This window comes from Leptonotus elevatus, chromosome 16, assembly GCF_054856555.1.
Source record: "Leptonotus elevatus isolate MCC_2025b chromosome 16, RoL_Lele_1.0, whole genome shotgun sequence".
Classification (NCBI taxonomy): domain Eukaryota; kingdom Metazoa; phylum Chordata; class Actinopteri; order Syngnathiformes; family Syngnathidae; genus Leptonotus; species Leptonotus elevatus.
This window is the reverse complement of record NC_141254.1, coordinates 13,949,484-14,071,379: the sequence shown is the minus strand read 5'-3', so window position 1 is coordinate 14,071,379 and position 121,896 is coordinate 13,949,484. Positions and strand designations below refer to the sequence as shown.

The following is a 121,896-nucleotide window of genomic DNA, read 5'->3' as shown; positions in this document are numbered from 1 at the left end:
AATTGCCATTAATATAACTATAAAATTAATATATTTGTGGCTGTAATTTATAGCAGCTTTTATAATTGGCCGTGTAAAAGGCTACCCCCCCCCCCCCCCAGAACCGACATCGCATTGGGTCTTGGGGAGGAGAGAGATGGGTGGTGATGGGGGGGACCAGAGTCTGAGTGCGCGCAAGGGTGGGATGAAGCACTACAAAGGTCAAGCCATCTGTATTCATTACACTGTTTTCCGGTTTTGGATTTCAAAGTAAGAACATATGAGGCTATTCCACACTGGAAATACACGTTGATGTGACAAAGATTAGATTAACTCTCTCAAACGAAAACACTATTTAGTAGGTTTGATTGAGCGGCACCCGAGCATATTTGTGCGTCTTCCACAAATAGTGTTTGAAATTTTATTTTGAAAGAACACTCGGGGTTATTGTGGCTGCTTTGACAGATCTCACAGCTCCAGTGGCGAGGAAACACACCCGTCAGCAGCGCGCATTGGAGACGAGGGGAAAAAAAAGAAAGCGCATCGCGGACAAAGGAAATATGGGTGAGCTGGAGAGGATTTGCCACCGCCGGGTCCAACAATGGATGAGCGACGTCTGTTTCATTCAGCCGGAGACCATTTAGCCCACCTTAATGAGGTGCTGGGACGCATGGTACTGCAAGCTAAAAAGGCGGAAGGCTGCGTTTAATCCGTCTGCGGATCCTATGAGTTTGCAATGGCTGTTGCGGGGATACGCAACCGGCTAGGGAGCAATGTGCCTTTTTATTATTTTGTGATATTCTCCTTATTTTGTGGCCTTTCGTTTGGACAGTTGCGCTATTCTGTAACGGAAGAACTCGAAAATGGGGCACTGGTCGGCGATCTGGCGCATGACTTGGGGCTGGATATTCGAAAGCTGGCCAGCCGAAAAATCAAGGTAACCTCCAGCAGCAGCAGTAGACGCTACGTGATTGTCAACCCTAAAAATGGCAAATTGCTTGTTAATGAAAGGATCGACAGGGAGGCGCTGTGCGATTTATCCAGCAGCTGCCTCATCAATCTGGAGGTCCTGGTGGAAAATCCTACCGAGGTGCACCATATTGTGGTGGAAATAGTGGATGTCAATGATAATGCACCACAGTTCCCTCGGGATGAGTATCAAGTTGAGATCACAGAATCGGCATTACCGGGGTCTCGGTATCCAATTGAGAATGCCCAGGACCCGGACATTGGCTCCAATTCTGTTCGTATATATCAGCTGAGCACAAATGACCATTTTGCGCTGGTATCCAACAAACCCTCTTTAAATACTAAGCACATCGAGCTTGTGCTCAAGAAGCCCCTTGATAGGGAGCAAACGCCTTACCACCAGTTAATTCTAAGCGCTGTTGATGGTGGGACGCCTGAGAAAACAGGCACGGCTATTATCAACGTGCGAGTCCTGGACTCAAATGACAACGTTCCCATGTTCGACAATTCCGTGTACAAGGTGAAACTGTTGGAGAATTCGCCCAAAAACACCCTGGTCATCAAACTGAATGCTACTGATTTGGACGAGGGCACGAACGGGGAAGTATATTACTCTTTTAGCAGCTACACCCCTGAGAGAGTGAGACAGATGTTCAGCATGGACACCAACACAGGCGAAATAAGAGTAAGCAGCAATGTTGACTACGAAGAGACCAACTCTTACGAGATGTACATCCAAGCAATGGACAAAGGCCCCGGGGCAGTGGCGGCTCACTGCAAGGTGGTGGTAGAAGTGGTGGACGTGAACGACAACGTCCCTCAGATCGTGCTGTCATCCCTGTCGAGCCCCGTGAGGGAGGACGCCCGCGCCGACACGGTCGTGGCCCTCATTAGCGTCACCGATCGCGACTCCGGCACCAACAAGCAGGTGACTTTGGAGATCCCAGCGGGTCTTCCCTTCAAGATCAAATCCTTCCGAAACTACTACACCCTGGTTACCTCAGCGTTCTTGGACCGCGAGACCACCGGTGCCTACAATGTCACTCTGAGTGCCACCGACGGAGGGAACCCCGCTCTTTCCTCTAAGAAGACCATCCAGGTCGACGTGGCGGACGTCAACGACAACCCGCCGCGATTTGAGCAGACGTCGTACACGGTCTACGTGACTGAGAACAACGGCCCCGGCGCCTCGTTGTGTACGGTGAAAGCTCAAGACGCGGACATCAAGGAGAACGCACGCATCACCTACACAGTGCTCAATGACAACAACCACGGCATCCCCGTCACGTCTTATGTGTCTGTGAAGGCCGATACTGGGGAGGCTTATGCCCTGCGAGCCTTCGACTATGAGTCACTCAGAGAGTTTCACTTCCAGGTCAAAGCCCAAGATGGGGGCATCCCTCCGCTTAGTCGCGTCGCCACCGTCTACATCTACATAATGGATCAGAATGACCACGCGCCACTCATCGTCAACCCTCCGGGGAACGGCACGCGCTCCTTGGAGACGGTTCAAAAGAACGCAGATCCTGGTGCTTTGGTGACCAAAGTGGTGGCGTATGACGCAGATGCCGGTCCAAACGCCTGGCTGGTGTACGTACTGGAGACGGCTACAGACCTGGACTTGTTCAAGGTGCACGAACACACGGGTGAGATCAGGACCACTCGTAGGATCCTGGAGGACAACTCCACCTCGTTTGCGCTGACGGTCTTGGTGAAAGACCACGGGCAGCCTGCGCTCTCCTCCACCGCCACCATCAATGTGGCCGTCATGGAGGTGCCCCCCAAGGTTGTCCCGGACCCCAAGAGGATCATCAGACCCCACAGTACACTGCTTTTCTCAAACGTCACCCTCTACTTGATTGTCGCTCTGAGCGCCACCACTTTTGTTTTCCTGGTCACCGTGGTGGTACTGGCCATTGTCCGCTGCCATGCCTATTGCACGCAACCCGGCTCCTGCTCCCCTTGCTGCGGGTCACAGAAACCCCCTCCGGATGGTGGGAACAGTAGTGTGACTGGCGGTGGAGGCGGGGCCGTCGGCGGAGCCGCAGGGCAACCTAATAACAATGTGGTACTCCGGAGGGACCTGAAAGTTGAGCCTCACTACATTGAAGTGCGTGGGAACGGCTCGCTAACAAAGACTTACTGCTATAAGACCTGCTTGACGGCCACCTCTGGCAGCGACACCTTCATGTTCTACAACACGGGAAGGCCCATCAGTGGCACCTGGGGCAGCGGTGCTGATCGCTTCTTCACAAGTGGAAGCGGATTTGTGCGCAGGCTGAGCATGCCGGATGCCTCACTTCAAATCTGCCCAGAGGTATGTTTTATTTATATTGATTAATGATCGGCTCTTACTTCCGAAGCCTGTATTAAGGCAAATCCAGACACGTCCCCGTCAAAATGTAGCAGTAATAAATTGAATACTAATACATATATTTGTGGAGGCTGGGGTCAAGTTGTATTTTACAATTTTTAAAATGTGCAGAATTTCACAAGTTACTTCATGTTAAAGATTAGATAGCTCTTAATATGAAAAGAAAAATGCACTAAGCTGTCACCAACGTCTTACAAATGCAAGTGTTCCATCTAGTGGCAGAAAAATGACCTCAACACAAATCAATATCACACAGATTTTAATTTTAACTAAATGTTATGAATTATTATGAAATTACTGTACAATGACTAAAATATGCAGCCATATTTCTACTAAATTAAAAAAAAATCCCACTTTTATGTTAAAAAGAGTATGAAAAGTTGAACAGATAAAATTTGCGATTGTGAGTTAGCTATTTAATTCATGGGATTAATTACGATTAGAAATTTTACTCGCCTGACACCCCTACTATAAATATATACTACAAACCTTGAAGAACATTAGAGCTGTCAAAACGAATCGATTAATTGACAAGTAATCGATTATCAACTATTGTAATAATCGAGTAATCATTTAGAGCCATTTTTTTATTTAAAATTATCCAAATCCTCTGATTTCAGTATATCAGCAGTAATTGTTCACTGATTTAGTAGTCCTTCATGAAAGAAGACAGATTATCTTCTCTGTTTAAGACATTTGCAAGCATCTGTTTTTACTTTGGAAAGTAATGACCGAACCGGTAACATAGTACAACATCTATCCCTCTTTTTTTAGATCACTATACGAAAAACAAAGTACGAAATAAACACCCAACACTGGTTAATAAACAGTAATCAGTGAAAAATGCGTTTTTAATACACATCAATGGAAAATTAAAAGGAATCTGATTAGTTGATTAATCGATTGAATAATCGATCGATTAATCGATTCTAAAAATATTCGATTGTGATAGCACTAAAATACGTACTCAACTTTAGTCCTTATTACTGGTGAAGCTGCTGGTATTTCATTTTCGATGGCTAACATGACTTTCCCCATTTGAGACCCATTCATATTGCTCCCCTCTGGCATGAAAGCCAACAACTGAATCAGTGCCGGGCGTCGTTGGCTTCGGTTCAGTTCGCCCCTTATACCGTGCAGTCTCTCAGCCGAGCCCAGCTCAGCACTCACACCGCATTATCGTCAGTCCTGATGCTTTTCTACATCCCTGTGTGATTTCTGATGATTCAGAGATTCGTGTCTCCATTTGAGGTTGTCATCACATCCACTCTCAGAGCGGGTCATGACGTCTTTACCTCTTTGCTCTTGATATCTGACCAAGCGGGCTTGAACTAAGCGTACATGTGTGTGTCGGAATGAGATGAAGATTTTACAGTTGGATTGGTGCAGTTGATTGAGTCGGTAAAAGTTACTACAAGGCTAGTTGTCAAGCAAAGTTAACGTCAGGCCTTCGGGTTGGGCTAATTTGCACTAAGGACTTAAAATGTAATTTAAAAACTAATGATGATTACAACAGGCACATTCTGAAGTTCTGTGTCCACTGAAAAATTGCATTATGGTGATTTAAAACTCCTGTAGTCTTTTATACAGTTTGTTGTATGTTGTATGAAAATGACATCACAGAGCCTAAAGGCTCAGGTTACGTCCAATCACAGCTCACCTATTTTCTGGGCTTGGTCATGTGACATTCGCAAGCTGACCCTGAGCAATTGTGATGTCATATTCAGTCGACAGCAAATAGCAAAATGGCCGACCTGAGATAGATAAAAACGAGTGGATTTTACTGGATAATTAATATTCCACAAATACAATTTTAATCAGAATACTGTGTTTAGACTAGTGGGTCAAATAGAAAATATTGTACAGAAAATGTTTGGGGTTGACCCGTTAATTGTAAAACTGACTTCCCTCCATGTTTTACTGTTAGACCGAATACAATAAGAAGAAATTCACTTGACTTGCTAATTTTATTTTATTGGATTTTCCTAATTACACTTGAATTCCAAGAAGAAATACATTCCCCCCATAAAATGATTCTATTAAAGGGAAAACAATTCCTGACAATAATACAGTGAGGTAAACAAGTATTTGGCCAAAATCCAATAGGAAGTCTATGAGAAACGGGCCAAATACTTTTTTGCCCCACTGTATGTTCTATGCAGCCCCACTAGTCTAAATACGGTATTCTGGTTAATATTGCATTATGTGTTATGCGTTAAGTATCATGCCCTATGTAGTTCACAATATTGTGCTGAAGCGGGCAAAAAGTTATGTTTTTTGATGGAGTTAATATTGGAACATTGCGACGACGTGGCAATTTTTCTATCGCGATATCACCGTTACCATTATATCACTTGTTGATACGAGCAGTGATTCAAGTCAATTCCACAATAAACTATTCTTAACTCATTCACTCGCAGCCATTTTCACTGAAGCAATCCCCTTCGCTCCCGGCTGCTTTACTGGGTTTTGACTGATTTTACAAGGGCCACAGAAAATTGTGTTTGATTGCTATAAAAACATGGAACCTACCAAAAGAAAGATTAGAGTCTCTTCTTTCATCAGAAAAAAAATCATATTTCTGTCTGTTTCCGTTTTTGCAGCAATTAGCATTAGAAAATAGCTAAGTTTCATCATTATTCACAAATCTGTTTAGAACTGTGGGTAAATGAGCTTGTTTGCAACATGGCCCTCGTTTAAAAAAAACAAAAACATTTAAAAACGTATAAATACGTCTTTGGGGCACGGGTAATATTTAAAATAGAACGTTTTTATACGTTTTTGTTAGTAAATGAGGTTAATGAGATGTTATAAATGGATGTATCATGAAAATCTGTGTATAAATAACTTACATTTGGGACAGTTATGGAGATTTTGGTTTTTAATCTTTCGGGTCTCTATACTGTTCCATTTCCTTCCCACTGAGTCAAGCAAAGCAAAGGAAATTTGATTAACCTACAGCCTCTGTTGCTCAGCCCTGCAAATTAGATTTAGGCAAAGAGGCTGTGTCTATGAGCACAGAAATACTCCCCTATGAATTGCAGCGGTAGAACATTATGACTCATCCTTATCTGACACACTTGCCACTGCCTGAGCAGTTGTATCGCTAAACTAGGTGTGCTTGAGGTCCAATGTTGCCAACCGCGAAGAGTTGACCCATGACAAGCTTAACTCATTCACTGCCATTGACGGCTATAGACGTCAAAAATTAATTTGAACTATTTCTATTAGTAAAAAAAAATAATAATCCACTTTTGCTAACAAGAGTATGAAAACCTAGAAAAAAATCTATGGTAAATTTAGATTTGTGATTAATCGTTAGTTAACTAGTGAAGTCATGTGATTAATTACAATAAAAAATATCTAATAATTTTAAAAAAAATTAAATAAGAGGCGTTTAATCGTAATTAATCGCATGATAATTTTATATCTGTTACTAATGTACAATTAAAAAAAAGGTTTTCATAAAAAATAAAAATGAAATGGAAAAATTGTTAAACTAATAGAAATAGTTCACATGAATTTTTGACGTCTATAGTCGTCAATGGCAGTGAATGAGTTAATAGTGGCATACAGTCATGAATGTGTACAATTCCTCACGTACTTGTATCACATAACACCCCGCAGATCAGAGTCAAAGGGTGTGGTTACCGTAGCACTGATGTCGCTTGCTCATTCGTTTTATGGGTAATAATTTACCGCAAGTCTGCCGGGAACATCACATACTCGCAAAACAGCAAGAAGCAGAGCAAGCCTGTCTCTCATTTATAGCACTTTGGAGTTTAAAAACAAAAGCTCCAAAAGGCAATCATTAACCTTATTTAGCACATGCGCGTGCGTTAGCGTCTGTGCTCTCGCGGACATCAATATATAAGCCTGTGTGTGCGTGCGTGCGTGTCTTTATGTGTGCGCTCCGATCACATCCGGAGCAGGGATGCAACATTATTAATTGATGAGGCTGTAGCCTGGCCTGGCTCTGCACTGTATGAGATTGAACTAAACTCTCTTTGGTGTTCTCTCTCTCTCTCTCTCTCTCTCTCTCCCCATGTTTCTCGATGGCCTATCTCCCGCTCATCTGCTTTCCCGCTCACCTCTTGCACGCTCAGCCAAAAGCCCCGAACGCTGACTGGCGATATTCTGCGTCTTTGAGGGCCGGGATGCAGAGGTAAGTAACTGTTTTGCAACTTGGAGTCAGTCACCTTATGTAAGAAGGAGATTTACATTCCTTTTTTTTTGTTCTTCCATGTTGCCTCTCAATAAAAAAAAAGATCGAATGTAAATAGATTGTTTACACATGTATGTTACCTCCCTGTCCAAAAAATAACAACAAAGTATCTATTTTGACTCAAAAAGGCCTGCGACTCCTTTAAGGCGTCACTCATCAGCGAATGCAGTGAATCTTGTCTGCAGTGTAACACTATATAGGCCATTTACATTCTGAGCGTCACATCCCCCAGTTCCAGTCTTTAAGCAGGAAGCATGAAGGACAAATGAGTTATGACCTTTCGCAGATTGGCTGATGTACGCTGCACATCAGTGTCTGCGCGGACAACTGCCCCGCACGCTCTGTGTTTATTTATACACGTTTTTTTTTTCTTTTCTGGAGGTGTGAAGTTGTTAACACAGACAACGTAGGACGTTTTGGACTACGGTTATACTTAGTGCTACGCTGTATGGAAGGAATTATTTGGGACACTTCACCGAAAGGGAGTAAAAAGGGAAGTCTTGAACAACACAGTTTTTTTTTAATTTTAATTTAAAAAGCTTCAAGTCAGGGAAATGTCTTAATTTAAGAAGAGATTCAAGGATGTTAAAATAAGAACACTTGAAGGTACCACAGGTGTGAGAAAATCAATTGCTGTGGGTCGACATAGAACACTGATAACCTCTGTTTATTTAGAGTATTTGGAAAAAGACGTTCTAATTATTCACTCTGAAAACAGCCCAAACTGGGTCAATGTTATGATTGATGTTTTTGTTTGCACCTGCACTCGTCATCCTGTTCCCTTGTGTCAGCCAATCATCTCCGACCAGCCACTTGTGTCTTGTCCAGGTGTCTCTCGTTGTCTCGTCAGTTGGCTTGTATTTAGTTCCCTGGTTTCGTTCAGTCTTGGTCGGGATCATTGTTGCTGTCACCGCTCGGGTGTTTTGGTGTTTACTTTGTGGTATTTTCATAACTTTGTTGGTTTTGTTTATTTAGAGTTTTACGCAGTTCATCTGTTCGTGGTTTTTGTTAAATAAATCGTTTTTGTCACTATTACATGCATCTCTGCATTTGGGTCCTCCCACCCAACAAAAAGGGACCAATCAAACTTTTTCAGTAATTCGTTGAACCCAAAAAGTTGGATAATAAAAATGAAAAAATAAACAACCCCCCCCCCCCCCCAAAATGGGGTGTTTTGGAGAAAAAAACCTCCCCAAAAGGAGTCTGCTTCGTTTTAGACAACTCAAAATCACCCAAAAAAACTGGCTTGTGTGGGTTATTCTTTTTGTTATAAATGTTTGTGTTAGATAAACAACCCTAAAAGTTGGGTTGGTTCCTTTTCGGGTCAACTGTTTATAGAGTGGACACCCTTAAAATGTCTGGGTCAAAAATTATACTGACCTACTAAGTTCAATCAATTCTGGGTCAATTTTACCCAATGTTGGATTGTTTGGTACAAAACAACCTATTTTTTAGATTGTTTTGGACCTTTTTTGTACAACCACCGCCTCCCGACCACCACATTTTTTTGTACAAAAATATTGGGTTGCAATTTTGTATTATTTTGTACAAAACGACCCAATTTTTAGGTTGTTTTGTATTAAACAACCCACAGATTTGGATTGTTTTGTGGGTTATTCATTTGACCAACCTTCTTGGGTTAAATAAACAAATCAAAAAGTTGGATTCACTTTTTGACCCAATTTTGGTTATTTTTGACCCAACTGTTTTTAGAGTGTTCGGAAGGATTTGTGAGGTCAGATATCACCGATGTTTCATCTGAGAATGGCTAAAGCGTTTAATTGAGTCGAGATCGGGGCTCTCAAATTCATCCAAGCCAAAATTCCAGCTACCTTCACTTTACTACGAACAGAACAGGATGTTCTCCAAACTCCCAGTGTCCAGAATTTTAAATTCTGGGAGAATTAAGGAGCATAGTCCAAGTCGAAATCATTGATAAAATGTGATTGTCAATACTCACCGTTGGCTACAACAGACGTGCTTGCATGCAATGTGATTTTTAAATAATGTTCTTAGTTTTGCTTTTGAACTGCAACAAATCGCAACACGGGATTAATTAAATACAAGTAGACAAAAACATTGACTAGGGCGCAGCATCATCGAAATCTTATTTCGAAATATTTTCAACAAACATGTTTCCAAGACTGTTGTTATGAGTTTAAATAAGGACTGAATTTAGAACAGGACATTTTTCATCTTTGTCTGATTAATGAAGGAATTTCCATGGAAGCATGGATCTCATTAGCATTGAACCAAAGCATTTCGAATACAAATCAAGTTGTTTTCATCCGCGTCTGGCCCTCGAATTTTGTAATAATCAGGCTACAAAAAGATGCGAAAATATAGGTAATCAAATGCTGCGCTCGGACAACTGGAATTTCAGACTTGTGAGTTATTTCCCTCCGCATGCCTCTCCTTTGTACTGAATTTTCATAATTTCACGCTCACTATGCTGACTGCTCTTTTGCACACTCTTCGACTCCATCCAAGTTTACTTTAATTGGAAATTAGTGTTAATTTCTATGGCGTGGAAGCATCCTAATGTGCATCATGTCACCAGTGACTGTAACATGATGTGGATTAACAGAAACCATCACTGCAATTTGCCGCCGCCGTCTCGAAAATGTCACAGCCTGTAATGTTCACGGACAGAGGAGACGCTCTCATTAACACTTAACCCCAACACAGGCGTACTGTAATCTTCTACTCTTTACACATTTTGCATGTAGCACTAAATGCACTGACCCACATTCCTGGAATAATCAGTAGGGTGGGGGGGGGACACCTGTTTTGTTGGTGCCATACCCTGACACAGTAAAGCAGCATTTTAGCAAGTAAAAGTGTGAAGTGTGAACGTAGCCATTTTGTATTCATGCCGCATCCATCTACAACATAAGTGTTGCACTTACTGGATATACTGCATTGCAGATGGCCCTGAAACCATACCAACTGTATCGATGTGCAAGGAAATGTTGTTTTGTTGTCTTTTGACCCCCTTTTGTCACAGTAAACGTACTCTACACCAAATTTGAACTTATTTTTAAAGATCAACACAAAAACATTTCACTGGAAGAACCATAATCACAAACTGCTGCATTATAATCATGCCGCATCCTCTAAATTCAACACGACATTTACAGCCAATAAAACAACTGAAATGTATTTGCTAATGTAGCAGGAATTTTGCTGCTGGAAATCTTTCAATGTGAAGCAGATGCTTTGCGCTTTAGCGGAACCATATCCCATAAAAAGTCACTGAAAGCAACGGAACACACAAATGACTGCCCAAAGCTGGGCTGTCATGAGTAAATGATCCTTGTATCAGCGCAGTTTGCACGTGTAGTAACATATAAAGGCATTTGGCCTTTTCAGTCGTCACACCATGGTCGTCAGTAATGATAATTATGGCAGCATAAGTGCCTTGAAACATGCACGTTACAAAACATCAGTGTTTTGTGTAGACTCATGGCTTTGACTCCCTGTTTTATGAAATATTGTAATGTAATTCTGTAATTCTGTTCCTGGATTGCTTGCGCTAATGATTATTTTTTTATATATTTTTTTTTTACAATTTTTTTTAATAATTTTTTTTTTAAACAATTTTTAATAAAAAAAAAATTACAATTTTTTTTTAATGATTTTTTTTAATACTTTTTTTTTTTTTTTACATAATGAAAAGAGTACATAATAATATATTGTACATCCACTGGACGCTTCATGGGGATACCTGCACTATTAATACGATGCAACAATGAATTTAAGGAATTTATAACCAGTTGTTTTCAGTGACACTATTTTTACCAGAATTGGATTATTGCGCATTATTGTGGCTCGCTATGTTGCACAATTGAGTCACTGTATTGGAAACAGTGCTACACAACACCCAATTGCAAAACGTGAATAATTGCAATTTCCAGTGGTTCTTTAAATTTTTACATAAAGTACCACTTAAAAAATACTTTTGATTTGCCTCACTTGTGTGTTCACCCATGTTTTTTTTTGTTTGTTTTTTGTCCTCTAAGGATCTTTCCAGTTTCTTCTTTTTTTTTTCTTTTCTTTTTTTGCTAACTGGGGATTGATAACATGTGATAATGTCAGAAAATCTCCTATAGTCATGGCCAAATTAACTTTCACTGGTGTTAAAAAAAAGAGAAAAAAAAGACAGTGTTCAAGGGGGTTGGGGAGGAGGAGGGGCTCAAGGTATAAATAGTTAATCAACAAAGTACCCCCGGAAAAAAATACAAATAAAGTGACAGCAAATTGCAAATAAACAAAACCCTCACTACAATATGAAACATGACACAACAAGGGAAACGTGATTTGCACCAACAATGAGCCAACAGACTAACAGAAACCAGGGAACATAAATGTACATAAACGAATTGACGAGACAACGAGGCACATCTTGACAAGACACAAGTGAGTGGAGGGAGCTGATTAGTTTACTAATGTACGACTGTCAACTTTTTTTACTGACAGTTTTAACAACAATGACAAAAATTGATTGTTTTTTCATTACAAACATTCCCTTTAAATGGTGATTAATAAAAATAACTATTTTTGAATGCAGCTCTATTGTAGTTAAAAGTTCAACTCTACTCTACTTTTTTGTCATTCCGATTGAAGATCAGTTGGTCAAATGTTTGCATGGGACGTGTTTGATTGTGATCTGCCGATTACATGCGCTACTGCATCAGTCGCAACTGCCGTTTCACAATATATACAACACCGATATCAAACAAAGATCTTCTATATCCGCATGCCTCTCACTTAATATGTTCTGCTTTTCAGTTCGGTCCACATGGAGGAGGCCTCTGTGATGCAGGGAGCCCAAGGAATGCTGGTCCACAACTGGCCCACTGTGTCCAGTGCTGCAGGTGTGAAACAATAAGTTAAGATGGAAACACATTCAAAAGTGTTAATTGTTACATTTGCATGGAAACCAAATTACTTTCACTTTGCTAAAACTGACCTGAAATTGAATAAATATTGGGGCATTTGTTGCAGCCGTAATTTCTCAACTAAACACCCAAGGAAGTTAATTGTTGGGTAAGAGATCAATTAATTTAGCAAACTGAAATAAGAGAGCAATTGAGTGCAACCTTTTAACACAATCATTATGTTTAATTTGTAATACACTGCTTTTTGCTAAGCATGCAAATTACTGGCATTTGTCATTTCTAATTGTTTAGTACACCATAGAAAATTGCATAAACATTTTATTGTGCTCAAAAATGTTTCCGCAAACTTGCATTTTAATGCATTTCTCTTCCATGCATTCTGCTTATGGAGATGATATATAGTAGGCCAGTATGTCATATGATTAGTGTGCGCTCCTACATATTTTAAAATTGCTTCTTAAAGGCAGTACTTGTCATTAAAAAAACTACAACAACAAAAAACATCTTGTAGTAAAATGGTGTTTTGGGTTATTATCTTCATTATATTACATTTGACAATAAATTGTATTCAGTGGTTAGCTTAGCATCCAAAAACCCGAGGGACTTGTTCTGTTGCATCAGTATTTGCAAACCGACACAGATGTTTTTGCTCTTTTCATTTCCTTTTAATCCAAATAGGAAATGATTTGCACTGCGTGGGCGGTAAAGTTGAGCATCTGTGGCAACACAAGCAATGTAAATAATGCTGACCCCAAACATGACCTGTGCTTCATTATTTACACACACTGGCTCAGCGCTAATGACCGAGAAACAGCTTTTGTTGGCTCAAAAGAGGATTTTTAGGCTTTTTTTTTCTTTTTTTTTTGGTACACTGTGATCTGTTTCACTTCTTACTTCGGCCTATTACACATTGATTTTCTGTAATAAGAGCATAGACATTTTCAAAGTCACTCAATCTGCCTTGCTCATTCAAGGCATACATATTTATGTGTATTTTTTGATTTGTCATTTGATTTGTTAAATGTTTATCTGCCTCTGTTATCCATTCAAATACTTAAATATTGTCTTCAAGAAGAGTGCACAGTTTGCGTATCAGGAGTGCATGAGGAGACTATTTTGTTAGTGGTGGTTCAGTGCGGAGGCATATTCATGCACCGGCTTGCAGGTTGATCCTTTTTAATATGCATCAAAAGGCAAAGCTTTTTTTTTTTTTTTTTGCATGAAAAGTCTGCAGTGAATTGTTATCGTGATGAATTTGTCCAACATGGTGTGATGAATTTTAATTGCAGCCTCCTTCAGAACTGTGTTTATGTAACTGGCCCAGTGGCCCAAAAGAGGAGACGTTTGTCTAATGTCATGAAGTCGATGACAAAAAAGCTATTATCAGTAATAAGAGACTGCAGTGGGGGGAAAAAAAAAACAGACCCCTTAATATGGGAAGTAATTTAGGAGCGGAAGAGCTAAGGAGAGGTACAAAAGAGAAGAGAGGTGGGGGTGTTGTGGGGTGCTGATGGGATGGAGAATGAGAAAGGTTAAGAGGATTGGCAAGTTCCTGCAGTAGTGTTGTTGCTAGGGAACACCATGTGACCTGTTGCCTGGCAACACTGTCTAACGGAGATTGCTGCAGCAGCCGCACCCTCCATCAGCGGGGAGTGGGTGAAGGCTGTTCCCATGGCAACCAGCCATACCTCTGAATGGAAGAATTAGAGACCTAAAAAGAGGAGAATATACATCTGGCGTGACACCTTATATTATCGCAACGGACGCCGTTTGATTTGGACAGAAATGTGTGATGGATTGGGGAGGAAACTAACAGCTGGTTTTCAAATGTAGGACATCAGGTTACAATACTTCAATCTACCGCTCATCAACATCAGGTGTCATGGCAACCACCTCAAGGACTCATATAGCCCGGCTTAGCTGCAGCGTCTCCTTAATCCGTTCCTGATGTACATTTGCTGTGAAATATAGGCACGCATGAAGAGTGGCAGACGTGCAAATACTCGCTTTCTAAGCACACGCACAGCAAGATCTCTTATTCATACCTGTGCCAGCGTGCCGGGATCCTGAAAAGATTTGTTACAGCCACCAATGGAAGCACAGGGACGTCTCAAGACACTTAGACAACATTCACTTGATTAAACTCAGCCACTTGACATTTTGCCTCAGTTGGTCAAGCGTTAGAATATAAATTGCTGCAGCAGAACGCGTCAGAGGAAAATTGCTGATAGGGCTGCAGAAACAGAATAATTACTGTGTCGGGTGGTTGCTAGTGTTGCGACACAGCAAAATCAGCGCACTAAAAATAAAGTGTTAATTTTTTAAGATGGAGTTAAAACCAGTTGAAATTTAACAGTAGTCAACTATGGTCAGTGTTGATTTTACACTATAAAGTGTGTAGTGTTAAAATATTACACCACTATATAAAAAATCATACTGTAATTAGAAAACATCCGATTTTTTAAATGGTATTTTATCTTTTTACATTTCTCTTCAAAGGGAGAGCAAATTATTCCTTGGTCAAAATCAGCAGTATTAATTCAACACCTACAGTGTTACATTTAATACTTCAAAAGTGTCTATATTGGGCCACGCTAAATACAGTTAAAATAACACTTTTGAATGCGTTAAAAACAAATGACACTGAAATGGCATTAAAACAACTCATGGTCAGTGTAGATTTTACACTACACTAGTGTGTAGACTTTATACGCTACCATATAAAAAGTCTACTGTAATTAGAAAAGATATTCGTCTTTTTTTGGTTGTTGTTTTTAAATATATCTCTTCAAGGGTGGAGCAAGTTATTCCTATATATAAAATCAGCAGTATTAATTCAACACCTACAGAGTTAAATTTAATACTTCAAAAGTCTCTATATTGGTCCACACTAAATATATATATTTTTTTATTTTTATTTTTTTTTTCTACACTGAGAAGGAGTTAAAACAACTTTGATGGTAGTTGAAATTTAAGATAGTCAACCCTGTTCAATGTTGATTTTACACAACACTAGTGTGTCGTGTTAAAATATTACACCACCATTAAAAAGTCATACTGTAATTAAAAAAACTTTTGTGTGTGAAAACATTTCTCTTCAAGGGGAGAGCAAATTATTTTGGGGCATTTGAATAGCAGTTGAACAAGATCTACAATGTTTTAGTGCCACTTCCGTGGATTAATAGCTGGATTAAAGGCATACCGTCAAATGTCATAATCCTCAAAAACAGAGCAGCATTACAGTTTTACGGGATTTACTCGACTCATGGTGAGATAAAATCATCTAATCTGACACTGATGTATCATTAACAAGATCGTTTACATGGAGTAATTAACTTACTTGCTCTTCTTTTTAGCACATTGTGAAAAAATAAATCCAAATGCTCATACTGTATTTTTATTTTTTTAAATATAAATTTGATTTATTTTCAAATGATAAATTATTCATGTACTGCACTAAAAACATACCTAATTATGTAAATTTTTTATTAAAAGTAATTCCTATTGACTTCTTTGGTCCACATGTCCCTGTCATGAAGTTTTTATAACTGACACTTCCTATTTCATCATAAATATCAGCAAAACATGTTTATGTGAATAGTGATTGGTACAAATTGGTGTCTACTATTGTTGGGATGCTTTTTGTAGCAACGTTTTGACTGGTCAACACTGCCAAGTCGTCTCCTGTTGGCCGCTGGGACGAGTGCATGCACGTAATGGACTTGATGAACTCGTTAAAAATGTGGACCGAGATTTGTACCAGACCATGTGTAACTGCTTACTTCCCACAGGGAGAGTAGTTGAAACCATTTCAGCATTCCAGTAATGTCATAAATAGCCTACAAAGAAAAATCAAAAAAGAATCTTTTGGCAAGGGCCTGTTTGATCTAAATAAAATCCTGCAGGAAAGTAGGTCAGAGCAGAGAGAGAGAACTGGTGTGGGCCTGAGAGCACCGTGTCTGCAATGCCGCCCCCCGCCCCCATCTTCCTTACTGCTTTTGCTTCGTGCTGTCTACATCTCACTGGATCTCATCAAACATTCCCTTTCCTTTTTCATTTGTGCTTTTGTGACCTTTTGACCTCACTATCTTATTCGTTGTGCATGATCCTTTCTATTTTGGATATGCGTTTCTGTTAAAGGTCTATCTGATCATCCCAGTCATTTGAACAGACTTCCGAGCAAAAGTGGCGGTCTTGTTTTTATGTAGGGATGGATGCTAATAAAGAAAACAACAGAACTTTACAATAATCATCAATTACGATAACAACAGGACATAATTATTTGATTTCTTCCAAGGTTCATTTGATCAATCTTGCATACTGAACACAACTGAAATGCAATATTAAAGGCGAAGCTAAACCGAAAACGGTTCTTCACAATAATATGTTCTTTGCACCCCAAAGATATCAATGAAATCAAATGCATATAGGTTTAAAAGGGTGGTATGGAAAAGGTCAGAAGGTGCTGCATTGTGTCTTTGTAGATGTAGAGCAGGGGTGTCAAAGACATTTTAATTTAGGGGCCACTTTTACCCAAACGTGATCTCAAGTGGGCCGGACCAGTTAGTCTAATGAGCTATAAATAACATCCATCCATCTATTCATCCATCTTCCAAACCTCTTATTCCTGACAAGGGTCGCATCAGGTCGAAAACACTTTGGGTTTTTTTGGTGTAATTATACGTACATTCTGAAAATAGTCCCTTTTATTATCTTATTACAGAATAATCTGAAATGTATTCAAAGAAATGAGCAGACAATTTTTGCATCAAATCCTGCGTAAGTTTACTTTAAGTGGTTGTCAGTGTGCTCTCCAGTGGACAAAATTCGCAATAACAAGTTAATTTTTGTGAAAAACTGCAGTTTGTCTTCTGTCCTTACAGGTCAGATTGGACCACTTGATGAGCCCGTTCTGGCCCGTAGGCCATATGTTTTGACACCCCTGATCTAGCGGAAGCCTATAACAGGGTACCTAGAGAGGAACTGTGGTACTGAATGAAGAAGTCTGGAGTGGCAGAGACGTATGTTACAAAAGTACAAGACGTGCATGAGGGTAGCAGAACAGTGGTACAGTGTGCTGCGAGCGTGACAATGGAGTTTTAAGTGCAAGTGGGAACGCATCAGGGATCAATTATAAGCCCTTACGTCTTTGCAACCGTGGCAGATGAGGTTAGAATAGAATCCCCATGGACCATGATGTTCGCAGATGATGTTCGCAGGAGTGAAAGCAGGGAACGGGTTGAGCATTTAGAAAGGTGGAGGCATGTGCTGTAAAGGAGATAAATGAACATTAGCTGAAGTAGGATGGATGGATGGATGGATGAATGTATGGATGTAAGAGGGATGGTTGGATATAAGACGGATGGATAAAAGATGGATGAATGAAAGATGGATGGTGGATGCAGGATGAATGGAGAAAACATGGATGATGGATGCAAGATGGCTGGACGAATGGATGGATGAATGAAAGATGTATGATGGATGCAAGATGGATGATATAAGAGGGATGGATGATATAAGATGGATGAATGAAAGATGGATGAATGGAAGATGTATGATGGATGTAGGATGGATGGATGAAAGATGGATGAATGAAAGATGCAGGATGGATGGATGAAAGATGGATGATGGATGCTAGATGGCTGCAAGATGGATGGATGTATGTAAGAGGGATGGATTTATGCAAGGTGAATGGATGCAAGATGGAAGATGGATGGATGCATGAAGAGGGATGGATGGATGCAAGGTGGATGGATTCAAGATTGATAAATGCAGGATGGGTGGATGAAAGATGTATGATGGATGCAAGATGGATGAATAGATGGATGTAAGAGGGATGGATGGATATAAGATGGATGGATGAAAGATGATGAATGAAAGATGTATGATGGATGGATGAAAGATGGAAGAATGAAAGATGTATGATGGATGTAGGATGGATGGATGAAAGATGGATGAATGAAAGATGCAGGATGGATGTATGCAAGATGGATGGATGGATGGATAGATGGATGTAAGAGGGATGGATGTATGCAAGATGAATGGATGAAAGATGGATGATGGATGCAGGATGGAAGATGGATGGATGCATGGAAGAGGGATGATGGATTCAAGATTGATAAATGCAGGATGGATGGATGGAAGAGGGGTGGATGGATATAAGATGGATGGATGAGAGATGGATGATGGATTCAGGATGGGTGGATGCAAGATGGAAGGATGACGGAAGAGGAACGGATTGATGCAAGATGAATGGAAGATGAATGGATGGATGGGAGACGGGTGGATGGATAAAATTGATTTGTCATTGCTACTATTAAACACCAGGTAGGGGTTGGGTGCCATTTTAATAAAAGAGATTCCTGCAAACCATCCAACCATTTTTTGGGAGTAAAATCACTCTACACCACAACATGCAATGCAATTGCAAATACAGCTGATTTAACATCTTGTATTTGTTCTTCATATAGATGGCGAGGGTGGCGGCGAGCTCTCCCCTCCAGTAGGCGCCGGTGTCGACAGCAACAGTTGGCACTTTCGATACGGAGCCGGACAAAGCTACTGCCCGCCGCAGGGCCTGAAGCCTGGCGAGATTCCTCCCGAAGCCTTCATCATCCCCGGATCCCCAGCCATCATTTCTATCCGCCATGACGCCGGCCCTGTTGACGATAAAGGGGACTTCATAAGCTTCGGCAAGAAGGAGGACGCCAAGAAGAAGAAGAAGAAGAAGAAGGATAAGAAAGAAAAGAAGGGTAAAGGAAAGGATGATGGCGATGATTAAAGAGGGGTGAATTGAAGCTATTCAGATGCCATCATGATTACAGGGCCAGAAGAAAAAAAAAAGCCAAATCAATATGAATGAGGGAGTCTCTTTGCAGCATATGCATTACATCACATACTATATTTACATTGTACAGTTGCCAATTGCTTAATAGGCCGAGTCTGGCTCCCTGCACAAAGCAAACCTGCTCAACAAATGCTCCTCTCTTCCATGGCTCATTTGGCCTTCAACTTTGACCCGTAGTAGTTAATTCTATTCAAATGTGCTTTCAAAAGGCGTTTTATGGGGTAGGTAAAGCTTGTAAATTTCATCACCCCCCAAGTTTATATAATGAAAACCAAAATGCCATAAATAAATAAAAAAGTGATTTGTATCCGACTATTATCAGCAAAGGATGCCGAAACCTCACCTTCTTCATACCGTCTCATCTAGATAGGTACAAAGTGAAAGCCAAACTGAAAAATGTGATTTTTTTTTCCCCCTTCGGGATTACAGTAAATAGGCATCGTAGAGATTCAGCAAATGTGAACTTTTCTATACAAAAAAAAAAAAAGTCATGAAAGCCTTGAAAAGAAATAATTGATTTGCAGACAGGGAGATTATTACCGTAGGAGAATACGTTATCTGAGGGAAGCAGGACATCAACAAAGAAATACATACAGCAATCTGTCAGTATAACAGCACATTGTCAAGGTTAAGGGCTGACACTTGGTTGCACCAACTGTATCAAGTTTGTCGCAACTTGTTTGGAACTTACTACGCCGAATTGTACCTTTGTATATTTATTAAGAGTCATTATGAGGCCTGTTTTACTATTACAATGTTAACTTCAAACAACGAAGGATAAAACTGTATTATAGTCCCCCCCCCCCTCTCTTAATCCATCTTCTACAAACCCAACCCTGATGACCATAGGCCTAAACCATTGTGCATTTGAAATTAGATATTCATCATACATTCTTATAAATTCACATTCATTCTGTGAGTCAACTTTTCATTCGTTCCATTGGCTCTACCAGAACAGCTGTGATGTCCACTGTTGCCATGACAGAGGAGCTTACAGTAAAGTGCAGGTGGGCATGCATCAGGGATCCCCTCTGAGCCCCTTCTAATTCGCTTGAGTGATGGCTGGGCTGGATTCCCCACGGATCATGATGTTTTCTGCAGTGAAAGCAGTTTTAACATTACAACTAAACTTAAAAATTTACTTAATTTTAACTTAAATATTAAAGTTAAAATGTACTTAAAAATAACCAATTGGTAAACTAGAATCAGTTTTCTGCATGGTCAAAGTCACTGTAAGGACATTTGATTATGGGTTTATCAATGGTCTGTTTTTGCCTAACAAAGGATTGGGGATGGGCAAGTACCGATACCAGTTGAAGGTGGCCGATACCAGTACCGTCTGCCCTCTTGTGGCAGTTTTACAATCAGGAATTAGAAATTAGAAACTAGAGCAATAGAAAATTGAAAATAATTTAATAAAATTTGGGGGAAAAATACTATACTGGGATTTATAGGTCTCATTTTTTGGGTGGGACTTTTATGTACAAGTGGTATCAGTATCTGGTATCGGTATATGTGACTACTCAAGAGTTGAGTATCAGTATCGCATTGGTCTAAAAAAAAAGTGGTATTGAACATCCCTTCAAAGGATAAAACCATATTACAATTTTTTGGGGTTATTTTTCCCCCTCGATCCACCCTGTACGAATCTCAATTCTGATGACCTTTGGCCTGAACCGTTATTTAAAAATTTATGTTCACACTATCAAAGCTAACTTGGAATTTGTTCCATTGGCTGTTTAAATCATACAATTTGGTCATATTAGTACATTTACCCATATTACCCATACCATGTATAGCCATTTAAAAAAAACACTTTTAAATTAAGATTACTTTGGGAAAACAAATAATAATTAATAGAAAATGTGCGCCAGGATGTTCATTCTGTATTGAATGGCGCTGAATGAGAACTTTGCCGAAATGGGATGGAAACATTCAAAATGACCACTCGTCATTTCGAAATACCGGTACAGCATTATGTACATTCAAAATCACATACTTTAATCTTGGTGAGTGCAATGAATGATGTGACTCTGTATCATTTGCACCGGCTTTCGTGTTGGCTTAACTATTTTGTTGTTGCCTCTTGTACTCTCGTGACGCAGTGTAACATATGTGCAGCCGATGCAACCGCCACCTGACCTTTGCCTCTTTTCATGGAATACAGCACAACCTTAATGGGGTACGTAGTCTTAGTCCAGTTGACATCGGAAGCGCACATTATTATTATAAACACCGACTCCCCGGCATAAACTGTTTTTTTTTCTACTCAGTGCTGCATATACAAAAATATAGAATATGCGCCCTACTCTTGAAGTGTGAGGGTCAATGGCATTCTTCATGATGAGAGTATCTTCTAAGGCGATAAAGCAGGAACGTTGCTTGTTCAAGCTTGATCCCTCTTCTTCTGTCTTTGAATGTTAAGTAGATGTTCTTCAAGCTCATCAACATCGCTTCGACTGCTCCAGTGCTTGTAGGACGTGCTTGCCCGCTGCTTGTTTGCCCCCCCCCCCCCCTTCGCCCGTCCACCCCGATCGACATAACATCTGTAAACTCATCCCCCTTAAATGGACTGTGCCAGTCGTGTCATGTTGTTGCATATTCACAAACAGGAGGACACTTTGCTACCTAATGTCGAACATTCGCATCTTTCCCTTACCATGTCATCAGAGGAAGTTGTGTTGAATACTTGTGTAGGATCCATTGCAATGTGTTACGAGAACATCGGGAAAATTTGGAAGATATTTGCCATTAGCGGCAACAAGAGTTTTACATTTGCTCAATTACTGCAAAGAAGCAGTAGTTTTATATGAGCAGTTTTGCTAGTGTATAAAAAAAAATGTATAAAAAGATTAACTTTATTTTGCCCTTACTTCAGGAAGCTAGCATGGGAGAAAATGTGGAGTTTGAGCTTGAAGGCAATGCAACTGGAAGTGTTTCATCTCCGCTAGCGTTACTTTTCTGGAACCTTCCTATTTCCAGTCATAGCTGTAGGCGCTGCTATCATGCTCAAAACCCCCCACGCTCACGTTTCCTTGCCCCCCCGCCCGTCCGTCAGGTGTACGTCTGTGCTGTCAGATCACCAAGTGTTTGCATGTTATAAGCAAAGGAAACAGATATTATTAAAAAAAATAAAAAATTAAAAAATAAATATAACTATACCTTTTTTTTCACTGGAAAATGTGTATTGGAAACCACAAAGCTGAATACACATCCATGCACACACAACACAATACAAACAGTACTGCAATTTGTGTCAAAACCTAAAAGTATCACCTTTTTTTTTTTAATCCTGTAAAAAAAATTAGCATTGGATCGTCTATATACAGTATTCATGATGCTATTGTGTTATGCTTTGAAATACCTTTTTTTTTTTTTGCATATGGTTTTCATTGGTAAGAAATTTGACCCATAAACTTGTGATAACCTTTGAAATGATCAAACAAACACTGTTGTGAACTCATGTACACACCCTCCATAACTATTCCTTGCTTAATGATGACAAAAAGGTTCAAAAAGAAGACCAAAAAAAAAAAAATCTAAAAAAGATCAAATGTCCAAAAAAAAGTTGATGTATTCTCTGCTCGTGTATAGTGAATATTTGTCAGTCACTCGGTGTGACAGTGGTCGGCACATGCTCGTCGACAGTGCAGATCTGTTCATAAACTTATTTTGTACACCTGCTTATTGTTAAGGTGATAATAGTGGTTCTATTGAGTTCATCAACCTGGTAATGTGTTTTGTTAATAAGTCACAAATAAAGTTTTTCTTAAATATCTCAAACTCTGTTTTGACTTGAGTTTTGATTCTGTCTTCTGTCCAGTTTGTTGTTTGGGTTGAATCTCAGATTGGATTAGCCCACATGAAATGACAGCCCCACAACACCTCGGCATTTTAGGTGCATTTTCTTTTGTTTAACGCTAATACTTATATATATAACACTAATACTTTTTGTATCTGAATTAAAACTTTAAAATGTGCTTTAAAATACGATTGTACATAAAGCTTCTCTATTCATTTCAACATAGCTCCTTTGCACAGAGATACTACACGGGGGGGTGCCAAAAAACAACAACTTTTGGCCTGAGCTCTAAAACAGCTAATAGGTGAGTTTTCCAAGGGGGGAAAAGGGAATAGGTGAATATGTGAAATAGTGTCTCATAATCCTAAACATATCTTAAAATAATTTAACCCATAGACATTATTCCATGTTCTTCTTTTGTAAAGCTTGACTGTCGCCTACATTAACACAGTTATTATGCATATGCACTTTTTCAACATTATTGGAAAAAGGTAGATGTTTAGTTTCACACTCAGAAAAAAAAAAAAAAAAAGTCCAAACCCTTGTAATAATAAGCCTCCCAATCAAAAAATAATTAATTGTAAAAGCATGGCATTCAAATATAGTATCAGCGCGTGTGTATATCAGTACAAGCTAGTGGGTATTCAAGGACGCATGTGGTCACATGGGAGACTAATCTGCTTCTCCATTTGAACAATGAGGTTTCATGTTAATTGCTGTCTGTGAGGGGGCGTCTACTAGTGTGTGTGTATGTGTGTGTGTGTGTGTGTGTGTGTTGTGGGCGCCATCTGGATGTAGACTGAAGAACATTCCTAGCCTTCATTTTATTGCATTGTTTTCCCCAATGCATTCCTCCTAGTCCATTTCTCCTACAATGCTGACATCTACTGGTGTTAAGTATAGTACTGTATATTATTGGTATTATATATATATATATATATATATATATATATATATATATATATATATATATATATATATATATATATATATATATATATATAAGTGCTACACAAAATACCAACAACAAAAAGACAGAATCCCAGTTAGAATCACAATTATGTTGAAATGAAAGTTTCAGAATCCCACTGCCTGCCTTATCAGTACAGCTCTTTTGCCTTAAAGTTTTACTTTTCAGCTCAAATGGAATATTATCTATCCCTGTCTTTCAAAGACCAGTATGTCAATCATTATATTGTATAATGTATCACAAAGAACAAAAAAAAAACAAAAGCTGAACATATAGCCTTACTTCTCTCAGAAAAGAACAAGCTATTAGGATGATGAATTGTGATCCACATCAACAATTACAGACAGTAAACGTTTACAACACACAGTTGTACCCGGGAAATTATGCCTGGCTAAACATTTTCAGTGTTACATCATTACTGTATGTGTTCACCTTGGGGCTAAGGAACAATCTTCTTACGCGCGAAGGAAGCTTCATTGCTTCCCACATCGGTAGTAATAGAATATGAGGGCGCTCTAATGAAGACAACACTCACAGGCGTCATATAAAACCTTGTTCAGCGCAGTCTGTTGTAATCATTTCGGTGACAGGAGAAGTAACTGCTAGCAACGGCTAGCTGATTAGGGCGGGCGCAGAGATGTCGTGTACATCAGTTGAGGGACGAATATGAGGGACCCCCCCCCGGGTTACTGCCATTTATAATGGACTTTGTGGGTCTATGTTCTTGTTTATATTAGTTTCTTGTGAAAGCAATTTCCCTTCTTTTATGCCTGGTAATTTAGACACGGTCCCTACCTCACTTCCCTCCCCCTTCTCTCTCTTTCTCTCTCTCTCTCTCTCTCTCTCTCTCTCTCTCTCTCTCTCTCTCTCTCCCTCAGCTGTAGATCAGGATGCTGGGAGGTGAGAGGACTGTGATGGAAATAATAGCGAGGGAGTGAAAGAGAGAGAAGACACACAAGCCACTGGAGAGCAGCAGGGATCGAGATTAGGACGCAGGGCAAAGCGCAGTACCGACGTCAAGTCAGGGAAGATTATATTTGGAAATGACTTGGTCTGGTCAATGTGAGGTCAATCAGAATTGGAATGTTTGAAAACAGGGTTCACGTTGTAGAAGTGGACTATAAACTGCTTTGAGTTGGATTTTTTTTTCAAGCTTTTAGCTCCGCCACACCTCGGGGACTCCGGAGGACACCGAAGAGAAAGTGCAAACTTAGTTCTTCGTATATGGACATCAATCAGGTATGATATTAAAGCCGAATTTGCGAGCTTTATAAAATGATTCTGATTCAGCTCGCTAACTTTGTTTTTTGTTTTTTTTTAGTTATTCAATCACAACAACACATGCATGTCACCTCACTGAGTTCAAGTAACGGCCACCCAAATTAATAGTCCCTACAGGGATAACTGACTACGTGTTGTTTCTGCAGTTTTGACATGTCTGGATGGCAGTCAGCGATGAGGATGAAGAGGAGGCTGAGGCTGAGAAGAGCCTTGTCAAAATGTATTTATGTTAAAGTTATAACAACTCATGCAAGCCAACATTCTGTTTACATGTTATATTTCACAGACAAATCCACGCTTGTATGCAAACAGTTGTGAAAGGTTGTCAACTTGAAGGCTACCGGTACTTGGGTTGTCTCGACGTTTTGGTAACTGCCATGTGTACATGTCAAGACTTATATATATCACTTTAACGCTTCAGTCCAAATATTCAGATTTTCTCAATTTAGCTCGTTAGGGTTTAGCATTTTTTTGACATATTTAAATGTTCATCCGTCGTCATTAGCTAGAAATGTTGCGTTCCAAGTGATACTCAAGTAAATATACTGATGCAGGAAATAATCGGTCAAAGATCATGTCAGAGGTTTGAATTGGCTCAAAGCTAAGGTAATGGGTTTAGTCTGTTTGTTTTATTGGGGCTTATGGACTTATTGAAAATCATTTGTGACCGCCAATCTACGGCTCGTAGAGCCCCTGGGTTCCCTGGACCACAGTTTGAGAACCCACTCTCGAGAGCCCATTAAAAGAAAAATATCTGACATGATGATCTAGCATGATGACACAAGAAGACACGCTCAGTTAGCACCATACTTATTATTTCGCATTAGATTATTTTAAATCTATTTATCTATTGTGCTGGTGAACTGGTGGAGAATTTATAGGATTAGAAGCCCTTTTAAACTGATTATTGCCTATTTGATACCCGCTCAATGGAAAGCTGCAACAATTTGCACCTTTTGCACTTGTCAGCAGCAAAACAATACCAACCCTGACCACCTGACTTATAATCAAGTGCATTTCTCTCTCTCTCTCTCTCTCTCTCTCTCTCTCTCTCTCTCTCTCTCTCTCTCTCTCTCTCTCTCTCTCTCTCTCTCTCTCTCTCTCTCTCTCTCTCTCTCTCTCTCTCTCTCTATATATATATTGTAACCCTGAATTATTATCCCTATGGGGTCCTGATTTCAGACATGATAAATAATGGAACAAGTTAATCTAATGAAACAATTACAGGGGGGAAAAACTGGTTTAATGCTATATTAGCATTTCAGACTAATGCACAGATCTCGATTTTGTGTCTGACACCAAACGGAATAATTTATTGGCAAAATCAACTACTGGCACTCACGTAGCCCTTATGGAGAACTCACTCGCCTTCATGGTTGGCTGCTTGCATGCAACATCCAGTTAATCTTGGAAAGGGGCCCACAGTGATGCCAACAGTACAAACTCAGTGAGAATTTAATAGGAAGTAACCTTTCACAGAGATTAGGCAGTTTTTGTATGTAGTCCATGACATCTATCTTTACACTGGGGAACACTCAGAAAGAGTTAGATTTGTAAACTAATTAAAACTAAAATCGGATGAAAATTAGTCAGTACTGCAGTATCTGCAAAGAGACAACGTGGGGTACTGTATCCTTTGTAAAAACAATCATGTTAAATTAACATTGCAGTACTGCCTTGTTTCCTTCTATGTGAATATTTGAACATTTTATAGAATAATTACATATCAGTCAATGCACAGTATTTTTTATATTTTTTTTAAAGAAAACTTTTATACTTCAAAAACTTGATGTGACCAAGAAAAACTGATCAGTTTTGGATTCTGCACCCAAAAATTAGTTGAAAAGTCAAACCTAGCTAAAAAAAAAATTGTGTTCCGCAGTGCAATTAATGTTCATAAGTTTGAAATGTTGAACGTTGGTTCCGTGTTAATTACTTGATCAACAAGTTTTTTTTTTTACTACCAGTGCGTGACCCGATATGCATAGGGGGACCAGATTTTCAAAATTAAAAACTGTGACATAACAATTTTGCTGAAAATCAAAAATGCAAAAAATTGTCACCAGGAACTACTTATACCAAATTGAATTACTAGTCAATCTAGTTACTGGTGATTGTTTAGCTGTTAAATGATATTGTAAACAAGCAATGGACTCACCATTATCCAACCTTTTTGTTCCCGGTCTCCGCAGCTATAGGAAGTGGCTGTGCCGTTTTCCACATTGTAACTTTGGAAATAAGCCCCAGAAAAGCTCAGCTTTGCGTTGGGTCTGACCGGCGGCCGCAGCATTAGGCTAGTAGGACTACATTTCCCATGATTCTTAGACCCGGAAGCAGGAAGTAGCTCTAGTTCTAGTATGCCGAAAACAAAACATGCCTGCTAGCGTTTACATGTGGATAAGAATGACAATGCAAACATAAATGCGAACATAATTAGGAAGGAATTTAATTGGTTCATTGTATGAATTGCTTTGAGAACTTTGTGATTGACATACACATGATCCAAACAATTGGTTAGCTGACTGGACAAAAAAAAAAGCCATGGCGGGACCTGCATAAAAGTGCGACATCTGGTCCCCTTAATTATGGGTCTATTACCTAGCAGTTGGGTGGCATGGATCAGTGGTAGAGTGGTCCCATCCGTGAGGCGGTTCAATCCTTACCCCTGGTTACCCTGTCGAAGTGTCCTTGAGCAAGACAATGGACCCCAATTTGCTTCCAGTGGACCTGGCAGTGCCTTGCATGGCAGCAGCTGACCAGTGGTGTGTGAATGGGTGAATGTGAGGCATTGTAAAGCGCTTTGGACATCATATGGTGTAGATAAAGTGCTATATAAAAAAAAGCGGTCCATTTTCCAGTAAAGGTATGCAGTATCTTAGCTATATTTTGTGAAGTTTTCCAACTGGCTGTAAGCACACTGGAGAGCTTTGTCTTTTGTTTTTCTCCACAAAAAAAGGCAATTTATTTCCAAAGTTCAAAGTCGATCAAATTCATTGTCAAATGTTCCACCCGAAAGTTTCACTGCCTTGGATGACTTTTGTTCATAATAGTTCTCTAGCGTTGTGCAATCCTTCACATTCATCTCTTCAGAACTGTAAGTGTCTTCCTCTTGTACTTCCAGATGTATTAGACGTTCCGGAAACGATCCTTTGAATTGTGAAACGTTGGAAGCAATCAGCCTGAGGATGGGGAGACGAGCGGCTGACCTGACCACTCCCGTACCAGTTTTGGGCATCCCAGCCCTGGTTGGAGCGCGTAACTGGAGGACGACTGGAGGCGACGCAACCGGAGGAGCGCAGCTGCAAACGTGGGGTCTTCAGAGTAGCAGCGTTGGCGTGCAAACATCCCCAGGGATAGCGAGAGCACCTTCCGAGCAGTGCGCACAGCTCATGTGTAAACTCCACACGCAATCAGATCACAGTGCCCGCATGACCAACAGCTACATTACCAAGGAGTACAAAGAGATACTGCTGCTAACAAACAGCGATAAGGGAAACGGGGCAAAAAGTGGCGACTTGAAGAGTAAAAAGGAAGTGACTTTTCAAGAGCTCGTAGGTGAGACCTTAGGGCATGTTGTGTGCAGTCAGGATCGTAGCTACGGCACTCCTAGAACAATCAAGGCAACCCCATGTTTCGGAAGGACTGTAACCAAAGTGGGCCCAAGAATAAAAGCTACTGTCCGCTATGCTAACGGTAGCGTGGTTGACTCAGAGGCAATGGGTGGCATTAGCATTGATAATGGTGAATCCACCCCAACTCACATAGGGTACCAAAAAAGACTGCACACACATTGCACCGAATCACGGAATACGTTGCTGTTTGGATCACAGAAAATATGCAACCAGTGTGGAGGCCGACAAACTGCGGGAGTCGAGATTTTAGGGAAGAAAGTTTGTGCTGCTCCTGCTTGCCAAACAGAGAAACGATTTCATTCAGCCCACGACTCGCTCGACTCCAGCAAACATCTTCAGTTGCCCCGTAATGAGACCGATATCCAACCAAGCTACCATCGACTGCCTGAGAATTCCCTTAACAGAGAAAAAGAGACAAGCCCTCAACAAGGATCACATCTTCAAGAAGCAGCAAGACGTGGAATAACACGACACCCTGCATGTCCAGTCCATTCAATTAAAGGACAGTTTCTCACGCACGGGCATGCCGCCGCCTCATCCGATTCTCAGACCATCTGCACTAAAGCAATCCCTACCACTAAACCCACCATTGAGACAAAAAATGGTCATAGTTTAGACACTTTCACAAACATGCCCCTTGACAATAAAATCCCCCAAACAGGAAGTCTCCCATCGACTCCTCTTATGGCCACAGCTACTAAATCAAACAAACCGCACACACGGACCCGTTCTAAATCCCACCATAAAGCCATGCAACAAGTGTGCGTGTCTGTGCATGCCACACAAGAAAACACTCCATCTCATTTATACACAACATCCAAAGGAAACACGTCTGGCACCATCCCTGAAACCGTCCAAACTTTCAAAAATACGATCACGTCCACAAAAAGTACACTAACGAACACGGTGTTTCTGCGCCACGGAACCATACCGCAGAATTCAACACAGCAAATAAAAGCAAAATATGCCTTGCAAGTATCCAAAACACAACCCACGCCATTAAATCCGACTCATACGTCAGTTGGTGTAGCGCAGACCCGGCAAGAAAAAACAAGCACATACAGCAGCGTAGTTGTAACGAGCCCTGTCAAACATTATGATAACTTAAAAGGAAATGCCAACACAAGTGACAAACATAATTCAAAATCTCTGGATGCAAAAAAACAGCCAGCATCCTCAGATTCTGAATTAACACATTGTGGAAAGACAGCATCTCTAAATGCATCGTGTGCAACCCTTGATTCTAAATTGGGGATGTCAGCTCCCATCTCCACAACTACTAATTATGCTTTGTACAGAAACGCAGCCCTGAGGAGCTCTTCAAATATTCACCCTTCATCTACTTTAAAAGAAAACCAAAAGAACGCTACCGTGTCGTACAATTCCTTGCTTAAAACAAGCTATGTGTCACAGGAACACAACAAATCAATTAATCATAATACATTCCCCAGTACTAACAAGCCTTGCCAAGCACAAACAACCGACATCACATGTGAACCCACTTATGAACCCGCTGTTCCAAATCAGAAAAACTTATCAAAAACAGCTTCGACTCCACTGCATGGGCTGTCAAAAGTCTCCAAAAGCGGTCACGTATCGAATCTGATACAAACAAGTCCAAACAGAACGAACAAATCAAGAAAGCTTGATAGTGAATTGTATACTGAAGCAAAGCTAATCAATGATTTACTATGGAATCAGTCCAAGCAACATTCAGCTCTATCACAGGATGCAACCCCTCAAAATAGCCTTTTCGCAATTAAGTCAAACAGTTCTTGTCTGCGGGATTGCATGAACGCAAAACAACAAACGGGTGAACATCATCAAGCAAGCACAGTAACAGAACACGAGGGACAACGCGCCGCATGCCCGAAAGGAATAACAGCCCAGCAGATGGATTCAAATACAGAAGAGTTTGCCGTGGGCACATCACCCGTGCACGCAAACAGTAAGACTGAATCAAATGCAGATAAACAGACCCATCCAAACGAGCCAACAACCTCTGTCACAGCAAAAGGAAAATATGAGCCCGTTGTCTCAACGCCGGCAAACAGAAATGTACGTTATCGTCTCAAGTCAAACAAATCACCCGTTCAACAATCTTCGTCTTTAATTGCACCAGCGCTGTGCTTCCGCGAGGGAGAACTTTGTACGCATTGCAATTCCGCATCCCTCCAACGCCTCAGGTCCAGCGAGGCTGAGGCTGAGGCAATCGTCAGCCGGGATTCCAAACTCGCCCCCAAGCAGCGAACGGCGGACCTCATCCTGTCCCATTCCCACCCGACTGAAGCGCCGCTGCTTCTGCCATCTTCCCCCCAGTGCTGTAAATCGGCAATCGTACAACACAGGCTTGAAAGTGTGGAGGCCAGTCTGGCAGCCAACAAGGACAGAATCGCTACTCTGCTGAACATCATCCATGACCTGGAGGCGAGCCACACTCCTGCCGCTGGGTAAGAGTACGTGTGTGTGCATCATGCTGGCATGGTTTATTTCTGACAAATAATTCATGAGATTTTAACACAATATTAATGTTTATGCAGATTCAAATCTGCCAGGTACCCTCTGAGTCTAACAAATATTTTTTAGAATGTCCAACAGGGCTGTTCTTGTCAAGTGAGTCATCATTTGCAATGGCCTGAATTCTTAAGAGGCTCTTCTTTATTCAGCTGCCCGACAACATATTCCTCCAGTTGAGGAAATGTTCGTGAGCTGTGTATGTGATTGCCAAATTCGACCGAAATGATAAACATCATCAACATGGATAAGAATACACTACACTACAAAGTGAAACCAATTTCCGAGTTAGATTTGTTTGCTGATTAACACTAAAATTAGAACGCTGATTACAAAATTGGATTCAGTTTTTTCTTTCTCCACAGCTTAACCTCCAAGATAAGCAAAATTGTGTTGATTAGCTGTAGAAAGACTGTAGTAAGAAGGTCTGATTACAATTGGACTCGTCTACAGCTCTGCGGCAACTTGTTTGTTCAGTCACAATTGAGACAGGCGAGAGGTGTGTCAGTGCAATCATTAATCGAACGCTAGCATAGTTTAGCATAGCTAGCATGGAACAGAAAGTTCTGTATTGTTCTATGCTGTTTTTTTTCCCAAAGGTTGTAACTGTTCCATCTTAGTGATTTATTTACATGCATACACATTTCTTTCTTTTTTCTTCTTTTTTCTTCTTTTTTTAATTTAAAGAAAATGGTGCTCCTATAGCTTGGAGAGTGAAAGAGGCACAACTTCATCTTCTCATCTCATTATTTAGGCTACCACATCTCCACAATGTGATAGAAAATGGAGAAAAACTGAGATTAGCTTGTATTAAATTACTTTAATAGTAGAAAGTAACTGGAAAATGGACTCAATGTCTTTGTTGATATGCATAATAAAATGCACAAATCTATGTCAGGGTTCACCAGTTCCAGTCCTCGAGGTCCAGAGTCTTGCAGGTTTTAGATGTTTTCACCTACCAACACATCTGATGCTGAAGATCAGGATCGTTATCAGGCATGCTGATGAGCTGATTATATGAATCAGGTGTGCTAGTGGGCGGAAACATCTCAAACCTGCAGGACTCCGGACCTCGAGGACTGGAATTGGTGAACCCTGCTTTATGTATTACAAAAATAAGAAACAATACTTGACAAGAAAATGGGATTAACCAGCTAGTCATTTTCTATATCACTTGTTATCTTTGGGACGCATGTAAACTGGAGCTTATCCTTGCTAACACAGTAAATTGCAATCACATAGACAAACAATCACCGACACTTATATTTACGTATATTGGAAATTTAGACTGTTCAATAAATCTAACATATGTTTATTGGAATGTGAGATGAAGTCAGAGTTCCCACGCAATCACGGAGAGGACATGGAAACGCAGCACTGTAAACCCAGAGCTAAGATTTGACCTCTGAACCTCAAAACTGTGCAACAGCTGTGCTAACCGCTATTTCATTGTTTCACTGTGCTGACAGGGAATTAATTGTTTAATATCAGGGTTTTGGATGTGATTGTGGAAAGACCCATCATGATTGCAAATTTGCAAGCTGTTTTAAATGTATAGAATTGCATGCAAAATGTTATGAACTGTTTGATATGTTTGTTTGTTTTAATGAATGTTATGAAAACAGTACCCTAGAAATCCTGTCAAAACCACGTTTTAATGTACGAAGATAACACACACAAAAAAATATCCTGTGTTTGGATGTAAGTATAATACAGCATAAAGCAATTTCAGGAACATTTTCATACGGTCTCTTTCAAAATTCATTTGGGCATGTTTCTTTATTATTTAAATAGGACATAACAAAGCTTAAAATGTGCTTCCAGCAATGTGTCTCTGTCAATCATTTTCGTCCAACATGGAGTAGTAATATGTTGTGACTGTCTGAGGTCGTTTTAGATGAGAGTCGGTTTTACGCCAAGCATAATGAGTGTTTGACCATTCCTTGTTTGCCATCAGCACTTCTTACCAGACAAAATCGTCCCAAAATCTTCTCTGCGTTTGCTTTCTTGTTTCTTTTACAGTTATCAATGCTGCAAAACAGGACAGGACCTCAAAAACAGTTGGACCTGCCAAAAGACTGCTTGTATTGTCTACAGGTTGGTGATGTTTAGAAGTTTTAAGTGACTGGTTGCTCTTAAATGCAACAAATGAGTTACAAAACCATGCTAATAGGGTACTTTTGAAAATATCACATATGACCAATATAAAATATAAATATACCAATATAAAAGTATGTTAGATAAAATAAAATACAATTAAATTAAATTAAATTAAATTAAATTAAATTAAATTAAATTAAATTAAATTAAATTAAATTAAATTAAATTAAATTTCACCCTCACATGGAACATTGCATCAGGTGGAGGCAATATAATAATCAATTGTAACCCCTTGAGCCAGCTATTCTTTTTTTTGAAAAGGAAGTTAAGAAAGGCTCGGATGTCTAAAAATCTTCTGATCTCTTAAAAAAAAATGCTGTGTGCTTTACAAAGCAAAGTCTGAGACACCTTTATGATGACGATGATGATGAAGATGAAAAGGCCAGCTATTTCTCTTGATCTGTTCTATCTTCAAAATGAAGATGTTAGACTGTATCTTGCCCCCAAACGGGGAGTTTGCAATAAAAAAAAATTGTCACGTGTTAAAAATATTCTCATATTATGTAATGCTACGTCGTAATGAAAAAAAAAAGTGTTGCAAATGCAAAATGGTGAGCTTTATTGTTTTCGTTGTTTTTGTTCTTACTGAATTGTCTAATGTTTTTATTTAATATGTATCCTTTCAACATGTTTTTCTCTTCAGCGTGGAGTATGACTTCAGACAGCAAGAAAGGCGCTTCTTGGAGGTTCTTAATCTACACTCAACTAAGAGAAATAATGCTAACCATTATTCCCAATCTTTTGCACTGAACTTCAGTCTGCTCAGAAAAGTCGTGAAGAATGTGAAGAAGTCAACGAAGAAAAGCAAAAAGCTCTACAAAGTTTTGATAAAGTGGCTGCCCAGGAAAATGCAGCAGGTTTAGAACTCTAAACTCAAACACTGGTAATGGGCAGACGGCTTGCAGAACTTTCAAGTTATTCACGACTAACTGAAGAGTGAAATAATGTTTTACCCGTTTTGTCTCTGTTATGTCTAAGATGGAGTTTGTACACCCCAAAAATAGTTGGGTCAAAAAAGTAACCCAATTATGGACCAAAAATTGATTGATCTACTTTATGGGTCAATTTGACCCAACTTTTTGGGTTGTTTTGTACAAAATGACCCAATTGTTTTTGACCTAAGTAAAGAATCTAACCAATATTTATAAAATATTTTACACTAAAAGACCCATTTCTTGACTAAAAGTCGGGTCAAATTGACCCAAGTAGAGGATCGGTCCATTTTTGACCCATAGTTGGGTTATTTTTGACCCAACTGTTTTTAGAGTGTGCCTGAATTTGCTTCAGAACTTTATGACTTTAATTTGGATATATTGAATAAGTTTTCTTTAAAGCACAAACTAATGCTGTATGTAATAGTTTCATAAAGTACAACAAGAAATAAGACAAGACGCAAATGTGAAAATGTGATGCATACAATATAAGCTTTTAATAAGCTCTTTTTAATAAAGGCTTTGAACCTAAACATCTACTTTTTTGTAAATTTGGTAGTATATGGTGTTGAGATCTTGCTAAAACTCCTCGGAGTCTTATTCTTTACAGGATAATGAAAGTATAAGTTAAGATGAAACTTACATTGAAGATGAGAGTAGCAAAGCAGTAACTACTGACAACATAAAAAAGCCTCAGCATTTAGATTTTTTTTCTTTTCTTTTCTTTTCCTAGCAGCTCCAAAAAAAAAAGAGAATCCTTTTGTGGCCCAAATATACATTGCAGTTATGTGTAGACATAAGACATATTACAGGTGGTTGCAGAAGTATTTAAGTGACAGTTGTGAAGTGTGAGTGGTTAAATTTCAAATTTGCAGTTCACATCATATGTGAAAAGTAAAATGATGAAGGTAAGGGAACTTCCAAATATGACAACAGCAATAAAAAAGAATAGTCATTGTTTAAAATCTCTTTGCTTTTGCTGAGGCTTATTAACTTTTGGGGGGGGGGCACACCCAGTAAATAATAATAATTTAAAAAACTGTAAAAGGTCTATTTATGGGAACGCTGCTGCTGGTTTTGATACGTAGACGCGACTAATGAGTCATTTTTGACGTAGAGACTCACTGGCAGTGTTCCCTGGGGACGACGAAGGGTTGAGGAAGGCAAAGAAGGGCATTTGGGGTTTACTGTCACTCCTCCTCCCAGGGTCAAGTGTCCTCTAGGGGGGGGGGGGCTTTGGAGGAGCAGTAATCCACTGGAGATGTGAGAGATCAGCTTCTGTGGGATGAAAATGTGATATGACAGGCCGCAAAAGAAGAGGCACGATGGTGGAATTTTCAGACAGAGAAAGTGCTTGCCTTGAGCATTTTCGCTAGACTATAGACTTGCTTAATTTTGTTGTAATGTGTTGTATGAATAATGCAATCACAGATTTATTCATGAATATCTTTATTATTGGGGGTTTCGTGTATCGTTGTCTCAGTCTCTTATGTTATTTTATCCATCTCAGTGGGCTGCCATTTTGCCACTTACTAGCGGCTGAACATGACATCACAGTTGCTCAAAGCTCAGGTAAACAACCAATCACTACTCACCTGTTTTCAAAGTGTGGTCATGTGATGTTTCTCAAGTTGATTACCTGAGCCCCGAGCGACTGTGATTTCATTTTCAGTCGACACCAAGTGGTAAAATGGCCACCCCTGAGATGGATGGACACGGACAGATTGTGCTGCTTTTTCATATTGCACAAATACAATATTAATCAGAATAATGTGTAGACTTGTAGGGGTGCATCGAAAAAAAAAAATTGACTCGATTTACCCTTCAAAAAGGTACGGAAGAAGATTAGGACCAGTGAAGAGAGAAAAAAAAAGGTTTGGCAGGATTCTCACTTTATTCACAGAATTCTCCCTTTAAAGTCGGAATTCTCACATTATTCTAAAAATTCTCACTTTAAAAAGAGAATAATAGTAGCACTAATAAAGTCAAAATTCTGACTTTATTCTCAAAATTCTGACTTTATTCTCAAAATTCTGACTTTATTCTCAAAATTCTGACTTGAAAGTGAGAATTCTGACTTTAAAGTGAGAATTCTGTGAAGTCAGAATCCTGCCAAACTTTTTTTTCTCTTTTCACTGGCCCTAATCCTCTAAAAAGATAAGTCTCTTTATTATATATAATCATTATGCACATATATATATATTTAAAAATATATATATATATATATATATTAGTGAAATCCAAATACTGAAATTAATTCGTTTTCCACAATATTCTAATGTAATGAAATTAACTTAGGTTTTCATCAAATGACCAAGTTTGAATCCCTTCATTCACCAGTCCTTTCATTCACAGTAGAATTGCATATATGTGAAAATGCTTGTCCGGTCTTAGGGAAACATGAGCACTTTTCATCCTTTTTTCCCACTCTGCTAATTCACTTTTATTTGATTGTGATGTTAAAGGCACAATTGCTTATTGGAAGGCCGCTTAAATGCTGAAGTGCAGCCAAAACATCGAGCCGCTCAGGCCAGCATCCTTGAAAGGCTGAGAATTAGCTTGTTAGTCACAAACATCACCTGAGGCGCTCTCACGTCTCTCTCAACAGAGGATGACTGACAGTCAGCACAGCTTGGAGGCTCCTTTAATTACCGTTGTTGGCTTATAATCAGCTATAGTCTGCAACCACAACAACTTTAATAATCATGATAAGCAACTTTAATGAAGCGTCATTAACAGCAGAATACTTTATACACGAGAGGTTTCAAAATGTGTGTTATATAAAGTACTTTAATTTAAACTAATCTCAATATTTGGCTGGGCTGCATTAATATAAATTGGACTGATGATTTATTGTAAGGTTTGCATAGTCACATCACATTATTAGTCATCCATCCAACCCTCCATTTGTCCTCATTAAGGTCGCAGGTGGGATGAGGCCTGCACACCCTGCAGATGCCTCGTCCTCTACAATACGCCCACTCAGTACTCGCTCATGTCCAGCAGGTGGAGTAGTCGCTTGAGACGCAATGACGACAGAACCTGGACTGATAATGGCCTCCTTTTTACACAAATCGAAGTTCTTCTGGGGTAAATATGTTAATTTGATGGCTTCCTCTTGGACAAAGGGTCAACATCTCAAGCTTGCGTGTTTCCGTTCTTTTTAAAACACCTTTTAATAATCTATTGTCCATTATAACTTGGGATGAACGTGTACACAGTGAGCGTTGTTATGCCACATGCTCAAACTTGGATTGGGAGGAGGACTTCATTCCACATTAATACAAACTGCAGGTTAGTCATTGTATTGTTTATACATTATCCATTTTATATGTTGACATTTTTGGTTCACTGCTATGCCAGACAACGAGCCTGAGAAAATAAATAAATACATAGCAGGTGAGGTTTAGGGTCAGAAGCGGAATAAAATTGAGGGAGAAGGAAGAAAAAGAGAAAGAGCACATGAACTGAATTTGGCCGGCATCAGACATTATTTATGATCTGGGTAGAAGTTTTCAGAACAATATTAGGTGAGTCACCCCCTTTTTTTAAATATTTTTTTCTAGATTTGGATATGGAGAATGAGGATAAACCAAATCGCCTATGCTATATGCATTACAGTAGTTACATTGCAAATATGGCCACCAGACAACAATAAACATGTTAGTAATGCATGTGCTGGTTACATATTGGCAAGATGACCTCGTATGGAAGCGGATGTTTACTTCTTTGAATGATTTATTTACAGCAAGTTTTGTGTGTTTTCATTGCTGTTTTCAATTTACTGTACATGTTAATTTTTTTCATCGTGGGTTTAAGTTGTCAGACTGAAACACTAAAGGAATTTTTTTTTGGGGGGGGGGGAGTGAAAAAACACAGTCAGTCACGAGCATCTGTAGTCACAACGGAAACAAGAGTTTATCCCTGAAATGAAAGAAAAAAGAAAAAACAATAGAGTGTTTTACAGTATAGCTGGAAGATGTCTACTTATTCTAATGTGCATTTTACAGTAAACGAGAATATAATGTGAAAACGAACATTTGCTTTTACACCCTGGTCTAATTAAAATAGATAAATGAACTCATGTAAAATTACATTTATGCAAACTAAAGTTAATTTATAGCATTATTAGTGTTTCTCGCTCCAAAATGATCACTGAGACATTCAAGCTTCCAAAATGCGCCTGTTCAGTTATTTTTAAAAGCATAGGATTGCACTGACAAATCCCTCCATTTTTTTTCTATCTATTTCTTTTTCCGGGTAGGTTGTGTGGGGACTTTTGAATCAGGATGTCCTTAAACAGCTTGAGTATATTTATTTTACTCCTCAGGCTTTAACTGGATGTTTTATGGTTGCTGTTTTGATATGCGTATGAACGAGCCCACGCTCAGGCAAATGCATTTGAGCTCTTGTAAAAAAAAGAAAAGAAATTAAAATCCATCACGAGGTATCTGATTTCAACGCTCAATGAGTATACAAACATCAGTTTAATAGCTCTCTGTTTATTTCTGATGCTCATGTCTCCATTTTGGTGTTTGAGTTTTAAGATCATCAAACAAAAGTACACATAAAATGCAATTTTGTGATTTTATTTAATCTAGCTATATTAAGCTAACTGGCCCTGTGTTGCGCCCTATTGAAAATCATGAATTAACTAATCACATTTTTGGGAAAGCTGAGTTCATTTTCACTCTCCAGATCTGTTCAATGAAGATGTCACTTAAATAAAACCTGTGATAAAAATGGCATCCCTGACTAAAACCAATCGGACTAAAAAGACTATTAAAAGGACGATTCATGCTGAAAAATGTTCCGTTGTTACTGAATCAACACAATACTGCAAGAGTGGTCCAAAATATGTCCACAGAGATTAAAAAGATTCAGTGGCAGTTATCAAAAATGCTTGATTAGCCAAGTACTTTTTCACAGAGGGTCAGGTAGCCTTGAATAGGTTTAGCTTAATACATAAGTCACGATCTGTTTAATGGTGTAATAAGACTTTTTTTTCTCATGTTATTGAAATCGAAGTTGACCACTAAATCGCGTTAATTATTGCACACTATTATTTTAAACAAAACTATAAAGGCACTCTATGTTCAATCAAATAACCCAACTTGGATGCATTACGGTAAATGATGACCAACAAAGTCTCTCACATTAAAACATTTTTTTTTTTTAATTGATGCTATATGTTAATTAGATTTGTCTATGTACAAAATGGTTATCAAAAGTTCTCAAACTTTGTAATCACATTACATTTATGTACTTCAGGTACCAAGTTGATAATAATTGGTTGTGTTAAAGAAACCCTTATTTAGCGATTAAGATTCATTTATTCACTCCCTTATTGGTAGAAAAATGGATGAATTGATGAATGGATGAATATTGCATTGCAACAATTATTTACTTTTGCTGCCATTTTGCGTCAGTTGCACCATTCTTGGTGCTTTCTGCTGCAAGTGCAATGATAATAGAAGTTGTTTTCTTCCTTCATCAGGGACTTGTTGACCTCAGAGAGTCCTTAGCAAGGAAAAGAAAAAAAATGCCCGTGCCTGGGAAGATTTTTCCATTCTGTGACCTATGAACTTGACACACAAGAGCAAGCTGCTCCTCCGAAACTTCATCGTTGTTTCAGTGACTCGGCGCAGGACAGCATGACGATTTCTACAGCTCTTCAATGGCTTCTTCTGGTGTCGTTCATTCTCCTAACCATTGTCGGGAACGTGCTGGTGTGTTTGGCCGTGGGCCTCAGCCGCCGACTGTGGCGCATGGCTAACTGCTTTGTGGTGTCACTGGCGGTGACAGATCTCCTGCTGGGCCTGCTGGTGCTGCCCTTTACCGCCACTCTGGAGATACGCAGCGGCAAGTGGCCCCTGGGAGGCACCGTGTGTAACATCTACATCTCGTTGGATGTCATGCTGTGCGCCGCTTCCATCCTCAGCCTGTTGGCTATCAGCGTGGACCGATACCTTGCCATCTCGGCGCCCCTCAGTTACTCGTCCAGGATCACGCCTCCCAGGGTGACGGTGGCCATCATCGCCATCTGGGCCTTGTCCCTTGCTGTGTCTTTTGTGCCCATCCACCTAGGCTGGAACACGGTGGACTACAGGGTGCAACACTTGGACTGGCACGTGGGGCAAGACCACAAGGAGGGACGCTATTGCCAGTTTGAATGGAATAACAACTATATCATTTTCTATGTCCTGTGCTCGTTTTACCTTCCTCTGCTGATTATGTGTGGGATGTACCTATGCATATTCAGAGTGGCACGGCAACAGGTGAGTCTTCAGGCAGATTGGAAGAAGTCCTTATTATCCGGTGGCCTGATGTTAAATACCTCTTTTTTTCATACCAATACGAATACCAATACGAATACTCAAATTCTTGAGTAGATACCGATACCAAGTACAGATACCACTTTAAATTTTGATATATTTAATTTCTACCCCCCCCAAAAAAAACTATTGACAGATATTTTTTAATAACAGTATAGCATTTCTCCTTAAAATTGAAATTGAAATTAATGACATTTTTCTATTCTTCAAATTTCTAGTTCCTGTTCAGAAAATTACCACAAAAAGGTGGCCGAACCCGGTATCCGCCACGTCATGAGTACAATCCCTTAGTACTCCCCCATCCCTATTCATAATATAATTTGTGTCTTGGTAATTTATTTATTTATTAAGTTTTTAAGAAAAAAAACTGAAGTTTGCATTTTAACTCATTCACTCCCAGCCATTTTCACTGAAGCAACCCCCTTCGCTCACGGCTGCTTTACTGGATTTTGAAAATGGTTGAAAGAAAGGTCTATTGTTTTGTTGTTGTTTGTTGGTTTAAACACAGCTGTGGTGACACCTGATATGCATCAAGAGAAAATGGCATAAGAGACAAAGAGAGGTCATGGTGTCCTGTGAATTTAGGTCAACATGAAGCCTTTTCTTGCTGGGGTGTCTCATTAAAAAAAAAAAGAGGGGAAAAAAGTGTCCAGGTGATCTTAACAGTTGAAATTAAAGTCTAGTTTTGATTAATTTTTCAGGTGCAACGAATCCGTGCCGCCACGCCATCATTCGCCCGAACGCCATCAACGGCGGCCATAGCCAGAGAGCACAAAGCCACCATAACGCTGGGCGCCGTGCTGGGGGCCTTTGTCATCTGCTGGTTCCCCTACTTCACCTTCTTCACCCGGACCGGAATCAAGGAACAGATGAACCCCCCGTCTACACTTCACTCGGTACTCCTGTGGCTTGGCTACTTTAACTCAGTCCTGAATCCCATCCTGTATCCCGCTTTGAACAGGGACTTTAGAAAGTCCTATGCAGAGCTGCTTTTCTGCAGGGGATCAGCAAGAAGAAAATTTCAAGTGCACAAAAGATCAACCCTCTCTAATGGGCAAAGGCATTCCCAAGTGTCTGATGACACAGTTAGAGAAAATGAGATGAAGAACTTGAATATCCATAACAAAAATGTGCTCCAGATTTGCTAGCCAGTATCAATTTGTGTGGACCAAACTTCATTACAATCTTAGTATGTACAAATTCACAACACAATTATTCCATCAGTAAAATTCACAGTGATGCTCATCCTCAAAATCACAACAGCAAAGACGAGGGAAATTAATTTATAACTGTATTTTTTCCCCAAGCAGGCTTCGAGGAGACATGAGCAGTTCAAAGTTTGCAACTTTGTTCTCTTCACTCCTCACCTCTGCCAGCCATTGTGAATGAGTGACCAACAAGTTGTTTTTGTGTGTGGTATATTCAAGTCAACTTCACATCGACAGTATCAATGACTGAAGGGATTAACTGCAGATTACAAGTAGGTAAAATATTTCATTATTTATTCACCACCACGTTACAGTAACTGAATCATCAAATAATCAGCTTTTATATATCTCTACCTTCATAATATAAAATGCTGTAATAACTTTCTGGTACAGAATAAAATTACATGTCTTATTGAATAGACAATGGCTGTTGGTGATTGCTTACTCATAAAATGACCACAAATTACTCTTGGATTCCTATTAATGTTAATGATTAAGAATATTTTCGTCTCCTGGAGACAAATAAGGATGCTTCCTTCCTTATTTGAATGAAGAATTACAACCACAGTACCATATATGTCCACTAGATGGCAGTAACATGTTAACCCTAGGAGTAAAAGCGGTTGTGCAGTTAGTCTCATCACTTGAATGTTTCAGACTTACAATACAATCTAGAACACGGTTATTATTATTTTCTATAAATGAACAGTGCTATATGGCAAAAATTATCTTGCAAAAAAATTAAAATAAAATAAAAAATACTAAAGGGAAAATACTTTCATTCAACAAAATATATTTTTTAAATTTCAAAAAAGGGAATATTCCAATAAGATTTTTTTTTATTATAAAAAAAAAAAAGAGCTAAATCTTCATACCACCTTAGTTAGTTTGTATATATGCAGGGCAAATGGTGTTATAGTGTTGAAATGTATTCACACATTATGCAACCATTTACAGTAGGTGTTTTTGTGTAGGTGGTGTAGGAGAGAAAAAAAAAATTTTTTAATTTCCCTACAGCTATTTTGGTTGCAGAAGGAGAGTGTAAATACTTACTAACCACTTTTGTGCTTGTGCAGCCCAAGCAAAGCACACATGATAGCAAATGCAAAGGATGACAAATTCCTTCCTGATATGTACAAAGAAGACAGAATGTGGCCGGTAAGAAGTTAACATTAAACACCAGAGGTCATTTAAGTATGCATGCCTGTGAGAAGAATTTGATCCAACAATATTAAATTAGATATTCCAAATTCCAATCAAATATATAATTGCAAACAAGATCAAATATGGAATTTTACACATTATATAATAAATGCAGCACTGAGCAAAAAAATGGAAATGCAACTAACTAATTATTATTATTATTATTATTATTATTATTATTATTATTATTATTATTATGGTGAGTTTAAATTTTTAAAGGGCCAGCTGTTTTGACACTACCTTGAACTCAATAAAGTTGACTTTGTGTTGAAAAGTTCCTTCAATTCACAATGGCATCTAAATCTAATCAAGATCCAAATATAATCTATCACCACTGAATAAAAAAAGAAGGGCGAGAAATACAGGGAGTTTTGCATCCATCTCCCCCCTAGCATTTCTCACTTCATTGGAGAGAGAGAAAAACTCTCCTGTCTCCACAAGCAACCTGCAAGATTACATAACCTGTTTTTGGAATCTCTCCCTGATAGAACAGATTTTGTGTTTGCGGTCACTCGAATATTGCACTTTACCAGTCACAACTTTAGGTACACCTACACATCCGAATGGCATCTAATACAAAAAGAAAAGCTTCATCAAAATTGTTGTCTTCATACTGTAAATGCTCAGTTTGGTTGAATGTATTTGCCAGTTCAGTGGAGTTCAATGCGGGCATGATGTTAAGGTTAGGAGAGAAAACAATACACCCGGCATCTAGATGTATTGAGTATGGGGGTTTGTTGTGATACGCTGCTAACAATACACTGTCACATGCTCAAAAGTGAAGGTGGTAATTGGGCAAAGAGATCTGTGTAGGCCTATGTGACATTATTATTTTTTTAATGAAACTGAATTTTGAACTTTTTTTGTTAGCCTTGGTTGCTCTGAGTCCGGCACTGCCCCCACTGTCGCATGGTGTTCCACAGGATTCAATTCTGGGGCCTTTGCCGTTTTCAATGTAGGCCTACCTGTTGCCCCTGGGTTCCATCTTAAGAAAACACAGTATTTCCTTCCTCTGCTATGCGGATGATTGTCAGATCTATGTAACGCTGAGCAAAAAAAGAAGCGTTCTCATTGAGGCCACTTTTGTCCTCCTGTCTGGAAGAAATAAAGGCTTAGTTTCTTGTATTTCAATAAGAACACAGAAGTTACAGTGTTTAGTCCTAGTGGCAGCACTTGTTTCTTTTAGTGTTTTCTACAGTTGGGTTGAGTTAAATTGAAATTGATGGCTATTCCTGAAGTACCGGGATGGCCGTCACAGCTCATTTGAATTTAGAGAACTGAATCTGCTTTGAATGAGGTCAAAGTGAAAATATATAGTGTTGTATTTTCAGAGAAAATATAAATATATTCCATCATTTTAAATTCAGTTTTCAAGTTTATTGGAATTCAGTTCCAACCTAATAAATACAAACTCAAATTGTACAATTCAGATTCCGTTTTTCAATTTAGAGATTCAAATGAAAAATGATTATAATTCAATTTCTTTATGGTACATATTTCATACCATAAATGTGACTCCATCACTGACTATAAAGGGATTTTGTAGAAAATAATTTGACTATTAAGACGCAGTAATTAAAATTAGCTTGCATATATGTAACCGACTGGTTACTGGATATTATAAAAGCAGACATGAGCAAACGGAGGGAGGAGATCAGATGCATGAGAGGAGGAGGGAGCATGCAGAGGTAGAGGGGGCGGTTAAGTGCTGTTGGCACTCTGAAGTCCGAATCTGTTACATGCACCAGAGGAGAGATCTTCCACAGACCTCTAACGAGCCTCTACCGAGCCTCTTCCAAGCTCCAGACTACAGTTCAAATATCTTGGAGATAAACAAGAAGATGAGAAGAGAAAACCGAAGGAATATCAGGGGTAGTCTTAAAACTACAAACATTTTACAGATTTCTTGGGGGTCAGAGAGCAGAATTGCCTGCCAGGAACTTTTTACCTGCAGTTGCTGGGGACATTGAAGTTTCACGTGATTTTTCATTGTTTCTTCCGAGCGATTGGAGCACTTTCTTTTCCTTCCAATTTTGTCTCCTCGACTTACTCAGCAACTTTAACTATGCACAGTTTGTTTGGGTGACCTTGTTTTTCTTGCAGTGGATTTTATAGATGGAACTTCAAGAGTAAAACTATTGCAACTGCATGCCTGCATTTTCAAGTGTTGAATTTGCAAAGTAACAGTATTTGGTCCGTTTTTTATTTATTTATTTAATTAACTAAAAAAAACGGTGCCAGCCCAAATCCATTTTGAGATACAGTGGAGGAAGCGGATCTTTTCCAGGCAATCCTCAAGCCCATCATCTGCTTGTGCTTCTATCCAAGGATGACTGGTTGTACCACCCGCTGTCGACAGGGGGTGCTCAAGTTGATCCAGTCTGTTCAGAGATTGCTTTCAGGAAGCCTTGCAAAAGGTACTGCCGTTATGAACACAATGTATCGCTTAAAACATTCTGGACATGTATCTGTAAACTTGATTAAATATGCATAGTTTAACTCTAGTAAACTAAATCTTAAGGTGGGGGGGGGGGTATAAAACTCACAAGAGCAAGAAATCTTAAGGTTTGCTTTTGAAATATGTAGGCCTATATTTTGTTTTTATAATATAACAGTATATATTTGTTGTCTGTGGTCCTGTTCCACATCTTTGAACAATCCACCCACGCAGGTCAACTGTTAGTGCAAGCCCTTGCATTTACTTACTAGATTAGATATATTATTACTAGAATATGCATGGAGCAAAAATATGAATACATTGCCTACACAAATGTATCTTCACGCATGCACGCAAGCATGTCAGGCAATGCATAAACTGTAAATACTCCTCTCCCACGCATAGAGTAACCCCCCCCCCCCCCCCCACCACCACCACACACACACCCCTGGGCCCTTCCACATACTAAACAGGCAGTGACGTGAACCATGAAACTTGGCTTAGTCACCTTTAAAATGCTCCACTTGCAAATGCAAGCATCCATATTCATCTTCATCATTTAAACATTCACGCCTAAAAAGAGCCGGGCTGAGGGAGTCTGTCTCACTGATATACTTCATGACCCTGAAAGCCTCATCTCTATTTTACACCCCCTGTTTCAATATTCTTCTGTTTAGGGATGGGCTACAATGAAGCTTTCAAAGTGTTGCATTTAATACATTATATTTATATATAAACATACTATTTAAATGGCAAATATATAATTTGTAGGTTTGATGTAGTATAATAATATCCTGCTTAATTCAACACATTACTTGTATTTACAATATGCTGTAATCAAACTGCATGTTTTTTGTTTGTTTTTCTTATTCAATTATGTGAACAGATGCAGACAGAACAAAAACAATGCTGAGAAAAAAAAGAGCATTATTTCTTTTGTTATTTTCCATATTATATTCTTTTGTTATTTTTCTTGACGAGTGCAGATAGAAGATGTCGTTTGTGCCATTTTGGGATGGAACACCCGTGACTCCTGACCAATCGAAGCGGCTGCCCTCGTTCTCTTTAAAATCAGGGCATTAGAGGCGCACGCCGTGGTTGACATTGCAGAAGCAAAAATTGACTCACCGGGGGCCATCCTTGCGTGGGATTGGCACGTGCAAACCTTGATCCATAGTTATGCAGTGCTATTAAAATATTTTAAGATGATAATTATACAATTTTGTTCAATAAATTTAATTCTGCAATGATTCAGATGGATTGGCCAATGCTGTTGTCATCAATCTGTCTGCCTGTGCAAATCTACTATAATCCCGGTACACCACCTGCGCCACCACTTAGACTTGCTTTTTGCGAGTCTAAAAACAAGTCTACTTTTCTCTGTCTCCCCAAACACACACAAAAAAAAAACAGGGAAAGGTGCCTGTCTACGAAAATAGGGCCCTGAATGTGTGTAGACTTGGAATTGAGTCTGCATGCAAAATTTATACAACCCACCACAACCAAGTGACGCTGTTCCGAATGCGCTGCCGATAAATTGAGGCCTCAATAATAAAAATAATAAAAATTGTTTTGTAATAGACCCTTTTCAATAACAAGACGAGAGCATATATGGCTGGGCTCAGAGTGCATGTACTGACCCCACAATAATGAACACCAACAGTGGTGAGTCATGCAGAAGCATCACACTCCCCAAACATGGTGAACAATAATGAGCTGAAACACACCACCAGGCAGAACTAAGCATCGCAGGGTACAACGACAGGGCAGGAGAACTCACACAGGGTAACCCATTTATAATAATAACTCATAAAGTGCCTTTCAAGGGACCCAATGACACTAAACTTGAAATGGGAACCATCATTCAAAATGAAGGCCGTAAAGAAAAAAAACCTCTCCGGCCTGTTTTTTTTTTTACACTAATCATCTACTATGCCTAAGGTTATTTGAGACTTTGTCCTGTACCCTTTATTATTTTATTATTGCTCTTTTTTCCTGGCTCTTGTTGTGAAGGCAGTGAACTGGAGCCGTGTCTCACGGCTTTTAATTTTTTACATCACCTCTCGGCCTACTTTTATGTAACTGCCATCATTGAGATTTATTTTTATCTTTGTCTTTCTCACTCTCTATTCATTGCAACACTCTGTGTCCTCTTTCCCAATTTGCAAACGTTCATATGGATTTGTTGCATGTTGTTTTATTGCCATTGCACACTACCAGCCACAACTTTAGCTTCACATTCGAATGAGGCATACTCCTTTTCAATGGTCGTTGTTATTTTTGTAGTTTTGCAGTGGAGTAAAACGGAACTGCATTATATTGCGAACTGTTTGTAATATCGTATTTACCTTTAGCTGCAGTGCAGTATTACACTACAGTAGTAACAGAATTGAAGTGTACAGTATGCACAGCTCTCAGTATAATGCTGTGCTCTGCTGCCACCCCCTGTTCATACAGCGACACTACATCTTTAATTGTACAGTACAAGGAAAACATTTCAGTGGTTCGGTTTGAACGGAGACTATGAAAATAAATTGAATTTAAAAAAGTTTCAAATAAATCCTAAATTATTATTCATACTTGTTAAATGCACTGCATTGTGAAATACGTATGTCGGTTGTAGTTGTAGCAGTGAAATTATCATTTACATCATATGTACAATATTAGTAGCAAAAATAAAGTGCATTATGGGCATCATTTTCTTTATTAAGTGCTTATATAGGATCTTATTAGAATGTGTATGTACAGTATAACGACTGCTGTGGCTTCTGAGTGCACATATCATGGCAAAAACATACTTAATCAGAAATTGTAATTATTTATTTTGGTGTCATTTAATTTCAGTTTTACTCGTGTAATTGTTTTACAATATATATAGTCGCTGCTGCCATTTTTTTCCCCATTTTTATTTTTTCATTTTTATTTTTGTCTGCATGGACATAAGTGTTTTTCACATAACAGCGACAATATGAGTAATTTACTAAAGAGGACATTATACAATTATGTTGAAACGAGGCATATATTGTCATGAAATTAACTACTTTTAAAAGTTCCAGACAAGTGTTAAGGCTTTCGTTCTCTTTTTTAAGTTCAAATTGAGGCACAAACACACACAGTCACGCACACATATGTACACACATTCCGGTATGTGTGTGTCATGTGGACTGCAAGAGCTCTTCAGTACAGTGAACTTTTCATTCCACTATATGTCACATTTCATTGCCGCTTTGGGTACATTACAATAAGTTCTGGTCATTAAGAAGAGCCGTCCTCTTTTCACGGGACACTTTGCCCGCTACCTTCACTGGCGTGAACCGCATAATGGCCAACTGTGGTCATCACGAATCCCCGGTGCAAATTTAACCGCCAATAAAATGCCACTTTTAATCATCAGTGGAGCACTCACTACAGGGCTTCTTTTTCTTTTCTTTTTTACTCTGTATTCATTATTCATGTATTTTTTTCTTTCACTGCCTATGATTCTTCACGGCTCCACTGTGTTTTCCTCTTGTGCGGTGTTGAGGGAAGTGCCTTGCTAGCTGTCCAGCTGACACCAGTAGCTCAATCATCCTTGGCTATATTAGTGTTATCATTCCATGGTCTCGTATTCTTTATCACTTGTGTCAATAACTTTTCACTCTTTGCAAAATGTTGAATTGAGTCTTTGAAATGACACAGATGTTTCCTAATCAAGACTTATTTCCAGTATGCGGACACCAGAGCTCGGACTTGCACCCAAAGACTGCTTCACTCTTCGTGTTCATGCGAGTGTTGAATGTTACTTATTGTAGCCACTTTTCACAAAAAAATGCTATAGTCCAATAAATTAAAAATCTAATTTGATCAAATGCTAAAAAAAATTCTCTCTCTCTCTCTCTCTCTCTCTCTCTCTCTCTTCTTTTTATCCTTTTTTTGTTTTTTCCCTTTTTTCTTGTCTTTTTTCTTGTCTTTTTTCTCGTCTTTTTCTCGTCTTTTTTCTCGTCTTTTTTCTCGTCTTTTTTCTCGTCTTTTTTCTTGTCTTTTTTCTTTTTTAAAGAAAACACAATAAAAAGCAAATGCTAAATGTTAAATGGAGTGAACTTAGGTGGCGCTTTATCCCCACATACATACACATATACGCTATAGGCTATCACACATGTTGAGACATGAGTGCGTCTATTCAAGATTCCTTTTTGACAATAGATGCGACAATGCTATGACCGATGCCGACCCGAATCTGAAAAATTTTGATTTGGCCTTTGCTTAATGGCAAAGTCACATATCTTACTGGACATATACTACAAAAGGTCCCCATGGGTGACAGTGCTCCCAAAACGTGATGAATACAAACACACTTGCATACCCAATCCTGTAGCTACATAAAAGAATACAAGCATATTACAAAATATTAAGCCATAAATATACATCATTATTCTCGCTTATCAGTGCCAGAGTTGACGTGCGCAATTTTGATCTACTTGTCCTGATTCTTATGTACAATCCCGCCTCATCTACTTAGCGCTTTTGAAGAAGGGTTGGGGTGAGTGAAGTAGTGCCCGGGTCGCCTGTGTGTTGGTGCTGTGTTGCAGCTCATGAGCTGTTGAGAAGCTAATGAAAAGATAATGAAGTTATAAACTGCAGTGCCGCAACCTTGGCACATCCCTGTGCAGGGTGTAATGCAGTTGGAGATGGCAAACATCTGTCAAGGGAATTGCAACGGCCTCTGCTAGTCTTCTGAATGCAGAACTTGATTTCCCTCCAGAGCGAAGGACATAAGCTATAAAAATGGAGAAACAACAATGTCATGCAAACACAATGGATGCGATCTTTATCTGGTCTATTTTCCACTGCCTTCAGCTAAACGCAGGCACCCAGAATACCCCACAGTGGCATCACTTTTGTGTTTTGCCTTCCTCAAATAAGCACACGTCTCAAGGCTTAAATAGGAAATTAGATTGTTTATTCCTTTCACATGGTGACAATTTTACCGTTTTCAAAGCTCACAGGTTCATGACTTTTGAAGAAATAGAAACAGCTAAAACATCGAAGAATTTAAAAAAACAAACATGTCCACATTATTTTTTTTAAGGGAGATCTTCTGAAGCTGTCATTCACTCACGCGTACATAATAGTATAGTACGGTAATGAGATAGAGAGGGGGGTTATTATGGTGTGGATGTCATGCCAATATTCAATCTCATTCCAACTGCACAACCAATGCCTAAAACCAAAATAATCAAGCATTCTGAGCATCATACAATACATGCGAAGGTATCCTTTTTTTTATGCAGAAAAAACAGGTGTGGCTGGTGGTAATTAACACATGGGATAGAGTACAGTACAGCACATTTCTTTCAGTGGTTACTTTAGTTGGGGGAAAAAAACTGTGATTGAATTGCAAACTGTTAAGGGTGTAAAATGCCTCATTCCCAAAGTCAGCTGGGTTGCTAAAGGTCACCCAAAGCTGGACTGGCACACAAAAAAAATCGGCCCTGGCATTTTACTTAAACCTCCTGACAACCCCTGCCTAAAACATATTGTAGTTCTGCAACTGATATTGACTGGCGTGGCTCAGTTTGCTGTCTATAGTCCAAATGGATGATTAGACTAGTCCCTCTAAATTGTGGGCCAGTCTATGTCGCCCATAGTCAATATGAGCACAGGCGGTATAGAAAATGGATAGATTATAGAAAGATCGGGATCATTCACAGCTTTCATTCTCTCAAAGCAGTTAAAATGTTAATTAAATGAACAATATGTAACATGGATATTATTAATAGCCCTCTAATCCTGTGTGCGACAACATGGATTAATTGTATGCAAAATTAACTGGCTGGCAGTTGTTCTCTCGCACACATACGACTGCAGTAAAAAGAGTTGTGATGACTTGTACCCTTTGGCCCTTTTTTGACTCATACATATTCATATGAGTTCAGCTGTCCTTCACCTGCTGCCTTTCACTTAGCAGTGATGTTATTAGTGCGGACTGCATCAGCACAGCAGTTCGTCACAACAACATGAGGAGGCGGGGAACTGGAAAGAGGGGGGGGACAGACTGACAGAGCCACAGAAAAGAGGGAGTGGCGCAGGGAGGCAGGAGCAGCTCATGTGTGTATTTGAGAATGAGCTCAGAAATCCAAGGGAATCATCACTTAGAGGAGAGTAGACCCTCAGTGAAAACCTGTGAGAGGAAATCCCCTGTAAAATCCGTATCTGTGAAAGGAGACAAAGAGGGAGCCACGGACTTGACAACGTGGGACCACAAAAAAACAAATAAAAGGACTACTACAATCTGGGCTGTTTGGCCAGGCTGGTTACTACGGTGACAACATGGGTGCAGTGGTGGGAACTTTGACCATGCAAACCAAGCAGAGAAGACCGGCAAGAGGTATGTCAACATTAGGCAAAAACAGAACACAGAGAGGGAAATTTATGGAAGTCACGCTGTTGTTGTTTTTGCCGCACAAGTGCAACATGTGCTTACTGACCAGAACAGCAACAATTTACACTTACTGTGCTTCCATGTGCAGGACTAAAAATACAAAACAGCAACAGAATTGTGTAAATGTATGCGGTGACACATTTGCATATCAAATCGTAGCACCATTTTTCTTTGTACTGGAAAAGCAAGATGAAGTCAAATGAAAAGAATCAAATAAATTGATGACGGGATGCTTTCAGTATGAGCCACCCTTGCTGATTCTGTAACGAGAGTCATTTCTCATGCACCGTGGTTATGATGGAGAGATTACAGAGTGCCATCAAGTAGGCGGCCCTTGTCGATAAGTAGAGAGCGAAATCACAGTCCCTGACTCTTTAATGATACGTGTGCACGTGTACGCGTGGGCACCTCCATTTAAAAGAGAGCGAAAGAGAGAAGCAAGCGTTGCATGTGAATTAACATCCAGCTCACATATCATACCTCTCTCTGCAGCCTCATGCTTGAGAAGCCTGTTGTCATGGAGACTAGGTTGAAGGGGCATGAGCGAGCGAACAATAATGTGACAGGATTCAAGATAAATTTGTAGCAGTAGACCAGAGAGACGTTGTAAAGATGCATAATGGCAACTTGTGTGATTAAAGTCTGACATGCCGTTTGTTTACATTGAGACGCTCGTAGAGTTTATTGTGAAAATTCTTCTGAAAAGAAAAATCTTCAGTCTGCAATCTGTCTAGGACAAAACAAAGTCGATATCAATATTCATAGTTTTGAATGACAATGTCATGCTATGGGTAAAAGTTTAACTTATTTAAAGGAAACCCAAACATTTGTTTACAATAATATGTTCTATGCGCCCCCACCAGTCTAAACACGGTATTACGATTAATAACGTGTTTGTGGAATATGAATTAAGCAGAAAAATTCACCCACTTTTAGCCATCTCAGGGGGCGGCCATTTTGCCACTTGCTGTCGACTGAAAATAACATCGTAATTGCTCAGGCAACAGCCAATCACTGCTCACCTGTTTTCTGAGTTTGGTCATGTGACAATCACAATTCGTCGTTACCTCAGCCCTGAACAACTATGATGTCATTTTCAGTCGACAGCAAGTGGCAAAATGGCCGCCCCCTGAGATGGCTAAAAGTGGGTGAATTTTTCTGCTTAATTCATATTCCACAAACACGTTATTAATCGTAATACCGTGTTTAGACTGGTGGGGGCGCATAGAACATATTATTGTAAACAAATGTTTGGGTTTACTTTAAATAAGTTAAACTTTTACCCATAGCATGACATTGTCATTCAAAACTATGAATATTGATATAGACTTTGTTTTGTTCTAGACAGCTATGATGTCATTTTCAGTCGACAGCAAGTGGCAAAATGGTTGCCCCCTGAAATGAATAAAAATGGGTGGATTTTTTTTTATTTATTCATATTCCGCAAACGCTAGACTAGTTTGGTTAGTGCTGCATATACTGTACTTTGGAGAACAAGTTGATCATAAATATTAAAGCAGTGCAGTTATACACTACTATATTACACTATTTTACACGATCACAAATAATGCAGATGGTTAGTTATAGGTTCAGGCCGTCAGGGTGTACCCAAGGTCAGCTGGGATAGGCTCCATCACAACCGTGACCCCCGTAAGCAAAACCCCTACATGATTAGCTTTTTGTGTGTGTATGATTTTCCACTATACTGTCACAAAAACTCCTTTATTATCTTTCTAATTATAACATTGTGAAGCATTATCTTTCCACATACAGAATTGTGTGTACTGTGCATCTGTTAGGGTGGATTCATATTGGATTAGCAACTACTGCAGAGGCGCCCAAGGCCAGTCCTTGAGAGCCTCTAATCGGGCAGTTTTCCATATCTCCCTCCTCCAACGCAGCTGAATCCAATGATCAGCTCATCAGCAAGCTTTGCAGAAGCCAAATAACGATCCTGATCATGAATCAGGCGTGTTGGTGGCGGAGAGAAGCGTGGAATACAGGCTGGATAGGGGCTCTTGAGGACCGAATCATTTTCTTCTCTCAACAGACGGTTCACCGCATGTTTCATCTGGCTGCAGGTGGTATCAGTCAGAAGACAACAGAAACAGATGCGTTGCTGGCTAGATCGAACGATTTTAACCTCATAGCTGGACCAAAGGGAGCAGGCAGCACTCAGGCAAACACTCGCTCATATTGTTTGTGCAAACAGTGCAAGCTGGTGTCATTAACAAGTGATGCCGTTTCCTCTGGGCCTTTATCACCACCTGACACATCTCTAATTATCTCCATCACTTTCCTCCAAGCACATGCTCCATGAGCAATCCTTTGCAGTCAGACTCTTTGTAAAAGAACTGGTAATTATGATTGCTAATTGCATTATTTTTTTGCTTTTGGCAAATAAAGTTATTTCAAGATGTAATATCCTCAAGGCGGTTTGACAGGAAATAACTCATCATGCTTCTGACATCAGTACAGGGTTTGTCACATAACCCTCAAGCTGCTATGTTTTCCTCACACTCGTCTTTTCTATCACACCCTCATCTAATCAACACCTGCCAATGTCAATTCTCACTGTTTTTAAAAATCACATGACATGGTTGTGTTAGCATTAGCATGAGTTAACCGCCTTGGTGAAGAGAATATATATATATATATAGCCCTAATGTAAACCGAACCCTACTGACATTTACCCACAAGCCACCCTGAGCCATCTTGTCTTCATAATATTAACCACCGTCTTTTTCAACAGTAGGCCTAATGGACACTGAGAACCTTGTTACCGTTAATAAATTCCCTCAACTCCTTGGAGGGTAATCAAATTTTGTCAAGTGCATGCAGTAAGACTATTTTGTTTTTTCCCCTCAGTAAGCATTCTCTTCTTTCCCGCCAAATCAGATTTAATGTGTGTTCACTGAGCCATAGCCGTACCATGTATTACAATTTCCACGGTCCTACAAATTCTTTAAGCACATCAGGGATGCACTTTGTCCTGTATTGTGTTTATTCTCTGCAGATAATACAGACGATGAGCTTGAGATGACGACGGTGTGTCACAGGCCGGAGGCTCTCGAACAACTGGAATCACAAACTAACTTCTGCAAGCAGGAGCTCCAGATTCTCTATCGTGGTTTCAAGAATGTAATCACATCTTACTGATATCAATTCACAGGCGTTCATATGTCTTACTGCTTCTTCTTTTTCTTTTTTCTTTTTTTACAGGAATGTCCGAGTGGAGTGGTAAACGAGGAGACATTTAAACATATATACGCACAGTTTTTCCCCCATGGAGGTAAATTTCTGCATCATCGCTTGTGCTTTTCAGAACAGGTCTCACGCGGATTTGTTTCTTGTGTTGCAGATGCAAGTATGTACGCACATTATCTTTTTAACGCTTTTGACACAACTAACAACGGCTCCATTAAGTTTAAGGTAACGGCTGCAAAAGAGAAGCGATTGCACGAGGTACACGATTTGGCTGCTGTATGTGCAAAGACACTTTGTTCTTTTTTTCGCTGTCAGGATTTTGTGATGGGCTTGTCTATCCTGCTGAGGGGAACCTTGAGGGAAAAACTTGAATGGACGTTTCACCTTTATGATATTAACAGAGATGGCTACATAAACAGGGAGGTGAGTATTGCACAACTTTGTGGTCAGAGATCAAAGATCATAGGCGAAGTTGTATGTCATCAAGCTAGTGTGTGTCCTTTCCCTGGAGTGACCTTGCTGTGTTATATAGTCCTGACAGGTATTTTTATTTTTATACCTCTATCATATCGCCATGGGGTTGACAGTAGGTCAGAGGGAGAGCATGCATCTTCATGGGCGGTCTGTCACGACATGTCATTGAGTCCAGCTATCAGCTTAGCATCTCTTCTCTGGACTGCTTCAGTAGCTTTAATGTCACACAGGTGGTGCGGGGTTTATACAGCAGTAACATCCGATGTTGTGGATCAAATTTTCACTGAAAAGAAGGGGAAAAAAATAACCTGGTCCAATTTTGGGATTCACCAATGGGGGAAATTGCTGTTCGCCTAATTCAAAGTCTATTTGTGCATCATCTTTTCTTGTAGGAAATGACAGAGATTGTGAAGGCCATTTATGACATGATGGGCAAGTACACTCATCCTGCGCTAAAAGGAGATGTACCACAGCAGCACGTGGATGCTTTTTTCCAGGTGAGTTCAGCAATACATTTGCTTTGAGAAGAGCTCATACACGCCAGATTCAGTAGTCAGCAGTGGCAGATCATGAAAAGGAAGGGGGGGGGGCACTTCTCGAGAGTAGTAACATGATTTAGAATGTTTCTCATCACAATAGCCAACCAAATTTGATCTCAACTGTCTATCAGTGTCTACAGTTTTGAAACGAGGCTTTTATTTTATTGTTAGTTTTTTGTCATTATGACCTTATTGTGTTTTGTGGTGTATAAAACGGATGTCCACAGAAGCTTACTTGAGTCTCATTTTGTACTTTTGCCACAGAAAATGGACAAAAACAAAGATGGAGTGGTAACTTTAGAGGAGTTTGTAATAGCCTGCCAGGAGGTTTGTGTTTTCCCAGAAGGGATTTTCTTTTCTTTTATAATCACACATTCGCATAGCCTCATGACAAGAGTTGCATATGACAACAATTCTGCCTTAACGTGTACACGAAAGTTCAATTGAATTGACACTGTCACAGATGTATTATGTATAGTGTATATATATTATTGGGATTGCCTCCATTATAGTTCTGCACCACTGAAATACACTTATGTTAAGACCCAGTTATATAAATTTTGTGGATGACTGGTAAATATTGATATACAGACAATAGTCATATGTTCTCTCTCTCCTCCCAGGATGAAATCATGATGAGATCCATGCAGCTCTTTGAGAATGTGATGTAGGGTGGGAGAAGATGAAGTTGTCATACTATAAATCAGAGGGCTATGTGTGTGGATGCATGTGTGCAGAGCGGGCAGTGGATCCAGTCTCTCCTCTTGCCCTTGTATCCAGCTGTGTAATGAATGCAGACGGGCTCCCTGCAAAGACTTGGATGACAGAAATGGACTTGAATTCTTGTTGCAGTTTCGGTGTCCCAAAGTAACCCCTGAGAAAGGCATGGGAGCACAACTGTCTTGCGTTTTACAGATGGACCAGTCAAAGATAATGACATGAGTAACTGCTTGTCTTTATTTATTCTTTTTGCCCAAAGATGCTCTTGAAATGTGAAAGATCTTGATTTATCTGCAAATACTTTGTCAAAGTTTTCATTGTCCTGCATATGTCTGAGTCTGACTGTAATGTGCTTGTTTCATATGTTGTATGCTTTTTGTTGGTCAATTTAAAACTTGCAGTTTAAAGTGAAACAATCTTGGAATTGTATATGGGTCTTTGAGTCATGTTAGTTATTTTTTTATATGCTTGTCTTAATGTCTATTTGTGAATTATATCTATTATTTAAATAATGTATTTTTTTCATGCTTTGATTTTTGCGTGTTTCTATGTGTTTTGAAAATGTAAAAAAAAAAAGAAGGTATTGTGGAACATGCAAATCATGTACAGTACATGTGTAATGGAGCTGGTGCTGTATATTGAAAAGATGATTTTAACTTTATTTGCACAATTATCTTATAACAACATGACAGCTGCAATGTTGCCTATGTATATACATCAACATTGGTATTCAAACGTTCAATGGTGAAGCTAAACTATAAAACTCAGTGGCAGCTTTAGGATGGATTGTTTTAATCCAGCTTCACTGGCAAATATCGGCACTGCCTCCTCCATCAAAAAGTTAACCTGTGATGTAACGCTAATGCAAATGTATGAGCGAGTAGCCTATGGTGATTTCTCTACTTCCCTGCAATTTCAGTCTATTGCGGTGTTAAAAGTGTCAGTTTCATCGAAAATGCACAGGCCATTTAGTGGGTGGCGCACTAAAATATTAATCATGGTTGTTTCTGCAGGCAATGCAGCTTTTTAATCCATGTTGTACAGTATAAATGGGATGTCATATCCTCAGGTTTTAGTTTGAAATTGAGTTGTCTCATCATCACAAATAGAATTTTAAGCCATACAAATAAAAATGTAAATTCTTAAATTGAGTGTGTTTTATTTCATATAAAGTACTGGAATCTGGGCAGCCAAAACACATGCTATGAAATGAAGATAACCTGATGGAAATAAATGAATACGATTTTTATTTTATTTTTTATTTAATCGACTCTGTGCTTCCATTTGCTTTTATTGTTTCTGGTACTGTGCACGTTGAGATTTATTTTATAAATGAAAAGTACATTATAAATAGAATCTATTGATAATATAATTTGAAAATGTACCATTTAATTGGCTGGCAATCAGCTCAAGGTGTACTCTCTCTCAAAAGGCAAATAGGCTCCAGCATATCTGGAGCTACCACACTAGATGACAAGTTTCACAGAGAATGGATGGATGGATGGATGTGAGGATGGATGAATGAATGGCAAATGAGGATCATTTGATCGTAAATTGTTTACAGTCGAAGTGATCGATTGTACATACCAAGCTGAATAAATAGCCATTATTGTGAATAGTGACACAAAGTATCTTGAAGTCAAATGAATAACTTGATAAACTAAGGAATAGGGGAAAATGAGAGAGAATATCAGTCCCAAAAGGAAAAATGTATTATTTTTTATTATGTATTTATTTACGAGTTAGTATATGCCTGTAGTTTTTATTTATTTGGTCAAAAAGAAAGAACTAATCTAAACTTTATTGTCAACCAAAGCAGTAATTAATAAAGATCTATAGGTGGCGGTAATGCGCCATTTCAGTATGCGAGCCGCCGTTAAACAGTAAAAGAAAAAGAAGAGGCGAGGGGGTGGAGTTAACACGTCAGTTAGCTCACTAGTGCAGAAGTGTAGCGTTTCTCTGTCTGTCTGTCTGTAGACATTATCTATCTACTTTTAAATTCCTTAATTCCACGGTTATCGTCTATTAATTTTACAAAATGAACGGTTTAGATGAAGTACCAATGCCTCCACAGACCTTTCTTTACGGTGAGTCACTTTGTGAATGCGAACAATGCCGAATATTGTCGTCATGCGTTTGTGGGAGACAACATTAAATGTATAAAGAAAATGAAGTAATAAGTGGCTTTAATACGTAGAGCTGTATTGCGAATTGATCATGACATGTATTCAAGTAGCACGTTTAGTCACAATGGGGGAATGTGTGTGTGAGCTACTCTGCTCCAGCGCTGCTACACACGTGTTTGGCCCAAAGCATGGCGTCTCCTGTAATTCCGCGAGCAGTATTGATATTAAAACTTGTCCTCTGGATTTTTTTTTATTTAGCGTCTTCTTCAGATTGTCTTACAATATCTTGGACCGTATTTTTACTTTTTGTGGCGAGGGGTTAATTCGGTTGTTTCGGGTAGTTGTAGCCTCAACGTCGGCTCTCACATGTGGTCCACGGTGCTTTCCCCCCCCCACCCTCTTATGATCGTTTTCCTTGAAGATTCGCGATTTCGTCGTACAACTCTCTCACCCATCTATTATAGATATTAATAACTCGGTGACGACGTTGATGTTTTTTTTTGTAAAAAATAAAAATATATACGTTTCGTAGTGGTCAATGCACTCAACATAAAGGAGTACTCGAATTGTCGTGTTTTAAGTTTGTTGTTCTTGCCAACATAGATTGTGCAACGTAAGCATTCTTATTGATTTATTTATATTTTCCCAGATTATTAGAATTTTTGCTTGTCGGTAAAGGTTAGGCCAGGCCATGTGGAAATATCCACCTTGATTTCTGTGGCGCCCCCGTGTGTTCCTGCGAGGAAGTACTGATTAAATCATGGCGCACATGAGCAATCAATGTAAAGGGCAAGCATGGTCGAGCCAGTAGTGCGGTGGTCCTCAAGTCTCAAAAGTCCCGACTTTTACAGACGTTCAGAGTGGTTAAAAAATTTTACTGCTCAAAATTACCATGTACAAGGCTGAGCGCCACTGCAACTGGGCCAGTATTTCATAACGCAGGTTGAAATGTGTTATTTGTGTCTCAACTCATGATATTTTAACTTTTGTCTTCATCAGGTTGTGTGCTTGAATCTGGAAAGGACGTGCTGTTCAATCCGGCCGACGATGGCTTTGACCATCAGCTGGATTTGCGGATGGTAACCACCCGTGCATTTTGTTTACATCTAAATTGCAGGTGTTCTTAAAAGCAACTGCTTATTTAAAGTTTCAAACTGAATTGTATTTTGGTCCGCACAGGCATGTACCGACCCCGCCACAAAAGATGAACTTCATCTTGTTGAGGTGGAAGGAAAAGACACCGAGGGTCAGAAGGCGGCAGCAGTGCTGGTTTCTCTGAAGCCCTCCACCCTGCCTAGTGTGAGTGTGTGAGCGGATGCAGTTTTTAGACAGAACTGCCAACTGTCAGGGATTGTCTGTTAAGGATATGAGAGAAATAAAATAAAAATGTTTTATATATATGTTGCAAAAGATGTTTGTTGAGAACTACTATCCTAAATAGCTAAAAGGATGTCCTCACTTGGAAGAACATCCACAAGTGCAACCACACAGCACGCGAGGTGTTTTTACTGATTGTGCTATTTTTCGCAGGTGTGCCTCGGTGGTTTCACCATTTCACCACCCGCAGTCTTCCGTCTGAAATCTGGTTCTGGTCCGATCCATATCAGCGGGCAGCATCTAGTGAGTAAGTACATTTGGATGAGTTTCTAGAATAAAATAGCCTAAATACAATTGGTGCTTAGATGCTATTTCGCTAACTCTTCTGAATTCCTGCTGAAGTGATGGAATCCGATCAGTCGTTTGAAGATGATGATGACGATGAGGATGAAGAAGAAGAGGAGGAGGAGGAAGAGGAAGATGTGAAAGTGTCCAAGAAAAGACCCGCCCTCTCTCCTGCTTCCAAGTCTCAGGTTTGTTAACGATAACATTGACTATGACACACGATCCCGTTGTATGGACTCGTATGATTATTACCACGCGCAAAAAAATTTTTTTTTTTTGAGGCAGCCATTTTGGGTGACGTCAGTGCTCAAACTTTGACCAATTCCTACGAGGAATTCTGAATCAGTTATACTAGAAAGCCAAATTAGCTAGCTTTTTATGTCAATGCATGAATTGAAAAGGCAGCGTGGTCATCGCCACTTGCACATTTAATGTTCAATGCTTTTTATAGTTTATTGTTGACTGAAATGTGCCGTTGATCACATTTTCCAGAATGCGCAGAAAAAAATTAAGCTGGACGCCGTGGATGAAGAGGATGATGACGAAGATGAGTGCGTATTCAGCGAATTTATGTTGCATTATGTTTTACTCTTTGAGTGGAGTTTAAATCTCATCGGCTAATTGAAAAATAAGGATTTTCAAACAAGCCTTTACTTAAATGCAATGTTTTTTTGCCACTATTTCCTGATGACTGATATACATGTTTAATTTAGGGATGATGATTATGATGACGACGATGAAGAGGAGGAGGAAAAAACCCCCGTCAAGGTGAGCATTTTAGAATATCCAGTTGAGTTTGGTCTGGTCTTCTTTTCTCACTAACTGCTGCATATTTAACAGGCAAAGTCCACACCAAAATCCACTCAGAATGGTAAAAGCTCAAAAGCCAGCACTCCGGCCGCAAAGCAGGTAACTGATGCACACTATCCCCACCACGACTCATCATGCGGCACAAGAAGTCGCGCTCGATTACGGCCGCAATTGCATTTTTTGGGGGGGCCAATTTTGACTTAAAAACAGAATTAGCATTGGTTTGTTTATGGTCTGATTCATTTTCTGTATTATTTGTTCTCTGAAAACCATGAACTGATAAATGTAGGCGTTTTACAGGATACTGGACAACTTAACGTACGCCTGAGTTGGTAATAATTGATTAGGCACGTGTTTCCCAGTTAAACTAAAAGCTGAAAAAAATAAACATTTATGGTGACGAATTGCTCCCTTGCAGCCAATTTTTTTTTGTGCTTTTAAACACAAATTGCAACGCTGCAACTTTGTCATCTGAAAGAAGATCTCTCTCTTGAGGCTCATTTAGCCGTGTTGCTGCCAAACGATGCAGCATATTCCTTTCGGGAATAGAAGCATCATCAATAAATGTGCGCACATTGTTTAAAAAAAAACATTTACGTTATTAAATGTGCATGAAAACCATTTATCCAAATTTTATGATAGCAAAAATAAGGGATTGGCGAGTACTCACGGTGGCCGTTTTACGACCAGTACCTATAAATTAGAAGAATAGGAAATTGCCATTAATTTTATGCAATTTTAAGGAAATTTTATGTATTGGGATATGTGGGCTTTTGTTTAAAATTATCTGTCATTGTCTGGTATCAGTTTGGGGAAAAGAGTGATGTCTAACATACCTAACAAAAATATTGTTGTCGGGATTTTTTTCCTCCCAATAAAGTGTAACGCGTACCTTTTTAATAGTTATTCGGTCAGCCACGGTCAGATGAATCCTTTGAAAATCAACAGAATCCAAAACAAAATGACCAATATCATCTCCTGCTCTTTGAAGGTGAAGACTCCCAAACAAAAAGCAAAATCACCCAAATCACCCAAAACACCAACATCCCCCAAGGAAACTTTGACGCTTCCTGAGATCCAGGCAAAAATGACTGAGGTCGTGAAGAAGGTTGGTGATGTGACACGCGTGCCTGTTTTTCGTCTGCACCATCAGCCAATGTCTTTGTACAGCATGTCAATTTTGATTCTGTTTTAGGGAGTAACGCTGCCCAAAGCCCAGCCCAAATTTGAGAACTTTGTGAAGAATTCGTATAGAGTCTCTGATGCTAAGGTATTGTGTGCATATTTGGCACGTCTATGTTCATTGTTAATGCAGGTTTTAGGTCGGATACTATTAATACTGTGCTTTTTCTGTCATCTTCAGGTTATCACTGAGCTGTGGAAGTGGAGACAAACTGTGGCAGACCCCAAATAAACTGCATTTTTATTAGGTATATTTTCTTTTCTTTTTGTTTTTTTAATACTTATACCCAAAACCCCTCTTTGCTTCACACAGTCTCATCTAATACGCTACTATCAAGAGGTTACACGTGGTCATGCCCATCTTTTGCACATTCATACTGGAACTGTTGAATAAGGCATCAAGGACTGGCTTGGAAAGTTGGCATTTATGTAAATATAAGATCCTGTAGATTGACACCCGAAGCTGTGTGATATCAAGGAGTTGATCTTCTGGAATAACAATAACACTCATTGTAACAAAGGCTAAAGTCTACATCGATGTTGGCTCACACAAAAATTGAGGACATTTGGGAAACCAAGTTGATGTTATGATTTTGGATTTTTGTAGCTTAAATTGCCTTTCTTTGTGTTTCTTTCTTGCCGTCCATTAGAAATAGTTTTGTTTACTTCAAGGGGAAAAAAACACTTCAGGAAATCATATTAGCTTACTCGTGATACTACCTTATCAGCCATTGGTCAGTTTTTCCACAATTTGCATCAAAGGTTTGAAAGCTAATGTGACAACTGAGTGTAAGACCTGTTCAAGTGAAGACCATTCCAAGCTTTCAATAAAGATGGTTAACTAACTTGTGGCTGTCAACTTTGCTGATTTTATTATGGCAATTAAAATGCATGTTTGTGGTTGTGAATTTTAGTTTTAGAAGTAAGCATTGCACAAAAAGTGGTTTTAACCGAAATTCTGGGATGCGATACCCATTTTGAGCCATGTTGATATTGCGTAACTACTGTTATACATAAACTATTCTGCAAACTTGAGATAGGTGATGAATATAATTCAGTGTATTCCAGAATCTACTATGAGATTTGATTGACACTGGAAGTGTGTTATTTTGATAGGGAGAAATTTTAATGCCCCTGTAAAAAGGTTACAATAACGGGGTTATGAGATTTTTTTTAATGTTTCACACTTTTTTTCTTCCACTCATTTTGCTTTACTTTAAACAGTGCATTATTTCATCTGGTGAGATTTTTTTTCTTCCTTAATGTTCTGTCATGAATAATTCACAAATCACTCAGGTGCATGCTGGGATATGGCCCACATTTAATGGAATGATAAAGCAGTGTACCCCGAGCCGATTTTTTATATATATATATATGGCAGTAGAAATAGTGACATTAAATATACACATTTTTGTTTATTCGAGCCCCATGGTTCTAAAATGTGACTTAAGTTGAAAAGCAAACAAGCACATTGGGGTCACTTGGGGTGATCACTTTAGAACCCTGCCATTTATTACTTTCATGGTCGGCCTGGGGGGATGAAGAAAGAATAACGGAGTCCGCCAGAATCAGGGCAGAGGAGAAAAAAAATGAGAAGCGTTGAGTCGTTTCATAAAATCCCAGGACACTCAATGACAAATTGAAGGGAATGATTGGACAGCGCAAATACATCTTGGAATCATTGAAGAGAAATGAGCTAAAAAAACAGGCCTTTATAGTGACTTTATACTAAAAACATCCCATCTCGACCGGCTATATTTTGTTGAAGCATGAAAGATTGTGTCCAGTTTATCAGCAATAGAACACATACTTGGACTGAGTTAATTTGTGCCACGAGGTGGCAGTAAAATCAAAGCTACTGACTTTATTTCTAATGTGATGCGGTGAGAAAAGTGCCTCTAAAACTTGAAAGTGAGTCCCTGAACATACACATTCTGAAACACCATGTAGCTACCGTAAGTCTAAAAACAAGTAGGAATAAATTAAAACTTGTTTACTCCGAAGATCCCCCCCCATTACTAAATGATTCATCAATACCCTACATTATCTGGAAACAATTTTTTTTACATCGATTTGTTTGGATATGCTCTAATTCCGCATCATACTGTTCCAGTTTCACACCACAAAGTGACAGTTTTCTGGTTGTGCATGTTTAATATTTTAAAGTTGTGTTGACACTACAAATGGTGCCATTTATCATTCCCCATTCTGAAAGACTAGTAGAAATTCTTTCATACTTCCCATCCCAACATTACTAGATATACTCTTTCTTAAAGGACTTGTATTTGTGAACGAGATGAGGCCATTGCGTTAAGTTTAGGCTTTTTTTTTGCCTTGACAGCTCAAAATTTCATTCATCTCCAAGTGTCAAGTAACAGTTAAGAGACAATTGTTTATTTTCACTTATGTACAACACAAACTTCATTACAAATAAAATAAAAAAAAACTTTAAAAAAAAGGGAGTGCAACAACCATGAATAAAAACAGGAGTACAAACAAAATCCATTAACATACAACAGTATTTATCCCACTGAACATCTTCACTGATTTGTTATGAGTGACAAACAAAATTGGCAATCTTGCTGAAAGAAATCATTAGTGTAAAATTAATCATTTCACTCTGGCACTTGATTAAAAGGAGACAACTGTGTTAATCATTTGTCTTCATATAAATAAAAAGGCACACACAAAAAAAATTGTAATCTTGCTTCTCAGGTGCCAGATGATTGACGTGTAAGCATTCAGCCTGAAAGTTGTGAAAGGTTTTAAATGTTTCCTGCTTTATGCCGTCTCAGTCCAGTGCATTTATATTACTCTCATGAACGCCATAGATTTTAAAGCGCTGGTCAAAGTCCACAGTAGTTTAAAGCATGTCCAATGGTATAACGTGTTTTTACATTCATATAAAAGTTAAATGCTTAAGTGTCAATAGTATACAAGTCTAAGATTTGGACTGCATAGTTCCGGACAGTACAATGTCGATGTGGTCTCTTGAGTAGCTCACAACCTTAACGTGGCTAAAACGTTAACAGTAACATTTGAACGTTGCCTCGAATAAAACTAAAACACACAGATATGTATTGCCTTCTTGACCATTTCTGAGATAAATGATGCTGCATGTAAAAAAAAGTTCCTTAAAGCCGTTTTCTTTCATTGTCATCCTGCTCAAACATATTCCTTGGTGGTGCTAGGTGGTCTGGAGATGGGATACTTTGGTGAAGGTTTGCCTTTTGGGCAAGACGCTGCCAGCATGCCACCGCCAATTACAACCAAGAAGGCTCCAGCCCAGGCAATGAAAACGGCCGACCCAAACTCGTACCTTCAAAAAAGAAGACAAACCAGTCAGAAAAGCAAAGCAAGAGTATATGACCCCAATTTATATCATTTAGATAAAATCCATATAAAATGATTCAAAATTGACAAGTACTCACTTCGTATTGACTGGAGTGAAAGGGTTGTAAAAAGCTTGGATGATGTCATGAGCGTACCAAGAGCAGGCGACAATGGCGCACAAAGCTGTGGGTAACCAAAGAACGGCATTAAAAAAAAAAAAAAAAAAAAAAAGGTTTTACATATTCATGTGTGCAAGTATATAACTCCTTACCTCCAATCAGTAGGATGATGCCCCCTGCCATGGCAATGCGAGACTTGCGCAGTTTGTCATCGCCGCCACAGTTGGTGCACTTCATCCCCATGACGGCCGCGCCCAAGCCGGCCACCGTTACGATAATGCTCACAATCATGAGGGCGCGCGTTGCCTGGAGGGCACCTGAATAAAAAAAAGGTCAAAAATAAGTCGAGTAGTTAATGACTGCTTAATTCCTGTGGCAAAAGAAAAAAAGGGAAGCATTTTATTTTATTATAGACTTCCAGTGTTCACCCTCTACAACACATTTATTGAAGCGGGGGACTTCAAGTGTGACAGTATGAGTGACTCAAACAGGTCTGACCGGGTTTCAGGTTGCAAAATGGAGGACACTCCTAATGTCACATGCTGGCTACAGGTTAACATTTTACGGCTAGTGACCTCTATCCACAAACAAAGAGATTCTCTGTGCATTCTGACATGCAGTGCTCATTTGGTTGGCATTTTTCAACATCAAACCATTATTGACTCTGAAATGAACTTTAGTCGACCAATGTTTATGAATGGCGGGTGCACACATTTGTAAAGATTGGGAAAATGTGCCTGGAGTTGAATATAGCAATAATATAAACGACCCATTTATCCTCCGCTTTTAACCTCACACATTTAAGAATCATAAAAAGGCAGTTAATAGAGTCAACTTAAATCCACCAGTTTCAGATTGTGCCACTTTCCTTGAATGTGAGGCCAACAGTCATTTTTCGACTAGATGATTTTGCAGCCATTTTAAAACGCAGCGTGGGTTGGAGTTTAAAAAATAAAGTGAAAGAAAGAAAAGTTTATCATTCAGACCTCAACGTGCTTGTGTGGGGACGGCATTCTTGTTTTTCGTCGGGGAGAATTAAAGTCAATAAGTGACTAAACCGGTTCGGTCGAGCAACAGGAATCCGAGTGTCGTTTACAGTTGCAAATACATGGGGCAGGTATAACGGGAGCTTAAAGAGTCGGTTGGTAGCTTCCCCATTACAGGTGTGGTTCATTTGCTTACTTTTGTTCCTGTTACTCGAATGGGCACATTTAAGACAAATTATCGATATTAGAAAAGTCGTTTCGGGAGATTATTATTACAAATCTCAAGTATAACAAAGAATTACTTACTGTTGAGCTGGAGGATGGAGTCGTAGACCTTGCATTGGATCTGTCCTGTGCTTTGGAAGGCACAGGACATCCAAAGGCCTTCGTACATGGCCACTGCTGTGATGATGTTGTCCCCGACATACGCCGACATCTTCCACTGGGGCAAAATTGTGCCCACTATCAAGCCAATTAAGCCCAGAAGCGCCAGGGCGAATCCGAACATCTGCAAACCCGAGTTGGCCATTTTGTCTTCTTCCTCTTCGACGACGAGCCGACTTCAAAAAAATAGGTAGGCGATGTCCGCACCTGCTCAAAATATCCCAAAATCGAAAGGTAAAAAACCCAAAACTAAACTATTTCAATTAAAAAATTGTGGAAACAATTCCAGTCTTTCTTAAAAAGTGTAAAGGAAAAATATATATATTTAATGGCGGTATTTCTGTGGGCGACGATGTCACCTTGCGCACCTGTTGCTTTGCCGCACCTTGAATGGGGAGGGGACAACGGGAGCGAGCTTTTTAGGCGGTTTCTGTTGCAGGTGGGCGGGTACGCGCACGTAGTTTCGACGCGTGCGCCGCTTGAAGGAACGCCTCAAGTTTCATGACGTCGGCATTTCCGGAAAAGTTCTGCTGTACCGCGACAAGGCAAACGAGGGTTGGTAGATACTGTTGTTCAGGGCTCGGCTTTTGGGGGAATTTCTTTCCAATTTTTCATGTCATTCTAGACGTTCTCTCTTCTTCTTCTTTTTTAAACATCCGCTAATCATATAAGTGTGTGTGCCTGCCGAATGTTCATGTATCGTCACGTCAGGTATTGTACACACTGAAGTTCTGAAATCACACAAGCCAATTTATTCCCCACACACGCAAGCTTTACTTATTTATTGACATTTTTAGCATTACTACTTTTTATATTTTGCTCTTGTTTCCAACATGTACACAATCTAATTATTAATATAAGTTATTTACATGAATATTATTTGAATATTCTGCTTCAAAACATGATTTTTTTCCTTCAAAAATTACATAATATACATTTAGGGCTATATTGCATTCAATTAATAGGAGCTATAATTTTACATATTCACGTCTAGACCACAATGCTGCCATTTACTTATTTCCCCAGCATACTTGTCTTATTTAATCTATGACAAAGTTAAATACAACACTGATACAACTGTGTTGACATTTTGGCATATTCTGTTTACATTGATACTGACTAGACTTTGCCCGCTGGCTCTATGAGTCACACTGCAGAGGCGGGCTTTAATTTAGTTTTTCAACTGTCACAACTAGATGACCAAAATAATTACTCACTTGAAGAGAAACAATTGAAACTATTACAAAGAGTATCAATCTGTTTACTACTACAGGGGCTGTGTCTGTTCTGGGTCTACTGTCTGCTGCTGCTTCCTGGTTGGTGACAATTAACGCTCCCAAGCTTAATGTGTGCTGGATCTTTAATTTCTTATGAAGTGAGTCACCCGCTTTGACATATTATTTAAATATCAAAGCGTTTCCTCGAAATCCAAAATAATGACATGAATTAGCTAAGTATCTTAATTCTGCTAAATACTGGGCAAAAGTTTTGTAATTAAGATTCAACCTTGTCACCTGACAAATATGACAGGAGCTGATGACTCATCACCTTGATGAAACTTTGTTGTCAAGGTTTTTGTCTACACCAGAGCGAGAGCCAACGTTTTCCATCTCGTGGGCGAGCAAAGTGGCCCGCCAAGTGTTGGATTTAAAGGAACCACACAAACAATCAGACCATTGACCAAATTAAAATCTGAATCTAAAAAAGAAATCCAGCGTATCTAAAACTTTTCTTATCTTCAAACTTTTTCAAATGTTTGTTGAAATTCATAGTCACAGGCACACTCTGAAGTTATTTTTGCGAATGTGAGAGCTATATTTGGCCAAATGCGTTAATCCTTATGAAAAGCTGTATTCAGTTTGAGCTCAGACTGTTTTGCTTTGCATGCTGTAAACTGTGAATTATCTTATCTTTGTACTGGAAAACCACAGAAATGTTTTTTTGAGATGCTCTGGCTTGACGGATTAGAGTCATAAAGAGAAATTGTGTACGTTATAGATTTTTATTATTTTTAAACTCTGTTTTAGGTCACATCCAAAAGGGGAACGTTTTGTGAAAGTGAGTGTCAGCCTGGAACACATGCACAGTAATCTACCGGATCGGATGCTGCTCAGCTTGATCATGACTATGAGTTGTAAGTTAATTACCCTAATCCGTGCTACATGAGCTATCCATTTAGCATGGTAATCATTCTGACATTGTACTGTCTAATTGACTGCTGGGCTGTGAACTAGTTGTAATTGCATCTATTCATCTATCTGATATATTCTGGGTTAATCCTGGCTCTTTACAAAAACAGTCGACTTCACCATTGATCATACAGAGGAATATTTTGGAAGCAGGGATTTTTATTTTATTTTATGGTTTCCCCTTTTCATCTTACGAATACACTCATATCATGCCGTATTATATTTGTTACATATTTTAAAAGAATGAAATATATGACTGACACTACTTTGACACACTTTGGAGTTGTATTCGAAAATAAGTAAGATGATCAAGGTGTCCATTTTTCACAGCACCAGGTTATTTGTCAATATGTTGGACCTGATGGATAGCCTGATGGCTCACCAGCTCTGATCTAGTTGATCCCAAAGGTGTCTCATGGTCTTGATGTCAAGGTTCTGTACAGGTTCTGTCACACCAAACTCATCCAAGCATGTCTTTATGTACTTTGCACAGGGACACAGTCAAGCTTGAATGAAAAATGGCCTTCTCCAAATTGTTCCCACAAAGTTGGAAGGTTGCAGTTATTCAGAAAGTCTTTATAAACATTGGATCACGTTTCAGGGGAAATACAATGTCTAATCAACTTCCTTATTGATCAGTTCATTTTTAAATATTAAGAAGTGTGTCCAGCTACTTGTCTATAAAATATAGTTAAGCAAAAGCGTGGTTATAGCACAATTCACAACAGGTGTCCATTGAGAACAGCAGGTTGTGCAAAAGTCAGTGAAGGTCAAATTAAATGCACCTGTAACAGTTCTAGTGCATTTTATTCATCCTGAAAGTTCACACAGAAGCCGCAGATCTTGAACTTATTTGTGACTAGTGTATGTCAGCTCTCGTTTGAGTTCTGTAGAGAAATGTCATTGAGCTTGCTTGTCATTGACATTTCTTTCAGATTCCTCAAATGCTTTGAATCGTTCAGGGCAAAGTATTCAAATTCCTTCAGGCTTTCTCAGGCTATTCCAACCTATTTTTTTGGCAAATGGACAACCGTTGTCCCATTTTTGCGCTATAATTCACATTATATAAAATTAAATGACATTAAATCATATCAAATTAAATTAACGAGACACAAGTGTACTTATTTTTTTTTTTAACAGGTGTAAATTACTCGCTAGCATTTAGTGACATTGCATGTGTGATTTTCACTAACTGAATTCTTAATTCGACAAGAAGCAATTTAACACATTAGTGGGGGATTTTGTCCTGCCACCTTGTGGAAGTTGACACAAATTGCAGTCATTGAGTAAACACATGATGACTGACATCTTGGCTAAGTTTTAACTATCCTGGTTGGCTATATTAACGTTTATTATTGCTATAGAGTCGCATGAATTGCACTTCTTTTGGTAAAATTATTTTAGTATGGCACTCGATTGCTCATATCAAGTGGAAATGCTAGATTGACTAATTTGTTGACAAGTAATTAAACATTTGAAAACACTGTACAGTTTTCGTTTAGTTTTAGGTTTTGTAGTGCATTTTAAATGTGCTAAAGTATGTTCTTATGCTAGCAATGTAGTGTTTGCGCACCAGTGTTTCAATCAACTTGTTAAACGTTGTTGATCTGGTGACAATGGTGGGTGGTAAAAAATACAATGTCAAAGTGAGGGTCAATGTTCTTCCATTGTATTCCCTTCATATAGTAGGCTATGTGTGCATGTGTTTTTTTTTTTTTTTTGGGGGGGGGGGGGCAAAACAAGAACAGCACTGCTTACAACAATACAAATATATGCAGTTTTATTGAATAATATTCCAGAATAGCACATCTCCTTTCAATTCAGTTATAGGAGTTGTTGTAGAAATATACACAGGTATGATGGAACATCAGGTTACTCGAGAGGGCAAATCGAGGGCTTGTGTCTGTAGATACTGAGAGGGAGTCATCCCCAACGAGTCAAACCACAGAGACGTACATTGAAGGAAAAAACAAAAACGTTTGTCAGTCTAGACACGTAATAATTATTATTGCAGATCAAAGATTGCCATAGCAAATCCATTGCAGTTCAATCCCCTGTTGAATATTCACATCCTTGATTTCAAACGGGTAAAAAAGTTCCATTGCATATTGCCAGTTTTCATTCCAATGGAATTGAAAGAAGAAAAAAAAGCCAGTTTTTGTTGCTTTATTTTGGCTCTTTTGAAGTCCACCATGTGTTTAAATCCGTAGGGGCCTGCACATCCAGACCAGCTCTATTTGGCCAATCAATGCCAAGGCCCATGTTCCTTTATGGCTTTAAATCAGCTCTCTTCTTTTTCTGAAAAGGTTAGTTTTTTTTGGAAGACAAGAAGATTGTGAGATTGACACACACAGAGTCCAGAAAAGAGAGAATAGAAAGAGTGATCGAGTGAGCGAGCAAGAGAGAGTTTAAGGAAACTTTTTGGAAGACGTGCGTGACCAGAATTCTGAGCCCACAAAGGTCATTGTTGGTTTTGACAGGACACATGTGAGCTTTGGTCATTTTTCTTCTCTCTGTTTTCACTTGAGTACATCTTTCACAAACGTATAACTTAGTCACACAGTAGGATTCAGCTGGGATGAAGGTCACACAAAGGAGGGGGGGGGGGCACATTTGTAAAGATGCGTCAGTGCAAACAAAAGGGAAAAAAAACAGACCAAAAAGAGATCATATTTGAAGAGGAAGAACCATTCTGCCTTTGCATTGGAAATTATTAAACACAATAACCAAAAACAAAAACAGACAACATATATTGAGAGCTATAAACAGAACAAAAAGGACTTGACATATAGTACTACTCATACACTATACTCAATGTATAATCGACATAGCATACACTTATATATGATATAACTCTGACACAGTCACATTTTTATAATATAGCACACTGCTAAATAGCTTATAAAGACCACTTAGAATCTCTCCATTTATTGTCAGAAATACTCCATTTAAAGAAAAATCAGCAAAACTGTAAGTGTGAGATAAAGGGCTGCTGAGCAGTATTCTTTATAAAGATGGTTAATTTCAAGATATGAAGCCTGTGAAAGTTATGAGTAGTTTTTACTATCATCGGTCATAATCCGTGCTCATATTCTCCTTTCCCACTGGAGTGAATAGAATTAGTGACTCATTCTCACCATTTGCATAAATTAGGAAGACAAAATGGAGCAACACTTCTGGGCGGAACCTACCTTGAACTACAAATCAATCAAAAATAAATCTTCCTCAAACAGAATTATCATATTCTCAGATGGATGATTAATTGATTTTGTACCTCAGTCTGTAGTAAAATTATCAGTTTGTATACACATAGCTTCAACATACTGACTGTAGAACATTGTCGAGTGCAAGTAAATAACCTTTATGTTGTCATTGACAATTATTCAGCGGAGGGTGTACACAGATGTTCTATAGTCTGATTACTGGTATGTTCACGTTTCAACATGCATGTCTTGCAAAGAGAAAGAACATGGAAATACTGCAACGTTGTACTGGCTCCTAATGCAAAGAACTGAAGCAAAACAGACATTTTGTGTTTTGGGGTAGTGATAGCGAGAGCTGTTGTTTGTGGTTGCATTTGAATTACTTATGTTACTGAAAAAAAAGAAAAACAATAATTTTACGTTGTAATGGATTTATTCTGCGCCACCAATTTTAAACATTGTGATTAGTTACAGCAATCCGGATCCGCTAGTGTTTTGTTGAAGTGCTTATTTCAAGATCGAACGAGTTTTATTAGCGTCTTTTCGTTAGTGGAAAATTTAGCGATGATTTCTTTTTACCACAGCGGCTTAAAAGTCCATCAACTCAATTGTTCCTCACTGCTACTTTTACAGCACTTTAATATTCTTTATTGCGTGTAAGCCTCACCGATGCTTTGTGGGTTGTCCTCCTTTGGGACAGGAAGGTAATGTTTTAATGTTTCAAGCAATGTCTAGGGCTTGCATAGTCAATTAAGGGATCCTAGTGGCGTGGGTGGTTTGTTTGAGGAATCTAGTCTCAACTTAAACGTATAGCATAGAAGAGAGTCGGTCTTCTCAAGCTGTTTTTAACCAGAGGAAACCGTTAGTCAGGACAGGAGCATATTTTTAATTGCTCTGCAGAAACAAGAACGTCTTTTTTTTTTACAAACACCTGGCCTCTGAGTTCTTTGAGAACAAATGGATTTTGCTGTCTCTGCTAGACCTTCAAGTAATTTTTGCAACCATCACAAGTCTCTTGTTTGTGTTTCATTGAATCTATCGATCATTGTTTCCCATGCCCTTTGTTTCTCTCCTCCACTCTGTCTTGTCTTACCCAACTCTTAATTAATGACGCACATGCACACACTTTAAACATTTCTTGAATTGTTCCACATACTTGCAACTTACTGTTTTCTTCCTTTTTTGTTCTACTCCTAAACAAATCCATTCTTTACTTCACATTCATTAGCAGTCTCTCTCTCTCTCTCTCTCTCTCTCTCTCTCTTTTTTTTTTTTTTACACATTCTTTTTTTCCTCTCTGTCTACATGTTGCATTGCTGTCTTGACAACTTGCGGGGGCATTCTTCAGCATTATGAGCACTCAGGGCTTTTTTTCCCCAGTGCTTCATAAAGAGCATAGGGATATGAATGTCTGATATTTTAAAATATAAACTCATAAAATGTGCCATCTTTGTCAGGCTGACAGCTAAATAAATCCATTAAAGAGACATTATGGAATACTCCCGACTCTCACTTAGATATTATACAATATTTCTATGCAGGGATCATTGGCTTTTCCCTTTTCTATCTGCAGATATGACAATGACAACCCATTTGGGGACACAATTTCGCCTTGAAACTCACAGAAAAACAGAGGACTTTGTTAAAATATGTAATTTCATCCATAAACTCCCTGTCATAAATAACTCACAGTGTCACACATGCTCATATATCCCTGGCAAACATCTTGCATACCTTACTGAAAAGAAGATTCCTGAAGAATCCATGTGACCTATTTCTTCATAAACGGCTTCCTTTATGCATCTATTGTATGTATGCATATTCTATACAATCTAACATTCAATTCCTGATTCTGTACAACACAATTGTAAGGCCTCCAATTCACTTTCACTTTATGTTATAAGAATATATGTCCTAATTTCAACAAAACCTAGTAGACAATTGCACAACAACAATGTCAAGTCCTGCCACCGCCCAATCTGAAAATGTATTGAACATATAAAGTGCACAAAATATTATCTTTTGCCACAGAAAGCCACAAAAATCTATTGCCGTTATTTCCAAGTGGTTAGGGGAGTAATGCAAACAGATTATGCTGCTTTTTATATAAAACCAAACTTAATTTTTGTTAGAACGAGCGCAAAAGTATTTATTTTTTGGTGGCCACTATTATTATATCATCATTGCAGTTTGTGTTTGCTGGTGTTCTTTCTGAATGACATGGTTATGGTTACCTGCAGTATCTCGTACCTTTACACACTCCTCCACAAGCATAAAGTGTATCGTTAGCGTCGAAGACATCTACACACAAGGGTTGCGGCACAGTCCCACCAAGACATCCACTCAGACAGCTACATTTTTGAGGGTGATTCTTCCAAGGTGATTTGATAAAGCGAGCGGCTGGATAAGCTGCCAGACATCGTCAGAATAACAAGTGCTCCTGCTCAGAGGCTCCTCTGGCTTTGATGTTTGCCTTCAAACCCGGCTTTATGCTGACAGCAGATGCTGAGTGAAGTATACACCTCCGCTCGTTTTCAGATGACTAGGTTCTGATCCACGCTGGATTGAAAATATGACCCAGTTGTTCATGTGTAGCCTTTGAGGTAGCTCTCTAATGATAAATGATCACCTGATGGGTAGAGAGGCTCGAACAAGAATGTCACTTATTCTCTTTTAGTGTCTCAGTCATTTTTTTATTTTTAATTTTTTTTGTGGGATGTATGGTGGCTTGACTCAGATGGATATTTTTTTTGTCCCTGTCCAAAACCTCATTGATTTATAGCGGTAATATGACTAACATGAGTAACATTTGGAAGATTAGTGAATGGTTTTATTGTATTTTAGTATCGGAATATGAAGAAGTTATGGATTTTTATTTGTATTGTGAGACTATAGTCACATAAATGTTGGTTTCTTCAAAACAATGGCTACAAAGTATTGGTGGCTATTGAGTGGCTTAAGTAATAGACTTTCTGATATTGTATCATCCCTTTTTCCTAGATCCTCATCTTGCTCTGACCTGATTTGACCCGGGATTCCATTTGACATTTCGACTCTTTGAGCTTTTTCATCTCTTGTTGAGCTTTAGTTGACCTTGATGATTAGCTGAGCTGGTTGGCAGATGGTGCGGGGAAAGCCGGCAGGGCGACACAGTCACCAACTTTAGGGATCAAGAGTGGGCTCATGGGTGAGGATTATCAAGTCGAGACTGGTTTGTAAATGTGCGAATACAATAGAGAAAATACTGCATAGGCATGTGAGAAAAGACAAGACTGTCACAGTGAAAATGACGCATGACGATAACAGGCAAATGAAGGAGCCCGTGTGTTAGGAAATTGGAAGGGGCTGAGTTGAAGACAAACATTGGCACAGGGGGTGAAAGTTGTTACGGCCAGGGGCCAGGTCTGTCATTCTGTGGTGACAAGGGCCTGTGGTGAAGGGTGGGGGGAACTCCTCTCGCATCCTGTTGTCTGCTGATGGACTGCTCACCCTTCATCCCTCAGCATCTTATCGCGCACTTCTGGAATAGTGGACCATGAGGGCCATTCACCCAGCCGTCCTCCGTGCATGATGGGTGACTTTGTTCCAAGTGTCACTGTTGCCCTCTGACCCACCCTCTGTCTCCTGTGCTATGAGGCATCAGCCTTGGGAGCTTCTTTCCGTCCATTTTTTAAGGACGGTGAATCTGATGTTTTGGTTGTCTTCCGCGGAGGACTCACAGGCTCAATCGTGAGCTCATGTAGCGATGGCTCCTTATACATTGCAACTGTACAGCAAAGAAATAATCACTACAATTACTGGAAAACATATTCTCTTTCTTGTTATACTTTCAAATATAAATTAGGGATGGGCATTAAAAATCCACCAATCAGTAGTTGAGAATTTTAGACATGAGATAAAACTTTCTTTTATCAGTATCAACACTGTCTCAAAGCAAGAGGCTAAACTGAGCACCCTTCTTGTCAACAACCAAAAAGAAAGTGCAGTTCATCGGGTCAAGACGGGATTGCAAGTTAAAATGAAGTCACGCAGACGTGTGCACACTCACTAGTAATTGGAGATGATGAACCTGCTCAACAAGACAATGGAATTGATACAGAAGTCTTAAAAACTTTTTGAGGGAGAGTTGCTCATCCTTTGATTTCAACCCAAAACTGGTGGAAAGAGTTTTCACTGTAATGAGGTCAGCGTAGGGCTAGGCAATACTCTAAAAAAAAAGGTAATACGACATAAGTATTTTCTATCAGTCAATATCTATAAATTAGGGGTGTCAAGTGATAATTTTTTTTAATCGTAATTAATCACATGACTTCAATAGTTAACTCACGGTTATTTGGAAATGTTATGTCTGTTCTAAATATACAATAAAATATATTTTTCAAATTTGTCATACTTTCAACATAAAAGTGTTTTTTTTTAACTAATAGAAACATGTCTACATCTTGTAGTCATTGATACAATAATTTCATAATAATTCATAAAATTGAGTTAAAATTAAAAAGATGTACTGTAAAAAAAAAGTGTGATATTGATTTGTGTTGTCTGCCACTAGATGGCATAATTGCATTTGAAAGACATTAGTGACAGCTCAGTGCATTATTGTTTTCATATTATGAGCTATCTAATCTTTAACATGAAGTAACTTGCAAAATTCTGGACATTTTTTAAGTTTTGAAACACAACTTGACTCCAATCTCCACAAATATATGCGTTATTACGTGTCAGGAACTTTAAATGAACTCTAAATTAACACACTCATTTTGACACGCCTACTATAAATAACTTAAGATTTTTTTTTAACCTAATCAAAATAATAAAAAAAAAATCAACAGGTAAAGATAAGGTACAGACAAATCCAGAGAAAAAATACTGTTCAATATATCTGGTAGAAAAACAAATGTTCAAGGAATCTACACAGTTGTTGTGTTCATTGTAATGGACTCTATGTGTAATGTTTACATCCATGCCGTAAATGCGTATTTGTGAATCATTTCAGTACATCTCGTTCCCCTTCGTTCACTGTCCATACAACAGAAACCTCATGATTTTCTATTGATATTGATCTTGTGTCTGTCACGATGCATATTGGTATTGATTCATCATCCAGCCCTAGGGTCTGCGTGTCAACATCTCATGGGAAATCATTTAAAATTTTACATATCTAAAATCACTATAGTAAATGAGAACTAAAGATTCATTGATTGTGTGATCATTAACTCAACTTGCAGTTGATTACTGAATGCCCATCCCTAATAACTGACCAAGCTCATAAAAATGGAAACTGACCCTCGATAACTTTAGGCAGGAAATGTGCGGCTCCTTTGTTCTTCTTCACCCGGTTGCCCTTCATGACCTGGCCATCACGGTTGATACCGATATACCAAGCGCGACCAGACTGGGTCTGCCGATAGAGCATGGAGGAGTATGTGACGTAGTAGTTCTCAAACACACTCTCCTTGAACTTACACTCTGGAGTGAAGTGATCCTAGAAATAAACATGAAAAGGGAGGATGGGGCAGAGGTGCATTCACATTAGCAACTGTTGCAAAGGAAGCAAAATGATGTGCAATTGTCATGAGAGCATTGAAGCATCATACGAGTCTTTGAACATGTTAAAAAAAGCATGCTTGAGAGCATGGACATCCTTATCCTTGGGGTATAAAAACATGAACATTTATGCTGTCCATGGCAAAACAACATTAACAACTCTGCTAATTATTACACATTCCACAGGGAAAAGAAGATGAAAAGCACAACAATCATAATACCCACAACAATAGGCACACATTGTTTCATCAAATAAATAATTCCATAAATGAAATTATACAAAAGTAACAACCTGATATGACAAAATGTAACCAAAATATAGAAGACTGAACATGTTAAATTCAATTTAAATATACATTTCTGCCAAATAAAGCAATCTGCATGATGTATCAGACCTGGATGAAACTTCGGGAAAATTAACTTCAAAGTTGATATATTGTTCAGAGTAATTGCACACACACACGCACACACACGCACACACAAAATCAAACAAACAAACAAAAAAATCAATGAAAATAATCAAATACATAATGTGTGCAGAGGACTGGTGACTTAATTAAGCAATACTTTCTTATTTAGTTATCTTAGGTTCTGAAACTACTATTGCAATATTCTGTTATTAGTAGTCAAGATCAGTCTTACAATATGTTTAGGGATCATTTCAATAGTTCTTGGGGTGGCATGGCTCAGTGGTAGAGTGCTCGTCTCTCCACCCAGCGGTTGTGGGTTCAATCCCCAGAGATTGTGTGACCATGTCAAAGTGTCGACTCACAAGAGTCTTGGTCTTGTCTTGTTCTTGGTGTACTCTGATCTCAGGCAAGTGTGGTCTAAAGCGTAACACTAGTGGTTAGTACATACATTCCACCAACATAACAACAAAGTGTACTTATTGCATCTTGGGTGTTCTGTCATTGAATCATAGCTTCTTTAAAACCATAAAAAAAATCAGAGGAGCAAAACTTGAATCAAATCCTTCCATTCAGCTCCCACCTCGGCCCCAAACTCACACCACACCACGGGTGTGTTCTTCTACATAAGGACAACTGGACCATGTATAATGTTGGCTGGTGATATTAAGCAATCGAGACACATATACATCTTCCTTAGTCTCTATCAGTCTTGTCAGGGTCCTTCTCCTGTCAGACTGCAAAGCCAATCTGGTGAATTGATTAATCACCATCAGCATTGCAGAAATGGCTGGGTGGCGAGTTTCTCCGAGACTTTGAGGAGAAGAACAAGAGCTTGAGGACCACCACTTGGTATAAACAGACGCCAAAGGTAGATAGAGACGGTATACAAGACCTCCAATTTCACACTTATCATAGATCATCACCTTTCTCCTTCTCTGGGAGGCATCATCCTTTAGCTGACAAGGCAATTCAGGACTTTGTGACCTTTCTCTGTCCACTCGGCTGCTCGAAGAGTTTATGCCCATTTAACGCCTGCTGCCTGACCGGAGCAAAACAAGCCCTGGCTCCTACTTCAACAAACTTACCCACTAGTATGACCATCACAGCATGTAGCTATTTTAGGACAGGTTTGATACCCTCTGCTTCGGCTAATGCAAAGAGGATAGGATCGATAGGTGATGCACTTCATTCATTATTAATCAGATCAGAGAGCAGAGGGCTGGAGGTGTCCGAGACAAAAAAAGAAGAAGTGGGAGTTAGGAGAGTAACTAAAAAAAGATAAGATAAGTACACAGACAAATAGATGCTCATTAACATCTCCCCTAAGACCAAACACTTTTTTTTTTTGGGTGACAGCCCCTCTGCCTCTTGATCTGGCAAACCATCATTCTAACCAAATGCCCTTCAGTTCAACCTCTGAAATAACACCAGGGATAACCCCTCTTCCAAGTAATCCCTTTAATTACCCTTCATAATCACTTCCCTGAAAATAACCAAACTATAGAAACCACATCAGCTGCCTTTCATTCATATGAAATCCCCAAAAATCCAGGCACGGCTATGCAATCATTATTCAGTAAAGTGATTGTTCTTGGCCATTTAGCGCAAGGGTGCAAATTGTTGTCATGTTATTACATCTATTTTTGAAACCCCCTTGAAGTAACCTCTAGATCCGAGCAGAAAACAGAAACCAACCAGCGGGTACTTCCTTCCTCACCAAATTAACCTATGTAACCTGATTATTATTGAGGATGTGTTCTATTGTTGTTGTTGTGATGAAAACAGTACACATTTATTTTGTATAAAGCATACGGGGACTATTCCTACATATCTGAATGGTGTGCCCTGTATTGTATGCTGTATATTTATTTTTTTCAGTTAAATAAAAATGTTTAACCTTCCATAAGTCTTTGCCTCCCTCGCACATCTGATGCCAAAATGAATTTAAAGGAAATCAGATGAGAGAGGTACAATATGTGGCATCCGTGCTTAGAATGCGCAAGATGGGACGAAACCATTTTATGATGCAGGAATGCACCCGCCCCTCCTCCTCCACCAATACACAGCCCTCCTTTCTGATTACATCTCTCCTATACCTCCTTCAGAAAGCTTAACTCTCCTTGCCATCATAGACTTGCTATTAAAGCTCCAAACAGGACAAGTACACTGCTTAGTTATAATACTTAAACTCATGTTGCAAAATCACAAATTTATAGCCAAAGTGCAAATAATTAACATGTAAAGAATAGAGAATGATCTGAATCTTATTCGTGCTTGTGTCCTCTTGTGTGTAATTGTGCATTTTGAATTCCCCACTGGCATGCAATTATTTGCATTCTCCTTTTTAGACAGCAGGGGTCACAGCGTCATACAGGCTCCCCGTGCCTATTGACTATCCCATCAGCTCCCGTGGGTACATCGTGGAAAGCACGAGTTTGCCCAGCCTCAGAAACATCACCATATTCCCATAATACCACTACAGCAATCCCAGCCCACATAAAACCATGCAATGGAAACTTCACACTCACAAGAGTAATTATTTAACCCACAAGCAGCAGAAAAGAATGCAAACGGCAGCAGCAGTGCAAGTTGCTGATGTTGTTTTGTAGCCAGATGTAGCAGCTCTTTGGCGCACCATGTTGCGTAAGTCAATGGGTCACGGATGTGCATATTAAAAGAGGTTTAACAGCACATGAGACAGTCAATAGTGTGCCGTGCCATGTATGGCCGGCCTTACGGTAACTTATGTAAAGCGTGCGGATGATAATGCGGTGATGTGATGATTTGTGTCCCGTGATGTTCTGATTGGCAGATGGTACGTCGCTGAGAGGGGAGGGGCGGCTTCCATTCTCTCTCCAACCTTCTGTGACACCTGCTGCCTTTAGTAATCACTCAGCTTTTAATTATCCACGCTACTCAGGAAACAAGTAACGCTTGGTTGTGTTGTTATCGCCAGAGGCATTTTATATCTAAGCAAATGACTACAGATCACTACTACAAATAACCACATGCATTTCAATGTGCATAGAACAATTCAAAGAACTGTTAGCATAATGGTCTAAGTTGATTGCTTGGAAATAATTTTTTTTCCAATGAACGCAGGGCATGCTACACAGTGGGCTATCCAGCAAAATGGATGAGATAATTTTAGCAGCGTCCGATTATCATTTTGTAAAAAAATTTGCAGCGTCCGACTATCATTGAAAAAAAACAAAAAACAAAAAAACAAACATTTTGTACGATACTTCACGCAATCATTTCCGTGACAAAAAAAGCAGGTGCATGAGAGCTTGTTGGTACAGGGTTAATTTGTTAATTTTTTTTAACAGTTAATATTAATAATAATGATAATAGGAAATGGATGGATCTTCATAATGGAATTACGTATTGTAGTGAAACGTCTGTTTACAATGAAAATGTTTAGATTCCCTCCAATTTTAATAGACAATCAAATCTGTTGTAACAGGAGAGTGACGTATGTTGCTGCCGCCGTCCCGGCGGCGAGGCGACGAGGTACGTAATTGGCTGCCGCTTGTCGCCCTCCCGTGTGCAGAGCCTATTAGAAGGCTGACCTTCACAATTTAATAGTTACTGTGGACCAAGGTTGGGGAATCCAGGTCCTGAAAGAACAAACCCTGAAACAGTTTGACTTTAGCTACAGGAGCTTCTACTCAACAGGTGGAGACAAGCTCGTTTACTTGACAGTTAAGTAAAAGCACCTGTGGCTAAAGCCAATCGGTGGCAGGGTTTTTACTTTCTGGACCTGGATTCCCCAACCCTGCTGTTGACTATATTCATAAATAAACACACAAGCCAATTTACACTCATATGTGTGGGGAGCTGTTTTAGTCACCCCCCCCCCCAAAAAAAATCTGAAAAACTTAAATGGTGAACCACCTGCATTTAAATGCTATTTTATGTCAACCATCGAGTACTACTAATGTCTTGGCACGTTTTCAGCAATTATCTTACAACTTGTACTGTATAATGCACATGGGAAAGTGTAAGTCTAGACAGGGAGATAAAAAGAGCAGAGGTGATGAACCCAAGAACCCAATGAGATTTTTTTTTTTTTTAAAGTAAAAGAGAGTCATTGCAAGCACTTGTCTCTTTTTATTTTGATAAAATGCTTCACAATAGAAAAAGTACTATTGTATACTTACACTATATAAGGGGATGAAGACATTTTGGCAAGAAAACATTTGTTTGTTGCCTCCCAGATGGAAGAAAATGTGTCTAAATATATATATATATATTTTTTTTTACAGTCTTGGGATTCTTGTGAATGTAAAAGCAAAGTACAGCAGAGCATGGCCTTTGAGCAGAAATACGCAGAGAAGTGTGCCATTCTACCTTCAATCTCTTCCTGCACCATTAAATTGCTGCGTTAGACACACTTGAGAGGAAAATATGGGGTCATAAAATCAAATATGCATGATATTACACCAAAAGACAGGTGTTCCGTTGTAAAGCACCTACATGCGAGTGTGTGCGTGCATGCATGTATGTAAATGTGTGTTTCTTTGAACGAAATGTGGGCTGCCTGCACTACAGCTATTGTCTGCAGCAGAGGAAATCCCCACTCCGTTCACAGAGGAAAAGGATAATAAGCAGTGGCTCAGAGGATAATAAGAGCTTGTGCATTTACCATATTCCACATGATTTTTCACATAATTGTTCTCCTATCCTCCACTAAAACCAACACATAAAACGATACCTTGCCTAGAACATAAATAGTATGCATCTACAGTGCTATGAATGTTCTTCCAGTTCCTGATAAAAATAATAATAATAGAAATACAAAATAAGCTTAAGAAAAATGACTAAATTTTTTATAATTATATGGTCCCAATTGAGTCATATTTGATTTTGAAACCAACAGTTAGGCCAGGTCAATTGTTGATCACTTACATAAAGATAAAAGACAATGAATTATTTTAGTAAATATTATTAATAACAGTTACATTCGTATTTGATCATATTATGTCAAATGTATTCAATTATAATCAACCAATTATTTTACAAAATTAAGAAATGCTAAATGTAGGTATTGGCGAGTAACAGGTATTTCAAGGTATATTTACTCATGACGGCCATTTTATGATCAGGAACTAGAAATTAGAAGAATAGAAAAAATGTGCATTAATTCATGCAATTTTAAGAAAACTGCTGCGATTGGCTGGCAACCAGTTCAGGGTGTACCCTGCCTACTGCCCGAAGCCCGCTGGGATAGGCTCCAGCACCCCCTGTGACCCTTGTCAGGACAAGTGGTTAAAAAAATGGATGGATTAAGAAAAATGCTGTGTTGGGATGTGTAAGTCTTATGAATATGTTTGAAGTCAAATGTATGCCAAAGGACAATATGATCAATTATCAATATTTTCTATCCAAAAATAAAGACTTAATTCCTTGTGACAAAAGAGCAATTCTAAACATGTAACTAACAAGCGGCAACATTAACCTCTAAATCCAAAATGATAGTAGTGATAAAGGCCTTCCGTGTATTCCCTCTTAATATGATTACGCAGAGAATTGCTTATCAGTGACCACTAAAAAGCTTTGGAGTGATCAGGATCATGCATAGCAGCGTGTGAAGCTTACCTCCCCAAATCACAAACTCGTGCAGCAATATTTTGGGCTTTCTGATTTGCACAGCATACTTACAGAAGTATAGAGGTATCCGTCACTATTCATGGCAAGATACAGCCCCGTCTTCGCACCCTGGATTGCCACAATCCGCAGCCCCACAGGAATTAGGTTAAACTGCGCTAAATTGGATAAAACAGTTGAGGGGAAGATAGAAAAAGAGAAAATAGAAAGTCAGACAACTCTGAGTTGAAGCTACAAAATCATACAGCTCAAAACGTCAGTTTTCTCTTTCTACATTGTAGCAGTCTTGGAGGCTGCAGTCCTTCGACTGCATGCTACATTTCCCTTTTTGCCCAAATGCTGTGACCTCTCAGAGTTTATGTTGCAGCAAACTCTACACCGTGTCACCTTCACTAAGCTTAACACACCCTCTAAAACGGGATAATAGCGGGATGCTCTACCTCAGCAAATGGAGCTTGGAGCAAAGCTAAAAGTGAATAGTTAGATACAGCGCCTGAGCAGTTCTCTGCTTCAAAGCTAAGACAGTAGAAAAGTACTATATGTGGAACATTTTACAAATTGGCTGAATCAACTGCTACTGCAGTGGGAATATACGCCTTTGTGTGGAGGGTCAAACCTCCAAATTCAATTACACCTGCAGGAAAATTGGCATAATTTGGGGCTGATTGAAAAGATAAAATTAGACTTATAGAGGTGAGGATAACATTCACATAATGTCAGCAGCAGGATTTAGAATTTTCAAAGTTCAGATGTTGATTGACTGAAATATCAAAACAGATTTGACAGATCCGTACACACACACACACACACCACACACACCCCCCCACACTTACAAAATAAGCTGCTCTCATCTCTTGTACTGTCCATGGTCCCATCAGGCTGCATCTGTAGGTAGTATCCATGTTGGCTATACAGGCGGGATACGATGCCTTTCAGTTGTGGCTCTGCAAATCAACGCAAGGGCACATCTCTATTACATCATTTAGCAACCTCAGACCACTAACTAAAGGAGTTTTGTCTAATTCTGTTATGACAATTCTTCCATTTTTATGTTGAGCATTTTCAAGTCAGTATAGACAAATCTAAGCTGCATTAGCTGATTGTATTATATGATCATTTCAAGATACACTATCGGCGGTATCACATTTCTCAAGTGTTTGTTTTGTTTCACAGATTTAGCACGCTTATAAATTAGCTGTGATAATAGCTTTGGCAAATCAACATCAATATGTCAGCATTATTGCAAGCATGTTAACAAGATGACAAAAATGTTGCTCGTTTGTGCCTTACAGAATCACCACATAGAAAACTATACTCTCCAATTCCAATATTTAAATGGGGTTAGGGTTAGGCTTAATTTTTTTTTATATATAACAAGAAAACACATTCAAAACAATATGTTCTTGTTGTAGCAGAAATAAATCACACCTTTTTCTAAATTCTCAATCAGATTATCCTACAGAAATGTCATCTTTTGGTGAGTGAAAAGTCTCACTGCAAACACTTTTTCAGTTTAAACACAAGTTTTAATGACTCTCAATTTGTAGGTAAAACATTTCCCAAGAATGCATTTAGCACTTACACCGAAAACCCTTGCAATACATGACAAAACACAGTCTAAATGTGCATAGTAGTGAACCAAGTGATAATACATTTTGTTTTTGCCATCGTATTAATGCAATAGTTTGCTATCACATGCACTTTTAGCTAATGCTTGGATCATCAGAGGCTAAATTTAGAGAGCGAGTTGGATAGTTAGCAAAATAAAAGATGCAATCAGGAACCTGGGTGGTGGAGAACAGGAAGGGAGGGTGAAAAGAGTGAATGTTTAATGAGCAAAAGCCCCACAGCTCATTTTAATTTAAGAAACAGACATAACCTCACCTCCTGTTTCTTGGTAATTCAAACAGTGAGGAGAACCCTGCAGGTCCACTATGACTCATCTCATTTTTTTCCCCACTGCTCACACTTGCTAATCTCACTATTGCTTTTCAATGTATGTATGTCTAATGAGGGAGTTGAACACGGATGAAAAAGCAGTCTTGCGGGAGTTCCTCTAACGCCAAACTCCGCCCATGCCCTCGCGCACGGCCCCCAGGGAGTGCCCTGGTACACTGCGCAATATGTCTGTCTTCTGGTGACTAGCGCACGGATGAGATCCGGAGTACCGTCTCCCTCAGGAAGTGTTCCGGGGTCGAGACATAAGTGAAATTGTGACCTATCCCCATCGTTGCATGCATGCTGCTGCAGCACTTCCCATCTAATGACTTTCAAATCTGCTTGTCAAAATATGCCATTTTCTCCCCACACCCCACCGCCATTTGTGTAGTTAATATTCTTTTTAATAATATACTGTGCTGTATTTGAACCTCCAACTACATCGTATATAATCCAGTCACAGTGTATACATTTACATTCAAGAGAGAGATGAGAGAAGGGGAGATAAAGAAATAGGGGAATTAAGCAGGCACGAGATAAATAAAGAGATCGCGCCCGCGACATGCAATGAAGCTGTCAATTCATTAAGAGTGGCAGCTCCGTGCGCCACAAAACAGAAGCACACTTATACACTAGATGGCTCATGCAGTCTTGCTACAATCAAAACGTCCATTTTACTCTGAGAACATACTTGAACTAATGATTTAATTAGCATGACTACAGAGCCAGTCTCAAACCATTCGCCCTTCAACGGACAATAAATTCCATTCCAGTAACATACTGTGTATTCCCCTCGCAGAAGCAAAATCATAAACATGTTTTACAGCCTCCGGAATAAAGATTCATGATAGGTAAAACCAGTGCCCGGCTGCCCGCCAACTCCTGACACGGTATTACCATACACATATTACAATTTATACTTGTCAAGTTCAAAGTTATTTTAAAAAATTGGTTTATTGTATTTTTTTAAGTACCGTATTTTTCACACTTGAAATTGCATTTTTTTTTCATTGTTTAGCTGGCGCTGGTGCTGACTCAGGCGCGACTTGTATATATTAAAATTAGAGCTTGGAATGGCACCCAAAATCCCTGTTCCCTAACCGTGTTGACTTTCTTTTGGAGGTGGGCAAATACTTTTGGTGCATTACACTGATGGCCACCTTCTTTAGCATGCTAATGGTAGAAGGAGAAGGAGAAGAAGTTGAAGAAGAAGCAGAAGAAATGTGTTAGCACAGCCCACTATGTTATCAACCAATCAGAAGCTTGTGTAGAATAGTGTCCATCTGTACTCTTCTTTTTTGTTTTTGTTTGTACACTTCTTTTTTTGGGCACACCGGACGGCACACTTCAGCAACACTCTTGAACGGTCAAAGTGAAGCAATGCATACTCGGAGCGTATTTCCCTACACACCAAGGATTAAGGAGCAGGAATTTTGTTTTTTTGTTAAATAGATTTCAGCCCAAAAATGGTGGTACTATGAGGTAACTTGTGGCTTATACTTTGCAGTGACTTTTAGACCGAAAACTACAATAATTCCGAAAATAAGTTCAGTGGACATATAAATGTCAAACATGCATATAACCCTAATGATGTGATTTGAATTTGGTGTTAGTAGTTATTGAAGATGCAGAATTATGGATCGGTGGTTTGCAAGTCTGTCTCACAGTCAGTGTAATTTGGAGTTTAGTATCTTGCTCAAGATCTACTACGACAGAATTTATGGGGAATATCTTAAAGCAGTCAGTCTTTTACCTAAAAACATACAGCGCTGAAATTTAATTCTGAGTTAATCTGTTAGACACTTGTAAAAAGATAAGGATAGTTAACACCAGCAAGGACATTATGTACCGTAGTAGGATTAGGAAAACATAACATAATAGGCAATGCTGATTGAATCGTTTATTTTTACTTTTCATCACTTGTTACAATTGGCTGGCAACCAATCCAGAGCGTACCCCGCCTCTCACCCAAAGCGGGCTGGGATCGACTCCAGCTCACCTGTGACCCTAATGAGGATAAGTGGGATAGATAATGGACATATAAATAATTGTGATAGCAGTGGTCTGGAGTAAGTAGACTTCTATACGGGCCCAGATTCACCAGAGTCTTTTTAGGTCATCACGATGGTAAATGCAAGCAGATAGAAAATGCACAGACCAATCACGTGCATTAAATAGTTTGTACAGAGCATCTTTGTGACTGGAACCGTGTGTAGGAAGCTGGCCAGGCAAGGGGTGAGGAAGAAAATTCAGGGTAAACAGATCATGTGCTTGGAGAGAACCGCAAAAAACGGGAGCTTAGTGCTTTTTCTTTTTGTCGTTAATAATAGTTCGTATTGATTACACCTGAATTATTTGGTGGTGAGTGCAGCGGTCAGCTGCTTGTTTCTACTAATGGAAGCAGAGCCCAGAGAGCATGGAAAACAAGCAACTGCCTTTGTGAAAAAAAAAACAACAATAATAAAAGCTTTTTAACTCGCAGATGGAACAGGTGACTGTCTGTGTGGTGCACAGACACATCGCCATATGCAGTACAGTAAACACACTAAGCTAACATTGCTACTAATCTGTTATGACAGTTTCTCGACCAACATTCATTGTGCTTCTAATTCTCTAACTACCACTGCCTTATTTAACAAGGGTTGCACTGATACCACTTTTTTCAGACCAAGTACAAGTCCCAATTCTTGATAATGACATTATGTTTTGGAATTTTTATGAAAATGCGTTTTATTCTAATACAATATTGTTCAAAAACACAATCTTTTATTCGTAAATTTCTACCGTAAATTTTTAGCCTAACCCAAATTGTTTGTAGGGAAGTTCGAGTATTTTTGAAGCTGACAAAATATTTGGATATTACAGTAACTGTGTATGTAGCATAATTATGATCTTCTTGACCGGGGATTTAAGATTTCTCATTTACTTTTAATTGAGGAACCCTTGACTCTTTTGAATGGTCTGTCCCAGAATCATTGGCCTGGCCTTGACACTGCATTTCTTTCAAAGGCGTAGCCTGCTACTTAACATAAACACACATTTGTGTTCTTAACAAAATAAACTCTTACGTTAAAATCTCAACTTTGGGGAAGTGCTATTTTTATTTGAACATGGCGCTCAACTTGTTTTACTGTCCTTCTGCTAAGCAAGGCTAACCAGATGTTTCCAGTAACGATTGCATGTATCTTGCAAGTATGCGACATCCGTATTCCACTCCAGCTTTAATAGTTTGTGTTCTGCTTACTGTCATACCCCCCCCCCCCCCCGCCCCCCACCCTCCCATACTGCTCCCAAAAGTCCTGAAGTAGTGCACACACTGACGGAAAGTAACATGTTGTGACAGCAGACTACCTCCGGTCGGATTAGCAAAGCACACAGTTGTTTACAAGAGCAGAAACTCTGTGTTTCTGTCACAGTGATGCAAATGTAGCCTCTGTTGCGCCACACTGTTGGTAGAAGAGAGGATAACTATCTAGAAAAGAAAGTGACTGTTTTGTGTTTTGGGTATTACGGAAATATTCAAACAGCAAACACAAAGGCATCCACACTTGTTCCATTTGCAAGGAAGACAACACAGTCACAGGCACAGCAACTCCAGCAATGGTATCATTCTACCGTATTCTTGGACACCATTATCTCAGCCATAATTGCTGAAAGAACAATAGTTTTGACATTTTAGTGAGATGTTTTACTTTTTTAAGTAGCTCTCTAGGATAACTGGATTTGTCATTCACTATTGTTAAGATCTTTCACTTTTAAATGATAAGACTAAAGATATCAGGGCTGTACGTTTGTCTAATCTTGTAAGTCACTTAAACATCTTTTTTTTTTCTTTAAAATTTCTTGGGAATGACAGCCTAGATGTTTACTAAGTTATCTTTCAACTCGTGCTGTGAAACGATTACAATTTTGTAACTAATTAATGGCGGATTTTACCGTAATTAATCACGATTAATCGCGATTAATCATGTTTTTCTACTTCTGCTTCTACCCCCCAACGCTAGTTATAGATATTTACTTGAGTAAAATCTTGGAATTAATGTAAAATCATCAAACAGAAACAGCTGTTACACAAAATAATCAAAATGGACTCAGCTTTACATGCCATCTATTTTGCCATACAAAAAATTATCAGAACTTCTTGCTTGCAGGTTTAGTTGTGCCCACGAGCCCCCTGGAGATAACTCGAGCAGGGATTTTTGCTCTGAGGTGAGAACAACTATGCTATTTGAATTTGACGGCAAAGTGTGCAAATTGCTTTAGAATTCTCCAACACACATCAAGCAAGTAAATTCGAAAGCAAAACTACCTTTAGTCCATGATTGTTCATCTTTCCGCCAGTGACTCCCCCAAGTTTGCTTTACCTTCAACACATGCATCTGACTTGTAAAACTTTGCCCTGGACTGTGCATATTTCCCATGCAAGGGCTGCATATGATGTTGTTCATCACTCACAGGACCCATGTGGACTTGAGTGACAGAAAACATTAGCTGATCCAGGTCAGTGGAGTGTGGGTCACGAAAGAGACCTCCCTGTCTGTTTGTGTACATCACTGGCGCAAGTAGTACCCACAACATTGCCGAGTCATCAGCAGACCCGTTTCCCGAGTGACCTTCATCACATATGAACGTGAACAACAATAGCAGTTGGCAGGTAGAATAGCATGCGAGTAGCTGCTTGTGATTAAAAGGAAATGCTTTATAAGTGTCACTGTCAAAAATATTTCAGAAAGAAATATTGTATGGGCAAGTAATTGTTCCGTTTATTAAACCGAGCATGTCTTCAACCCCAGCAGTAGCCATTTCACGGTCGACACATGCAGGGACGCCCCTCATCAATTTACATTCAACACCAATAATCGTATTGGAAACCCCACGGGAGGAATGAGGCCTCGTCCTAATAGTGCCACCATTCACCAAGCAATTAGATGTGTGTCTGTATAAATGAGTTCAATGCGCATTAGAAGCCAAGGCAATCGCTTCATGCATCACTGCAGCCATCAAGGACGTTTAAAACCCGTATCTGCAATTTAATTGCTCTGAAAAATAAGCAGTAGTTGTGGTTTATCACTAATCAGTGTTGGGTATGTGTTAGTTATCATTGCACTAATGTATTTATCTGGCTTGCTCAATATGTTGCTTGCTAATACCCCGATAGCTGAGCTTCTATTGAGAGGGCTGGAGGTAATTACTAGGAGCTGCATGACTGAGCAGCCAAGGACATTTGATCGTCTACTCTGACCGAAGCAAACAATGGGGGTTTTCCTTGACTTTATATTTTTAAGACTTACAGTTGCTCACCTTCCTGCTCGTCACCCTCTTCTGCGCTCTTATTCTTTCCCTCCCTTCATGCATCTGTACAGAGCTCTAATACATCTATCAAATATTTGGCCTTTCCCGAGTTAATTATAAGAACATCTTAAGAGCACTTAAAATGTCTGATTTGACTGATTTCCACTTCCGGACACACACGCACACACACGCACACACACACTAGAGTGAGAAAAAAAAAGCTACTGTTTCTGTCGTGTGCTATGAGCTTTGGAGCACAGTAAGGATGGACTTTATATGTGAATACTAAATAACCATGCTGTGAAATCCGGTTACAAAGTAAAAAAAAAAAATGATGACATGACAATACATGATAAAGTGGGGGTGATGATGGTATAAGAGAGATATACAGAGAGACATAAGGATATTGAAGGCAAAGAGGTAAAAGGGATTGACAGGTTGAGAAGGATGTTTAGATAAGCAGAGAGTAGGTTAGCACCAAGGTTTAAAGGGAATTCATCTGAACGAGGTGTATCACATCACCTGTAACTCCAACAATTGCCTCTTGATTTAAATTCAAGACTCCATAAATCATGGCTTATGACAATGGTTTCTGAGGAAGACAAAGTTATTGCTTCCTATGAATGATATTGCCAAAGCATGTCACACACAAACGGGCTTTTTCTCATTGACTGCCCCAGCAAAGTTGCGATTCTCTCATCTCTCGTGAAGAACATTTGTCACTGTCTTATCATTCTACAATCTTTGCCAAACAGCACATTTTACATTTACAGTGTATTGATTTTGTTTCACACCTGTTGAAATACTCAGTTTCAGAAGCCAAGAAAAGAAAACTTGATTCCGGGTGAGGGTCTTATGAGCAGAGAGCATCTATTATATATTTGAGCCAAACTAGAGCTGTCAAAATTAATCAGCAACAATTGTAATAATCGAGTAATCGTTTGGAGCCATTTTTTATTATTTTTTTAAATTGTCAAAATCCTCTGATTTCGGCATATCAGTAGTAATTGTTAACTGATTTCTGTATTTCTTCATGAAAGAAGACCGATTATCTTCTGAGTTCAAAATAAGACATTTGCAAATATCTGTTCTTACGTCGAAAACAAATTTGAGTAATTGTTTTAAATTTGAGTGGTACCAAATAGACTCAGTTTTACAGTAATATTTACAATTGGAAGAGAGTATAATAAAGATTTGAATAAATATAAAAGGAACAAACTCGTGATCTACTCCCTGAGCCTGCTGTTTGTTAGTATATCATTCGTGTCAGCTGGAATCTTCCTAACTCCATGAACCCCCCCCCCCCCCATATTTTTGGTCTCCTCTTGTAAATAGGCAAACAGTAGGAGGGGCATAGCTCAGGTGGTAGCGTGGCAGCCTCCCAAACTGAAGGTCGTGAGTTCGTTCCTCAACCCTGGAGTAACTTTGATTATTTTTTTTTTTTTTAATTCCAATTCTTTATTTAATTTATTTACCAGGGGTAAATATTAGCACTAAACTGTGCCTATTTGGTCCCACTCTAAATAGAGTAAAATTTACTCAACAGAATTTACTGTGTAGTACATCATCAATAATTAAAATAAATAAATAAATCAGTATACAAATATGATAACGAAATAAACACCAATTACTAGTTAATAAACAGTAATCAGAGAAAAATTATTTTGTAATGCACTTTAAAATTAAAATTAATCCGATTAGTTGATTAATTAATTGAATAATCGATAGATTAATCAATTCTAGAAATATTCGATAATAATGTTTGGCTTAGTGCTGTCACTAAGCCAAACCTCTGAGATTTTTGTGAGACAATGTTTCACTATGCATACAGCTTCCCTTGAATATAAGTGTACAGACACATTCATGTGCTAATTTCCTTAACATTTCATGCTGCTTGTGATGCATTGTAGTAAGCAAACACGTCCCATTTGAAAACTACCAAGGGGTGTATATTTATTTGCATTCATAAAATATTCATGCAAGTGCACCCCCAGACACATTACATAATTCTAGTCATGTGAGAACTTTTATGGATGCTTCATGCCTATTCTTGCCCCCCCCCCCCCCACCCCCTTCCCTCGTTCTTTCCTTCTTCCTTGTCTTGTCTTCTCATCAGCACCCCAATAGGTGTCCTACGTCTTCACTGTCTTGCTTTTGTTGGAGGTAAGTTCAGGCTGTCCCTGTCAGGTTTAATCAAAGCGCCCACTGATTCCACTTAGCAAGAATGTGTGGGAGGTTAAGGTGCTACCTTCAGGACGACAGGAAACAAACGGATGCTCTCTGCATACACATCCCTCAGCTGCCTCACTTTTAAATACGACTTAAGAGCTTTGTCAACAGCTTCTCCACAGCTAAATATCAAGCCCACTCTAAATTCAGAAAGCCGCACAGACAATCCGCTCATGTCCATTGCCTTTTTTTTTTTTCAAGTGATGAGAAGCTTCTGCAATCAGGAGACGAGGAATTAGATAAGACATGAAATGAAAGTAAATGCATAAATAAAACTCTTAATCTTGTGCAGATTTCCACTTTTATTAAGAAACGCCTAAAAGATTAGGGTAAGAAACTTTATTGCTTAGATCTAATCTGATAAGGTTTAAAGGATGGAATAGATTAGGAATGTTTAACATCATCACTCATGTCATTTCACACCATTTGGTTCCAGATATTTTTGATTCTTCTGATGTTCAGAGTTAAAGTTCATATTTCAAGCACATTGGTGATTGTTGTTTTTGGCACTAGTCACACAAGTCAGTAATGCCATGGTAATTTTTTGTCTCTTTCATATAAAAAGTTTTTTCCTCCATATTCCTCCACTTTCTTAAAATAATCGCCTGAGTCGTTTTTTCAGATTTTTCAGGAAACACCAAAAATGGAACCATTTGCATCACGAGGAGATGATTTAGGCAAAAGACATATTTTTTTGCAAAAAAAAAATGGCATAGGCAATTATTTTAAGAGGGTGACGATATGCACACTCATCGGTTTTCTTCAAAGCACATTTGCAGGCACGTTTCTAGCATGTAATCGCAGTTTCCAGGAGGATTGGTAATACTACAAGTAGAACAACAGGCAATCATATCCTCCCAACTTTTGGAGAATAAAATCAAGTATAACAGCAGAAACAGCTCCCGAGACAGAGATAGAGACAAAAAAAAGGGACAAGTGAGAAGTTCATGTTGAAGGGAGCTTTCTGCAGTGACAGTTAATATCCAGCCTAGTGGTTTCCTATCTCGCATTTTCTGTACGGCAGGCTGATTCACAGCTCTTTTCACTTCCACCCACCTTCTTTTTTTAATCTCCTCTGCTATCTCTCTTTTCTCCTCTTCCTGCATGTTTGATTACCCCCTTTATCTGTCTTTTTCCTCGGCGTTCCCATCCAGCCCCACTTCCAACCACGATTTTTCTCCCACATCGCTAAGATCTTGACTTTTCTCCTATTAGTATCTGTTTACCTTCGCCAGACTCCTCCTCCTCCCTCCCCGTCTCGTCCGCTTTCCCTCCGCCTTGCTCTGACCCCTGTCACAGTCAGTAAAGTTCTGATGAGAAGCTACCCAACACTGCATCGTCTGATCAGGTGTTGTCGAGTAAGCGACTTTGCTCGGCCCTGATCTCTTGGGGTCAGCTTAATGCCATCCTCGGCTGGATCTCTCCTTGTAACTCGGTCTGCTGCTCCCCAGCCGTGGCCTAACGTTTGTGCTCAAACCGTCCTCAGCTACTTCATCAACTGCATTGCTTTTCCATGCAAACAGACGCAGCAATGGAAACAAAAAAAAAGTTTCAAATACCAGTATGTTTGTGCATTTTTAATTTGGATGACTCAGCACTTGAGGGATTTACTGTACATAATTTGTCAGATAGTGACAATTTATTTCAAGACAAGCAAACCGGTCTTCGGACAGCAAAAGAGTAATTGGGGGAAGACATATATATATATATATATATATATATATATATATATATTAGGGGTGTGAATTGCTTAGTACCTGGCGATTCGCTTCATATCACGATTCATAGGTCACGATTCGATTCGATTCGATGCCGATTAATCCCGATACAAATCTATAAATTGACGATTGCGATTTTTTTTTTAACTCAAATTTAGAAAATACTAATCAGTAAACTTGTACATGTACACTGTAAGATTTGTATCAAAATGTATTTATTTATCAGAAAATTCAGTTTGCAGTCTGTTTCATGCTTGAACAGCACTGAAATAAAATATTAAGGCTTAATGTTCCATTAATATAACATTCTTCCACGCTTAATGTGTAAATCCTAACCCTAAGTAAGATGTTTTGTTGAATGTTCCCATAAAAAAATTATGTTTAAAAATCGATTCGGCCGCACATTGAATCGATTCGAGAATTACGAGCTGTAATATCGCAATATATTGCCGAATCGATTTTGCAGATCGAACACCCCTAATATATATATATATATATATATATATATATATATATATATATGTATTTTTGTATTTATTTTTCTTTCTCCCCCAATCTAGGCCATGTCCTTTTTTTCTTCGTTTTTCATGCTGTGTGAGAAAATTTGATGCTATGGTTTGATCAATTGCAGAGACAACTCTCCCCATTTTAAAAAAGATAAGAGAGTTTGAGATTAGAGAAGAGATTAAATAACCCACAGTGCCCCTGGATGTTTTGTGGAAATACAGCTCTCGTTATAGCCACGCAAAGAGTAAACTATTGTGTGTGCAAATGACATGCAGCTGAGTTGTATAAATGTAGAAGGTTAATCTTTAATCGCTCTTCCCACCCACAGGGTATTTATTGTAAAGTCAACATATCCTGTAAACATGCAATTTATTGTCATGGACTTTGACTCCAGTATTGTTGGCCCAAACTATGTGAAGTAAAGTACAGTAGACCAAACACTAATAATTATTAATAATGATATTCAATTAGATCGGATCTGTGTTGCAGTACACACATTGTAAAAAGGCCTCACCTGTAATTGTTTATTGAAAATATATTTGTTTAAACATCTGGAGTTATTCTGTATTATTAAAATGTTTTTGCTGATTGATTTAATTGAAATTTATGTAGGTTCTTCACGCCCATGCTACCCCAAGACATCAACTTCGGCATATGGATGGACAAGCAACTATTCCAGGTAAAGCACCCCTGGCTGTCCATGTCAAATAGTAATAATAATACCAGGTCAATATCAGGCACATGTTTATCTTGCTAGCCCATCTTGTCATGAATTTCAGTTTTGTGACAAAACACATTTCATTACATTGGAAAAAATAAGAACCCCCTCAAACTTTTGTGTGAATGCTGTGACAAGATGTTGCTGAGAAAAATGACAAAGAAAGGAATAAACTTAGCGCTGATTTTTACACATCGCAGCATATCATAGCAATCCCCAGATACCATGAAATATTATGTTTCCTGGGGCTATGCGCCAAATCCCATTGAAGGCTTGTAAGTGGATTGAAGCGATGCCAAGGCATCATTTCCACATCATTTCTTTTCTGGCCGCGATATCACCTTTGATCTTCTTGTTGGAAAAACGTCCAATATTTTGACCTCAATAACTGGTTGGGCTAAGACATATTTACATCGATTATTCAATGAATGAGATGCTGCTTTCTTTATGAAGCTTCTGGTTTGAGCAACAGCCCATAAAAAGAGGGATGGCTATATTATGATATTGTGTGAATGCTTCCTTTCTGCGCCTTGAATTCCTTGAAAGCGGTTTTATTTTCATCTATATATTGTGTATATATGGTGAATGTACAAAAATCAGCTTGAAAACATCTTTCATGTGCACATGTGCAACACACATATACTTGCAGGTCCTCCATACAATATTCAAATCCATCCATTTTCACTTGGACACAAACTGCAGCCTATCCCAGTCGACTTGAGGCGACGAGTTGCCAGCCAATTTAAAAAAAATCTTTACAATTGCAAACCACAATCTGCTTTTGCATGTCACACCGCGCATCATTTCTTAAACAGCATGCAGGGAAGCTGAACAGTGTCTCATGCAATCAAAACGATAATAACTGCAACTCTGGGTAAGAAAGGGGAACTTCGACGTCCCCATTTCACCTTTTTGCCACCGCGACATCAGACCTGGTGCAAATGTGGCAGCCTTATCCTTATGTGAGCAAGCGACTGTATGTTGGCTTATTGTCTAGGCTACATAAGGCCACAAAGCCGTCATCTTGCGGTGTCTTACCGTATTATTATGCAATGGCTTCATGGACGATCACTGGAATGGGTGAAATGATACGATTATGTCATAAATTAAAGTATCTACCGTGCGACCGTCTTGTGCCCATTGAATGAACTTCACATCATTTGAAGTCAAATGCTGTTTGATGTTGAGCAGACATATGTTAGTGGTGCAGAATGATAGAAAGTCCACCTCATCATCATTATCATCGCTCATCACGCTCCACATTAAAACTGCTTAGAAACAGCCTTTGGCTCTGCAGGCGAAAAAACACTCCAACTTTCACTGTCTTCCCCAATCAACTGTGACAGTATGTGGCCTGTTCATTGGAGGATATTTGTTCAGCAACATGTCTAGAACTTGCATTGTGAGCCTTAAGCATACTTATTGTAGCTCGGTAAAGCAAAACAATTGCCCTCATGAATGGGAGAATTATAATTATAGGACTACGTGTTGTTCTCTCTCCCAAGTTGATGGAATAGTGTCTGGAAGAAGCAATTATTTAGGGTGTACCATACACAAGGGTCTTGTGACGATGATATATATATATATATATATATATATATATATATATATATATATATATATATATATATTTAGATTTAGTGTGTCAACTATAATATGAATAGTTGTAAAAAGGTAGAATATAACCACCGTTATTCGTATTTGGTAGCCTTTTTATTCTTTCCATTGAGAAGTTGCAGAGCTTAATCCATCATTCAGGGACTCGTGTTTTCAAAGAGAAAGACGATCAAAGAATATGACACAGCTCACATTTTTTTTCTTCCTGTTGTGCTTGTTTTGCACTTTGGTTGGGTAATTTTACATTAAATTTGGCATCCGAAGCTCAATTGAAATATCCCGTTGTTACATATATTGAGTAATTGAGGAGCTGTTTATTTATAATAACAGACACAAACTATATTGTTTTACCCGTTTGTTTATATGATTGCATGTTGGATGGCAAACACGCCAACTTAATAAAAAAACAAAAACATTTCATCAGGATTAGGGGCTGGATTCAGTCCTAAGAAAGCCATTCAGTAATTGTGTCCACATTACGAACAAATTGTAACTGGATTAGTAATTTAATATGACATATTTCCGGGAGGGGAGGGGCATATTTCCCAGGAAATAAATAAATTATTACCTAAAGATTTAATGGAAACGACTTATGTAGTGCTTTATCCACACCATAAAGTGTCCAAAGCATTTTATAAATCCCAACATTCAATGACTTGAAAATGTATTATAATCAGCAAATGCATTGCTGCCGCGTTGTTCTAACAATGGAATAGTTTGGCTTATCCAAAGTACAATCTCGCGTTGCATTGTGGCCTACGGTAGAATCTGCCGGGTTGGTTAAGCACACTTTGGTGTTGTAAAAACTGTAGTATATGGTCTTCGCAGCAAACGTCCTGAATGCCACATGGGTTAGCATGCATGATGCTAGCTAGCGGCGCAGGCGATTGCTACGTTAGCAATAGAGCAAGCCTTAGCTTATTGATCGCATGCATATAGGCACCATCTCGCGTATTTGGCTCCATTAAGTTTATTAGAACTCATTGAATACGATTTTGATGCGGAGTGGTTTGTTAAAAACATCAGACATACAGCTATGATACAAGCCACGGGTGTCATTTTATAATCTGGGTTTTAACAGAGATCGCGGGACTCCCTGTTCAACACAACACTGTAGGTATTCACAGCGAAGGATCTTTGTATTGATGTGTATGCCTGAGCCGCTTGCCTGGAACGTACTTTTGTTTTGTTTGCTTTTTCTAAACGATCGCGTAGCATTTCAAAATGTCTTGCGCGGCTTGGCAACATGTTGCTCTGTCGAACTAACAACCGTGAAGAATAAAAAGCGCGGTAGTGTTTGCGTTGCGTCAAATCACTGGAGACGATTTGCAGGATGTGGCATGAAAAGATTCAGAGCATTGTTAAAAGAGCATCAGGTGTCATTTTATGTGGATCCTCCCACATTCCAAAGACATGCATGGCCGGTTAATTGAGTGCTTTGAATTGTCCCTAAGTGTGATTGTGAGTGTAGATGGTTGTTCGTGTGCCCTGCGATTGTCTGGCAACCGCTTCAGGGTGTACCCCACATACTGTCTGAAGCCAGCTTGGATAGGCTCCAGCAACCCTTTTGAGGAATAAGTGGTAAAGAAAATGGTTGGATGGATTTTGCAAAGACAAACTGTATTTGTGTATTTACAGGAAATTTACTGGCAACTTTAGTAGAACACAAGAAACGGTTGTAAACTAAATTACAGTGAATTGCTGTAAAAAAAAAAAAAACAATAGTAACTGTAATTTATATACAGTAAATACAGTAATGTCCTGAGATTTTACAAGAATTAGCTGGCAACTTTTTTGCCATTTATTTCTTGTAAATTCTACAGTCAATTTGTTACAGTGTGTATATCAATCCTTGTTCTTTGCATTTCATTGATCCAATGCGGATCTGTAATTTGGGCTGAATTGAATTTACCGGGGGCAAAGCTCTCATATTTTTTCACGATCTATATAAACCAAGTTCATAGCAAATAGGGGCAAATAAAATGCCACATAAAATGTTAATGCTATGCACAGTAGATTAGTTTTACGGTGGCAATGACTCACCTGGTCTCTTCTCGTTGCGACCTTTGCGACCCCCACACAGTCTTACTTTGGAGATGAGAACCAAGATCTGTTTCTGGCACAAGGACTTGTTGCTCTTTGGACAGGGCTTACGCTTGTTGGCTACCGGTCGATTGATTTGGTCGTCCTTGACTGCCCGTTTCTGTCTGATGAGTGAGCTAGCAAGAGCTGCCATCTTCCCACCCCCCTCTCAACTTTGGGAGGGGGGTGTCTTCCTTCCCAGTTCCCCTTTTACCGCTGTGGCTTTTGCTTTGCGCAGAATCTGGAGTAGGACGAAAGGTTGTAGAGAAGCCCCCGTAGGGGAACCCTAAGTGGGTTAACAGGGAACAGTTTAGTGGGAGGGTTCCCTTAGAGATGGAAGAACTGGGAGAGATGCAAGTTCACCCGCAGTCCAATGTACACTCTCCACACTGACACTTATATATATATATATATCACAGTGGGAAAGTGCTACAGTCACATTTTGATCATAGTAAGATGGCTGGATGGCTTTGGAAAAGGGTGAAAATGCTTTTCTTCACACATCTTTAACGCCAAAAAGAATCCCTCCATAGACAAGTTCAAAATCTAATATTGCCAAAAAACTAGTCCTACTTTCAAGCATTACAAAAAAACGATTCCACATATAAAAAGACTTTCACTCAAGGAAAGTGAAATCATTTTTAATGCTAGGAAGCTATTAAAGAAGCAAGAAAAATCAAGGTGTTTGTCACCATTTGTGCAGTCCGCGGAGGAACTTTGCCTCCCATTTAAATGTGGCAGCCTCCAACAATGATGTGGGAGTCCGAGCGGTAATCCGGCGGACTTAAATCCAGAGGTAGAACAGCAGACGGCACGCTGACGACGCTTGTGGGAACAGTGAAGAGACATGGACTCAGATAGATCGAGACTCCTCTTCTGCCTCTGGATGGCATTGCTCTGTTCCCACAGTCCTCACCGAATTCCCTCACCCCCGACTCCCCCTCTCCCTCCTTTCCCCGCTTCCTCCTCCTCCTCATCCAAAGTCAGCGAGTGGTTTTGAGAGGATGTGTGTGTGAATTCCGGCAGCCACCATCAGTAGAGGTGACATTCATGAGTGTGAGAGAGAGAGAGAGAGAGAGAGAGAGAGAGAGAGAGAGAGAGAGAGAGAGAGAGAGAGAGAGAGAGAGAGAGAGAGAGAGAGAGAGAGAGAGAGAGAGAGAGAGAGAGAGAGAGAGAGAGAGAGAGAGAGAGAGAGAGAGAGAGAGAGAGAGAGAGAGAGAGAGAGAGAGAGAAAGAGAGAGTGAGTGAGAGAGGGGGGGGGGGAGTGAGAAGCTGCGATGTGTGAGAATCAGCTTGACTGGCAAAAAATCAACTGTAAGTGACCAATTCACAAACTGGCAGCTTTGAAGAGGCTGCTGGTTGTCTGTTTGTTAATGTTGGGGTGGGTGGGGGGTTAGGTGGGGGGGGGGGGTAAATCATTGTTGAGGAGAACTGATGGTGAAAGGAACAGATTGTGGCAGTTCACCATCTCTTCTGGAAGAACAACATCACCATGTGAAACCTTCCTTCCGCACACACAAGACACACGCACACGCACGACGAGTGTATTTTTGTAGTGGAGTCTTCCCTGCTGCTGCGTCTCAGCATTCCGCTCCCACAGCAGCAACCTCCTAATCTAGTCATCATTGCTGCTCTACTTGTGATTTACCTAATTCCTCTCCAATCCTAAATTAAAGCAATAAATACATATATTAATTCATATATGCGATATCGCTGATACAGGCATCCAAGCCTTATTGCTCACATCTGAATATGGGATTAATCTAGAGTAAACTCATGTTTCTTTTTTTCTTCTTTTTTTTCTAAATCATGGATCCTTAATCATTTAGCATTTTGAACAGTGTTGACTTCCATCATAAGTGGACATTGTGCCTCGTTGTATCTGTTAACAGCCACGAGTAGACTAGATTTTAGACTCACACTAAGCACGTCTAAGTGGTGGCGCAGGTGGTGTGATGCAATTTTGTTGGTTTGATAGCGGTGCAGGCAGTCAGATTGGGCGCTCTGTGTGGTGGCTTTTATTGTATTTCCTTCATAAATTTGACAAGTGAATGAGAAAGTCTGAATCATTGCAGAAATCAAACTCCATCTAAGTATAGGCTACAGTTAATACACTTTGCGCTAGACTTTCACTGGGCAAGATATTAGTGCCTATTGTCTTGACCTCATCCCCATCATACACCTTTGGGATCAACTAGAACAGAGATTGTGTGACAGACCTTCTCACCCAGCATCAGTGACCTCTAACCTCTCAATTGTTCTGGATGAGTGGACAAAAATCCACATACACAGCCCAAAAAGTCATCCCAGAAGAGTAAAATCTGTTGAGACTGGAAAGGGGGAGAGCACCTCCAGATTTCATTTCATGTCTCAATTCCTGTAAGTGTGCCAGGTGCTCCAGATCTTTTATTCAATCAAGTCAAAGTTAATTTTGAAGATGCTGATAGCTGTGATTTTAAACAAGCTATTTGATTTATTTCCAATTTGCAAAACAGTCTGTCTGAAAGCAAATATTATATTTGGATTAATATGATATTAATCACCTCTGCTAAAACCAAACCTTTGCTTGCTGTCTGCTGAATCACAAATAGAAATGACCCATTATTACATTTTCAGCTGTGCATATGAGAAAATAATTTTTAGAAATACATGTTTATTTTAGCTGGTTAAAGAACGACATGTGCCTGATGCAAAAGGCAAATTAATAGCAACGACACCATTATGCTATGCTGTGATCGAACATAGAAATCCTAGGAAAATCTTCCTGGCAACTGAGGTTTAAAATCCACCAAAGCAACTGATCTCAGGCTAATCAATCTTGCTATTTTCCTTGGCACCTCTTTTGCAAGCCAATTTTCCCAGGAAACCAGGAACAGAAGCAAAAGGCAAGGTCAATTCAAATCGTTTCTAACAATGCCACGCAAGGTCACCGCACGTCACGACTTGAGTGACAGTTGACAGCGGGTGTTTGGTCTCAGTGGGGGGACAAGGGCATGGCACGGCGGAAGCACAGATGAGATAATGTCGTTTGTATTGACAAGTAAAGAGAAGTACACATTTTCTTCCCATTTCTAAAATAATCTCCCATTCTGAAGCGCACTCTTGTATTCTGGGTTAAGAACCAATCTTCTAATGGACATGATAGTCGTTGCCAAAGGTTAGTCTTTGTGTTGCTTGCGTCACTACTCACACCAAGAAATGGCTTCACATGTATTCTTGGGATGTTTTCCTTTCTATGTTATGAAAACATCCCATTTTTATTAGACTCTAATTGATGAATTGATGTAGTCTCATGTCAGAATACGAAATGTCAAGTCACCTCCTCACTATGGGGACCTGTTTATTTATTGAACACATAAGAAAATTGTAATGGAAAGTACACAATTATTTCAAAGAAGAGAAACCTTCTAAATGGTCATGATTTCTAGTTCTATTTCATTTGACTTGGTGTTGGATTTGTCTAGTGCCAAAGACGATAAGCTTTGTTTTGTTTTAAAAGGAACCCCGATTGTAATGACAAGTTTGCTCTATATTATTTATTTGATTAGTACTAATATAAATGTGAGATTCATTTTTCAAAAATCATTTTCAGTTGAATACATTGTTTAGAAACTTTATTTAGACGTATGCCGCCATTATTATTTGCGTCGCAACACATTCAGCGCATAGTGACGTAGAATGGCAGCTGGTTCTCATGCCCAGCAATGTGAAATGCGTATAAAGAAAGCCTGGTAAGCCTCGTAGCGTTCCTAAAGAAACAACATGTGATCGGGAGAGTCACCCTCCACCACGCCGTGCTCGCGTGATTCACCAGACGCATTCAAGAGTTTTGATCGTCTCTTTAGGAACGCTACAGAGACTTACTTTTGCTTTCTTTTAAAGGAATTTCACATTGCTCGGCAGAGCCGCCATTCTACGTCACTAGGCACTGCAACATAAATAACAATCGCGGTGTTTGTCCCAAAAAAGTTTCTACAAAATGTATTAAACTGGAAAATATTTTTGAAAAATTGATCTCATAGTTATGTTAGTAACAACCAAATCAATAATAATATAATAGTCTTGTCATTGGCTCTTTAAAGCAATTTTAAGATGCAACATATATCATTTATTTACAATAAGAATAGTTTAGGAATGAGCACAGACCCTTGGGGAACCCCATGAGTAATCTTCAATTGTTTTGATTATATCTTGATGAACTGCAAATACTGATATCTGTTATCTAAATAACTTTTTATCCATTTACAGTATATGCTAAACCTCTTATGCCATATCCCTCTAATATGATCTATAGTATCATGTTTTTTGTTTTTTTAGATCCATATAAATCCTTATTTAAATTATTATTATTTTTTTGTCCCAAACAAGTGCTTTTGTTAATCAGAATTTTTGCTTGGTGTATTCTTACCAAAACGTAATGACTGCACATTCCTGAATATCCACTACATTTTGTTGAATTTCAACAAACGAATCGTATTCCAGCAATTATAGACAGCAGCCCTCCACCCTACAAAATCACAGATTTTGGACTGTCGGACCATTACATGGCCCATTTCTAATTGTTATCACTGTCGTTGTAGTGATTCAGAAGGAGCAAACACCTCCCAGTAGGCCAGAAGGTGCAGCTCATCTATTATTATCACTGGTAAAGACTCAGTAACCCAGATCGACTCTCACTGCCGGCCGGGTTCATAGTTTTGGAAACACATGTACTCCCTTTCAAAAGAATTAGAACAGAGAAGCCACTTCAATAGTGAAGCAGTGGTATTCTGATATAAACCACCAGGATTCCTTCATCAGAAATGTTCAACAGAACATCAGCAAAAGTTGGTTGATTTTTCTTTCTTCTTACATACACCATCTGGCTCGAACATTACGGCCACGTTTACATTTTGATTGCGTAAGCAATGAAGAAAGTGCTACCATTTTGGGCCCATGTTGTGGCCTGCAGAGCTGTTACAAATATGCTAAATTTTTTACGTGATCAGAATAAAATGTAATCTAGTTCCCAGGTTCCCCCAGGGAGGATGCAATAAATATAAAATATGTGTTCTTTATTACATGGCGTTCCCATATACTGTAGTCCCACCATCTGAATAATGCACACATGCGTATTAAATGGAAAAGTCTTGCTAAAATGATGCAGGCCACAATCCTTACATGTGAATCAAGTGGAACCAGAATGTATTAACAACCAATCCTCACGCACAGATGGACGTTAAAAGTGTTGAATAGTGTACTGTATGGTTTAAGAGTGTCAAATGCTAAATCTCATACAGGTTGAATATATATATATATTTTTTTTATTCAAAAGAGGGTCTTGCAATTCTGGGTCATGACAGTATAAACAGGAGGAGAAAAAAAACGGCATAAAAAGGCATGAAATCGGACATTTTCAGATTGAAATATGGCTAAAATGTGACTGCAAAGCAAATGGACAGCTCAGATCTGCTTGGTTTATTTGTGCCTGATGCCAACAAATTATGGTGTTCACTCACGTATTCACATCTACGGAAACAACACATTACATGTAGTAAGTGAAAGCTACAGCATAAGTGTAACTGCCTTTAGATTATAGAGGTATGCAGACCATAAAATAAGACAATTGGATGAATGCACCTGCATTTAAAACCAAAGGATGAAAAGTCAATTCATTCCAACAAAACAATACGTAAGCGTAATATTTGTTTCCTTTATTGCTTATTTCTGCCTGGTGTTGACCCTTGTGATATTGTTTACCTGCAATCTGGTTGTGTGCACACGAAGGGTTGTTCAAAAATATAAACAGGGGATTTTTATGTTGTTGTTGATTATTATGTGCGTTGATATTATTATGTGTACAGGGAACAATCAGATACTGGTAAAATGGTAAATGGACTTCTTTTTATATAGCGCCTTATCTAGACCATATGGTGCCCAAAGCACTTTACAATGCCTCACATTCACCCATTCACGCACACATTCACACACACACACCAGTGGTCGGCTGCTGCCACGCAGGGCGCTGCCAGATCCACTGGGAGCAAATCGGGGTTCAGTGTCTTGCTCAAGTACACTTCGACAGGGTTGAGGATCCAACCCACAACCTCACAGATGGGAGTAAATTACTACAATGATGTGTCAAATACCATTCATATTATTATTAGTATTATATATCACTATCAGAAGTCTACCAGAATGACTAATCAACGTACGCAATCCAACTGTAACAGTTGCATTAAGTGTGAGTTGATTGGTCATGCGCATGAAAGGGTTTTACGGAAAAATACATTTCTTACAAGTGACGTAATCACTCATTTGCTATGAATCGAGAAGCAGAATCATTAGGCAGCGTTCCTACAAATCTAATTATTAGGGAAAGGTTCTCAAAAAATTCAATGTTTTTGATTCCCATTCCTAGATATGGCACACAGTACATTTAAACTGGAATTGGGCACTTAGACATGCAGGGTTCTATTTTCATGTACAGCGCAAGTGTAGCGCACAGCACAGTTTAACTGTGCACATGAAACACAATGACATCCACGACACATGTCCGCAGAGGTGAAAATCTGTTTGCGCCACAACTTAGACTTGCTATTTATTATCTGGTCTAATGTCTAGTCTACTTTCTGTCAACAAATATCAGGTGGACCGGAGGTGTGTAATCGAAAACGCCCACCAGTCCGCCAAAAGGGCCAGTGAGGTGCCAAATTCCCAAACACAGTAAACTCGACTTCCCCCGGCACGAAAATGACGAAGCACCAGTTGTTACATGGAGCGCACATACGCCTGTCTAGGAAAATATGGCCCACAGTGTCAATCACGCCTGAATTACATTTAATACCAACAACAAAAGACGCCACCTTAACCGAAGTGATGTTTGTCAGCATTTTCTGATAAGCATTACATCATCATAATCAAGTTAACTGAAATAATTGGCAGATTTCACAATTAACAGCAGTTCATTTACATATATAATTAAACTGCATGTCACTCTAGCTCATAGAGCTCTGATAATGAGCATCTCGATGCTTTGTTCTATGATACACAATGGCGGCGGTGACGTGTAAGTATGTTTACATAAGAATACAAATGCATGCGCAAACACACGCAAAGCCAGAAAGAGTTAAGCGCATCAAAACAATTGGCCTAGTTCTGTCTTTGTCTCCCTCCTCCCGTTATCGCTCTCTCTCTCCTTCAATCCCCCCTCAGCTCATCACGCCGTCCGCAGATGACAGGAGGCATTCTTCGCTAATCCCCCTCCATTATGCATCCATGTGGAATCTGAAGCTTGCTTCTTGCATGCAGAAATTATACTTTCAATGTCCGTGACCCATGGGTGGGTTGCTCATTAGCTCGGAGCTCTACATATCAGTCTCCATTTTGCTCTTTATTTTTGCTCGATTTGTATCGTTATACGGTAATTAGGTTTTAAACATGAATATTTCTTGGCACGTGAGATGCACCCCCCCCCCCCCCCTTTTTATGTACCTTCAAATAACACAATGAGCCTCATTCACTAATCCAAATTACAACCCAAGAAAGTGAAATCAGATATGGGTCACTTTAAAGTAGAAACAGGAAGGTATGTAGAAATCGGACGTAAGAGCAGTCCACGTCAAATCTAACCTAATTTACATTTTTGGAACCAAAAGGGTGCGTCCTGATTCCAAGTGATATTTGTCTGGGTTTAATGAAGAATGACATAATTGTAAAGAAGTTAATTGGCCAAGAACCTTTTTTGTACTTCTTTTTAAAGTCTCATTTTCTCACTTACTTCCTTCTTGATTTTTGCCTCAGGTTAACGTCCCAGCAGGTAAATCTGCAGGATTAACTTTGCCTTTCACTAAGAAAGTAAAGATCGCTTGATGCTCAGATTCCGCCAACACCCAAATATTTTACTGACTGAAGATGGGACAATTGTATTTTCATAAGCATGATAGAAACCTCATCCTCGTAAAAATAAATTAGAGATCATTTTGAAAGTATATTTTTGAAATGATCCCAAACAAAAATCACAGTAAGGCATAAAAAGCACAACCATTAGAGTTTATTGTAGTGTAAACCACACAGACTTTGGGCTCCATAATAAAAGACGGCAAATTGTGAACATTACAGTATAATTCGATGACTTGGGAAGTTTTATGGTATGCTATAGGGGAATTTATCAAGTCCTTGTGTGTCCCCTGTCAAATCCTTGACATCAGCTTTAATCTCAAATTCAATCTCAAATATCTGAATGAAGCAACCGATGAGTTATTATGCAACACGCCTGCTATTAAGAACATCGCAATTTAGGGTGAAGAGAGTAAAGATGAAACTCAGATTTGGGTGATTTGATTTGGATGGAGCTGAAAGCTGAGGAGTCTTTTGGGAGATCAGATCAGCACCTCCCATCACAGATGTTGTGCTGATTTAGCATCATAACATCTCTAGAAGGCTTAAAGCTAACTTTTGGCAACAAAACCTCTGCTCGTTTTCCTGTAACATCACAACTGTTTATTGATCTTGAGCCAGCTATTTTGGTGATGCATTTAAAAAAAATGATGATGTTGTATTACTGAAGACATTTTAGTGTTCTTAGTTTAATGCAAGAGTAATATTTTTAGGGACAAAACAAACTCAAACAAAAATCATTCAAGGGATTTACTCGACCCCTTACATCCTACATCCCATTGAATCGTAATTATCACACCAAGGCTTTAAACTTAATCCTATGCTTCCAACATCACAGAAACAGTTTTGGGGGGGAAATTTTATGTCCCGGGCTGACTCTGCCCTAGTGCAAAAAGCAAAGGGATGTGGACTTGGAGAACTTGGTGAGCATCTTTTATGTATGTTATTTCTCCAGAGTAGAAAATGTAGCACATTACTTATGATCTCTTCCACTCAAATACTCGAAATGGACGTCATCAACACCACAATTACGTGGCTCAGTGAATCAATGAAACGACAATCACAAATTCCATCTGTTCTCATATATAATGAAAAATTTGCAACATTTGTCTTGCTTTTAATGTCCATACTGTGCCTCAAAAACAAAAATTGTGAAAGACATTTGGAAGGAACCAAATGTGCAGTCACTCTTGCGTCATATACTGTCAGTCGGTTGTCTAACACGGTCAAAATGAATTATGAAGATTTCTGCTTCATGCGTTCACTCCAGTTATAACAAACATATCGACGGTACCCTTGACAAAGATGACATTGTTTATGAAAAATGTGTTATATTGCTGTCAATAAGGTCTTCACTCACGGAGAAACTTAGCATGTTGTCTTCGGCGCGGTTCAGTCTTGACATGGGTTGATTTGTCATTGCTCCTTGCAAGGTGCACAAAATATATGTATCATTGAGCTAGCATGCTTTTCTGTTTATAGGTGTCATCTATTTGCAGCTGTCAGACATACCAGGTGGTCGTACCAGGGCACAGTAAGAGCCCAAAAAAAAATAAAAAATCCCGCTCACTTTAACAGCTGCAGACACGGGACAGTAGAGGGTGGTAGGATTTATGTATTTGTTTATGTGTTTATGTGATCCCCAATGTCAGTCAAAATGCATTGAGAGCTTTTATATGAAAGCATGGTTACGTGGTTTAAACCAGTGGACATTTTTTTGTCAGATTACAGCTGGAGACATAATGTGTTTACACCGAGACGGCACGTTCGGTCGGGATTATGGTACGGCCGAGTGGCGTGAACAGATTAAAAAGAGTTTCAATGACACCAACATGACTTTTACAGATGTGGAGCGCAGTAACAGATGATGAAATCAGTGCAATCGACAAATAAAGTGATATTATCACCCTAAGTTTTTTATTGTGATATTTTGTAGGCTGCTTAAAAATTCTGAGAATAGAGATACTATTGTTTAGCTTTCTTGATTTTGCAGTGTGTTTGTTTGTTATTTGATGTAAACCAAGGTTGTCGACACAACAGGGAGTCCAATCTGGCCCATGGGGACAAAACGCAAACTGCAGTTTTTCCACTAACATTAACTGTTCTTGCTAATTTTTTTTCCACTGAAGGGTACACAGGCAGCCATTTAAATGGCATTCAGAAATTTGGTTTACTCAGGATATGATGTAAAAATATTGGACCCATTTTTAGATTATGTTGCAATAATTAATTATTATTTAATTGAATTGAATATTTAATTATTTTTAAATTAAGAATTAAGTATTAATTAAATAGTTAATGCTTATTAATTAAGTAATTATTCACACCCCCAAAAAAAGTAATATTTTTACCTGTCGTTATTTTTACATTATGAATGGATGAAAATGTATTCGGTTCATTGGCAAAAATTCAACATGGTCAAAAAATTATTAAATCATGGGCATACTGGTTCGGCCCACTTTAGATCAAATTTGGGTTCAAGTGGCCCCTGTATTAATATGAGTTTGATACCCCTGATGTAAATATTTAGCAGTGTAATTTTTAAATTGAAAATTAATACTGTATGCATTTATCTTTAGATGTAGCTATACAGTCATTACATTTTGTTCTCAATGAAGTGTTAGATGGGAAGAAAATCAATATATTGAGGTTTTGGAGTTTTGCTAAAAATATTTTTGTTGGGTTAATGATTGTTATGCTGCAGCTGCTGCTGATTATTATGATAGAAATGGCTGATAAAATAAAATGTTGGTCTGTTTGCCTTGGTGAAGGTCTCACTCTCACTTTTTCTTGTTTTCAAATTGATAATTCTAATATGATAATGCCAGTTACACAATAACATACATGTTGGATATCAGTTATGATTTACATGATCATCCAGCTACAGTATGTATAGGCCGCTTGAATCAATATATTCTCTACTGTGCCTCATTGTAAAAATCAAAGCTACTATTGCAGTATGCATAGCTGAGCTGAAGCTTCCACATTCCACTGTCACCCTTTTCAAGTCAGTTCTGTTTGATGTTGCGCAGCTCTGCTGCAGGACAGCCTTTGAACCACTGGGAAACTGCAATGGATTACTGTAATGGATATTGCAGTCAAGTCTCTCTGGGCTTGCTTGCACTACTGTGAGAAGACCATCCAAATCTAAGATGTTTCAGAAGACAGTTTGCTTGAGATCCTGTTAGATTGTAATGGCAAGACATGCCATTGACATTTTTGAATATTTCCTATTTTTCAAAGCTGTTTTGAATCTATTTCGCCGAAAGGCATTCAGGAATAAGTTCAATGCAGAGGCAGAGGAAGCAGCGCAGTTCATGTGTGCTTAAATCCGGCTTTAGGTATATTGAGGTATGCCTGGGTGCAAATTGAACCTCTGTGTGTCTGTGTGTGTGCATCTGTCTGGCGAGCTCTGCCAATCTCGGTTGTGAAACCTAAGTTGGCCAAGGGAATGCATTTTGGATGATTCAGTCCTGGGACTACAGAGGACTCAAGGTTAAGTTAAAAATACACGGCCATTCACGCCAAACAAAATTAATTCATTTATTCAATTCGATTAGGGTTTTTTCCATTCTGTTCATAAAATTTGATGAAACTGGATGATTTCATTTTGCCAGAATAGCTAATTCATAGTATGAATGAAGCCGTTTCCCACCATGTTGGTTTGCCATATATTGTTTAAAGTGGATGAGAAAGCAATAAAGACAAACTGGACAGAAACTAGCCTCTACATTACAAAGATTTACTAAGATGCTGCACAAGTTGTCAGACTTTAAAAAAATAATAATAATAATTCTCGCAAGGCAGGGGTAGAAGTGAGTAATCATTTTCTCCATAGATCACTTGATGATGTGTCTGGCACATTTTCCATTTTGTCGTGACCTTTTGATTTTAAGGCAAATTATCCCAGCTCAGCCACTACACGAAAGAGCGGTGACAAAGACTTTACTTACATTTAAAATAGATACAAGGTTAAACAGGAGAAGGGTGTTCTGTTCTGGCATTTCGTTGCTCCATTCATCTTGCATTAATCACACATCGAACGGGGATCAGGGTTATAATTGAGACTTTTCATTGTAGTGATTTTTTTTAGATTACGTTTTAATTAGTTTTTAGAACTGGTTTGCTAAGTTTTTATTAGATTTTATTTTTTCAAAAATTTTTCATTTTTTATTAGTCTTGGCTTTATTGATTTCTTTTTTATTTATTCATATGAAATATTTGTGAGTGCAAGATAAATAAATAAAAAAGGTCACTAAGTATTGGTTAATAAAATAAACTATAATTCTCAAATGATTGTTCAACCTTCCTTCTTCTGTTTGGATGTTAAACAATACCGAAATAAATACATTTAAAATGAAGCTCATGTATAATATTAATTGACAAAGATAAAATAGAGCTTTTTCATCATTTTTGCTATAATTACAATTAGTTTTAGTTAGTTTTATAATTTTTACATGTAATTTGCTAGTTTTTGTTTTTTTAAAAACATTTTTATTTTATTTTTTCATTTAAAAAAAAAGTTGTTAAATTTTTTTGCTGAGTTATTTCATTAATTTTCGATAACTTTGATGTGATAAACTGTGACACTAAATTAGAAAAACTCCCACAGGAAAAAAAATCCATCCGGCCACAGTACAAAAAAAAAAAAATAGCGGTGAAAATGACTCCTGTCCCGTCCTGCTCCTGTTCAGAATGACTCCCATTCCCGTATCGCTGCCATTTTGCATTTTTTCCTCCTACTGGATAATCCTGTTCCCGTCTGCTCCCGTATTTTGTTTAATATCCTGTCCTGTCCCAATCCTGTAATCAAAGGTAAAGTTGACTTCCATCCCGCAGGAATCCTGAAAAATAATCAGCTTCTACGCTACATATCAGATCTCACACGTCAACTGTTACATCGAGTCCAATACTCATGTCCGCGGTAGGTCGTCCATGTACTTGCAACCATTGCCACCGCAGGCCGGGTGATTTTCTAGCCAAAACTGCTTGCTTTAATCCACCAACTCTGTCCTCTCAGTTCCCTTGGAGGTCAGCCAAATCCTTGTTTACCCCAAACCCTCATCTGTTGCCACATTAAGCTCGTCTCCCAACCAGAGCCTTGACTCTGTCTGCAATTAATTGAATATGATACCTTTTGCGCTCACCAATGCTGAAATCTCAACAGATGCCACTCTATTGGCCGGACAGTGTCAGAGCACACAGATGTGTTCCCGCGCACTCACTCACGCAGGTCTGGGCAGCCAATCTTGATCTGATTAACTGAATATCGCAGTTTCTTTATAATGTTTTTTACTGAAACTTTTCCTGTGACTTTTTTTGTGCTCTAGTTGTCTGATAATTAATTGTAACCTATTGGAGTGCATTGATTTTTTTTTTATCAAGATACAGAACTCTCTAATTTGAACAATTTCAACATTGGTAACAATTTGTTTCATCATTTGTGTCAACTTTGTTTTGTTTTATGTCAAAAGGTTACTGAAACTAATTTACTAACTTACTGCAGTTCTGCTCTAATTGTGCTTTTGCTGCTTGAGTGTTGGATTGCATGAAATATGACTCGTGATTTATATTTGCTGAACATCTAATATCATCTGGACCTGTTGTCCTTTCATGCCCCTGTCTTTCAGCCAAGTGCTTTTGTCTTCTACCAGCTTTGAAACTGAGTCTATTTATTTCCCCTGTTTGTGTTCAAGTCTTGGGTAAACTTCTTTCCCTTCAGTCTATTTATGATTTCTGGTTTGTTGTTCCCAAACTTTTCTTGTGGTTCCTGCCTCCCAACGTTTCCCTGCTTTCCTTTCCCCCCTGCTTGCACTTGTCTTTTCTTTCTGGATACTGCTCCATGCATAGCTAGAATATATACATCTTACGTTCCCTTTACTAAATATAACAATATTCATGTTCATATGAAATCTATCACTTGGGAAGGGTCATATTTAATGTGCAGCTATTAACAAATGACCAGCACCCAATTGATTTCCACTTTAAGGATCAATAAAGGATTAGTGTTTTGCTTGTTTCTGTTATGGTTGATACTAGTGTTTTTTCCCGAAACCACTTTTTGGCTTCCGATACCATACCCAGCTGTGCTGTATTAGCCAATGCCAATACCGTACCAATACCACACCGTTTGGGGGGAAAAAATAAATCGTAATTTTTTTTTTTTTTTACTATTATTATTCTAAAGAACTGCATACTCATTTCATCTAAAATCATTACTATCTTGGCGAAACAGGAAATGCATGCACCGAACACCTGTGATCACACATCAGTGTAATGTAATTGATATACTAGTATCTGTAAATGGCATCGGCCTATTATTTGTTAGTACTCACCGATACCGATGCCAGCGTTTTAATGCAGTATCGGGGCCCCTCCTGATACTGGTAGCGGTATCAACACAACACTAGTTAATACAGCTATATAAGCTATTTTTTTTCCCTCCTCTTTAATGTATGTTTAAATCCTAAAATTAACATAATCGTTATTGAGTACGATGCGATTTTGTGGTAAAATGTAACAAACTCTCTAAAATTGGAACAAGTCTGTATCGTATTAACCTTTTATGACCGGTATTAGATACAGAAGTGGTTAAAAAAAAAAAAAAAAAAGATACAGAAGTGGTGTGTGCCCCAAATTTTCATTTGTTGCTACTGAATTGATCTAAAGTTGCCATTACTGTGTGAAGATTTAATAGAAACAGCCACTGAAATAATAATGCACAGCATAGAAACTCAATAGATTTGTGGTCAGTGAGTGTTGTGAATGTAAATGCATATTTTTGCTCATATATCTCCAATTATACTTTGATTCTTTTTTTTTCTAATGTAAACAAGAATAACACGAATAGTCACTGCCATATAGAGAAGCCTGGCAGATATTTATATTTTGTGTGAAAGGACATGTCGCTGTTGTGATTATAATATGCTTGGTGCAATTAACTTGCTATAACTCTTGAAAACTTTACCCACTTTGCTCATTGTGACTTGGTGTGAGAAAGCTTGTCTAATTACTGCCCTTGTTTTTCGACTGCAGCCCATCTAGTGCCCCATGGCTTAAAGGATCATTTGTCACGCCCTGCTAGAAGTCTATTTCTTCTCTATTAAGTGCACTGTCTTTCTCTTCCTGTCTTTCCATTCATCACCTTCTATGGTTTCTTTGAACTATGTTCCGATGCATCGTTTATTTGTCATTCGTTCCAGTAATTTTGCTTCAGATCACTTTTTCATTAAGTCCTAATATCAAACGCCAGAAACAAAGTGGAGCATAGTTAGTCTGGTGGTGCTCTTCGTTTAAAAATATAGAATGACAGAAAATGTTGCTGCACTTGTGATGCTACAGTATATCAATATAAACACTCAACCCACCATAATGCAGATGTTTAAGAGGTAATTAAGGGCACGGGTGACAAAGCAAGAGGTCGCCAGCTCTTTTTTTATGCAGGGCAGGAAAACAGAAGTAAAAGATGATAGAGAATAAAAATGATTACTTATTCCACCCTTGACTCCTAATCCAGTTTACAATAGTCCTCTTCACCGAAGCAATTTTACTTCAAAGCTTCTGAACTGGGGCCAATTATGTCGCATCCAAGAGCTCCTTTCCAAACTGAAACAAAAAAAAAAGTTGTTAAAGAGAATTCTAAGTCATTTCAAGTAGGAGCCATAAAATATGTTTAACTGGCTGGTGAACTGCTGTAAATGTGAACAATTCCCAGCAGCAGACATGTTACTAGCATTTTAACATTCAATCAGGGGCCTTTCTGATGTTAGATATCTTTATTTTAACAATTCATAAAAAGCCGAACAATCTCATTGTTTTACTGCCATCATTACTACCATACTACTTTTAGCAATAATATGAATGGACTAATACATCTTTAATAATTTGCACGGTGCAGTATGTTTTAAATACATTATGATATTGTGATGTAGGGTCTCGAATGGGAGAAAAAACAACCCTTGAACTCTGTCCATCACACAGCAGGACCTTGATCATGTCGACTAAATTTACAATTGATTTTCCAGAATGCACATTGGCCACACTATAAGCTACATCTGTACAATCCATTGAGATTCAATGCAGAGCTTTTTCGTGCATATACATTATGTAAAATTAATCACTCTCTAATAGTGTCGTAAAAAAAAAAAAAGAGGCGTTATTTAGCATAGTTTCTGATGCAGCTTGAATCCAATTGGTTTGTACAGGTTTGCCAAATTAAATCTCAAGTACGCATATGTGTGTACACAATAGAATGATTACAAACCCAAAAAGGGACAAAGGGGGCTGGATATAGTGACAATTGAGTGACAAACAATTGCTCTTTCTCTAGTGTTATTGCGAAGACAAAAATGATGCCAATGCACTGCTTGCTGCTGTCAATATCATTTCCCCCTCATGTAGTGAGGGAAAGACACATTTTGTTCTCTAAGGTGAAAACATACATTTGCCCCAGAATTGCACATTGTTGAGCATTGTATGGAATGGAGCTCTTCAATATGGACACAATTATTGTATACAAGAGCATACTGGGAAAAAAAAAATACTGCTATGGAATAGAATAGCTTTATATGTCATTGCAGATTGTGCTACGTAATATGCTTGTGCGGCCTATAAAATAAATCTACATAATTACTCCTCACATTCGTGTGCACATACGATTCAGTTGTAAGTCATAAAACCGGAAAGATGGATTTAATGACAAAGGAACTCTGTCATAAACACTCACACGGAGCAGTTCAGAGGAGTAAACTGCAGCATATGAAAACACAGTAAAATATCGCATGCTATGTTATTGGATGACACCATTGTGTTGATTACAAGGACATTGGGGTTACTGGAATACACAGCAGACAGCGAGTGTTTGTTTACAATCTCTCTGGCGGCTCTTGGTTGACCAGATTATCCAAATTAAAAACGGGACACTATAATTAACAATTTCAACCAACTAGGCCTACCTAAAACAAATTAAATCGCTAGACAATGTGTTGACCGGTGGTTGTGTTATTACCCTAGCTAATGTTAAATGCTATGTTTTTTGACAGTTCAATAACTCACCATTAGCCCTGCTGGTGTTTTGTCAACATATAGTAGTAGTTACCCCTGGAAAAAAAAATGGTATCCACTTCAACTTGAGCTGAAATGCGCCTGTGCTGATTTTGGTGTGTCAAATTCATTTGAAATGTTTCCATGCGCCTGCGATGAGCTGCTGTTTGGTGCATTGGAAGAGTATAGTATTTCAGATGTCTTACTGTGTGAGTGGACTGGTCATTAAGTTAACAGGCGGACGTCAGTCCAGTATTATTATTATTTTTGCTTCTCCAAGCAGCTATTAATCTTTAAATGCAAGTTTTTTTTTTGTTTTTTTTAAACGTGTTTATAAAGCTGAAAATCAACACAGATGTGTGTTGTTCATGTCTTTAGGTGAAAACGAGCTTAAATCTGGACTGTCCTTGTTAGTCCGGTACTACTGGACAGACATACAGAACCAAGAAAAAACATACTGTAGTTGTTTCAGACGCCATTCAAGCCTTTCCATGTGCAAGGTGCATCCCTGAGAAGCAAGAGCAACAGTGTTTGATGTGTGTGCGTGTGTGTGTGTTTGTGGGGTGTGTGTGCGTGTGTGTGTCTGGGGCGGGGTGGAGGGAGTCCAGCAGAGAACATTCCAGGAAACCCAGTCACATAATCTTCTTATTCACGGCCGATTGGTTAAGCGTGTGATGTGTTCATGTGCGTGACTTTGCTGTGCGTTTCGACCGTCACAATTTTGACACCGCTGCTCCTCACCATCCTTCACCTTCGACCCCCCCCCCCCCCCCCCGAAGTTTCTTCACCCCAAATTACACTCCATCGCCACTTCGCCCTCATTAGTGCTTCTCTCCCCTGTGTCGGCCCAGAGATCTGAAGATGAAAGTGACCTCATGTGGAAGGCAGAACCAAGGGAGGGTTGGGAGGTTTCTCGCTGAGAATGCTGAGGTTTCTCTGCCCCTGGCCATGGGAGGAGATTTGTGCACCTTGGTGTGTGTGAGTGAGAGTGGGCGAGAGAGAGAGAGAGAGAGCGAGTGAGTGGGTGTATTATGGGGTGGGAAAGGGCTAGGGGGTTGGGTGCTCTGATCCAGATTCTGCTGATTGTAGGAAATTAAACCCTCTAATTTCACCTGCGACTCCCAGAACAAAGGCTGGGGCGAGAGGGAGTAGGTGATAATGCGGAAGGGAGATGGTCACTTAGGAGCGAGAGAACCAGCTTGGAAACAGTTTAGAAGAAAGGTTGCCGTGATAAAGCCCACTACTGTATGTCCACGAGGATTACACACACAAATACAATCCCGCATCTATTTTCCCTCTTCTTTATCTTTACACCCGACTCGAGAGCCCTATTTGCCGAGCTGGCCCACGTGTATCCTCTCATCTTCCGCTTCGATCCTGGTTTTCCCTCTCCTTCTTGATAGTCTTACCCGCACACCGTGACTATCTCCCATTCACAGCAGAACCACTACAGGATTAGGGAAAGATGGGTGGGGGGGTAAACACGGAATGCAGTCAACTAGCGCCATCTGCAGTGCTAAGACTGTAACAGACACACACATCTGCAGCCTCCTTGAAAAGACGACAGCAAGGACACTGGTTTTGTCATTTGTCAGACATCATGAGGAAAAGACGGCAGAGGGAGTAAATACACTCTGGCTGCCATTTTAGCATGCCCTTTAAGAACTGTGTACCCTCTTAACGCATGTCGGATGTCAAGCCTACTTGTACATGTGATTGACAAATTTGCTTGGGTGCAAGTAACATAAATGCTCAATATAGTTTTGGTTTAGGCAGTGGTACATTTATTTTCAGGTAGCATTTGCTTCTGCGAACCAAAATTGGTAGTGTTTCTTCTTATTTTTAAATTTGAATGAAGGACTTCAAACTAAATGCGTTCTTAATGTCAATTTTACACTCTAAAAACAGTTGGGTCAAAAGTAACCCAATTATGGATCGAAAATGGACCGATCCACTTTACGGGTCAATTTTGACCCAACTTTGAGTCAGGAAATGGGTTTTTAAAAAAAACTCATAAATATTGGTCAGATCCTTTACTTGAGTCAAATTTTTTTGTTATTTTGTATAGAACAACCCAGAAAGTTGTGTCAAATTGAGCCAAGTAGAGGATCGGTCCATTTTTGACCCATCGTTGGGTTATTTTGTTTTTAGAGTGAGTTACTAAAGAGGGCCAATTTGATTCAGTGTACTATCAATAGGACTATATATAGTGCATTAATCCTGTCTCAGAGCATCCCTCATGTGATTCCAGTATCCATATTTGCTTCCATCAAATTGTATTCCAACTAATGTAAAAGGCCTTTGGCCAATTTGGTTACAGTGAAGAAAGTGGGGCACGTTCAGTACATTCAGTTGACTGTGTTCCACATTTTAAATTCCAGCAGCAGCCTCCTTATTTGCCTACAGGAGATACCGCGGTTTTCAGTTCTAATAAAGTACAACTTCTGAGCTTTCTTGCACAGCAACCTATTATTCCATTTGGCATGGCTGGTTCCATCATACGAGGAAACATCCTGACACATACGCTCATTCAAACATTCACTATTACACTTTATGTTCCCTCCATTAATGAGCTGGAGCCTGTGGGTGTGAAAAGTGAAAGCCGGCGCTGAGTTGCTCCAAAAAGAGGAGAACATTTTAGCGCACACGAAAAGAATGAGAAGCTGAACGACACAGCGCGAGCTTGGCAGATCTACACCGTTTCACTGCAGAGGTTTTAAAGCCTTTAACATGATTTCCCTCATCCTATTAAACACATAGCTATGGGTAGTGAGACTGTTAAGTGTTGGAGGAAGGGGGGGGGGCAGAGTGTGAACGATAGAATGGCAAAATGAGAGGGAGAGATTAAGTGGATGTTGAATGTAGGGAACAAATCCTCATTCCGCTTTTATTTCTATCTGCAGTCGGGCCTCTCACGACTTCTCTCCATCATCTCTTGTAGATTGGACTGGATGACCTTTTATTGTTTGGCCGAATCCAAAATCTTCACACAGGCAGACACGCGTATAAAAGCAAACCGTTCCCCCTCGCAGGAAATGAGGTTCAAGCTTTGTACACACAGGAAGTAACTGGGAGGGGGGTGATGTGGTGACTGTTGACCATTGAATATCCACATGTGAATTTAACATTTAGCGAGCAAATAGCCTTCCATTTGATCATCCCTGAAGGGGTTAACGTGTTTAACCTTAACTGTTGCAGTGTAAAGCTTTTCTTAAACACTCATTAGTTTAGACACACAAGGCATTTTTTTTAGTAGACAAGCACCCGGCTCATGTCATTTTCGTACCAGCAAAAGTCTAGTTAAGCGTGTTTGTGAATTAGGTTGTTTTGTGTTGCGAATCGGTGACAAAAATATATTTTAGACTCGATAAAACCAGGTGTAACTTGTGGGTGGATTTGATCGAAGCGCAGGCAAGACACATATGGCACTCCGTGGACGTGTGGCGGATGTCATCCTATTTCATTCATAAATATGACAACAGCATGGGAACATTTTTTTATCATTATCATTAGGGGTGTTAGAAAAAATCGATTCGGCAATATATCGCGATATTACAGCGTGCGATTCTCGAATCAACTCAATATGCGGCCGAATCGATTTTTTTACATCAATTGTTTTATGGGTATATTCAACAAAACGTCTTACTTAGGGTTATGATTCACACATTAAGCATGGAAGAATGTTATATTAATGGAACATTAAGCCTTAATATTTTATTTCAGTGCTGTTCAAACACGAAACAGACAGCAACCTGAATTTTCAGATAAATAAATAATTTTTCATACAAATCTTACAGTGTACATGTACAAGTTTACTGATTAGTATTTTCTAAATTAATAATAATCAATTTATAGATTCGTATCGGGATTAATCTGTGTCTAATCGAATCGTGACCTATGAATCGTGATATGAATCGAATCGCCAGGTACTAGGCAATTCACACCCCTAATTATCATCATAGAAATATTTGATTAGCATCCCCTTGACTGCACGTCACAACTGCGGGTAGGGCAGGGGGGGTGTTTAGGTGTCCAACATGGATGGGTGCAAGGTGGTCAATTTATCTATATAAATGCGCTTCATGCACGGACCGCAGGAAGTCAATTAATGCTTCCGCAATGTCAAGTATGTGTACGCTTCCAGCACCCTGATTTTAATGGGGATGAGGGGAGCCGCTTCAATT

General features: G+C 39.1%; 7 protein-coding genes and 1 long non-coding RNA gene across 13 annotated transcripts; 6 read left to right on the top strand and 2 right to left on the bottom strand.

Moving 5' to 3' along the window:
- Positions 1–452: 452 nt before the first annotated feature.
- LOC147160896 (protocadherin alpha-C2-like) lies at positions 453–23,078 on the top strand. 2 transcript variants are annotated; one of them, XM_086098456.1, is made up of 4 exons: positions 453–3,265; positions 7,429–7,487; positions 12,339–12,424; positions 18,919–23,078. In XM_086098456.1, exons 1-4 carry the CDS (start codon positions 716–718, stop codon positions 19,227–19,229), a joined length of 3,006 nt encoding a protein of 1,001 aa, XP_085954582.1. In that variant the 5' UTR covers positions 453–715; the 3' UTR covers positions 19,230–23,078. The 2 variants fall into 2 exon arrangements, with proteins under 2 accessions (XP_085954582.1, XP_085954583.1); XM_086098457.1 differs by having other exon boundaries at positions 12,339–12,439; positions 18,919–19,066.
- A 1,911-nt stretch (positions 23,079–24,989) lies between these two features.
- LOC147160895 (uncharacterized) lies at positions 24,990–35,119 on the top strand. Its single transcript, XM_086098871.1, has 4 exons — positions 24,990–25,306; positions 28,470–31,430; positions 33,517–33,591; positions 34,298–35,119. Exons 2-4 carry the CDS (start codon positions 28,534–28,536, stop codon positions 34,515–34,517), a joined length of 3,192 nt encoding a protein of 1,063 aa, XP_085954997.1. The 5' UTR covers positions 24,990–25,306; positions 28,470–28,533; the 3' UTR covers positions 34,518–35,119.
- A 2,672-nt stretch (positions 35,120–37,791) lies between these two features.
- On the top strand, positions 37,792–42,375 carry hrh2b (histamine receptor H2b). Of its 2 annotated transcripts, none has more exons than XM_086099041.1 (3): positions 37,792–37,880; positions 40,084–40,864; positions 41,623–42,375. In XM_086099041.1, exons 2-3 carry the CDS (start codon positions 40,241–40,243, stop codon positions 42,067–42,069), a joined length of 1,071 nt encoding a protein of 356 aa, XP_085955167.1. In that variant the 5' UTR covers positions 37,792–37,880; positions 40,084–40,240; the 3' UTR covers positions 42,070–42,375. The 2 variants fall into 2 exon arrangements, with proteins under 2 accessions (XP_085955167.1, XP_085955166.1); XM_086099040.1 differs by lacking the exon at positions 37,792–37,880 and adding an exon at positions 38,020–38,116.
- A 2,652-nt stretch (positions 42,376–45,027) lies between these two features.
- On the top strand, positions 45,028–58,277 carry kcnip1b (Kv channel interacting protein 1 b). 3 transcript variants are annotated; one of them, XM_086098993.1, is made up of 8 exons: positions 45,042–45,749; positions 55,207–55,331; positions 55,413–55,482; positions 55,552–55,622; positions 55,713–55,820; positions 56,264–56,368; positions 56,675–56,737; positions 57,034–58,277. In XM_086098993.1, the coding sequence occupies exons 1-8, from the start codon at positions 45,662–45,664 to the stop codon at positions 57,079–57,081; spliced, it is 678 nt and encodes a 225-aa protein (XP_085955119.1). In that variant the 5' UTR covers positions 45,042–45,661; the 3' UTR covers positions 57,082–58,277. The 3 variants fall into 3 exon arrangements, with proteins under 3 accessions (XP_085955118.1, XP_085955119.1, XP_085955120.1); XM_086098994.1 differs by lacking the exon at positions 45,042–45,749 and adding an exon at positions 51,809–52,136; XM_086098992.1 differs by having other exon boundaries at positions 45,028–45,749; positions 55,413–55,622.
- Positions 58,278–59,030: 753 nt separating this feature from the next.
- npm1a (nucleophosmin 1a) lies at positions 59,031–63,755 on the top strand. Its single transcript, XM_086057949.1, has 11 exons — positions 59,031–59,217; positions 60,256–60,335; positions 60,436–60,555; positions 60,787–60,880; positions 60,976–61,106; positions 61,411–61,469; positions 61,632–61,686; positions 61,759–61,827; positions 62,720–62,836; positions 62,924–62,998; positions 63,092–63,755. Exons 1-11 carry the CDS (start codon positions 59,169–59,171, stop codon positions 63,140–63,142), a joined length of 900 nt encoding a protein of 299 aa, XP_085914075.1. The 5' UTR covers positions 59,031–59,168; the 3' UTR covers positions 63,143–63,755.
- A 1,522-nt stretch (positions 63,756–65,277) lies between these two features.
- LOC147160891 (claudin-7-B-like) lies at positions 65,278–68,022 on the bottom strand. Its single transcript, XM_086099160.1, has 4 exons — positions 67,655–68,022; positions 66,515–66,679; positions 66,342–66,426; positions 65,278–66,229 (listed from the first exon to the last, which is right to left on the bottom strand). Exons 1-4 carry the CDS (start codon positions 67,875–67,877, stop codon positions 66,076–66,078), a joined length of 627 nt encoding a protein of 208 aa, XP_085955286.1. The 5' UTR covers positions 67,878–68,022; the 3' UTR covers positions 65,278–66,075.
- Positions 68,023–68,262: 240 nt separating this feature from the next.
- LOC147160890 (uncharacterized) lies at positions 68,263–69,871 on the top strand. 2 transcript variants are annotated; one of them, XR_015097403.1, is made up of 3 exons: positions 68,263–68,287; positions 69,006–69,107; positions 69,760–69,871. It is a non-coding gene; the product is annotated as an uncharacterized LOC147160890 (long non-coding RNA). The 2 variants fall into 2 exon arrangements; XR_015097402.1 differs by having other exon boundaries at positions 68,282–68,443.
- A 1,815-nt stretch (positions 69,872–71,686) lies between these two features.
- Positions 71,687–101,711, bottom strand: fgf11b (fibroblast growth factor 11b). Its single transcript, XM_086098651.1, has 5 exons — positions 100,754–101,711; positions 85,525–85,635; positions 84,746–84,849; positions 78,411–78,609; positions 71,687–76,890 (listed from the first exon to the last, which is right to left on the bottom strand). The coding sequence occupies exons 1-5, from the start codon at positions 100,944–100,946 to the stop codon at positions 76,754–76,756; spliced, it is 744 nt and encodes a 247-aa protein (XP_085954777.1). The 5' UTR covers positions 100,947–101,711; the 3' UTR covers positions 71,687–76,753.
- Between the last annotated feature and the right edge of the window lie 20,185 nt (positions 101,712–121,896).

What these genes read in the sequence shown, in the direction of transcription:
- fgf11b (XM_086098651.1), bottom strand. Translation starts at nt 100,946, where the DNA reads ATGGCAGCTCTTGCTAGCTCACTCATCAGACAGAAACGGGCAGTCAAG. An exon ending in TCGCAACGAGAAGAGACCAG is followed by an intron (nt 85,636 to 100,753) that starts GTGAGTCATTGC and finishes GTTGATTTGCAG; the next exon opens with AGCCACAACTGAAAGGCATC. An exon ending in AGATGAGAGCAGCTTATTTT is followed by an intron (nt 84,850 to 85,524) that starts GTAAGTGTGGGG and finishes TATCCAATTTAG; the next exon opens with CGCAGTTTAACCTAATTCCT.
- LOC147160895 (XM_086098871.1), top strand. Translation starts at nt 28,534, where the DNA reads ATGGGGAGACGAGCGGCTGACCTGACCACTCCCGTACCAGTTTTGGGC. An exon ending in AGCCACACTCCTGCCGCTGG is followed by an intron (nt 31,431 to 33,516) that starts GTAAGAGTACGT and finishes TTTCTTTTACAG; the next exon opens with TTATCAATGCTGCAAAACAG. An exon ending in ACTGCTTGTATTGTCTACAG is followed by an intron (nt 33,592 to 34,297) that starts GTTGGTGATGTT and finishes TTTTCTCTTCAG; the next exon opens with CGTGGAGTATGACTTCAGAC.
- kcnip1b (XM_086098992.1), top strand. Translation starts at nt 45,662, where the DNA reads ATGACTGGTTGTACCACCCGCTGTCGACAGGGGGTGCTCAAGTTGATC. An exon ending in TTCAGGAAGCCTTGCAAAAG is followed by an intron (nt 45,750 to 55,206) that starts GTACTGCCGTTA and finishes TATTCTCTGCAG; the next exon opens with ATAATACAGACGATGAGCTT. An exon ending in ATGGCTACATAAACAGGGAG is followed by an intron (nt 55,821 to 56,263) that starts GTGAGTATTGCA and finishes CTTTTCTTGTAG; the next exon opens with GAAATGACAGAGATTGTGAA.
- npm1a (XM_086057949.1), top strand. Translation starts at nt 59,169, where the DNA reads ATGAACGGTTTAGATGAAGTACCAATGCCTCCACAGACCTTTCTTTAC. An exon ending in AGCCCTCCACCCTGCCTAGT is followed by an intron (nt 60,556 to 60,786) that starts GTGAGTGTGTGA and finishes TATTTTTCGCAG; the next exon opens with GTGTGCCTCGGTGGTTTCAC. An exon ending in CAGCGGGCAGCATCTAGTGA is followed by an intron (nt 60,881 to 60,975) that starts GTAAGTACATTT and finishes TTCCTGCTGAAG; the next exon opens with TGATGGAATCCGATCAGTCG.
- LOC147160896 (XM_086098456.1), top strand. Translation starts at nt 716, where the DNA reads ATGGCTGTTGCGGGGATACGCAACCGGCTAGGGAGCAATGTGCCTTTT. An exon ending in TTGAGGGCCGGGATGCAGAG is followed by an intron (nt 7,488 to 12,338) that starts GTAAGTAACTGT and finishes TCTGCTTTTCAG; the next exon opens with TTCGGTCCACATGGAGGAGG. An exon ending in CACTGTGTCCAGTGCTGCAG is followed by an intron (nt 12,425 to 18,918) that starts GTGTGAAACAAT and finishes TTCTTCATATAG; the next exon opens with ATGGCGAGGGTGGCGGCGAG.
- LOC147160891 (XM_086099160.1), bottom strand. Translation starts at nt 67,877, where the DNA reads ATGGCCAACTCGGGTTTGCAGATGTTCGGATTCGCCCTGGCGCTTCTG. An exon ending in CATCATCCTACTGATTGGAG is followed by an intron (nt 66,427 to 66,514) that starts GTAAGGAGTTAT and finishes GGTTACCCACAG; the next exon opens with CTTTGTGCGCCATTGTCGCC. An exon ending in TTCACTCCAGTCAATACGAA is followed by an intron (nt 66,230 to 66,341) that starts GTGAGTACTTGT and finishes TCTTTTTTGAAG; the next exon opens with GTACGAGTTTGGGTCGGCCG.
- hrh2b (XM_086099041.1), top strand. Translation starts at nt 40,241, where the DNA reads ATGACGATTTCTACAGCTCTTCAATGGCTTCTTCTGGTGTCGTTCATT. An exon ending in TCAGAGTGGCACGGCAACAG is followed by an intron (nt 40,865 to 41,622) that starts GTGAGTCTTCAG and finishes TTAATTTTTCAG; the next exon opens with GTGCAACGAATCCGTGCCGC.